Raw genomic sequence first — 102,850 nt, 5'->3', positions numbered from 1 at the left:
AGCATAAATCTGAAATAAATAAATGAGTTTCTATATTTCACCTGATTTACTGACAGAACTAAATATCTTGGTGGTTTGAGAAGCAGCTCTAGTTTCCTTTCTGACACGATGTGTGTTTTCTCCCTGAGTGGAGGAAGAGGAAGCTGCTGTGGATCGTCAGCAGAACCTCTGCAGACCCAGACGGTCTGCAGCTATAATAAGCTGTTATTGAGCCGAGCGGTGCCGACCCGGCCCGCTGGCAGCCTGGCTGGTGGTGCTGAGGATTATTTTGGGTCCAGCAGCCCAGTCAGCACTATACTTACCAGGTGAGAGCAGCAGACAAACACTGGCTCTGTGCAAATCAGTGTTTGAGGTTAGGGTGTGTGTGTGGGTGTGTGTGTGTGTGTGTGTGTGTGTGTGTGTGTGTGTACCTGGGTCACTAGGAGCAGTGATCAGTGTGTTTTGGGGCGGCTGCAGCCAATCAGAGATCTGCTGTGTTCTGACCTCTAATCCTATAATTAGAGTCTGGGTGGAGCTGCTTAATGACGGCTGGCTGGGCGGGTCGGACCGACCCGTGGCGGCGGCAGGTTTATTTTAGAGTGTGGTTCTGAGTCAAACCAACCTGTTCCCCTCCTGGCCTGTGGGGGCGCTGCACCAAGAACCTCTGAAGACACTGAGAGCAACTTCCTTCTTCACCAGATGGAAACAAGATGGAGGCGTCAGATTTTTCTCTTTAGTCTTTGGCTAAAGACCAGGAGCCATTTCTGCTGCTAGCGCTAGGCTAGCACGTTAGCTTTGGTTGTATTTACCCAGAATGCCCTGCACTGTAGTCCACTTCCTGGTTTTGGAGCGGTCTCTGGTCCGCTTGGCGTTCACATTCAAACTGAACCCAGACCGAGGTTTGGAGGACCAGAGGTCAGAGGTCGATTAGCGTTTACACCTCACCAACCAGACCGGACTTTGACTAGGCAGATGGACTGGAGTTGGGTTCCAGAACATCTGCCAGCAGGTCCAGGTCTGTCTGAGCAGCTTCACCCTGACTCCAGTCCTCTTCAACCCAAATCCAGTCCACTTGTTTTAAACGTCCTCACTGGACCTCCAGCAGAGTCTCCATGTTGATGTGAAGGTTTCTGTCTGTCCAATCAGAACGAGGCTGAACCAGGAGGAACCTTTGGTCTCCAGGAGCAAGGTAGTGGAGGTATGATGATGCGGAGAATCTCACCAGCATCAGGATCCATCATGAAAGTTTCATTCAGATTTAAAAACATCAGGAAACTGGTTTCAGTTTGAAATCAGAATAAGTTTGTAATGAAGAGGCTGAACGTCTGCAGCTCATTTCTCCAGCCAGAAACTCATCTGCTGGTTTTCAGGAAAGTTTCAATCAGTTTGTCCAACTTTATTTAAATTTAATTTAAAGTTTTAGTTAACGACCTGGCTGCTTGGAAATGAGATTCGTTTTCCAAACACAGAAGTCAGAACCTTTCATTTCACGTGATTTTTTCCCCACATTTTCAATTTCATGCAAATATATTCAAGTTATGGCTGAGCATCATTTAAGCATAAAAACATTGTTATCTGTCTGTGTGACCCGTTGCCACTCAGCACCGACCCAATCAGCATTTATACTAACATTTTACATCAACCGGGCCGCCTGCCGGACCCGCATGCTGCTGCAGCAACGAGCTGGACGTTTGGACCAGCGGAGGGAAGGACAAACAGCAGACAGACATGAAGAAGTGTGTGTGTGTGTGTGTGTGTGTGTGTGTGTGTGTGTGTGTTAATCCTGCCTGCAGTCCGGCTTCCTGAACGTGGCTTCATCAGCAGAGCGGCTCGGTTCTGATGACACCGGGTCAGAACCAGAACCATTAAGACAGAGAGCAGAAAGCTCTGAGTCTGGGTCAGAACCATCAGGAGGGAAACATGACCGGGTCAGAGGAAACACACACACACACACACACACACAGAGACTAACAGAGATCCTTCGTCTCTCTTAGTTTCCAGTTCTTCATCATCATCCTCCTCTCTCTCTCTCTCTCTCCACCTTCAGCCTGTCAGCTGCAGCAGAACCAGCAGTTTGGGTCTGAACCGGTTCTGTTTAATCTGAATCAGATTAATTGATTAATGGTCTCAAAATTCCATCTGCTGACAGAACAACAGATTCAGATCAGTAATGAAGCCCTTCAGGTTTTCCTCCAGTGAGTTATCAGCCTGGCAGCCGCCAGGCTGAGCGCTGCTTGTTTTTTATTTCAATTGTTTTTGTTGACGCGTGCTGCAGACTGAATGCTGCTGTCTTTGCTGCGCTCTGCTCTGCTGTGCACTTCACCGGCAGAGCAGAGCCAGAACTGCTGAAAGTCTGTTTATAGTTGATACATTGAACAGGAAGAAGCTGGAGCAACAAACACAACATCAACACTCAGCGCTGTTAGCTTCACTGCTGTTAGCCTCAGCGCTGTTAGCTTCACTGCTGTTAGCCTCAGCGCTGTTAGCCTCAGCGCTGTTAGCCTCAGCGCTGTTAGCTTCACTGCTGTTAGCCTCAGCGCTGTTAGCTTCACTGCTGTTAGCCTCAGCGCTGTTAGCCTCACCGCTGTTAGCCTCGTGTTGTCATGGCTACATCTCTGAAGTTTTGCACTGCTCTTATTAACTTTTAGGTAAGAAAATGTTTATTTTGTTATTTATTAAAGGAATTGAATGATTTGTTTATTTACATCTTTTTATAATCTGTGAAATTATCTAAAAAGGTTTAAATAAAAAATCTGGAGAATGTGCTAGTTTTTTTATCTGATTTATTGACTAATCGATAGAATAACTGATCACTAAGTTAATAATTATCTGCAGCATTGCTACAGACCAGAACCAGACATGAAGGCAGCGAGTCGGGCCACGGTTCTGACGTCAGCAGAGCCGATCCAAAGGTCGGCGCTTTGCCCTGACATTCACTACAGATATTGAGACCCCCCCCTCCTGCCCCTCCACCATGATGTGGAAATGTTATGGTGTTATTGTAGCAGACATGATCTGTGGCCCGGCCCGGCCCGGCCCGGCCCGGCCCGGCGAGTCCTCAGCAGACTCCTCCATGGGATCCGGAGCAGCCTGACCTTTAGCTGATCGGCTAAATGTTAGCCGCCTCTCTCCTTCCTGAGGTGAGTTCCCCCTCAGGAACTTTCCTTATGAAATGTCAGAGAAAATTGCGATAAAGTCTGACCTCCTCCGCCTGCCGGCTTGGAGGGCAAACAGATTATTTAGTGCGGATGGAAACATTCTCACTATGAAAACGCATTAAGGGAGAAGCGGCGGCTCTGAGAGGAGACACTGGACTGGAGGCTGATATGAGCGGCGCTGGGCGTCATGTCCAGCACTATTCTGCTGCAGCGCTCGGGTTTCCATTTGGGCCTCATGAAGCATGCTATACGACACACACACGCTGTTAAAGTGACGCACGAACACAGCAGGCAGCACACACACTTTCCAATATTCACTAAAAATATATTGATTCAATTTAGCAAAAAACAATTTGGATCATTTCCCTCCAGGCTGCAGAAGGACTGGGCTCGGTTCTGGGCCCACTTTGCTTTTCTTTGTCTCACTTCCTGCAGTTATTCAAGCCTTTCTGGATATTTACCACCATATTTATGCTGATGACGTCCAACTGTGCCTTTCATTTAAACCATAGATTGTCCATCGTTTGTCTCCCATCAGTGACTGGTTCCCAGTAACTCACTGGTTTCAAACACCAGTAAGGCTTTGAAGCTTCCAGTACCTACAACCTGAAGTCAGTCAGTCGGGTGATTCTTTCTGCCCAGCAGCCAAATCAAAGGTCAAAAATGTAAAAGTCCCGTTTGACCCATCAGGCTCCCATACTTCCTGTTCTTCTTTCGTTTCAGAAACATTTCTAAAATATGACTTATGGTCTGCAAAGAAACATATTCCCATTTTCTGAACCTGGAGGTTGGATTCCTGTTTGTTAAAACTTTTAAAACCCAGGAATCATTTTGCTTTCATTTATGCACAACTTTGATTCATCACATAAAATCAATAAAATACATGAAAGTTTCTGGTTTAAAGTTAGAAAGGACTTTGATGTTGAAGAGGAGGGGATACTTTCTCAGATCCTGCGTTTGCATCCTGACAAGAGAAGAAAATATTTTAATATCAGTGTTTCATTTCCTTTTATTCTCACACCAAACATGGAATCAAAGCGTCTGGTTTATTTTCTATTGATTAGAAGCTGCAGAGCTTTCCAGCGAGTCTCTGCCGCACCGTTCTTCTTCTGCACTTTATCACCGCAGCTGATCTATGACCTGGAAACGGTTCCTGGCCGGCGGTCAGTCCAGAGGTCACGGCCTCCAGGCTGACGCTGGTGATCAGCAGTCGGCCATCGGCTTCAGCCCAGAGACTCTAATGGTTTCTGTCTCCATCTGTCATCAAGCAGCTCACATTAAGGAAAACAATCCCAGGCCTCTGATTGGATTAAATCCCAGGCCTCTGATTGGATTAAATCCCAGGCCTCTGATTGGATTAGCAGGCTTCAGTCATTCAATCCCACTATTGATCTGTTGCTGCCTGGAGAAGCTGCAGCATCCAAAGTGGGATTGATTAGGAAGACGGGAGGAACATGACCCGCTTTGGCCCGGGGCTTCACTCACTACTAAGCCCAGCAAGCAGACAGAACCAGAACCAGAACCAGTCTGGACCTCATGCAGCATGCAGAACCGGGCCGATGTACTGCTGTGTTGCATGAGGAGCCGTCCCGTCTGGAGCCTCAGTCTGACACCAGAAGGTTCCTGCATGGTTCTGTTCGGGTCAGACCCGAACCTGATCCCACTGCACCATCAGAGCAGAAAATGTTTATGATCAACATTAAAATCCAGATAAGTATTATTCTGGTTAAAGGGCCAGTATCATATTTTCCAGGCACATGGAGCCGTTTTATAGCATAAGGCAGTAATTATGTTAATTATATGACAAATATGACTTAAAATACATTTGACTTCCTGATTTAACATCTTGAAATTGGGCCTCTGTCTCTTTAAGAATTCCTGCTCTTCCTGAAGCTCCGCCCCCAGAAGTCATCCCAACATGGCTCCTCTATTAACTCTTTAACATTTTTACCAGCGCTGCTCTGAGCAGCAGCTCCTATAATCAGCTGTTTGCTAATTGCTGCTGGCTAGTCTGGAGGAACTGAGGGGGGGAGGAGCTGCGCCTCAAAGGCGGGGCTATGTCCACCTAGGCGTTTAACAGCTGAATGGTTGTCATGGAGATGAAAGGATTTCTAAAATCAAAGCAACACTGCAGGTTTGACTTAATGATGACTAAACCTGCATTTCTACCTACATTTAAAAACATTTCCAAACCACATTTTAACTTATCGACTGAAGGTTTGGAGGATTTCTCAGAGGTTCTGTGGTTCCGGTTCAGATGGACTGAATGTTTGTTTTCAGCTGTGATGTTTCAGAGGTGAAGTATAGATCCTCTCATGAAGGCAACTCTTCTTCTTCTGTTTCTCGGCCCAACAGGAGCTGCAGACCTGATTGAGTTTCCTGACGGCAGCAAGCAGCTTGTGATGAAATCTGAGCAGCAGCTTCAGACGTTACAGAGCTAACATTTAAACTGATCTGTTTGGAAACTGGAGATTCAGCTCCTTGGAGGACCGACCCATCCAGCAGGCCCGGTTCTGATGCTGCCGGTGCCGGGCCTTCAGCCTCCTCCAGGAACTGATCTGGACTTTACAAGACTTTAAAAACTCAACAAGAAGGAATCTGGCAGAAGAGATGAATTAATGAAACATGAAAAATTAAAATGTTTCTCATGTTGATGAACTCTGACTATCAAAACATTATTTTTTACACTTGTGCATATGTATTAATTAGTTTTGTTTTGTCACCAGGTTGCTGTGAGTTGCAGACTTCTGCCCAGGTCCCTCTTGATCCTGAGTTTACCTGGTTCAACAAAGGAAATAAAAATAAAAATGCTAAATTTAGCTTTTATATCAAGCTGAAGCATTTTAGGCATTTTAGCTAAAAGGCTAATATTAGCATGGGAGCTAGTTATATACCACATGTACCATGCAAACAGCAGAATAATAGCTAAACTTAGCTAAAATGCTGTCAATAGCATGTCAGCTATCACTAACATTAAATCACTGCATTCAGTAACAAACACTATTGTAGAAGCTAAAGTTAGCAACAATGCTAAGGTTAGCTAAAATGTTGTCAGTAGCATATGGAGTTAACAAGTTGACTAACATGGACTTAAACCATGTAGCATGTAAAGTTTAGCTTTGATTTCACAATTAGCTGTTTCCCTGCTACCATTAGCATGTGGGTTACCATGGAAACCAGTTTACCACTGGTCCTTTGGGTTGTAGTTGAATACATGATGTCATTTTCATTTTGTGTATTCGATGAGCCTGAGCTTCAGTTTAACAAAGACAGACAGTAGAACCGGCTATTATTCCAGGCCAGAAGAGACTTTATTATTTAGAGAGACTTTCATATTTAATCATATTTAATATAATAATCCTTCATCGTTCATACAGGAGCTCCATGTTGCTCTTTGGGTTCACAACCTCTGATTGTTCTACATTAGACACACGTTCAGTCCAGACCCTCACAACAAAAACCCAATCAGCACAAAAATGAACAACAATATCCTTCATTTTTATGATTCATGAACATTTTGAAGTTTTTTTCCCCAGAGCTCCTGGAGCTGCTCACATTCGACCCAAAGCTGTAAATGTCACCGGATCGTTGCTCCAACATCACACAGACAATGTCTCATTTATCTCACTGTGCTCTCCTCATTAAGCAGGCTGCTCTGGAGGCCTAATGGCTGCAATTAGTGCACACACACACACACACACACACACACACACACACACACACACACACACACTCTGCGGCTGGAACCTGTCACAGTAAATTGCCGCCCGGTGAGCAGAGTGGGGAAGAGGCTGAGGGTGCTAGCCGTGATCTGATTGGCTGTCAGGATGAGGACTAGCGCCGTGGCTAACCGGAGGAGGCGCTCTCTGAGTTACAGGCCGTTTTAATAAGGCTTCTCCAAATGTCGCTAATCGTGACTCAATTAGCAAAATTTAAATCTGCTCAGCGATCTGAACATGTCACCTCTCACTTTCACCGGCAGCCAGTGGCGGATCTAGAAAAATATCTATGGGGTGGCAAGGATTTTTCAGGGATGGCAGAATATGCGAGTCAGAGGTCTATAGATATAGATCTATAGTTATAGACAGTTATATAGCTAGAGTCAGAAATCTAGAGCTATATATCTAGTTAGAGATCTAGAGTCAATTCTTCTAGCTATAAACCAGAGAGCAGGCTGACCTCTGACCCTCCAGATCCAGTTCATGCTGTGGGGAGCTGAGACAGGTGGAGGATCATTATGGCATTGTTAGATCAGAGAGTGGCCTAGTCAAAGTCCAGATGTGAATCCAGCTGGCACCTTGTGGCAGAAAGACCAGCAGAGGGCGCAGGAGACGCTGTAAAAAAATGATTTAATCTTCAGAATAATTATTTTATAATTATAGTTTATTTATTATTATTTCTAATTATTTTCAGAGAGACAGATGGGAGTCCCGTCACTCCCATCAGGAAAGGTTTCCATTGCCATGGAAACACCGTCTAACCAGTTTCAAAACCGGCTTCATGTTTAGCAGCAATCCATGTTCCAGTTGGCCTCTGGTGCAGCAGCAGGCAGCAACGCAACGCAGCAACGCAACTGTGGTGTATCTGAATACAGCGCATTAAGGGTTAATGCTTTACGCAGGTTACGTTACAGAAAGTACAGTAGACCAATAGGATTGTGTGGGGGGGGATCACGGGGTTGGACGTCTTACGTCTGGGGAGCGTTCAATAAAGTGGAGAATAACGTCAAGACACAGGAGAAGGACCTCGCTGCAGCAAACAGAAAGGGGCGGGGACGGACCTTTCCGTCAGTCCCATACCTTATTTGGAAATGGGACTATTGCATTCCGGAAATGAAGGGGGCGCTATTTTCATAATCACTAGTATAAATACCTTAAGACGCGGAGTTAAGAGGAACAGAAGAAGAAAGAAAGAAGGTTGAGAGGTTTTTCCACTGGTGTTCGGCTCACGATCAACAATGCAAAACTCACAAAGTCAACAAAAGGTATTTTTATCTTCTTAAATTTTTTCACATAGTAAATCAATACGCTTTTCTAGATTAGGTTGAAAATATAATTAACAGCTGTAAACTAGTGAAATTCGTAATTCATACAGGGGAAGGCTAATTTTAGCATGTAGCATAGCTAATTATTATCCCGCAGGGCATCATTAGATAAAAATAGAAAAGTAGATAACATGTATAATTGAGAAATGTATTTTATGCTCAAACTGTTTTTTATTTTCATTATACAGATCCACGTATCTATTTGCAACATGAACATAAATATTGCTGTTCCCTTTGCTAATACAAGCTACAGAACCATTTAGCACAAACTGCTATGGTTCAACATAACGGTATGTATAACTACACTTGAAAAATATAAAACATGTTTTACATACTTACCAGTTTTCTAGTGTTTCTCTTTTATTTTTAAAGGTTGATCTTTTTTAAATATGTTTTGTTCACCAATGTTAAATTTCTGGAAAGTCTAATATATTTTATAAACTAACAGCAGCCATTATAGCTGGGTGTAGTACCCAGATGTGATACTCTAATGACGAGTAGCACAACTTCAATATAGTTTTAGTAAGTAACTGCAATAAACTACACAAGTAAGAGTAACAAAGTATTTGGTGAAATGGCTATTATTAACTACTGTTTTACTGATCATAATGTGTAATGTGATTTTTTATTTTGTTTGGTTTTTTGTTTTTTTCAGATGCCTCTGAATGTTCTTGAAGCTGTTCTCCAGGAGGTGGCGCTAGCACAGGGAGACTCAGCTTACCTCACCTTGGCATTGACCTGCAGGTGCTTTGAAGCCGTTGAGTCTGAGCCAGTTTTCAGGAAGAAGACTCACTTTGGTTGGCTGGATGGTAAGGACCTTTGACTTTTTTCACCTAAAACATGTGAAATTAGATTTCAACTACATGAAATCGATTTTTCATTAACAGGTGAGATCAACTGGGGCAAATTTTCAAAAAACATTCACGGCAGAAAACCAGATTCCTTTTGCGGTTGTAACGTGTTTTTCCTGCCACCGGTAATATAAAGACTGTGGGCTTCACCGGCAGGAAGACGAGGAGAGTACCCTGGTTACTACTGTGATGGCCGACCTGGACACTGCACTGACTGTCAATACTGAATGCAAGGAGAATATTAGTTGCTTTCCTCAGTCTTTCACACATTTCAGTTGTCACACATTGTTCGTTTTTTTTGTGACATGCCATTTTAAATCATTTCTGCTAAATAATATTTGCCTTTTGACTTGTGCAGTCATCCTTTTTAATAATGTGTTCTTTCAATATTATTTACATTTTTGAATGTTCCTTTTGTTGTAGCTCAGTTGATTTGCATTATTTAGTTTTCATAGAAATGGTGCCGTTTCCACACAAAGTTACATTGTGGCTGTAATTTGTTGGAGAGAGTAGAACCAATAAAGTAGTTGTAAATATATTGTAACAGCGTTGTTTAACAATAGGATAACCTTGTTTTAAAAATTTTAAATGCAAGCAAAGCTAATAACTTGCAATATTTTATATGTGTAAATACAATGTTTCCTATACTTTTTGAACAATGACTGGAATCAATACAAATTTTCTTTACAAACCTGACATACAGCTAAGTTGTTTATGTTTTAACAGTCAGAATCAACTTGGGGTTTTTTTGTAATAAAGCAAGCACATACAGAAACATATTGTTCAGATACAAACAAGATTAAACGAGCAGAGTGAAGGTGTAGTCGGGGTGGAGGTGATGGAAGCTCAGATGAGGAGCAGTTGCACACATCAAGCCGGACTTTATGAAGGGTGGAGGAGATGAGCCCGGCGCCGTTAGGCTGGGATGGAGACACATGATCAGGTGATTGGCTGAGCAGCTGAGATGAAGACAGTTATAGTTAGAATTTACACACTGGTTTAATTTATGTAACCAGTGACTTTATTCAAAAAGGTTTTCATATAGAACAAAGATTTTTCTCTCTGGCAGTTACCAGCGCAGTGTCTACTGCCGGGGTCCGAGGGCCAAAGATTATTTCTTGTCAAATAAACTTTCTAAAACTTTCTCTCTGTGTGAGTCTTTCCAGGTTGAAGCTACATTTAAAGTTTTAATTAATCTCTTTGGGTTTTGCAACAACAGAATTTTTAAGGTCTTTATTTTATGAATCGATTGCAATTGACAGAATTGATATGGAATTTCTAAATGGAATAGTGGGACACCAATCAGTTTACTGGTTGAACTGGAGTCCTTATAGCAAAAGTTTCCAACGAGACATTATGGTAAAAATGATAATAGCTGAGCCAGGTCACCTGCTACCAAAAATATTCTAGTTTTCTGAACTTCACTTGTTAGAAGTTCAAAAGTCCTTTGGTTTGTTTGTAAATTATATTCACAATGTGAATAATAAGAAAAATATTTGGCAAATAAACAACAAAAGTGCTCTGTGAATGGACGTACTAAGTTGGCCAAAATTGTTGACTAAATGTTTTACAGACCAAACCTCTTTACCATCTAGTTCTTATTTAATAAGCCAGAGGCTATTATATTTTAGATTTTAACTTATTTATTTTAAGAGTACCATTCACAACATCAAAATATATTATTTGAACTTCATTTGTTTATATCTGTTTTCTTAATCTGCGATGGACTGGCGATCTGTCCAGGGTCAGCAGCCCTCATGACCCACTATAGGGATAATTCATGATAATTAATGGATGGATAAATGTGCTCTTAATGTAATGTACATTTGTCTCCAAAATATTGATTTGATTTATGTTGTATTACTTTTGTTTGAGATAGATTGGGTGTAAGGATAGATAAATACATCTCCATAATGTTTCCTTATTGCTTATTCTAGATTGTTTGTTACTAATATAATTTTAAATAAAGGTTTAATAAAGATTTGGAAATAAAAAAGTGACTTACCACGTGACAGACATACCACGTGACATATCACGTTTTGTAGCCATTTTTTTACTATTTAATTTGTATTTTTAATGTTGAAAGTGTTCTTGGGTGTTTTAAAAGGCGTTGTCAAATAAAATACGTTATTATTAGTATAATTATTATAACACGATCGGTACAGGAAATAGTGTCACTAGCGCCCCCTTCATTTCCGGAATGAAATAGTCCCATTTCCATATAAGGTATGAGACTGACAGTTGTCCGACCCCGCCCCATTCTGTTTGCTGCAGCGAGGTGTACTTGAGACACAGTTGGTCCGCGCTGAATTATTCTCCTTAAACAGGAGATACGACAGCAACGAAGCAACGCAACGCAGCAACGCAGTGGTGGTGTGTTTCTGCGCTGTGCTAGCATAGCAGTTAGCCAGCTAACGAGCTGCAGGCTAATAGAGAAAGTTTGACAGCAGCTGCAGCAGTCAGGACTCCAGCTGCTTCATATTCCTCCTGATTGCAGGTGGAGGTTCTTGCTGCAGGATCCAAAATGAATCAATTAGGCAGAGAGAGAAATGAACGAATGAATCTCCTGGACTCTGGTTGCTCGTTTCTCTCAGGCTGCACTGAAATCAGTTTTCAGAAGAGGGAAGGTTTTTTTGTTCTGGATGGAGCCAAACTTTTAATCCACTTCATTAATGTGCTGCTTCAGCAGATAGCAGGGGGCTGATAACCTCCGTCACTCAGCTTCACCTCCTGCGTTTGGGAGGAACCGAAAGAGACAAGAAAGCAATTACATCTCCTCTCCTCTCTCTCCTCCCAAGCTGATGAAAAATGGAGGATCACTGCAGAATCAGTCTGAGTGGGAGGTTAGCATTGCAGGTTATTCTAAACAGCATGCTGTTAGCATCCTGATCCTGTTAGCATCCCTTTAGCATCTCTGGATCAACCTGGATCAGCAGAACTCTCTTGTTCTGCAGCAGCTGATTGGTTCATAAAACTATTATTAGTTATGATTAAAATTTATTGTTAATAACTTTTACAGGCTTTTAAAGGCTTTATTGTCCTTTATTTCATAGTGAATTGACAGGAAAGTGGGTAATGAGACAGGGGGCAAAGGTCACCAGGCCGGGACATGGATCTGTGGCGTCCGGGTCGGAACTCGGGCCTCCATGTGGGTCGGGCTTTAACGGTTAAACAAATTATTAACAGAGTTGGAATTTGTTTTGTGTAGAATCTGAAATAATTGGCCAAACGTGTGAGTGAACAGGGAGGTCCAAAGTGTGGCCCAGGGGCCTTTTGTGGCCCTCAGGAGGTTTTCATTTGGCCTCTGGTTTTACACTGAATGGAGTCACATCATCAGCCGAGCGTTTAACGCGCTTCGTTAAATCCGAACCTGAAACGAACATCATCCTCAGATAAACCAGCGAAGGTTCTGATCCACGTCTGCTGGTCCGACCGGACTCACCGCTCTGCACCAACCAAACGCTTCAACGTTTCACATGAAACAAGAGCAGCAAAGCAAACATCAGAGCTCAAACAATCCTGCAGATTAGTGGTTCCAGTGGTTCCAGGTCCCAGTAGAGTTCAAACTGGTCTGGATCTGAAGTACTTCCTGTATATACAGGAAGTACTTCAGAACCACATTCCTTCCTCTCCTTTAGCGCCTGGCTAAGGTTTCCCCAGCCCCTCCACTAGCCGCCGGTCCGATCCAGAGAAACATCCCAACAACAGAGACAATCCGTCCTCAGTCTGGATTCTCTCATTCAGGCTCCAGCAAACCCAACCGGACCCGCTTGGTGACCGATGGATTCTCACCGACTTTAAACATGAAAACGGCCCTGCGTCACGCTCACTGCCGCCATGAACCGTTCTGATGAGGTTCTGAGTCCCGCAGCACCATGCCACCACTCCATATTCGCCGTCTCAGCCGTCGCTTCAGAGGCCTGGAAATTCTCAGGTTTGATTCACAATGTTGGAGGCATCCAGGCCTCTGAGCCCGGTGTTAGCCTGCTATCTAAGCTTAGTGTTAGCCTGCTAGTGTTAGCCTGCTATCTAAGCTTAGTGTTAGCCTGCTAGTGTTAGCCTGCTATCTAAGCTTAGTGTTAGCCTGCTAGTGTTAGCCTGCTATCTAAGCTTAGTGTTAGCCTGCTAGTGTTAGCCTGCTAGCTAAGCTCAGCATTAGCCTGCTAGTGTTAGCCTGCTAGCTAAGCTTAGTGTTAGCCTGCTAGTGTTAGCCTGCTAGCTAAGCTCAGCATTAGCCTGCTAGTGTTAGCCTGCTAGCTAAGCTCAGCATTAGCCTGCTAGTGTTAGCCTGCTAGCTAAGCTCAGCATTAGCCTGCTAGTGTTAGCCTGCTAGTTAAGCTCAGCATGAGGCTGCTAGCTGAGCTTGGCATTAGCCTGCTAGCTTAGCCTGGCATTAGCTTGCTAGCTAAGCCCAGTGTTAGCCTGTTCACTAAGCCTCCTCCTATCGGCTTCGCTCTCTCACCTCACCATAACTATCAGCTCTGAAACTCTGAAGCTGATTGGCTAACTCCAGGCGGAGCTTCAAGGAACCAAAACCCAGCCAGACATGATGAAGATCAACAGGAAGTGAGATCACAATCAAAAATGGTTTAAACATCCAGACAGCGCCACCTACAGGATGAAAACTAATCCTGGTTTCTAATTCTCTGATCAGGAGAACATGAAGGAAAACATGGATCATGTTCTCACTGCGGTCCTGTCTGAATCACCATCTCCATGGCAACCGCCAGCAAGCTGCTGCGCGACACGACGACCGACAGCTGGTCACTGATCAACAGTGAAGCATGGCGGAGGATGTGTCATGCTGCGAAATTAAAGATTAAATATCTTAAAATGTGACTGAAATCAGACGCCAAGGACCTGCAGCAGGTCAGAGACCTGAGACTTTGACTAGGACATGCAGCTAGAGACCTGAGACTTCGACTAGGACCTGCAGCTAGAGACCTGAGGCTTTGACTAGGTCATGCAGCTAGAGACCTGAGACTTTGACTAGGACCTGCAGCTAGAGACCTGAGACTTCGACTAGGACCTGCAGCTAGAGACCTGAGGCTTTGACTAGGACCTGTAGCTAGAGACCTGAGGCTTTGACTAGGTCATGCAGCTAGAGACCTGAGACTTTGACTAGGACCTGCAGCTAGAGACCTGAGACTTCGACTAGGACCTGCAGCTAGAGACCTGAGGCTTTGACTAGGTCATGCAGCTAGAGACCTGAGACTTTGACTAGGACACGCAGCTAGAGACCTGAGACTTTGACTAGGACCTGCAGCTAGAGACCTGAGGCTTTGACTAGGTCATGCAGCTAGAGACCTGAGACTTTGACTAGGACACGCAGCTAGAGACCTGAGGCTTTGACTAGGTCATGCAGCTAGAGACCTGAGACTTTGACTAGGACATGCAGCTAGAGACCTGAGACTTTGACTAGGACCTGCAGCTAGAGACCTGAGACTTCGACTAGGACCTGCAGCTAGAGACCTGAGGCTTTGACTAGGACCTGCAGCTAGAGACCTGAGACTTCGACTAGGACCTGCAGCTAGAGACCTGAGGCTTTGACTAGGACCTGCAGCTAGAAACCTGAGACTTTGACTAGGACATGCAGCTAGAGACCTGAGACTTTGACTAGGACCTGCAGCTAGAGACCTGAGACTTCGACTAGGACCTGCAGCTAGAGACCTGAGGCTTTGACTAGGACCTGCAGCTAGAGACCTGAGACTTCGACTAGGACCTGCAGCTAGAGACCTGAGGCTTTGACTAGGTCATGCAGCTAGAGACCTGAGACTTTGACTAGGACCTGCAGCTAGAGACCTGAGACTTCGACTAGGACCTGCAGCTAGAGACCTGAGACTTTGACTAGGACACGCAGCTAGAGACCTGAGGCTTTGACTAGGTCATGCAGCTAGAGACCTGAGACTTTGACTAGGACATGCAGCAGGTCAGAGACCTGAGACTTTGACTAGGACCTACAGACTTGGACTCAGTAAAATGACTTGTTTGCTCTCCGTATCTCCAGTTTAGCCCATTAAATCTCGACGTGAACTCTGCTGCATCTGGATGTTTTCATTGGTTCGTTGTAAAGAGAAAACGATGATAAAAACGGATCTGGTGGATCGGAGCCGGAACGCGATCGGCTTCTGCCGCCAACCATTTCCTGTCCAGTTCAGAGGATCAAACAGGAAGCTGAGGCTCCTCCAATCGCAACCCGACTTCATCCAGGAACATAAGAGCAGATTATATTCCTGCGAGGGGGGCGGGGCTCTGCCGCAAACAGGAAGTGAACAGAGAGCGGCGTGTGACATCACAGAGTGAGGCCAGGAAATCAGAGGTTACCTTTGACCTTTTGGTCCAAGCCTTACATTCTGCATGGTGAGGTCAAAGGTCAGGAGGTCTGATGTCCTTCAGATGCTGATTTCTGTCTAAATGACCAGAGGATGTGATGCAGAAATCATTTCCTCTTTAATGTCATGACTGTTACAATGTCTAATAAATAAAAATAATAAAATTATCTAATAAATACCTAAAATCCACTTCTTGGCCCTTAAATCCTGTTTTCTGCTGAATCCATCTCAGTGCTGCGCATCTTTATTTGATATTTGCTTCATATTTTCAATATGCGTCTCTTAGCATGAAGAGTTAGCATAAATCAATCAATCAAATCAAATTTTTCAGTTCTGGTTCCTTCTGGGTCACACAGACACATCAGCTGGTGGTGAATCGGGTCAAACAGAACCAGAACATCAGAGGCGATGCAGACAGAGGAATGACTAGAGTCACTTTCTCCTCCTGCATTTCATCAGTTTTATCTAACAAGCAATGAAACATGAATATTTATAGTCTTAGTTTAGCATCACAGATCTTTATGCATGAGAGTTTTTGACATTTTAATTTATCATCCTGTACACATTTTAACCTGAAAATATTCATTTTTATCCAAATACACTTAAATAATCTTCAGAAATATGAACGGAAATTTTCCTCCAGGCTTGAATAAACTGGTTCAGAAACCTGCTGAGAATCAATAATTAAAATCAATTCAGCTTCATTCTTTAAGATCAAAGTCAGAAATCATCTTATGATCTTGTTCATGCCAGAGTTCATTAGTTCTGGTGCTTTCAGGGGTAATTAGCTATTATGCTAGCTGGTTACCATGGCAGCAGAGACAAAAACGGTTCAGAGAAGAAGAAGAAACATTAAGTTTGACAAAACTCCCAGATGGTCCCAGAAAGGCGGCGTCTCCTCAGTGTTAGACAAAGCAGCTGATTTCCCGCCGCGCTGAGCCTCTGGCTGCTGCATTCAGGCCGTGATGACAGATTCAGGGTTAGCTAGCTAGTTAGCTAGCTAGCTGATGAGGGTCGCCCACAGAGACGCTGAGCCGTCTGAATGTAGCAGGAAGCGTTCAGCTCTGGGGCGCTAAGGAAAAGAGATCAAGAGTTCACTGATTCATGAAAGATCTGCAGAGCAAAAACAAACTTTACTATGAGACCAGAGGGCCTCAGTGTGGCTCCATGCTAACCCTCCATGCTAACCCGGGGCCTCCAGTAAAACGGCTCCTACAGACACAAACTTGCTTCCCGTCACTCAGCTCTCTGGGCAGCAAATTGGTTTCTGTTATTGTCCTGTTTTCCTTCCAATCTATTAGATTTGGTTTTGGCAACATTTTCCGGAGCTCCGTCTTCCTGCCGTTATGCAACATTAGCAGCAAAAGCCATTAAGCAATTTCATGTATTGACTAATGATTAAATGTTGCAGATGGCCTTGTGAGCGGGGGCAGCAGCAGGCGCTGCCGCCGGTACCCGAGTTGGACGTTCAACCCTCCAATTTAAACACTGGAAAAAAACCAACCGGCAGAAAGAAACTCGTCTCTGAACCGTTGATGTTCGGACAGGAACAGCTGCAGCCAGACCATATATGGGCAGTGATGTCAGGCTGAAGCTCAGCCCCAAGTCCAACCGTTTCCATGACAACAAGTGTGAGAAACCAGCAAGTAGATCTGCTTCAGAATCGGAACCGGAAGCAGAACCGGACCTCATTCCAGGGCCGAGCAGCATCTATAATAAACCTGTTGATATTATTTCTCTATTAAACTGGGAACCGGCTGCTTCATGTTCTCTGGCGTTTCTTTAATATTTTCAGTCTGAATAATTAATTATAGATTTTAATATGTTCAAAAATTAATGCAATTAATCACTTTTTCTTTTTACATATTAAGGTTCTGCCTGGAAAAGACTATTGTTGTGTCCATGTTGTGCTAACAGTAGGCCTGTCGCGATAAACCGTAAATCGATTAATCGTACGATAAAAAAAACCTATCGACGTCATTTAATTTATCGTCCATATCGTCTCTGCTTGTATTTTTCTCTTTCTATTGATGACGCTGGATGTGTAGGCTCAACTCCGGCGCTATCCACTGACCCCTCCCTTCCTCATTTTTTAGGAAGGGAAAAATGAGAAGGGAGGAGGAGGGGACTATTACGTCAGGTAGTCAGCGCGCACATCATTTTGTACTGCTGCAGCTTTAGAGCCCCAGTTAGCAAGGTAAAGAAACACTATCTCATATTGGGGGAGGAGGGACTCGAAATGGAACTCGTTTCAAAGCCGAACGCAACTGCCGCAGTGTGGGAGTATTTTGGATTCAAACCAAATGACCGAGGCGAACCGCTGAACCTTTGCGAGCCGGTATGTCGCATTTGTCATAAAATAGTAGCAACTAAGGGTAGCAATACAACCAACTTGTACGTGCACCTAAAGCACAACCATCCAGTAAAGTTTTTCCAGCTGAGGAGGAAAAGTACAACCGGTGGCCCGTCTTCGTCTTCAAGTTCGCGACAGTCCACCGTCATTGAAACATTTCATCGACAGGAAGCATACAAAAAGGACGGCGCAAAGTGGTGCGCGCTCACAGACAGCGTAGTTCGCTTAATTGCTAAAGAGATGCTCCCATTTAATATTGTTGAAAAGCCGGCATTTCGAAAAATGTTGCAAACTTTTGATAGACGGTACGAAATCCCCGGAAAAACATACATATCACAAACGGTAATTCCACAACTTTACAGCAGTATTAAAGAGGACATACTGAAGGAGATAAAAGACATTTCATTTTACTCTGCTACGTCGGATATGTGGTCAAGTTCAAATATGACTCCTTATATGAGCTTGACCATTCACTATATAGCTGCTGACTGGACCCTGCACTCTAAATGTTTAGAGACCAGGTATGTCCCAGATAACCATACTGCTAACACCCTGGGAGAAAACCTGAAATCTGCTTTAGCAGACTGGGGACTGGATGAGGACAAGCTGGTCTGCATTACAACAGACAATGGATGGCCCTAACATTGTCGCTGCAATAAGAAATCTTGGCTGGCCATGGCTCAACTGCTTTGGCCACAACCTCCACCTTGCTGTTTCCCATGGTCTAGACAGTGACAAAGAACGTACAGCACGTGCCATAGGACTCTGTAAAAGTTTGGTCAACACTTTCAACCTGAGCTTCTTTAAAAAGAGAGATCTGAGGAAGGCACAGAATGAAGCTAATCTCCCTCAGCACAATCTCATTCTGGTGAGTTTTTAAATTCATTTATTCAAAATATTCAGAGCCATGTTTATTTATTTTTTATTTTTGTAGCATGTAGACCTGTAGAATCTAATTAAGACCGTTGTCTGGCAATAATTTTACATATAACAACACAAATTGTTAAGGAGAATTAGTATCATTTCTTTAAACAAGTTGAAATAAATTAACTAATAAAAAATAGTATGGTTCTAATATAGTATTAATGTCTTTTGCTAGAGCCATTTTGGTGTTATTTCTACTTGTCAGCACAAGGGGTGTAATATTTTACTCGTCACTGGTGAAGCTTTGCCTTAAATGAGTAACATAATAATTCTATATGTTTTTCTAATAAAAACCTTTTCAATATTCCACAGGATGTTGTCACACGATGGGGCACTAAACAGAAGATGATCGAGAGGGTGTTGGAGCAACTCCCAGCCATCAGACGAGTCCTGGTACAAGACAGAAAGCACAGCCATCTCACTCCAACCTGGCAGGATGTTGCGGTGTTGGAGTCCATCAATGCAGCTTTGAAGCCACTGGCTGACTTTACAGATGTCCTTTCAGGAGAAACATACGTCACAGTGTCCTCTGTTAAGCCTGTGCTAGAACTGATTAAAGGCGACCTTCTCTCTCCAGGCCCTGATGACAGCACAATGACTGCCAGTATTAAACAAAACGTATGCAAGATACTGACTGAAAAATATAGCTCACCTGGCATCCAAAATCTCCTGATAAAGGCCACCATCTTGGATCCAAGGTACCGTGGCAGCATGGAGGAGGCAGGGTCATTGGATGATGTCAAACATCAGCTGGTGCAAGAGCTACTGGACTTAAAAGGGCCAGAAGTAAGGGAAGAAGGTGCAAGTGGTGAGGGTTCCAGCCAAGCTGCTGGAGGAAACAAACATGAATCTACAGCTGACCCACCCACCAAGAAGAAGAGGCTAAGTGACCTTCTTCAAAACAGAAGAGCTGAATTCACAGTTCAGACACAAGCTACATATCCAAAAAGAGAACAGGCTGATGCAGAACTGACAAAGTTCCTTCAAGAAGATGCTATTGATGCCTCTTGTGATCCCTTGATGTGGTGGTGTGACAATCAAAGAAGATATCCTTTGATGGCAAACTTGGCTAAAAAATACATGTGCATTTGTGCAACAAGCACCAGTTCAGAGAGAATGTTTAGCACAGCTGGAAACATTGCTACTCCTGAGAGATCTTGCCTTAAGCCACACAAACTCAACATGTTGGTATTTCTTGCTCGGAATCTCTGACTAAAGTAGCTACAGATATGCCTAAAGATTGTTGAGGCATCTGGTCTTATTTAAAAATGTGCTTGTTTCTTTGCACTATTTGTTTGTAAAATGGCAGTTTTCCCCATCTTTATTTAAATCTAATGATATACAGACTTCATAATCTGTATTGTTTTGGTTGATTGTAGTTTTTATTTCCACTGTGGTTTTATCTTGTGCTTAGTTTTTATTCAAGTGCATTTTTTGTTAGAGACCGAGAGTCCATTTAATTTTTATTTCTGCTTGTTTTATTTTATTAACCAGTTCCAGTGTTGAGTGTTCTTTTGAAAATAAAGGATATACATCTTTGGCAAGAAATCGCATGCATTATTTCGTCATTTCCATTAAATCAGTGTAAAAAGGTCTTCAGACAATACTATCGTCTATCGCAATAGTTTTTTGAGACAATTAATCGTTCAGCAAAATTTGATATCGTGACAGGCCTAGCTAACAGCAATTAGCCTAGCAGCTGGAGCGTGCTGTGGTGGCGCAGGGGGTTAGCACGCCCCACGTTTGGAGGCCTTAGTCCTCGACGTGGACGTCGCGGGTTCGACTCCCGGTCCCGACGACCTTTACCGCATGTCTTCCCGCCTCTCCTCACCCTCCTTCCTGTCTGCCTACTGTGGAAAAAATACGAGCCACTAGCGCCGCAAAAACTCTTTGGAGAAAAAAATGACAAAAAAATAATAATAAATTAGCCTAGCAGCAAAGCTATGCTAGCCTAAAATAGCATCTGAATGCTAACATGTAGTAGCTAATGCTAATGTTAGCGTCCACAGTCCAGATTTCTAAAGAATGAATGTAACTGGGTCTATATTGTTAGTTGTATATTTTCACAAAATGTTTTCTTGAATTTATTTGTCCTCTTATACTTGTCTGTCTGTGTTCCTCTGTGTCTGCTGTGAGGGGTTTGGTCCTCCAGCTCCGCCCTACTTTCTTCTTCTTTTGTTTGGGGTCCTCCAGCACCATTATAAATGTTAAGTTGTTCATTTCCTCTTCCCTTTTGTTACTCGTTCCACTGGGAAGAGGCAAGTTTTATAATCCATTGTAATCCTTTCATTTATATTGTCCAAATGTTTATTTTTTTCTTCTGTATTAATGTTAGGTGTTTTAATATTTTCATTCGAGTTGCTATTACGCATTTAGAAGATTTGATGCATGCTAACATTATTATTTTGTATAGATCGGGTTGGAGAACTGGAGCACATGCTACGTGCTAATGCTAATATCTCCTGGTTGACAGGCTGAATAAACGGAGAGCCTCCAAACCCAGACTGGTGATTTATGGTTTGTCCGATCAACACAACGCAGAACTCCACCGGTCACATGAACGATGAGAGAAACTCTGAGATGAATTTTGCTCCAATCTGATATTTATTCAATAATTTAGCAGAAAAATGGTTTTTATTGATAATGTTACTGATTTTGTTGAGATTAAAATGTGATGAATTAATTAAACACGTTGCTGGCGTCCGTCCTCTGCTCTCTCTTATTTTGTTGCTGGGGAAACGAAACCAGTTTGGTTCCGTTCGGGTCCAGAGCGCCTCCAGAACCGTCCGTCTCGGTTTGTTTACTCTAAAGAGTTGAGCTTTCCGCCGCTCCTCTTCGTTGCCACGGTGAAGGTCATCGCCATGGTGACGATCAGGCTGCTTCCGTCAGCATCAGAGTTTTAATTATTAATATGAGAGCAGAGAGGTGTCGTCACGGCGATCAGGAGGCGGTTCTGGTTGATCCGGTGACACCGACAGGAGCAGCTGCTGTGATTTCAGTGTTACAGGCCTGAGCTGACTCTGACCTCTGACCCCAGTTAAACAGCTGCAGAATAAAACATCCAAAAGTTTAATGATGTCACTTCCTGCAAACTTCTCTGATGCAATGGGCTCTTTGCACCTGCTGCGCTGACGTCACAACCGCATGAGCAAATGCGGCTCTTTTCTCCGCTCTGAGTTACCATGACAGCTAGAAAAGACAAAGTCTCATTTCAGACGCAAATAAAACAATACTATGAACATTGCTGTCTTCCTAATATAATGGGCTTTTAAGTTTTGATGGATTTCCAAACAGTCCTGAATTAAGAAGATGGTGGCTTGTAAATATTCGTGGCTACCAGTTAAAGCTAACGCTGCACAGCAACGTTTACAGCCTTCACTTCACTCCGGATCAACTTGTTCAGCCTAAAGCAGAAGGTAAAGGAGCCTCCTGTGTTATTTCCATGGAATCACTTCTGTATTCAGCCTGAAAGAGTTTATGGGAACCAGAGAGCAGACCAGAGCCAGACAGCCGAGCTACTGACCCGCCTGTACACACTGCTGTAAACACCGTCCTGCTTCACAAGAACATGCAAAACTAATAAAGCGAAGTAACACGGAAACCTTAAGGAACACGGACATATTTTTCTAAAAGCACCAACTCTGAACCTGAACCGTCAGCTGAACTAGAACTCCGACACCAGAGCTGCTCTACTGTTAAGCTATGGGCTTGTTGTTCCTCAGGCTTCAGAAGCAAAAAGCCTGAACCGTAAAATCCCCGTTACTTGGTCTCTGACACTAACGACAATAAACCACGTAATATACTTGAACATAAGGTAAAAACATTGTCTGTTAGAATGGATGAAAAATGTTTAGATACTTAAATAGCACATTTTTACAAGAAAAATGTCTAGCATAAGCTAAAGCTAATGTTAGCCACAAAGTTTAAAGAAAGTAAAACTCACCTTGTTTCTGTGTATAACGAGGCGAACATGTTAAAACCTTTCTCCAGATTATTGTCGGGGTTTCAGATCGATGTTCATCATTAACTGTTACCTTGGACAAGCCCTGCAAACACCCAGGGTGAAGAGCCTTTTTCAATAGATCGGAAACATTGAGCCGCTTTTCCCCGAACGCGGAAGCTGAGGAGCAAAGAGCCCATAAAACGAGTCAGCAGGACGGCCCAACCCGTCCTACTGCCCCCCTGCTGGGAGGCTCAGTCTACAGGACAAATGAGCAAACATCCACCTGACATCACTGACATCATCACTGACATCATCACCTCTGCTGCTGATTACTGACAAAAGCAGCTTGGATCCTCCTGAGCCGGTTCCTCCTCCGGCTCAGATTCCCGTTTCCTCCAGGCAGAAGCCGTTAGCCGTTAGCTCGAAGCTTCAGCTTCTTTTTCTTCTCTTCTTCCTGATTTTTATTCATTCAGCCTGAAAATACTTGAACTAAATTAAAGCTCACATCTTTATCAGGTTTGCCCACATGATTTCCAATCATCAACAGATTTATGAGTTTTCTTCATGTGAGCAGATTTCTACCAGCTGAGCCTCCATTGCTGCTCCATCTGCTAATAACTGGACTTATTTTATATTTATGGGATTTTCCAGCTGCTGAAATTAATTTAACCCCGGAGATGGTTTCAGTGAAATAATCTGGTCCCGTCAGACAGGAAGGTGATGAAGTTTGGGAATAATAAAAACTCTGACATGTTTTCTGATTGTTGCAAATGGAGAGAATTTGTTCCTCTGTTACAAAGAAAGTTAGTCGCTCAGTTGAACTTTTCTGTGTTTAAAGTGTTTCAGGAGTTTTATAGGGAGCTTCTGTTGAAACACTCTGAGCAGATAATATCTTACCTGCAGTAGGAAACTCTCCTGTTTATTTACTGTAGATCATATTAGACATTATGGAGGCTGAAGCTAACGGCTAGCTTTAAGATGGCCGACAGGTGCAAACACATTAATGATCAAATCTCCAAAACATACAAACACACAACAAAAAAACACTGAAAACAACAAAAACTGCAACCGCAGAACAAACAGGTAAAAACAGAAGCTAATGCTAATAAAACAGAAGCTAACGCTACATTGCTAAGCAAAAGTTAGCGGAAGCTAGCACTAACCGTTAAGTGGACTGTCTCTCTTCTTGTCCTTCCAGCTGAAGTTCCTCCGTTACATTTTATGGCAACAGTTGGTTTAAAAGTCATGATAAACGTCCGACCTGAGGGACGGCGTGCTAGCCTCGATGCTAACACAATAAAATATTTACATTAATATGCTGCAGCAGTTCATGAGGAAGCTGCTCTGACATCCTGCGCTCTTCCTCCTCTGAGGCTGAGAGCCTGATTTAATTTGTTTGGTAATATCAGGACTGGCAGGTTGAGCCCAGCTTCACTCTAAAGTCAAATTGGACCAGAGCATTGGAGCCTCACCGTGTTAAACCTGCCTCACCTTGACAGCTGCCAGAGAGAGGAGGAGGAAGAGGAGGAGGAAGATCATATTTCTATCATTTAGTTTCTATCAAACTAAATGATAGAAAGGTTCTCCTGTACCAGTGAGTGTTGCAACGACTCTACAGAGGCCTCTGACTGTGGCAGAGGGATGTTGGAGTCGGATGAGATCGTTGGAAAAACTTCCTTCTCATTTTCAGGTTTTTATAGCCGCTGTTGATCCGCCTCTCTGCTGTTTGTGGTCAATCTAAATTTATCTCCATAACATATAAAAATCCTGAATTTTCTCCTCAATTTCTGACCATAACTGGAACACCTTTATGACCCTTTATGCTGTTAAACTTTCCCTCCACCTTCCCGTGTTTCCGCCTCATTACCTGACAGGCCTGGGGGGCCTGTTAGCAGCATGCTAATGCGTTCCGACAGCAGCTAGCGGACGGGCGGTGGGAAAGTGGAGGAGGGCGGAGGTCCTGACAGACGGCTGAGGATCAATCTGGAAGCAGAACTGCTCCTAGCTTTTGCTTTGATTTCCATCAAATCAGCATCATGGGCGCATAAACCATTAGACTCCGCTGCTAATGTACATAAACTAATGAACACAATCATGTTTTCCTCCACAGGAAAGCCAGTAAAGGCTGTTAGCTCCGCTGATTGTATGTTTTAGCAGCAGACGCAGCTGTGCTGTAGATACAGACATCCCATAATGATCAGAGGAAGTTATCCAGGGAGTCGGAGTAAAATCTGACTGGTGAGACTCTGGGAGTTTATGCATCTACATGGGGAGACGTTTGAAAAGTTAGTCAAAAATTAGCAGCAATAATTTGGGTTTAGCCTGTCATAAGAAAAAAAACATGACGGTTTACTCATATTTTCGTAATGTTATTCATTCTTTATAAATGTCAGTCTACAAACTAACTGGTTAGTTAAAGCTAAGTGTCAAACTAAAATTTAGTTTGGAGGTAAATATTTAGCTCCAAGCTAAATATTTATGTCGGAGCTAGCGTAATATTTAGCTTACAAACTAACTCAGAACAAACTAAATATTTCGTGAGCAACCAAATACTTTGCTTTGAACTAGCTTAATATTTATCACTTACCGATAAGCGGAAATGGACCGTCAAAACAAAAGCGGGGTGAAGACGGAATCCTTCATCTGTTGCTGTCGATCCGGAGGAAAACATCTGATTGATCTTTGGAGGCCTGATTCACTCTATGAATTTGCAGTTGTGATCTGGTAAAATGTTGTATTGTGGAATTTATTAAATTGTGTGAGGGAATAAACTGAATATTGCCTTTAAACAATTTTTTTTAACCTGTAATGTTATCCAAGAAAAGAGGAAGCAGTGACACAAAGCGATTCGAAAGCAGGAGTTTAGGAAAAATCCAGGTTTTGTTTTGATAGTCCACTTCCGGTTTCCAGCTAGCTAGTAAATCGTTAGCTTGCTCAGCAAATATTGAGCGTCCTGCCAAGTAGCGTAGTTTGAAGCGAAGTATTAGTTTATTAAATAAACATTTAGTTAAGTTTATTCCAGTCAGCTCGGTGGATTTTTAAATCTAAACTTTTGAACCAAAATGTTTCTAAACAATCTGCAGAAATTTTCAGTTCAATCAGGTCTGAAGTTCCTCTGTGCAGCAGAACCTTTCAGAACCTGGTTCTGTTCTGGTTCTCCTCATGTTTACCTGGCAGTAGTGACTCAGCAGCAGCCATGTTGGTTCTGAGTGGCGATCCCGTCCGGTCCGATTGAAGCAGATTCTAATGATGGAGTACAGTTCAGCTGAACAGAACCGGACCTGAAAACCCAATAAGACTCCGCTCACACGGAACCAAACAAACAGAACTTCACAGATATTTCCAGTTGAGGGAAACCGGGCCGACCCTCAGCAGAACCACAGCAGAGTGTAAACAAGCAGGGAGCGAGCAGACCGCACCGACCCAAACAGAACCAGAACCGCAGTTTACGGGCCGGACTGGGCGGGGCCACGGCGCTGGCGGGAAGCAAGGAGACCAGCAAACAGAACCACTTTGGGCCGGAGCAGCAAATATGGAGGACAACAACAGAACTTCACCAGATCCAAGATGTTCTGGACACCAGAGGAACCGATCGGAACCGATCGGAATCAGAAACTCTGAGCTTCTTAATGATAAAAATGTCATTTTATTCCAACAAGTTGCTTCTGTACAGGAGACCAAAGAGACACGAGCAGCTGGAGGCGAACGATTCCTCCTCATCATCAGCATGAAGAGTCGGATCCCGGTGACCTTTGACCCTAAAATATTCCTCATTCAACAGGTAGTAAAAATACACATTTTACAAGATTTGACTCCTTGATGGGCATAAAAACAAAGAGGAATTTCCTGCAGTGGTTCCGGTTCTGGCTGGTTCTGCCTGGGATCCAGAGGCAGAAAGAGAACCTCTGCAGACGGAACCAGGTGACCCAATGGACCCGTGGTCCTGACCTGATCAACTCGAGTCTGAAATTAAAAGGTGGGCAGAGCTTCAGCTCCAGGGACCCGTCCCCATCAGAACCGGCCCGGTCCCGGTCTCAGAGCCAGGGGTGCCACGCCGGGTCCATGCGACACAGGTTGTCCAGGCTGTTGGCTGCAGCCACCAGCGTGTTGACCTTGCTCTCCCCGCCCTCGAACTGGGCCAGGTTGTGGAGGCGGGTCATGATGGCGGTGACCGCCTTCTGGACCAGCGACACCAGCTGCTGGGAGTCCATGTTCTCCGGCTGGCCGGCCGGGGACAGTGGGACCGACGTGTCCTCCTGGGTCTTCTTGTGCCACGCTATGATCTCGTCCCGAAGCACCGCCTTCAGGACGCCGTCCACCTGGGACAGAGCAGAGAGACGGGTCAGGACTGTAGCGGCTAAAATCCTATATTTTAGGCTACTGGTTGTTGTGCTTGAAGGCGTTGTTCTTACGTGCGTTCAGTAGAGATTCATCAGGTCGATCTTTAGTTTGACTTATAAAAAGGTCATTTATTGAACAGAACAATGTCCATTGTTTGCTACTTCAATGTAGCTACACGTAAATTCGACATCAAAAAACCTAAACCAAACACAGTGGAAAACTGTTGCCTCTTCCCACTAACAACACCTGAACAGAATCACCATTGACCTTAAATACCCATCCCCCATCAGACACACAGAACTCAAAATGAAATTCGCCCCCTGGTGGCGATAAACACAGAAAAGGTTAAATGGCTCCTACACGCCAGCCCCTAATTGCGTGTGGCAGAAGACATAGCAATTACTAATCTTAAATTAAAGGAGCCACAAATAAAGATATGTCTAAATGTACATAAGAGGCAAATCAGGTTTACACATTCATTATTCTACCAGTTTAACAGTTTGTAGCTTCACATAACAGACAAATTTTTGTTACAGGTCTTTCAATAATGTTCGTTTTTGTTTGAAGATGAACCACTCGCACCAAACCCTTTTTATCTGGAAAAGTTTTAATAACTTTCCCTAATATCCAAGACCCTCGAGGTGTTGTGGAGTCCATAACTACCACAACATCTCCAGGGATGAAGCACCTTTTTTTCTTTATCCATTTTTGTCGTTCTTGTAATAACGGTAGATATTCTCGGATCCAACGTTTCCAAAAGAGGTCTGAAATGTATTGGATTTGTTTCCACCTTCTTTTAGCGTAAAGATCTTTTTTGTCAAAGAGTCCTGGCGGAAAAGCTGGTTTTCCCTTCAGGAGCAGCAAGTGGTTGGGTGTTAAAGCCTCAAGGTCATTGGGGTCCTCTGATAACTTTGTGATGGGACGATCATTAAGTATTGCCTCTGCTTCACAAAGCACAGTGTGGAATCCTTCATCGTCCAACATTTGTTGACGAAGCACTGAGTGCAAAACCTTTCTGATCATTCGAATGAGGCGCTCCCAAACCCCGCCACAATGTGATCCAGATGGTGGGTTAAAACTCCATTTAATCCCTTTGTGTGCCATGGCCTTCTCAATTCTTCCATTATTTAGAGAGGCTAGAGCTTCTCGTAGCTCTCTTTCTGCTCCTATGAAATTGGTGCCATTATCTGATCTCATGTGTGAAACTTGTCCTCTTCGAGAGATAAATCGACGCAGTGCATTAATACATGAGTCGGTATCTAAAGAGTACGCCACTTCAAGGTGCACGGCCCTGCTTGTCATGCAAGTGAACAATACTCCATAGCGTTTTACAACACTGCGTCCTCTTTTCACACCAATAGGCCCAAAATAATCTACCCCAACATTTGTGAATGGTGGTAGATCAGGAACCACTCTTTCCTCTGGCAAGTCTGCCATTTGTTGTTGACCGGTTTGTCCTCCATACAGTCTGCAGAAAGAACATGTCGCTATGACCCTTTTCACAGCTGAAACTCCATTTGTTATCCAAAATTTTCTTCTTACGACTGAGAGGACATGATTTCTACCTCCATGACCAAGCTGTAAGGGAAAATGTCGGAGGATAAGGTAGGAGATGTGCTGGTCCTTTGCCAGAATGAGAGGATGTTTAATGTTCTCAGGGATGGCTGCTTTACTCAGCCGGCCTCCAACACGCAGAAGCCCATCTTGCAGCACAGGGTCCAGTTTGTAAATTGGGCTGCCTTTGGGTATTTCTGAGTTGCGGGATGTTAATACAGCGAACTCATCAGGGAATCTTTCCTTTTGGCAAAAGGAAATTATGGCTGTCTCAGCTTGTGTGAGCTCTTCTAGAGATACACTTTGATTTCCCAGCGAGTTTTTGAGAGTTTGCATTTCCTTTGTCAATTCCAGTGATGATGGTTCAGTCATAATTGAATTGGCCAGTTTCAATTCCTTTCTTCTCTTACTCAGTTTCAGCAGAACTCCCTTTAGCTTGATGAACCAAGCAACTGCAGTCTTCAATTTTTGCCAGTCTGAGAAAAATGCTATTAACTCAGAAGTTGCATTTGAGTTAATGACTGTAGCATTGATCAAGGGAATCTTCTTTAGTTCTGGATCATCAGTAGTCATACTGAAATCCATTGGAGACTTGGGCCATTTATCTTCAGGTTCCCACAAAAAGGTAGGACTTTCTATCCATTTTTGTTTCAAAAGGCTGTCAACTTTAAACCCACGGGAAGCATCATCAGCAGGGTTTAAAGATGAAGGCACGTGTCTCCACTGCTCAAGGTCTGTATTATCCCTAATAATTGTTACTCTGTTAGCAACAAAAGTTTGAAACCTTCTGTCTTCATTTTTTATATATTTTAGAACGGCTGAGCTGTCACTCCAAAAACAAGCCTTTTCCAATGGCAGCTGAAGCTCTGACTGAAGCATGTTATTCAATCTAACGGCCATAACAGCAGCTGTGAGCTCTAAACGTGGAATAGTCACAGGTTTGAGTGGAGCTACTCTGGCTTTGCCAAACAAGAATGATACATGAACTCTCTTGTTGTGGTTCTGCATTCTGACATATGTAGCTGTACCATACCCACTCTCACTAGCGTCAGAGAAGTGGTGTAACTGAGCATTAACCACTTCTCCAAACCCTTCAGGTTTGATGCATCTGCTGACTTGGAAGTCAGCCAATTTTTCCAAGTCAGTCAGCCATCGGTTCCACTGGTTTTGAAAGGTTAGAGGTATAGGATCATCCCAACCCCATTTCATCCTGCATAACTCTTGTAACAGCCGTTTGGCAGGAAGTATAAGAGGAGCTAGGAATCCTAGCGGGTCATAAATGGAGCTGATGGTAGACAACATACCTCTTTTAGTGGAAGGCTTTTCTTTGACTTTCAGTTTGAACTTAAAACTATCCGTCTCTGTGCACCATTGTAAACCTAGTGCTCTGTCTACCGGTAGCTCATCACTGTCCAGATTCAACTCACAAAGAGTCTGGGACATGAGCTTTCCTGGGATACATTGGAGCACTTCTCGGCTGTTGCTAATCCATTGGGTTAGCGTAAACCCTCCTCTGCTGCAAATAGCCATAAGGTCTTTGGCCATGGTAACTGCACTTTCCTCTGATGGCAGACTTTTTAAGAGGTCATCCATGTAAAAGTTTTTGTTGACTGTTAGTACAACATCTGCTGAGTAGCTGGACTGATTATCCTCAGCAGTCTTTCTGAGAGCATAGCAAGCACAGCTCGGTGAGGAGACTGCACCAAATAAGTGGACAGTCATACGGTATTCCTCAAGGTCTTGTTCTAGATTACCTTGAGGCCACCACATGAAGCGTAGGAAGTCCACATGGTCCTCAGACACCTTAACCTGGTGGAACATGGATTTTATGTCTGCCATTAATGCCACATATTCCTGCCGAAACCTCACTAAAACCCCCACCAATGAGCTAGTTAGGTTAGGGCCCTGTAAAAGCTGACTGTTAAGCGAGACCCCTTTATACTCTGCTCCACAATCAAACACCACACGTAGCTTATGCTTTTGTGGATGGTATACACCATGATGTGGTATATACCACACCTTGCCTTTCGCTGTAGTCAGCTGATGCTGTGGAACCCTTTCTGCATGTCCACTATTAATGGCATTAGTCATGAAGTTTGTGTACTCTTTATGAAAATTTCTATTCTTTTTGAATTTCCCTTTCAAACCAAGTATACGCTGCAGAGCAACAGAAATGTTGTTTGGCATAAAGAGTTCTTCACTTTTGAAAGGCAGCTTCAGTTTGTAATGTCCATTCTCTAGCTGCGCAGAGCGATCCATTATGTCTAGGAATTTTTGTTCCTCTCTTGACATTTCCTCTTGTTCTGTAAAGGATTTCTCAGTAAAGTCATAGTTGTATTGGCTCGTCAGAAGCTCTTCAATTTTATCAACTGTAGTTCTGTTGACATGAACTGAAGGGTAGCCATTTTCAAGATCCTTGTAACCTTCTGCTGAAGCATTTATAACCCATCCTAGGAGGCTTCTGATTGCATAGGGCCCTTCACCCCTACTATTAACCACCTCCCAAGGTTCCATTAGTTTAGATGCATTTGTGCCCACTAATAGGTCTACACCGGCATGTATACGAGGAAAATTAATGTTCTTTAAGTATGACCATTTTGACAGCTCCTCCTTACTGATGATATTATCGGTGGAAACTGGCATTTCTTTTTGTGTAAACACAATGGGAAGCTGATAGAAATGGCTTCCATTTATTTCTGAAATCTCCAGCCCTTTAATGATAGATGTTGTCATTGTTTTACTATGACCCATTGTACGGAGATGAATCTGAGCCTTTCGACCTTGAATGTCGAGTTCATTAAGAAGTCTTTCCGAGCAGAACGTGTCAGTGCTCCCTGGATCCAGAAAGGCGTATGTTTTAATGATCTTAGTTCCCTTTGAACTTTTCACTTTCACAGGCAGGATGGGAAGAATGCCTTTATGGTGGCCAGCCCCAGTATGACCACAAGTAGAGGAAGTTTTACAGCCCTTTTCTGCCTGATCCAACTCTTTCTGATGGGGTTTTTCCTTCTGTCCAATGTGCAAAATGCTGGGATGCTTTTGGTTACAGTGTTTGCAAGCGATGCGCTTATCACAGTTCCTGCTTAAATGTCCTGTATCCAAGCAACCAAAACATAAACCTTTGTCTTTTATAAAGTCTAGTTTTTCCCTGTGCGACCTCTTTCCTAATTGTCGACATTGTTCCAATACATGCCCATCCTGTGTACAATACAGACAGGATGAATAATTCGATTTGTCAACAACAGTTACTTCATTTTTGAGAGACGGCATGTTACAGTCATCTTTAACAGAGACATGGGTGACAAAGCTGTTTCTTTTAAACTGCGACTTTATTTGAGGTTTGCTAGGTCTTATGATTCCCCTAGCAGGTTGTAAGTCCTGTATATCTCCAAAAATCGGATCAGAGATTATCCTAATCTGGTGTTCGATAAAAGCAACAATATCTCTGAAACATGCTCTTTGACTAGTTCTCTCAAAAATCTCATTTGCCTTTGTTCTCCATTTTTCTCTTAGTTTAAAAGGAAACTTTTGAACCAAGATTTTCATGTTAGCTGGCATGCTTAACTCATCCAAATACTGCAGTTCCTCCATTGCATTGCAGCATTCACGAAGGAACAGTCCAAATGCTTTTAATGCTTTAGCATCTTCACCTTTAATGTTGGGCCAACCAGTGGCCTTTTCCATGTAGGCTGCAGTAATATTAAATTCATTGCCAAAATGTTCTTTGAGGAGTTCCTTGGCCGCTGCATATCCTCTTTCTGCAGTCATATGAAGGCAACTACGAATGAGGTCTCTTGGTTGCCCCCTGGTGTACTGTTCAAGGTAGTACAAACAGTCTCCTTTACAACTGGTCTTTGCTTCCACAGAATGTTCAAAGGCTTTCATAAAGGAGTTGAACTGTAAAGGATTTCCGTCATAAATGGGAATTTCTCTGTATGGCAGTAACTGGCTTGTTTGCATTTGAACGAGAAGAGCTGTTATGTCATTCTGTTGTTTCAACACATTGTAGAGGTTTCCAGCAGATTGACTTTGGTTTGATGGAAGCAAACTGTTTTGAGTGGTAACATTGGGATTGGAGAAAATACTAGGAGCTTTAGAAATTTGAACAGCAGGGGGAGCCGTTTGTGACACCAAAGTATTGAAAACGGAGTCATCCACCTGAGGTGGAATATGCTTTTCATAGGTTGTGTTTAGCTCTGACTCAACCTCTTTATCCCACAGCAGTCCAGCATCTTCTTGAAGCTTCTTTACAGGTTTGGTAACCAACTGTGAAGCTTGTGAAAGTAGTAAGGTAGGTTTGATCTTGGGTCTAGCACCCTTTCTAACATATGAATCCATTCCATCAGAATGCTTAGATGTAATGCTGCCTTTAGTGCTGCCCTCTAGAACCATTAGCTTGGCGTTAGCAGCAGCTATTTTGGTGTCCATCTCAAGTTGCTCTTTTCTTTTCTTTAACAAGTATTCCTGCTCCTCCAGCACATGCTTCTCCTTTAAAGCAGCTGCACATGCCAGGAGTGCAGCCCTTTCTGCTTCTGCCTTTATTTGTTCAGAAAGCATTGAAGATTTGCTGGTTGTTATAGAAGAACCCCTTTGACTCCCAGCTTTTCTAAAAGACCTTAGGGAAACATTTGAAATGCTGTCATGAGGTTCAATCTGCAGCTCCTCCTCTATCATGATCATGCCACCACTGGCAGCCTTTGGTTCAGCTTCGTTATTTTTACTCTCATTTTCTTTAATATCATCAGGCACACTGACTGAGCAATCCTGAGCCTCAGCCAACCATTTATGAGTATCAGCAACAAAATCATGAACATTCAACATTTTAGCTTGAAACCATATGTCATGCTTTTGTGCTTCACCAACCGGCAATAATCCCAACAAACCCTGGTGTACCCTTTGTGTTTCTTCAGACAAACCCAAAAACCGTTTAAATTCTACCTTAATGTCATTCACACACCCTTTGTCATTTTTCAACACTGTAATAGTTTGTCTTAATTTTGTGAGCTTATTTAACTTTGTTTTTCTTTCACTTTCTAAGTTACTGATTTTCACCAACAAAGCTTTGGCTGTTAATTTCACTTTTCTTTTTTCAGTCTTCCATTGAGGCCTTTGTGTTGGACTTTCCTCTTCACCCATAATGTTATTATGACCCTCCTGATCCAGATCAACGTTTTCCTCTTCTGCCATAATGGCCATTAATAGATATCAGCGCTGACTCACATATCCCAATGATGCGTTGGCCGGCACTGATAATCTGCGTCCCGAGGTCCGCTGCTACGAATCTCAGTGGCTCCAATAGCTCGATCCATGCAGCTCTGTTCCCAGCGTCCGATGTCGATCGCTCCTCTGCGGTTCCGGTTCCGACGCCTGGTGTCCCGATCGCTCCTCTGCGGTGTCGGTTCCGACGCCTGCTGTCCCGATCGCTCCTCTGCGGTTCCGGTTCCGACGGCTCCAATAGCCTGCGTCGGTGCGGCGTCTTTGCGGCTTCGTGCCTCCACAATGCAGAAGAATCGATGGATCTTCCAAACGAGGCAGTTTTCCACCTAAATGTAGCGGCTAAAATCCTATATTTTAGGCTACTGGTTGTTGTGCTTGAAGGCGTTGTTCTTACGTGCGTTCAGTAGAGATTCATCAGGTCGATCTTTAGTTTGACTTATAAAAAGGTCATTTATTGAACAGAACAATGTCCATTGTTTGCTACTTCAATGTAGCTACACGTAAATTCGACATCAAAAAACCTAAACCAAACACAGTGGAAAACTGTTGCCTCTTCCCACTAACAACACCTGAACAGAATCACCATTGACCTTAAATACCCATCCCCCATCAGACACACAGAACTCAAAATGAAATTCGCCCCCTGGTGGCGATAAACACAGAAAAGGTTAAATGGCTCCTACAAGGACCTCAGAACGCTCCAACCGGAACCCATGTTCGGACCATGCTGTGATGGTCAGAACATTCTGGCTGCTAAACCCAAACCGAGTCGGATGCCAGGAAGACTAAACGTCACTAGACCCCTGCTGAGAACAGGTTCAGTCTGTCTGCAAAAATACGTCCAAACTGTCCAAGGTGGACATGAGACAACATCTGTTACTGGGAGGTAGAGGTACTGGGAGACACTGGGAGGGATTGGGAGACATTGGGAGAGACTGGGAGTAATTGGGAGGCATTGGCAGTCACTGGGAGGCATTGGCAGTCACTGGGAGGGATTGGGAGACACTGGGAGTCATTGGGAGACACTGGGAGTTATTGGGAGGCATTGGGAGACACTGGGAGGGATTGGGAGAGACTGGGAGTTATTGGGAGACACTGGGAGGGATTGGGAGACACTGGGAGGCATTGGGAGGCATAGGGAGACACTGGGAGGGATTGGGAGAGACTGGGAGTAATTGGGAGACACTGGGAGTTATTGGGAGGCATAGGGAGACACTGGAAGGGATTGGGAGACACTGGGAGTCATTAGGAGACACTGGGAGTTATTGGGAGGCATTGGGAGACACTGGGAGGGATTGGGAGACATTGGGAGACACTGGGAGGCATTGGCAGTCACTGGGAGGGATTGGGAGACACTGGGAGTCATTGGGAGGCATAGGGAGACACTGGGAGGGATTGGGAGAGACTGGGAGTTATTGGGAGGCAGTGGGAGACACTGGGAGGGATTGGGAGACACTGGGAGGCATTGGCAGTCACTGGGAGGGATTGGGAGACACTGGGAGTTATTGGGAGAGACTGGGAGTTATTGGGAGGCAGTGGGAGACACTGGGAGGGATTGGGAGTCATTGGGAGAGATTGGGAGACACTGGGAGTCATCGGGAGACACTGGGAGGAACTGGGAGACACTGGGAGTCATTGGCAGTCACTGGGAAAACATGCAGGTCAGTTTCATAGTCAGCCTCAGTCGCTCCGCTCAGATCTTCTCTTCTCAGTCGTGGTTAAGGAGTTTCAGAGTAAAAAGGGCAGAACACTTTTCGGTCTGCTGAATTGCTCTGTGTCGCTGCGTCACATGACGTCCCAGTCAAAGTGTAGAGTGCCTGAAGGCTGAAGCTGCGACCCAGAGATGAGCACGGCCTAGTTCTGGTACCTTGAAGTTGGGCTGGGCGAAGCACCGCGCCACAGCGATCATGGAGGCGGTGAGCGGCCCGGAGACGCCGATGGTGGTCAGGAACTCGGAGATGTTTGGCGTCAGGCGGAACGGAACCGGCCGGTTGGCGTCCAGGTCGCCGGTGGCGTCGTTGATGTCAAAGCGGAAGTAGGAGACGTTCAGCTTCCCCGTATCCTAGGAAATGGAGACAGAGGGCAGAGGTCAGCGGGGGAGCTGAAGACAGGTGACAAACACCTGGCCTCTGCTGGTCGTCGTAGCAACATGAAGCGGACACAGGAAGACATGAGACAATCCGGGCGTCCTCCAGCTCTGGGTTCTGTTCAGCTGCAGCAGAACCTCTTAGGTTCTGGAGGATCACAGGTTCTGCTGCAGCCGGGCCGTCTGCCACCGTAAGGCCCCGGGGTCTGATGGGAACTGTGGAGCGGAGCACACCGACACACACACCGACACACAAGTCAGGGAGGCGAGCAGCAACTGAATGGAACCGTCTGTCGGAACAACGTCTGGCTGACTGGAGCAGCTGGTGTTTTGGAGGTCTCTGAATGCATCACGAGGACTAAATGAGGCTTTGAACGCACCACGGAGATGTCGATTGGTCCCTGAACGCACCACGGAGGTGTATATTGGTCCCTGAATGCACCACGGAGGTGTAGATTGGGCCCTGAATGCATCACGGAGGCCTAGATAAGGTGAACTGGCACCTTGATCGTCCCTGCAGGACGGTCCAGTCAGGCGCTCCCAGATGGCGCCACAGCGTCCTACCTGGGCGATCTGCAGCATCTCCGGGTTGAGGCGGTTCAGGTGCAGCATGAACTCGGCCAGGCCGATCAGCGCCAGCTGGATGGTGAACATCTTGCGGAAGGTCCAGTAGTCGGTGGCGTTGGGGAAGGTGTGCAGAGCCCACTCCTTCAGCATGCTGCGGGGAACCATGTTGCCCTGCACCTCCTTCAGGATGTCCCTCAGCACCTGCAGGCAACAGCACCGCCGCTTAGCCGGCTCACAACTTTACATACCCGCTGACCAAACTGCTTCCATGGATCAGTTAGCTTGATGTGGCGCCGAGCCGCAGGCCGGGTTTGCTACCTGGTGGCTGGCCTGCGTTCCTCTGGCCTGCACCGTCGCCAGGCGGTCATAGTAGCGTGAGATGGGATTGTCGTGCTCGATGCCTTTCTTGGCGCAGCGCTGCTTGTAGATCTCCACCAGCGACAGCGAGGACGGATTGTCCTCCACCAGACGCATCTGAGGCGAAACCGCAACCACTCGAGGAACTGAGGAGGAAACAGGAAGTGAGGAAACACCGAGACGCTGCATGGAAAAATCTCAGAGGGAAATCTAAAGACTGGAACACTGGAAAGAACTTTAGCCCTGCAGGAAGCAGGCTCTGCAAAGGCTGAAGAGGTCAGAGGTCATACCGGTGAAGAAGAGGTGCCTCTTGGTGGTCTCCTTCCTCTTCTCCAGGCAGGGGTTGAGCAGCCGCAGCAGCTGCAGCACCCTCTCCTCGCGGCGCGACTCAGTCAGGCAGGCGTCGTTCATCACCAGGTAAGGGTAGATCTTCCCGTTGTGGCCGCGGATGTAGAGGCGGCGCGCGGCCGTGTTGTGCTTCTGGACGATTTCCACGCGGGGCATGAACCTGCAGAGGAGGAGCAGGCGTGACGGAGGGACGGGTCGCCACTCCTCAGCTGTGTGGCGGGAACGGCGCCTACCTGGCGATCTTGATGTAGTAGTGTGTCGGTTTGGGCATCAGGAACTCTCCGGGGATTTCCACCTCGGCGGTCTGAGCAGAAAAGTTGCTGAGGAAGCGACATTTCTCCTCGATGAGGAAGAACTTGGGAAGCTGCTTGGTCTTGGCCTCCAGGATCTTGATCCACTTCTTCAGCTTGGAGATCAGGTTGTGGAGCTTCATGGAGCCGGGAACGCTGAAGTCAAAGTCTGTGAGAGGAAAAAAGCTTTTCATTTTAATATTCATCCAAATCTGGGTGGAAACAGAGACGTTCATTTAATAGTCAAAAACGAGGTGGAAGCTTGTAAAGAACTGATCCTCACAGTTGGAGGAAATCTACTGAATCTGTTTTAATATGATTTCTGCTCAGCTTCTCCTGTGGATCCATGAAACCTGGAAGAGTTTCCCACCCCACTTTAAAACAGCCACCGTTCCCGCTCTCCTCCTCCAGACCGTCACAGCCTGTACGCGCTGCAGAGCTGGAGCTGAGTTATAAACGTCGCTCAGCGCTGAGCAGGAGAGGAAACCAACTCCTCACAGTCACGATGCTGCAGAACAGCAGCAGGGCCAAGTGTAAAGCGTTAAAAAAAATGTGCACCGCCGTATTTTACGCACAAATCGGCATCTATACAAATGAACTTTGGTTCAAAGTTGGCATAAATATACGCACACGTTTTCGCTGGCGTGAAAATGTGCAGCAGCCACTCAAACTTTTTCTGTGGACAATAATAAACTACAAACCAAAATCCACTGAGACCCGACGACATTCAGTTATTTAGACCAAGAAGTTTCAAACCCGATGATTTATGATTTTAATATTTTATTGTTTAAACAATGAAACTGAACCGCATTTATCCTCAGACAATAAGCTAACACAAAATAAAGAAAATAGAAATAGAGGATGTGAAAACCTCAATGTAAATAATCATGTTGCTCAGTTTGTGTCTCATAAAGATGAAACTCATCGTCTGAATGCATCTATTTATTCTCACTAGAGAGAAACCAGGGCTGATCAAACAGTTTGATTATTGAAGGTGATCAGGTGTGGAGACAATCCCAGGTATATCAGTAGCTGCATCAAGGTGAGCCGCTACCTGAGGAGCTTTGGCTCTGATGGAGAACATGGAGCCATTGATCAGAGATCAGATTGATCTGCTGGTTTCTGAGCGTTTAGATTCATCCAGACTGATCATCCTGGAGCTCTGAGCAGAACTTAAAGCAGGTACCGGTACCGGTACCGGTCCAGCTGCAGCCGTCCTCCAGTGGAGCCGCCCGCTTTGTGAATGCGCCTTATGGACAGAAATCATCTGGACCCTGTAAATGTAACTTCTGCTCATGATTCCTGGATTCAGAAGAAACGTTTAAATCCCGGCTGATCGCTCTGCTGCTCTGAGATCTTTAGGATTCATTTGGAGGTTTTTTCTTTAATTTATTTATTTTTTTTAAGTGAAAGCACCTTTTAAATAAAATATATAATAACTATTATAAATACTATTCTGCCACAAACAAGGATGTTGCCATGGTTACGGCTTCACATGGCGACTTCCTAGTATTTATACTAAATTACATTAATATGTATTTATGGAGGCGACAGGCGGAGCAGCAGCTGCAAGTCAGGATTTATAAAGGAAAGGAGCGCAGCACGGCTTCATACATCCAAATTGTTTTGTGCGCCGCACTTTTCTACATTTGTCCGTACGCCATGTTTTAGTGTGAAAACTGCACAGAGTTTGATACATGAGGCCCCTGGATTCCTGGCTTGGTTCACCAGGAAGCTGCTGACCTTTGACCTTTTATTTATTTACGTTTCAACTGACTGGAATTACTTGACGTTAGCGAGAACATGGCGTCTCTATCTGCCGTCTCCATGGCAACCACAGCTTGAAGACTCAACGCTGCCTCTAGTGGATCATGGAGGAAATCACATCCAGCTGGAAAATAACTTCAGTGGAGGAATAAAACATCTGGAACCAAGAACGACCGATCAAAACAGCCGGTTGGCCGGCCCCGGTTTGTACCGGTTTAAACTGGACCAGTTTAAACTGGTCCCAGTTTGTTGTTTCTGACTTATTGTATTAATCTTTGATTTTGAATATTGATTTGATAAAATAAAGTCTTTGTTCAAAAAAAAATAAACTGGTCCCAGTGAACAGCGGTCTGGTTCCCTCATGCAGAGCAGAACCAGGCTGGAGCCCCACAGGCGCCGCAGCTCCACTGCAGCTGCAGCAACAGCAGGGAATCTGAGACGCTTTTCTCTCAGCTGCTCAGAGAAACTAAACCATCTGGTTCTGGTTCTGGTTCTGGTCCTTGGAAGGAGGAAACTCAGATTTAGTTCCTGGTGAATCTGAGTCAAACTGGTGGAGTAAATCCCCGGCTGGTGCTACAGAAACGTGATGAATGATTTTCCAATATAAATCTGAAAAGTGTGGCATGCAGTTGTTTTCATATTCCTCCCAAAAAAATAAAAAATGAATCCAGAGGAGCTAGTTTCCTATAGAAATGCCACAATTAGTGAAGAGACCCTCCAGGTGTGTGCCTGAGCCAACCTGTGGTGAACTGGCCCTTCATCTTCTGGAAGACGGGGTCCTGAGCGGTGGCCTGGGCCCGGCGGGCCAGCGACTCTGAAGCGGCGCTGGAGAACATGGTGGACACGTTGGACACATTCTCCAGGCCCACACCAAACGTGCTCACCAACTTCTTCACAAAGTTTAGCGTGTGAGGTGTGATCTTGGCGTCCGACACGGCACCGCTCTTCTCAAACGCCACAGAGTAGCATTTAGCTAGGCCCTGCTGCAGCTGCCGCAGCACCTGCAGGAGGAGGAGGAGGGTTAGGCCTTCATCAGCTGCTCCATTAGTGCTGGACAGGAGCACGTTTCACTGACAGGAAGGTGAGGATGAAGAGTGAATTCAGCAGAGACGAGGAGGACGAAAAACATGAAACAACCTCTTTGGTAATTTACATGTTCAGTTCCGATGAAGAAATATTAGGAATATGGATTTTAATGCATTCAATTAGATTAATTATGTAGATTTTTCAAACAATAAGCAGCATTAATCACTTTGTATGTTTTATATATTAAGGTTCTGCCTGGAACCCTAACCCCACCGCTAAGCCTGATGCTAAAGCAACATTGCTAACACCAGCGATGGAGGCCGATTCTCTCGGTTAGTTTCTGTTTCTACATGATCTGATTGGACGATGGAAGAGACTGTTGTTGTGTTCAAGTTGTGCTAACAGCAGTTAGCCTATCAGCAGCCATGCTAGCCTAAAATAGCATCTGAATGCTAACATGTAGTAGCTAATGCTACTGTCAGCGTCCACAGTCCAGATTTCTAAAGAAGCTCCATAAATGATGAGAGAAACTCTGAGATGAACTCATCTCTGACGTTCATATCTGATCATATTTATTCAATAACTTAGCAGAAAAAAGAGAATTTGATGAAAATGTTAATTATTTAGTAGATTTATGGTTCAGATCAGCGGCCCCCAACCTTTTAGTCGCGCGGACCGGTCAGCTCTTCGCAATTTTGCTGCGGACTGGGGGGGGGGGGTTGCACGCGTCGTAAGTATCGAGTCCGATGCTGTTGTTCGCGCCGGGGGGGGGGGGGGGGGGGGGGGGGGGGAGCGCAGCACTCCGATGTTGTTTTGTTACTCATTCTGCTGCAAGTTGGCTGAATTTTGACGCGCAAGACGTAAGCGGTAAAATCCGGTTTAGGCTGGATTTTCAAAATAAAAGATCCGGAAGTAGTTCATTATTTCTTGCGCGGCCCGGTACCAATTGGTCCGTGGCCCGGTGGTTGGGGACCACTGCTTTAGAAAGTTGACCAGGCCGACCTGGAGATAAACACCAGCAGCCTCACTGGGAGGACGTGGAGGGAAGGTTTAAAATGTGACTAGTTAATGACAGACCTTATAGTTAACCATGGTAACCAGCTGTGGGTGGCTGTAACCATGGTAACCAGCTGTGGGTGTTGCGCCTCACCTCCTCATGCCAGTTCTCCCTGAACCAAACCATCTGGTCCACGATCCCCTCCAGAGACGACAGCAGCGTCGGGTGCAGCTCCCGCTGCATGTGCATGATGCGGCTGCAGCGCCACATCGGCGCCGTGGCCCGGATGGGGCCCGGGTCGGACGCCCCCGAGTGAGGCTGGGCCCCCACCGAGCCGGGCTGCTGCTGGCCGGACGAATCTGAAACGCAGAGACATCAGGAAGTCCTGATGGCAGTTCTACATCCGGGTCTGGACCAGAACAGAGCAACCGGGTCTGGACCAGAACCGAGCAACGGCAACCAAACTAATCCACGATTCTTTATTTAAAGACAAATCTGAAAAGTGTGGCAGAATGTTTAGTTCCTGTGAGAACATCTGAGATCTTCAACATCACGTCCAGATGCAGTGGTGGACTGAGGTCTGGACTTTGACTAGGCCGTTGTAACAACACTGCCCCTGAGTGGCTTCCTGTCACATTTTACCCCAAACACATGCAGGTTGTGGTTGCCATGAGAACCACTGCCAGGGTGTGAATACTTTTGAAAGCCTCTTTAGGCTCTGGTTTGTCTTCCAATGGGTCAAAGGTCGGGGCGACTCACCGCTCTTGTAGCGCTCCCGCTGCTCGATCTTCAGGGTCAGGTAGAGCGTCCGGATGGGGAAGTAGACGGCCTGCGGGTAGACGCGCCCCACCTGGCGGAAACAGCAGGGTCAAAGGTCACACACTGACCCCAAAGCAGAGAGGAAGACACTGATGAAGATAAACGGTCAGCAGGAGAGAGAGAGAGAGAGAGCGCTACGCCTCATTCATTGGTTTAACTTTATTTTGAAAAGTTTTTGAAGCATTTTGATTCGTTGTCATGATAAAATTAATTTACTGATGTTAAATAAACTGACTGTATAATATCAAATATTATATTTACAATCTTCTCCAGTTTGTTGCATAAAAATGTCAACAAATATCAGCAGAATAGAAAATATGATTCAATGCAACGTCAGTAAATAAATCTCCCTTCATTCAGCCAGAGGCGTCCCTGCGGAAGCCTGTTTAAAATACAAATGTTTTTTAATGAAATTTGTGTTTGTGGCAGTATAATACTGCAGCCTCCTAAAACTTACTGTAAAAATTAGTTTTTTATCAGAATATTTCTTATCACAATCGTGCCAAATTCTGGTGATCAAACTGAGTCTGTATCGCCTGGTTCTAGGAGTTGAACGACTTCAGATTTATTTATTTATTTTCCTCCCCTCCAGGGGGTCTTTTGTGGGCAGGAAAGGGGGAAGACATGTGGGAAATTTCGCTGGGTCCGGGAATCGAACCCACGACGGCCGCATTGAGGACTCAAGGCCTCTAAACATGGGTGGCGCTGTCCCCTACGCCACCATGGCACGCCCCACTTCAGATTTTTTAAGGTCGACTACAACATGATAAAAGTCAAGTCAAAGTCGATTAGTCGTTGTGATGTCATAGTGACGCAAGTTAGACTTTATCAGCTAAATTCACCGCAAATATTGATAAAAAACCAGCTTTTAATAAATTATTATGCAGAATTAATAGAACAAGAAACAGAACTTTATCCTGGACTTCTTCCTGAGTGGCGATCGCCTCCATCAGGCCCTCAGGGTGAAGCTTGGACTTTGTTTCCAGATGTTAGACAGTATTTTTATAAGAGCGTAAAGCTGCCAGGTTAGAAGCTTCAATAGCAGAGAGACGCTGATCAGCTGGAGGGATAAAAAAGCCCGACATCATGACGCCTTGTCCCACATCACTCCCGTAGTCTCTAGGAAGATGTTTTTCAGCACTAGTTGCTTTTATTTGGGGCAGAGAGGGGAGAGAGGATCTGATCCAGGAAGCAAACCGGACAACCAATCGGATAAAGGGGCGGGGCTAGGTGCATAAACCGACCAACCAGCAGCAGCCAGAAGCTTCACTGTTTCAGGGACGTGCAGTTATTGATTATTGATCATTAGGAACACAGTGAGAAGAAGAACAGTAATTTATTGTGGTAATAATAAACTGATTGTGTTCATTAACACCAGAAGCTAACAGCCAGGCTGGGACTGTTAGCTTCTACTGGTTGTACTGGTTCTGGTGGTAATACTGGTTCTACTGGTCCTGATTATTTTGATGGTTCTACTGGTCCTGATTATTTTGATGGTTCTACTGGTCCTGATGGTTTTGATGGTTCTACTGGTCCTGATGGTTTTGATGGTACTACTGGTCCTGATGGTTCTACTGGTTCTGTTGGGTCCAGCTCTGAGGAGAGGATTCAGCTGCCTGATCATCTCCAGCTGTAAGATCAGCTTCTTTAACTTGTGTGTTTATAATAATCCTGGATAATCATTTATCATAATTAAATGATTATCCAGGATTATAATCCTGGCTAGTGCAGGATTATAATAATCCCAGCCAGGATAGCCAGGATTATAATAATCCTGCACTAGCCAGAGCTAACTGGTCCCACTTTTAATTTCTGGCTCGGTTCTCGCGGCGCGATGCGACATTAAGGTTAATTTCTTCAACAAATAATTTAAAAATAAATTGAGCTGAAAGAAGAGCAGAGAGAGATGAAGATGAGGAAGACTGATTTCCTCCCAGCGATGGGGTGGAGATGTTCAGGTCTCACCTGGCTGATGAGGTTGAGCAGCGGTTTGCCCTCTGACCCCACCAGGCAGGTCAGCAGCTGAGGAATCCAGGCCAGCCATTGGATGGGAGGAACGCCAATGCAATATTTATCCACGGCGTCCGCCAGGGTGTTCTTATCGTCAAAGCTCAGCAGCCAGAGGACCTGCAGGGAGGAACACACACTGCTACTGCTGCACTGCCATCCACCCAGTGATCAGGTGTAGATTGGGTCAGGAGACGGGCGGTTCGATATGGAGGCTCCTGACGACGTCCCCACTCACCTTGGCCAGGTACTTGCGGGACTTGCTCTCGTTCTGGTGGCGGCAGGCGTGCAGGTAGCAGGTGATGGCAGAGACGCCCAGGTGCAGCTGGCGGTCTTTAACAAAGATGTTCTCCAGGTAATCTCCCCACATGGCCCAGGCCTTCACCAGGACATCGTGCATCTGCACCGCCGCCGAGAACGCCTTGTTGGCCTCCTCCGACCTGCAGGGGGAGGACAAGAGGGGACAGGGGTCAGAGGAGGCGGAGCCAGGGAGCAGGAGGGGGCGGAGCCAATGATCAGATGGGGTGGAGTCAGGATGACAAAGAGGTACCAAAAAGAAGAGGACTCCCGTTAGAATTCTGATTCTCATTTCCTATGATTCAAAATCAATCTAAAATGTCGAAATGTAGATTTTAAAAAATAAAACAAATGCTCTTTCTGTGAGCCTCCATTTTGTAACTACGTGGGAAGTCCTGATGTCGCCATGGAGACGGTACAGGAACATTACCGAAACAAAGTGGAAGCTACAGAAACAAAATGGATTCCAGTGGCTCCGTCTTCGTAGAAGGAAACATTTGGACTCTTTTGGGTTTTTACCGAATTCCCAGGAAGAAAACCGAACTGGACATAAGCTTCACAAAAGTTCAAAAATGGAGACAAAGAACTTCAAGAACACAGCTAGTGGGCTAAAAGCTAACAGGTTAGCTGAGGAGCATCGAACTGAGGAAACAGGAAGTAAGAGGAGGCAGCGTACTTGTTGATCTGGGCCAGGAACATGCCCTTGAGAGCGTAGAACTCGGCGGTCATCTCCTTGGTGAAATACTTGAGGTTGGTCGACTCGATCACCTCCAGGCCCTGAAAGCACAAGCAGAGAGACTCTGATTATTGCTCTGTAGATAAGAGCGGAGCAGCTCTGTTCGTTGGAGGGAAGGTGGACAGGAAGCAGAACTTCCATTACGGAGCGCCTCTGATTAGGTGTCTCCATGAGGCGGCGTGACAAACGAGGCGCGGCGCGGGAGGAGATGCAGAGGGAACGATGTCTGCTGGCTCTACTAATGACTAGCGGCGAGGCGAAGGCGCCATTAATCAGAGCGCTGTGCGGCTCAACAGCAGCCGCCGCGCTGATGCGTCCCTGCTACGACCTGCTGCCACCCCTACGGCAGGCAGTTTCACATTAAATCAGCTGCTGGACAGCCCAGACACCTCAGACCGGTTCATTCAGATTTCTCTAATTGCAGATTTATCATCCAGCTGTTTGGAGGCATCTGCACTGAATTACTGACAATCTGAAACAGATTTCAGTTACAAACTAGTTATAAAGTAAATCTGAGACATTTCACTGTTTGTTTTGACTGGTCATAATTCAAATTACCGGTAAATGGATTTCTTAAATGTGTTTTTATATAGCAGAGATAAAAGATTTGACTGGTCCAAATTAAACTGCAGATATTCTGAAATAATGACTCAGCAAACTAACCCACAAATCCTTTTAAGAAATCTCCAGATGAGATATCTGGAACATTTTTTAATCTCAACAGCTTTTTTATTTCAGATATCTTGAGTTAATATTCTGACTGGTCATAATCACTATACTGATATCTGGAATAATTAATCTAGTCAAAATGTCCCAGATTTAGGGAGAATTTTGAAATTTCAATAAAAAATGAAAGATGTTCCACTTTCAGCTTGCAGCTCTTTCTGCTCTAAACTGTTTTAGATGCAGTTTATGTCTCAGCAGAGAATAATAGGAAAAGTTCTGGAGATTTCTGCAGCAATCTTGAAGCTAATGAAATTCTCGTCTTCAACTCTCATCCTGCTGCAATTTCCTACTTTGTGGTATTTTCTGAGTATGCAGGCAACTGTTTGGACAGCTAAGAGGAACCACAAGGGGGCCTTACATGCAATTCTTAATTCAGATACCTAATATTGTCATTTTGACGAGTCTCAAGTTCTAGAGCAGTGACCCTTCATGACGGAGCTGGAGCTGATGGCGCTAGCGTGACCTGCCTGCATTCGCTGCGCTGGCGTTACCTGCATGCATTCGTTCTTGCCCATGACTCCGGCTAGCTGCAGGTAGCATTTGACCTGCTGCCGGATCTTCTGGAAGCAGTCGACGATGGGAACGGTGGGGATGGTGTGGATGCGGCTCAGGATGTCCAGAGCCACGTTCACCAGACCCTAAGGTTTCAGAAGACAGGAAGTGATCAGCCCACAACAGGAAGCGCTTAAAGGGACAGAGCGAATGCTTTGAACTGGGGTTCAGTTGAGGGTTGGAAGCAGTCAGTGTCTATTAAATCCGAGTTTAAATCCAAAGTTAGAGACGAAACATGATATCAGTTCATATTGATGGTGTTTAATGGAGGCGGTGTGTCGTTAAAAAGTTTCCCCTGGGAAACGAGTGCTAAGAACCAAGCAGTTCCTGTATTATCTGGAGTACGAGAGTTTTTTTTTTTTTACAGCCTGATCTATCATTCCTCTGACCGGGAACTCTTCCATGTTCAGGATGCAATTCAGGCAGGAAGTTCATCAGTGGCGCACTGCCTCCACTTCCTGTTCAGATCAGCTTGTGCTTGTGGGTAAAAAGTTCCCATAGGAAACCCGATAATGGCCCAAAGGGTCGTAAAGCGGTTCTGAAGGGGTGGAGGTCCGGTCCGAACTGGTACTGTTCAGCCTCTGGCTCTTCATCTGAGTTTCCACTGAGGGCGAAACGCTAACTGCTTCCAGTCCTCCTGTCCCCAGAACCCAGTCAGTCTTCCTGTGTGGGCGGAGCCTGAGCCGTACCTGCTTCCTGGCAATCTTCCCGTACTGGATGATGGCGGACGCCGAGGCGTGGACGCCCAGCATGGCGTTGTTGTTGTTGGGGTCGTGCTGCGTGTTCGTCTCGTACGCCGTCACTATGGCTGCAGAGAGACAGCGGTCAAGAGGACACTCCAGAAACCCGGGGTCCCTGAATGCATCGTTACTGTGTGTGTGTTACTGTGCGTGTCGCCCTGATCTCTTCGCAGCCTTTTAAAGTCGACCCTTCCTGCCACCAAGCAGCCATCTCTCAGGGTGTGTCTATGTTACCATGGCAATGCTAAGGAGAGCGACGGCGGCTAGCAGCGGGAATTTATTGTAAAATAATTCTCAATCTTTGTTTGAATAAATTCCAATAAAGTTAAATAAAAACAAACTAGACAGAATTATCTAAAACAGTTTTACTATTTTCTGCAGTAATTGTTCCATAACAGCAGCAATAAATATCAATAAATTTAAAAATGTGATTAAAATCAGTTCCTGTGAGCAGCTTAGCGATAAACACACCTGGTTTAGTCAGAGGCGTCCTAAAAGAGGCCTGTTTTAAATACAAATGGTTTTCATCTGTGTTTGTGGCGAAAGCTAGCATGTTAACACACAGTTAGCTACAGTAATGACGCCCCTCACCCTGGTAGTGGTGCTGCCGCCACATGAAGATGCTGCTCCAGTGGGACAGGTCGTCAGAGACGATGGGCAGCCGGTTCCTCCACGTCTTCACCACCGTCTTCATGTCGTGCAGGCTGGTGTTGCGGCCCAGGTTGCTGGGCTGCAGCCCGGTGTTGATCTGTGCCGCTTCCTGCAGCTCGATGATCTGTTGCGCCGCCTGCACAGCAACCAGCAACGTTAGCGACACTGCAGCCGGCGACGTTAGCGACAGGCTCCCCAGGCTCTATTCTGTGATCCTGAAAAGATCACAGAATAGTGGGGGGGTTGTCCTCTCTGACTGGCTCACAGCAGATGACTGACTGACTGAATGATTGATAATCAGTCAATATTAACCTGGCCCTGCAATCGATAGTGAGGGGAAAGAAGTCACCGATGGCTGAGAGTGTGAAACAGAGGGAAGGATGGAGGGAAATAACAGAACCTCCCACCAGTCCGGTCCCGGTTCTGATAGAAACCGGACCGGACCCCCCGAAGCTGAACTTCACTCATAGCCTCCATCCATCATGGAAATGTGATTCTGCTGCAGCTACTTAATCACACAGTATCTGATGGCAGGGGGGTAATTACACACCGTGTACCCCTGTAGTTACCCCCACCCAGAGCAGAGCTGGGGGAAAACAGGAAGCTGTTTCTCTCCAGCTGCTCTCTTTGTTTCCATACAAGAAGAAGACGGAGATTGTCAGAGCTGCTTCGTGCTGCGGCCTGACCTCCGGGTGACCTCTGACCTGCAGCAGCGGCGTGTGAACGTGGGACACGATGTGCGGCAGCCGCCTCCACTCCCGTATGGCCAGGCTGGAGGCCATCTCCACCAGCCTCTCGATGAAGTTGAGCTGCTGCTCCTCCGGGTTGCAGATGGCCAGGTAGCCGCGGTGCATGTTCACCTTCCAGGCCATCTCCTTGGGGCAGCTCAGCTCCACCTGGGGTCAGAGGTCACACATGTTAACCAAGTCGTTCAGAAAAACAACCGCGTAAAACCCAACGAATCAAAATGGAAGTGCTACAGAAACGGACCCGTCCCTCCAGAACCGCCAGCAGGTTCCAGCAGCTGCCCTGAAAGTCGGGCCAAAAATACATCTGAGCTTCATTTCAGTTCGTTTCTCACTTTCCAGAAAAATCAATTACAAAATGCTGAAGATATTTCAGCACCAAGCTCTTCCTGTTTCAGTGGGACCAGCTAAGCTCAGGTGAGGACGCTCTTGTGACCACAGCGATCAGTCAGCGCGTCGCCGCTCCGCCATTAGCCGCAGGCCGCTCTGATGGAAAGCAGGAAGTCCAGACCAAGCGACGGCAGCGGCTCCCTGCTCCTCCGCCGTAAAAACTAATCATTCTGCAGCAAACGCTCCGGTTGTTACAGCAGCTGCTGAAACCTGGACTGGGAGGTGGGCTGGGGGCAGGTAGATGAGGGGCAGGTGGGAGGCTGGGACAAGTAGATGAGGGGCAGGTGGGAGGCTGGGGCAGCTGCATGGGGGCAGTTTTGAGGCTGGGGCAGATGCATGGGGGCAGGTGGGAGGCTTGGGCAGATGCATGAGGGGCAGTTGGGAGGCTTGGGCAGATGCATGAGGGGCAGTTGGGAGGCTGGGGCAGATGCATGAGGAGCAGGTGGGAGGAAGCTGATGTTTCCCTCCAGCTGGACGGCGCTGATATCAGGTTGCTTCCATTAACGCTGCTCTGGGTTTAATATGTAGCAGAAACCAGAGAGGCAATAAAAAACAGAGGTAAGCTAATGCTGCTAGCGCCCTGCAATCGCCATGGAAATGCTGAAGCTAACGAACCAGAATCCATAATAAATCCCAGATTTTCACAGAATACAGTCACTTTTTCTAGCTGAACATAAAACTCAGGAGTTTCTGCTGGCTAATAAACATGGCAGAAATGGAAAAGAGTGAAATTTGGGGATTAAAAAAAGCAGAGGTCGCAGCCCCTACACTCATCCTTTGGTTTCTCACAGGAGCCGACATGGCGGCTTGCTGCTCACCTGGACCAGCGCCTCCTTCATGGCGCTCCAGTTGGAGACCCTCCAGGCGCATTCCAGCACCAGGTAGGGGTTGCAGTGGCCTTTGGACTGGCCGTACTCAGTCAGCGGCTCCCACTGGTTCAGCTCCTTGGAGCAGCTGCACAGAAACAAACATTAAAACCAGTTAAACTGCTGCGTCCATTTAAATCCTGCTGGCCACAGAGAGGCTCATGACGGCGCCTTCAGAAACTACTCACCCCTTTCATCGGCAGACTTTTCACAAAAAACTGATTTCAACAAAATAATGATTTTGTAATCAGTCAGTGAATCATTATTCTGCTGAAATCAGTTTGTCATTAAATGTTTATTTGTTCTTCAAGTCGGTTTTTAAATCAAACTTCGGTTTGTGAATACTTCCTGAGGCGCGTCTGAAGAGCTGCTAGCAGAGATCTTACCGGATCCAGTGATCCTCCCACAGTTGGTACTCAGGGAAGATGGCCGGAGACACGTTGCTCCGTTCATGCTCCTTCCTGGCCTTCTCCATGGCCTTCTCGTAGCTCTCCTGGGCCTGGGCAACATGGAGGCGCTTACAGACACACTCAGAGGTTTCCATGAGAACAACAAAATGGACGATATCTACTGAAAGGTTTGCCAGGAAAATCCATAAACCGTACGATTAATCCAGAGAAACCAGCGGATACAGTCTCACAGGCCAGACACTCTGAAATCCCACGCTTTACGACCCAGTGAACGTATCACACTGAGGTTAGCTTTCTGGGTTAGCGCCAGGCTGCAGCAAGATATTCACATGTGGAGAAAAGTTTAAGAACTCTGATTCTGGCTGCATTCACACTAGGGCTGTTGTAAATAAATATTTTAGTAATCGAGTAATCTATCGATTATTCTTAGGATTAATCGAGTACTCGGATAAAAAATTTGATAAAATAAAATATTGGTAAATCTGGCATAACACCGGTGTTATTATCAGATATCAATATCAGTCTAATTTTTCATTTTTGAGCTTCTCTAACAATAACTTTTCTGTAGTTTAGAAAACTAACCTGTAACAATAACACCTCACTTTCTAAATTAACCTGAAGAAAAGTTGTACAAAAATCTGAAATTATATTAAATTTAATAATAAAGAGTCAGGCTAAAAGAAAAAAAGTCTATACTCCAGCTTTTAGTTTATGTATTCATCTCCAGTCAGTTTAATAGATGAATTCTCGCCTTGCCCCATAACCTGACAAGCTTTGGGTTTGAGAAAACGGGAAATGTCTCCTGGAGTTTGGAGGCGGTGGGGGGCAGGCGAACGAACGAAGTAAGATGGGAGGAAATAGACCGGGGGCAAACGTAAGAACTGGGGGAGCAATACGGGATTTTTATGGCACCTTCGTTCATCACACTCAGAAACTCGTCTACCAGCCATGAACCATCACGACGCTCCGCCAGCCGTTTGTTCAGACCAGGATGATATGAGATTTATTGTGCGGTTCGTCCGTAAAGCTACACTTACACTGTAACCATCAGCTACTCAGCTGCCCGCCGTGTTCAGTCTATCAGCTCACCTGTATTAATACCTGCAGCTCTTCCTGCCGTTCGCTCTGAACCAGCAGCTCCTGGAGGAGAAAGGCTGCCGTACTCCAGGCATGGCGCCAGTCATTTTAAAGATGCTTATTGGTCCCCCGAAAACAACGAAACCCCGGGCGTTATCATGGATCAATAAAATCCTCCCAGGCTGAACTTGAAAATTGGACTTTATGCTGCTAACACTTAGATTTGGTCAACAACTCAGAGGAGGAAGTCAGAGCTCAGCGCATCGCAAATAATGTCCCGGCCGAAACACGGTGCGCTAAATAATAAAACATAAATCAACGAAGCTTCGAGGCAGGTACATTTTCCTCGAGGAATTTTAATAATGGAGGTCCTGGAATCATTGGAGGAATCGTTTCAGCCCTGGTTCACACCGCAGGCGAATCCGACTGATTGGGTCGGAATCAGTCGATCCGATTCCAATCTTCACAGAAAATAATCCGATCCTCATTCAGGTGTAGAAATAAATCTGATAGTTTTCAAAGCACCTGCAGTCTGAACGCTCATGTTGCATTTAACGAATTTTCCGTCATTAACATGAGACGTGTTGTAGTTAGTGGCGGCCATGTTTACTGCGTAAACCGAGCGCTGCGGCGGGACGGCTTCGTTCTTCTCCAAGTCGCTTTGGGATGGGAATCGTTCACACAGACATCCGACTGCAGCTCATTTAAGTAGCAACAAACAAAACCTGCAGAGAACAAAGCCTTGGAGAGAAGAGCGGCCATGATGGATCCTCTCTGATAGATCAACAGGAAGCTTCAATCATCCAGACAGGATTTCATATCAGAGCATCAAAGCTCATCCTGCTCATCTCCAGCTGATGACCCAGACTAACCAGACTAACCAGATTAACCGGACTCCGTGTTCCTGACCTGCTCAAAGAAGCCGTGCTGCTCGTAGGCGATGGCCGTCGCCGTCTCAGGAAACTTGCATCTCTTCTGCCAGAGTCCGGCCCACATGTCCTCCTCCTGCAGCAGCGAGTAAAGCTCTGCCAGCGAGTCCAGGATCTCCTGCAGGGAGCGGAGCCATGAGCCCAGAACCAGCCAGAACCAGAACCACCTCTGGCACAGAGGTTAGCGCCAGCCTACCTGCTGAGGCGGAGTGATGCTCTCCTGCTCGTAGAAGTCGGCGCTCTGCTTGGGCTTGCTGTGCAGGCTGAGGCCCTTCTCGAAGGCCTGCTGCTCCAGCATGAGGGTGGAGCGCAGCCACAGGTTGTGCGTCTTCCCCAGGTACTTGAGCACGCAGGGCCGGATGGGGATGGGGGGCACGCACTGGGACATGGCCTCCACAAAGCAGTGCAGCGCGCTGGGCTGGCAGTCCCGCTGCGCCTGGTGGCTGCCGCTGCACAGGAAGGGGCTCATCTCTCCAGACAGGGCCTGACACACACACACACACACACACACACACACACACACACACACACCATCATCACCTGCGCCTCACTAGCAGCTGCATGATATTGATAAATACTGTTGATAACAGTATTTTGTTGCGTGTCCAGGATGCAACATGATGCAGGTTTCCAGGAATGACAGACAGACCCATGAATTCATTGCTGCATTAATAATTTACTGCCTTCCTGAGCGTTTCTCCACAACCTGAACAAATTGGCTCAGTTTGGAGGAAAACTAAACCTCAGATGATTCTGCAGGTGGGAATCATGACCGACACCTTCTGATGTCAGTTATGAACAGAATTCAGTCTGCTGCAGATCAATGCTGCTTTTAATCACACCGCCAAATGCCAAGGTGTCATCTGACGAGCAGATGCTCTCTGCGCCGTCCTGCAGCCATGCGACGCGCTGGCGACCAGAGTAAACAAGCAGCTGCTGGAGAGGCTAATCGCTTAGCATCAAGGTGAGCATGTTCAAGCATGAACAGAGGAAGCTTCACTTTCTGGAAACTGAAACATTTCTGGAGTTACACACAGCTGGAGCAACAAACTACCACAAACTACACAGTTGATCATTTTAACCCTTCCTGCCCCAGCATGAGCCCTCCAACTTATCTGGTCCTTTAGACGATCAATATCTCTGATTAAAGGTTAATTCTATCAAACTGAACCAGGAGTTTTATTGGTTCTCTTGTTCCTTTGCGACAGAGACGCAGTGGTTTCCTCTCAGAGCAACAGGATCAGCTTTAGTCCTTCGACAAAATACTGCACATTTTCTGTTTTTTATTAAGAAATGGTTTTTGGATCAAGTTAAGTTTATTTGAGCAGCTCAAAGTGTTTTACAAAAAGGGCAGAAAAACACAAATATGAAAATAAATATATAAAAACTAAGTCTGGCTTAGATTTAATGCAGTGAAAAAAATGTAATTTTTATTACACTTTTAATTAGTAAACTGTTCTGGGTTTTTAATTTTTGACCTGGTCAAGGCTGAAACACCAACATCAGTTTATTTTTGGAAAATATTTGGGGTTTTTATCCTTCAAAATTATATAAAAAAGAAATTAAGCTTTTTTTGACAAAACAAGACATATAAATAAAGAAAAGATTTTAAGACTTAAAAACTGCCTTTATGAATAAACCTGAAGTTGTTGAAAAGATATAATGCAGTGAAAGTAAAATACCGTAAGTTCTGGAGTACTAGCTGCTGAGCTCTACAGCCTATAATACGGTGCAGCAGACGCATGGTTGTTTTCATGCTGGCCGCAACAGTAGACCAATCAAACTGATCAGTAGTTCGCAGAGGTCCAATGAAATTGTGCGATATATCAAGAGCACTTTCACAATTCAAAGAGCAGTAAATCCAGTGGCGCTGTGCGTACCTGGAGATTTTCCTTTAAATTAAAAAAATAGTTACTGGATTGTTTTATTATCTAACCGTCTTTGTTATTAACAGCATTGTAGATAAGCAAGAAGGTATTTTGTGTCAAAATATCTTGTACGTAGCCTGTGTGAGCCTGTGGGGGGGACATGTCCGTCATAAACCTAAATGTTGTTGGTCAGCAGCTCTTTCTGTAAGCTCTGACTATGCAGTGAAGCTAACTAAAAACCAGTAAGAGGAGTTTTACCCTGCCTGAGCTTTTTACAGTGAGCGCGGTTCTAGTTCTAGGGTAACTTTTTTTTGGGTGGTTTCCTGAACTGAAGAGCTGACGGGTCACCCGACGGGCCGACCGTGACATCTGCCTCACGTTTCCTGAATGTCACGCTAAGACTGCGGGTTAAACAGTTGAATCTAGTCAAACTTTGCCAAAAGAGTAGAAATCAAGCAAACATTGTTGCTTCACCTCCTCTTCCTCTGGACGTCTCAGAAACATCATTTGAACCTGCGAATCTCACAACCTTTCGTGGATCACAGGGGTAGGCTTACATTTCCTTTCTTTATTATTTAGTATAATTTGTAAAAAAGAAAACAAAAAAAACAGAGAGCAGATCTGCTGTTTCTGTGAAGCGTGTGCATACAGCCGGTGTTTGTGTGGTCTAGTATTTGTGCTGCTTTGGTGCGACAGCGACACGAACGTGATGGCGCAGCGCCTCGGGGTGTGGCTCAGGTGCAGCGATGCGTTTGGAAAGCTTCGCCGTTCCAGCATTGCAACGCAATTTGTGTTTCTGATACGTATGTTTATTTAAAGGTAGCTGTGTTAGAGTTCAAATAAAAAGCATTTGCAATAATATTTGTTTATGTTATCTTTTAAATTAAAAGTTAAAAAATCCTCAAGTGTAGTATCTTTCTGAGTAAATGTCTCATATTGTAATGTGGGACACCTGCAGCGTAAAATCCAGTGCAGCTTGTACAAAATGTATTTTCCTTCTAAAATTAGAGCATGCAGCTTTTAATAAGGTGCTCTCTTATCAAAAGAGCACCTTAAACTTTCCGATATTTACGGAAAGTTTTTTCCCCTTAGATTGACCATTTAGAAACATAAAGGTAAAAATGTATGGCCTATTTAAAGGGTTGGCAGCAGCTGGAAACTCACATGCTGCTGGCGGTCGGACAGGATCTTCCAGAGTCGGGGGAACAGCTGCACCATGGTCCGTTCAGCCAGCGGAGTGGAGATGTGGCACAGCTGGACCAGAGCGTTCAGCAGGGCGCCGGTCTGCAACACCACACAGCCACCAATCAGAACCAGAACCAGAACCAGAGTGAGCATGACGGGCCCGGTGGAGCTGCGTTCAGCAGCATCTGGGTTTCTGTGTTTCCATCTATCATAAAACTGAAATTATGAAAATGAATTTCCTGAAAGGAAACAGGCTAATTAGAAATTTGTTTGTCTCTGGAGAGTTTTTGTGATTAGCAGGATAAAGTTTTGTGCTGAATGAATGTTTTGCGCAGTCGGAGGCGTCTGGCTCCGCCGCTACCTTGACCTCCCGCAGCGAGTCCAGGAACTTGTCATGGCGGTTGGTGAGCATGTGCAGCTGGTTCCCCGTGTCTCGCTCCGCCTGCTCCTTCGTCTTCGGCAGCGCCGACTGGTCGCCGGGCGCCAGCTCGATGTCGATCTCCACGTCCTGCAGGGGAAAGAGGTTAGGAGCCGCATCCCCACTGGCCGAGCTGCGGCTCTCTGGGGTTAAAGGTTAACGGGTCACCTCCTCCTTGGTCTCGCTGGTCTCCCGCTCGCGAGGCTCCTGCTTCACGTGCGTTGCCATGGCGAAGGCGGCGCGGTCGTGGCTGTCGGCCAGGTTGATGACATTGGTGATGGAGGGCAGCATGGAGCCCTGGCAGCTGGTACCGATCACCGTGTGGCGCTCACACACCGCCAGCAGCAGCTGTCACAACCAGAACCCGGTCAGAACCAGAGCCGGAACCAGAGCCGGCACCAGAGCCGGCGCTCACCTCGATGCACTGCTTGGTCCAGAAGTGGCCGCCCATGGCCTCCCAGTTCTGGGAGCAGCAGATGTAGAGCAGCCGCTCGTAGACGCGCCGCTTCATGGACGCGTCGAAAACCTCAAAGAACTTGGCCCGAATGGCCGGCTGGCTGCAGCGCAGGCCCGACAGGAAGGCCGGCTCCAGCTTGGACGTGATGTCACTTCCTGACAGGCTCTCGTCTCTGGAGAAAGACGAACGCTGCGTCATCAGCAGAGTCCAAACGCCTCAGCAGCAGCAGAGCTATCGGTTCAGTTTGATGATCAATAATCATTCTGCTTTAATCACTAAAGTTTGTTTTTATACATTAGAAAAACATAAAAGATGCAGATTAACTAATTCAATTCCTTCCTAAATCAGAAAATAAACATTTTATTTTCTAACCATCAATCGCAGCATTCCTTCATGAAGAATCCATCTAACACCAACATGAGAAAATCTGAACATCAATAGAGTGGAGATGATCTGGAGATTATTACTGATTAACTGATTGATTGATTTATTGATGACTAAACATTTAACAGATTTCCCAAAGTATTCACACCCTACTCACATTTACCATGTTGGAATCACTACAACAGAATCTTACTGCGATGAAGGACTCTGAGGTTAGACCCCCTCTACTCTGATGAGCCTAAATAAAACCCAGAGGAACCACAGAGGGCAGCAGCTGAGTATTTAAAGCGACCTGTTGACCTCTGCAGGTCACAGGTTACCTGTAGACGTAGTTGACCAGGTCCAGGAAGTGAGCGTTGAGTTCCAGCTCATCCGGGAAACGTTTCTCTATGTAGGTCATCATCTTCACCAGCAGGACGGATTTCTCCCGCAGGTTGGGCATCTGGCAGGAAGCAGACAGACGCGTCAGGAAGCGGAGAGACGGAAGCAGGAAGTCGCGGCGGTAGAGGAGTGGCTAACCCCCACCTGGTTGGCGGCCATGGGCGAGTTGTTCTTCACCCACTCCTCTACGATCTTCACCACGGCGCGAAGGATCTTGGGGTCGGCCGACTTCTCTATCAGAGACGTGAGAATGACCTGGATGAAGTTCTTCCTCATCTCCATGCTCATCACCGACAGCCGAGTCTTCACCAGATCCAGGCTGAGCATCACCAGCTCACTGGTCACTGTGGGAGGGGTCACAGAGGGGGGCGGGGTCAGAGGTTAGCAGCAGCTTCATTAGCTAACGTCTCTCCATCTTTTCCTCCTGAACGCTCAGAGCGAATCCTGCAAACAAACTGTGGCCTATTGTGCTGGCCTCGGTGACCCCGGGCTGACCTCTGAACCCTGACGTACCTGTGCTGGCCTCAGTGACCCCCGGGTTGGCCTGCTGGGGGCTCAGGTGTTCCCGCACCATCTTCTGCAGCGATCGCATGAAGACGGAGATGAGGCGGTCGATGTAGCTGGCGTTGTAGCTGCAGGCCGACTTCAAGATCATCAGAGTTCCTGGGAGGAAGAGGAGGGGGATGATGAAGAGCAGGAGGATAAAGAGGAGGAGGATGAAGAGGAGGACAGACAGCTACCAAACAGCTGGGTGGGGTTGGTGTTGCTGGTTGCCTTCTCGTAGTTGGTCAACCCTTCATAGATAACTTTTCCCACAGCGGCGTAGAGAGACTCCAACTCCTCGTACTTAGAGGCAACGCTGGACGTGCCTGAAAGAGACAGGAAGAAGACAGGAGGGAAAGAGGAAGGAAACAGTAGGGAGACAGAAAGGAAACAGGAAGGAGACAGGAGGGAAACAGGAAGTGAAAACAAACATCAGATTCTGCAGATGTCAGATGAAGACTTTGTATTTTTAATTAGGGAAAAATGATCAGATAAAAAGTAATCTCTTCTTAAGACAGGAAATGTTGGCTAGTTGCGTTTTCCTGGAGGTCCTCATCAATCCAGAAACTCTACAGCTTCGCTGCTCCTGAATCTGATTTTAGTTTCATTTGTCCAGCCAGGGAAATGGTCAGAGAAACATGGCCCAGGAAGAGGAACTCACTGGGCTCAGTGGGGAAGATGCTCATGAGGCGGGACAGCAGGGAGTGGACGGCCCGCAGGATCTTGGTGTTGCCGCAGGTCATGCATGCGGCGATGCCCCGCTGCAGAGGCTTGAAGTGGGCCAAGATGGCCGACGACTGCAGCACAGTCAGCAGGAAGCACAGGATCTCCAGACCCGTGCAGATGTTAGAGATGTTCGCCTGAGCCGGTTGCTCCTGAGGGACACGAAGACAGACAGAAGGAGAGACAGGAGGAGAGACAGGAGGACATACATCATATTGAGTGAAAAGCACCAAATTGCAATAAATAATCCATATTTAATTGTTTAAATGAATCAATTTATTAAAACTGAAATAAAAACTGAAATAATTTGTTTAATATAGAATTATATGAACCCCAAATAAACATTTGGATTAAATTTCAAAACTAGATTTAATTATTTTATGATTTAATAAATTCTTCCAGAGTAAAATAAACTTGGAGTATGTTGTGATGACCTGCTGTTAGAAGCAGCCAATCAGACGCGGCAGAAAACGCGCTGATAAATCAAAGATCAATAAACTAATTCTTTCCAAATTGCAATCATCAAAAGAAGCAGAGAGGAAAATCCTGGATGAAACCGATCCGCTCCGATCAGCAAACAGAACAAGACAGAGAGAGGAGGATGGGTTCTGACCCGTTAGCTGTCATTATTACTCACTTTGTGAATCAGAGGAGAAAAGACTGAAGCTCACAGGACCCGCCTCCTGGCTGCTGATTGGCTGCCATTAGTTCTCCTCACTGCTGATTGGCTCTTTAAGACCAGAAGCTGGTCTGAATGGTTTCACTTGTTAAATTCAATAAATTAGTGATGGGCCAGACGACACCGAAACCTCGGCACATGCGCCGAGCAAAGAAGCCGAAACCCCGTGTCGGCGCGCGTATCACTGTAAGGAAAACCACGAGACCGATACAGTTCCTGTCATTTGGATGTGACTGAGCCAAATTGTATGGATGAGGGAGAAACTGTTGACATGTTTGTGGGTTTTGTTGGATGGAGATACTTTGTGTTCTTTGCTGTTGCTTTTTGGCTCATATTTGAAAACCGTCATGGATCAACAGAGGAAGAGGAAGTTTTCTCGCGTGTGGGATCATTTTGATCTTATCACGGAAAATAATTATTCCGTTCTCATTTCCAGGAGCAAAGCTGGATGCAGCAGGACAGACCACCAGTCAGACAGACCACCAGTCAGACAGACCACCAGTGTGATGGCAGTGGCCATCTTACCACGGTCATCAGCAGCTTGTCGAACCACTGCAGCTTGAGCTCGGCGCGGGGCCACATGTCTGGCCTCAGGGCGGTCTTCATTAGATTAACGCAGCGGCGGGACAGCAGCTCACCTGGAGACCCGGCCACGTTGGTGGAGTCGTTCACCTGGAGGGGGTATTACTATTATTATTGTTGTTGTTGTTATTATTATTATTATTATATCAGGAACAAGCCAAGACAAACATGATGCTTCAGATGGAAAGTAATGAGCTCGTAACGTACAGAGCAGAGAGGATGAAGCGGATAACCAATCAACAAATTCATAACAAACCAAACTACAGGCAACATGGAAATAATGACCAGAAATGATGCGACGGTTCTGGTTCTGGTCCGGTTCTCACCTGGCAGGCGATCCTGATGAGGAAGTTGACCACAGTGTCGGTGTGTTGCTTCTCCACGGGTTTGCTGAGCATGGTCTCTGTTCCTGGCATGGACTGGCTGCGGCCAAACACCTGAACACACACACACACACACACGGCTCACAAGATGCACAACATGGAGACCCACTGGATCCTCTAGGCCAGGGATGTCAAACTCATTTACATTTTGGGCCACATCAAAAATCTGAATGTTCTTAAAGAGCCAGAATGTGTTGATAAACCGTTAAATATCAATAAGTAGCTGTTTCAGCAGTTAATATAAATAATACTGAGCATCTTTTCACACTGACCAGTCCATCCAGGATTTTATGATTGTTTTTGTTTTTTGCAATTAAAATCATAGATTTTGTGATGCAAATATAGAAATATTTGAAAGAACTTTTGTATGATGTTCAATGTGACTTTTTCTTAATCGCCGTATCGTTCACAGAATAAAGTTTGACATCAAATAAGGCTGAGGCAGCAGTCACTTCAAGCCAATGTTTTTGGCCAATTTTGAGAAAAAAGTTCAGTAAAATCTGAAAAATTGTGGGATCTGTTGACTTTCTGTGAATTTTGTGGATTTGTGAAAAACTAGAGAGACTTAAGAGATTTAATTTGGAGTGTAGAGGGCCACATAAAAAGCTACGGCGGGCCAGATTTGGCCCCCAGGCCATGAGTTTGACACATGATCTAGTCAGAGCAGATCCAGGTGATCCAAACTGCTTCTTTGATTGATTCTATGCTGCATTGTGTTTCTGTGTTTGTAATGATGTAAAGCACTTTGAAATGCCTTGCTGCTGAAATGTGCTATACAAATAAAATTTGATTGATTGATTGATAGAGCCGATAAAACACAAAGACGGCTGGACAAAGAAACTAAACGGACCGTGGACGCGGCGCCGGCTGCGGTCCGGAACCGCTTGACGTCCTGCCCGGTGCCGGCCGGTTCCAGAGACAAGCCTCTCTTCACAGCGCCGCCACTGGTTCCCTCACCGGCCGTGGCTTCGGACTCGGACTCCGGCTGCCGGAACAAAGAGAGCGGGACGGGTCAGCGAAGGGTCAGAGGTCAACAGGGCATATCTGATGCTTTGTCTGGTTTTATTTTATGATTATTATTATTTGTGTTTGTTTGATCAAAGTTGTAATCAGGAAACCGATGAAGCAGCAGACGGCAGGATGACGGCGAATCAAACCCTAATCAGATTTCTCTTCGTTCTGCAGAAATTTTGAATATTTTCACCCAGTTAGCACCTCGGTGGCAACGCCTGCAGGTCAGAAGATGTGGATGTAAATATTCACCTGCTGGTCTTTGATCCTCTGCAGCTCCCACTTGATGACGACCTCAGCCAGGTCCACAGCCAGCTTCCTCTGCTCTATGGTGACGCTGGGCGTGAAGCCCAGCCGCTGCATGGCGCTGATCATGTGCTGCACCAGGTGGTGGCGCACCGGGTAGTACACCTGCAGCAGCACAGACAGAGGGTGAGCACGGCCATGGCAGAACGCCTCTGTGATGCTGAGGGCCCACTGGGAGGAAGGCTGCTGCTGCTGGGCTCTGCATCAGGCAGGATTTCATTTAAAGCTAAGAATTCAAAATATTTTCTGGTTCTAGTTTAAATATAGAAGTCCAAAATGGCAGAGAAGATTTGGAGACGAGAACTGGACTCTGGAGACCGCTCCAAAAGCTATAAGTGGACTACAGCACAGGGCATTCTGGGTAAATACAACCAAAGCTAACATGCTAGCCTAGCGCTAGCAGCAGAAATGGCTCCTGGTCTTCAGCCAAAGACTAAAGAGAAATCCTCCAACACTAAAATCTGACGCCTCCATCTTGTTTCCATCTGGTGAAGAAGGAAGTTGCTCTCAGTGTCTTCAGAGGTTTTTGTGTCGTTTCCTTCAGTGGTTCTTGGTGCAGCGCCCCCACAGGCCAGGAGGGGAACAGGTTGGTTTGACTCAGAACCACAGCAGCTGGAGGTGGAGCAGATGATGGAGTTCTGGTTCCAGTAGAACTGGGTCGACCGGACCGTCAGGAGGGAAACAGCCTGCGATGACGAGTCGACCGGACCGAACACGGAGACCCAGAGGAGACAAGGCGTCCATCTGGGTGTCAGAGGACATTACAGCTTCTCACTCTGAGGGTAATTACAGGTGATGGAGCAGAACTCTGCAGCTCTGTCCATCACATCCACAAACAGGGACGGCATCTCTCTGACTTTATCAGAGACACACACACACACACCCTGTCATCTGTGTGTCATTATCTCCTCCTCAGTGCAATTATGGTGATATGATTACATTAGATCAGTCATCTGGCCCAGAGAGCCGCCTGTCAGAGAGGAAGAGGAGCTGAAGGAAGAGCGTCCCGTCCTCATGGTGGGTCGGCGGGTGATGGGAGCAGAGAGACAGGAAGCTGTGTTCGTTCCAGTGATTGGGTCAGAACAGTACAGAGGTTCTGGCCTCATCCTGTCTGAATACGGGAGCATCCTGCTCAACAGAAACGGTCCAGTTCATTTCAATGGGCTGGTTCAGTGGCAGTTACTGGCATGCAGTTCCTCCAGGACCAGTAGATCCAGTAGATCCAGTCTGGTGGACGATGGAAGAAACTATTATTGTGTTCAAGTTGTGCTAACAGCAGTTAGCCTAGCAGTGAAGTTATGCTAACCTAAAATAGCATCTGAATGCTAACATGGAGTAGCTAATGCTAATGTTAGCGTCCACAGTCCCGATTTCTAAAGAAGCTCCACAAATGAGAGAAACTCTGAGATGAACTCATCTCTGACATTCAGATCGGACCATATTTATTCAATAACTTAGCAGAAAAAAAGAGAATTTGATGAAAATGTTGCTGATTTCCATTTTTAAATTAGTGACAGACGCTGAACTCCATAGCATTGTAGTCCAGACCATCTAACCAGAGACCAGCGCTCCGCGCTACATGATATAATAAACTGTGAAATATGATCAAAACTGCTTCTTAAATTGATCTGAAAGATTCACATTCCCATAAAAACACCCAATATTAAATACTTAGAGCTGAAATAAATGTAACCAATGTCATTACCAATCCAAACACTTTGTTCTGCTTTGCTTCCAACTCTGAGCCATGATGCAGAGGTCTCCTGCCACCCCTAACAAGATAATGCCCTGGGCAGTTGCCCATGTCAGAAACCACAACTGTCTGCTGCATTAAACACAGTAAAAACAGAAAACACTCAACTATGGACACTGACCAAGGAGCAAGAAGGCGACTGTCTCTCTCTCTCTTGGTCTACAGCTAGCTTTGCTAGCATCACCTCACAGAGCTTACCTTTCTTTGAGCTTCTTTTCTAAGTGACGATAAAAGTTAGACGTAGTTCCACCGGTTGAAAGCGAAGCGCTGCTGAATTTACATGTCGCCATGTCTGATGATTTATGTAGCGGATTTCTATTGCTGACGATTAGACAGACTTCTGCCGCTCAGAGGAAACCACTGTGCATGTCTCAGCGCCGCCTGCGAGTTAAAGGGGAGGCGATGGCTGACGGCGGAAACATGTAATTAGTAAGTCACGTTATTGCTTGGATTTTAATCTGTATGTTTTACATCCAGTGAAAACAAAGATGCTAAGATATAAACTGGACAATATGCTGGCAATTTAGTGATAATTTTACAGTTGTGATCTTGAAATAAAATCCCGAGTCCTCAACGCCCGAGACAAGATGGAGACAAGATGGAGACAAGATGCAGACCATCAAAAAGTGGTCTGAGACCAAAACCGGTCTCGAGTTCTACAGAACTAGAACTCCATTAAACATTTGAATGAAGTTTTTCCTCCAGTTTAACCAGAAACACAGAGACTGAGTTTCCCCAGCCTCAGCTCCTGCAGCAGGGACACTATACTGGTCCTACTGGTCCTGCTCACCCTGAAGTGCTGCACTATGAGGTGCAGGATGTGGACCAGTTGCGGAACGGTGTGGCCCTCCTCCACGATGATCTTGCGGGTCCAGTGGGTCAGCATCTGGTGGCCGTCCTCCATGCGGGCCGGCACGGCGGGCGTCAGGATGGCCATGGCCTGGCGGACGATGGCGCGTGCCTCCATGGTGTGGGCCTTCAGCAGGCTGTGGAACACCTGGAGGCAGACGGGTCGGTGAGGATCGGGCCGATGTCGGCTCGGCCGGGCCGGGCCGGGCCGGCACTGACCTGCAGGACGATCTTCTTGTGGATGGCGAACTTGGCGATGATGTGAGCCAGCAGCAGGTGGCCGCTGTACTTGCAGGCCGGGTCGACGCAGGCCTTGGGCAGCAGGCAGGGCCAGGCGAAGGTCATGAGGCGCCGCAGCTTGCTGTTGCGGGACTTGTTGTTGTCGTGGATGTGGTGGGGGGCGTGCTCCACCAGCAGGGTGGAGAACTGCAGCAGGCAGATCCGCAGCGAGTCCAGCAGGTCCGCCTGCTTCTCTGGGTCCAGAACCTGGAAACAGAGCAACACACCGGGGTCAAACCGGGTCAAACTGTGTTGCTGAATAAACTCAGCAGTACTTTAACGAGGGAAGGATCAGCTGAATCTTTTCTGCTGCTTTTACTGGTCTGATGCAGAGAAGCAAACCAGTGGTTACCTTGGTGATGAAGACGCTGGTGATGCTCTCCGGGTTGTCACCCTCAGGGTTGGGGGGCCCCAGCAGCTGCTCGCCCTCCCCCTTCTCAAAACTGTGCAGGAAGGCCGGGTTCAGGATGTGCTGCAGCACCTGGGGACCAACAGGGGGCTTGCTGCAGTCAAAGTGTAATGCTGCAGGGTTGGGGCGCCATGAGGAGACGCCTTCTGCTGCTGCAGCATGTTTTGTGCTGCGTTCTGTCACTGAATGATGTTTTGTGCTGCTGCTGCAGCATGCTTTGTGCTGCATCTAGAGGCGGCGCGGCTACCTTGGCTTTGAGCTCGTCGTTGAAGTGCGGGTCGTTAAACTCCACGAAGCGGAAGAACAGCGCGCGTTTCTGGGAGATGGAGTAGTTCCGGGGAATCTCCTCCTCCATGTACTCCTTCAGGAACGTCATGTTGCACAGGAAGCGGCCCGTGAACGCCCGCACCAGCTGGAACAGCAGCTCGATCTCAGAGTAGTTCCTCCTGCAGAGAACCGGACCGGTCAGAACAGCAGTACAACTTATTAAGGCGCTGCGGCGTTTCCATCCCAGCCGTCTGGTGCTCCAGAACCCGGCCCGGCCCGGCCGACCTACTTGCAGTAGCTCAGCAGGCAGTACGCCAGCAGCTTTGGCTCCTTCCAGTTGGTGGCGGCCATGTTGTCTTTGCGGTGTCTTTCCTGGAAGGCCTCGCTGACCCAGACGCGGCGCAGCTGGCTGACCAGGGAGTGCTGGCCGGCCAGCCAGCCTTCGTCATTCTTCACGATGATGCTGATGATCTGAAAAGTTACAAGCAGGAAACCCACAGCCACCAACAGCAACGTCAGGATTAGAGTCAGGACAAGTCGTAATTTTACAAGAATAAAGTCGTAACTTTTTCCTCTCAATTTTAAGACGTTTTTAATCTGCTATGATTCTCATCATAGCCGTGATTCTCCATCATGGAGGGATGACTGACATTAAAACCATTTTTTAATTATTTTCCTTCATTTGTAATTTTGTTTTTAGAAAATCAAGCAAGAAAACAGATTCAAATCTGATCTGGTAAGAAATAAAGCAGCTATTTAGTTTCTCATCTGTGTCCCCCAGGTCTAGTTAAATCACACGAGTCCCATTAATACTCCTGATGCACCTTAATGGCCTGGAACTGCAGGTCCAGTCTGACTGTGGCGGTGGAGGGAGAACCGGGTCGGACAGTGGCCGCGGTACCGGCCGGAACCAGCAGGGGGACGAAGCGGTTGGGATTGGAAGCCAAAACGTCTCTGAGCGGCTTGGCGTCCCGGTGCTTCAGGAAACTCTGTAGAGCACAGAACACCGGGTCGGTCCGGAACCAGAACCAGCAGAACACAGAACACTGGGTCGGTCCGGTACCATGAACATGCGGCTCCACTGCGGGTCGTTGAGCGTTGCCTCCATCATGAACAGCTCCACTGTCTGGGACGGATGGCGGGTCAGGAACTTGATGAGAGGCTCTCTGAAGGGACTGCCGGCCTGAGGAAGAGGAGGTGGTCAGAGTGATGTCAGAGTGAGGTCAGAGTGAGGTCAGAGGTCAGCGGTCCCACCTCGATCAGCATGGCCCGCTCCGTCTTCATCACCACCTCCAGCAGAGGCTTGACCAGAGTCTGCGGTGCCGCCGGGATCAGGTGGAAGAGGTTGATGATGGCCGAGCAGATCTTCATCTCCTACAGACGCCGGGAGGACCAGACACCAGCAGGAGGAGGAGAAGAAGAAGAAGCAGCTGATGAACTCTGGCTTCTACAGACAGTCTGATGGAACCATGAGCAGCAACTGCAGAAGTATTCAAACCCTCAACCTTCTCTCATAACAAAAACCTGAGCGCCGCTCTGGGCTGCTATCAACCCCCAAAGCTGACACCCCGAAAGGAAACCGGCTCTCCTCTCTTCAAGTCTCCAGAAGTTTCCTGATGACGGTTTGTTCTACAACATGAGCGTGGAGAAGCAGGAAGTCAGGAAGCTGAAGGCAATGCCATCTCCAAGCCTCTGTCAGGAAGCAGAAACGCAGCTGCTTGTTCTGGTAGTGGCAGCAGCAGGCTGGAGGACTCTGCGGTTCTGAAAACATCTGCATGCCACACTTCCCAGATGTTTCTGTGTGGAACCGGTGCTCTTCCTGTCTCGCTCTGCTGGTCCGTCTCAGAAATGACTGAAAGCCGCCAACGTGACGGCATGCAGAACAGTTTACAGGGTGTGAATAGTTTTGCAGGTAGAAACCTAGAGTCTCAGGAGAACAGGAACATCTTCTAGCAACACCACAGACACACGGACAGAGGTACGGGTCACGGCCACCACTACGGGACACTGGGGTCAAAGGTCAACCACCAACAAACTCACTGACAGCCGGCAGAGTGCCGGGACGAGCCTCACCTCGACCCCCTCCAACGCAGGCTGCACCGGGATGGAGACAACGGTCAGTGAGCACAACAACAAGGCTGGGCGTGTGTGTGTGTGTGTGAGTCAGAGTGTGTGAGTGTGTGTTACTGTTTGAGCTGTACTCTGTCCTTTCAATAAAGTTCTTTATTAATATAAAAGCAAACAACAGGAAAACTTTAACATCTTTGGAAATGCAAAGCAAGGTTCATGTTTTAGAGCCATAAGTAAAAGCTGAAATTCAGTCAAAACTTCAGGAAACGATCCGGAGTTTCATCCTAATTAAACTTCACTCTCTCTCCTCAGCTCGCCTCTGACCGCCTCCAGTTCGCCTCTGACCGCCTCCAGTTCGCCTCTGACAGCGTCCAGTTCGCCTCTGACAGCGTCCAGTTCGCCTTGACCGCCACCAGTTCGCCTTGACCGCCTCCAGTTCGCCTCGACCGTCTAGTTGTCTACACAGACCATCTTGATTCCCTCTTCTCACCCTGTTTCTGTCTCCATCAGTCTGAGCTAATTGACCTTGTGACCTCGGCCTGCTGCCCAGACAGGAGGCGGTTTGGGGTGACGCAGGCTAAAGGCTAATTAGCATGTAATTAGTGGCGAGTTGTGAACCCCGCCAGGTGAGCCAGCAGAGGAGACGAGCGGCTGCAGTTTGTCCCTTCACTGCCTTTCCAAGGTTATCTGTCGGGGAGATAATGAGGACAAGCGTGGCGGCCCGCCGCCGCCCGCCTAATTAATCACTGATTGAAGGGCTGCTGACTGCGGCGGCTCGCAGAAAACTGTCTCTGGGCTCCACAGAGAGATCAGGCCAGGATGACCTGCAGACGCAGAGGACGCACCTGCAGTCCAGGTGGCCCAAGGGGAGACGGGCTGCTAACCGCGCGGCGAACGGAGCAGAGGCTCACACAGGAAGAGCTTTATCCTGGGTTTTCCTTCCGACAATCCGCAGGTTCTAGGGGTAATCTGAGTAGACGTTCCTGCTGTGTGTTCAGGTCTGCTCCAATCTAAAATCAGGATGCCCAACATGTCGGACTGCATCGGCCCGACATGGCAGCGTGAGCCGTTCCTGGGAGAGACGAGAGCGTTGCCTGTTGAGCTTGACGGAAACACAATCAGGAAGTCAGAACAGCGGCTGTGGAAGACCAGATTGTCAGCATCGATTCCTCTGCAAACATCGCCACACACTGGGGAGCCACTGCACTTCACACTGCAGGGAAACTGCGATGGCAGAGGCTTTTAAATGTCTGTCTTCGTGTTTCAGTGTGTGTGTTTCAGTGTGTGTGTGTTGCGGTGTGTTGCAGTGTGTGTTTCAGTGTGTGTGTTTCAGTGTGTGTGTGTTGCGGTGTGTTGCAGTGTGTGTTTCAGTGTGTGTGTTGCAGTGTGTGTTTCAGTGTGTGTGTTTCAGTGTGTGTGTTGCAGTGTGTGTGTGTGTGTCCGGGGCTTCGTCTCGGAGTCGGTGACTTACGCTGCCGTCGCTGCGCTGGCCGCCCTTGTGGGTTATCACCACCACCTCCATCCACTTCCGCAGGTGTTGCTGCAGGAGCAGAGGACACACGTCAGGGTGTGTGTGTGTGTGGGTGTGTGTGTGTGTGGGTGTGTGTGTGTGTGTGTGTCCAGCAGCAAACGACAAACTGGAGCAAGGCAGTAGCTGCTGATGGACCAGTCCAATCCTGCTGGATCTGGTTCTGCAGAACTTTAAGGCACATTACAAAAGTTTTCACATCTTTTCTGTTACAAACACAAAATGTTTCATTTCCACACAAAGCTGGTTTAATCTGAGCTGATCCTTTAGACTGGATCCAGAACCACCAGAACCACCAGAACCACCTCGGCCCGCCGGTCCGGCTGCAGGTTCTGGTTGGTCAGACAGGCCAGGCTCAGGTGGAAGAACCATGTTAATGGCGGCGGGCGGGGTGCGAATACTTTCGGGACTGTGAGTACTTCCTGCTCTCACCATCATCTGGTCGCAGAACTTGTCGTTGAAGGAGTTGGGGAAGAGGCGCGTGACGGAGGTGAGGCGGTTCACCACGTTGAGCGTCAGGCTGCGGTAGTCGCCCAGCATCATCAGCAGGGGGCGCATGTGAGTGTGGATCTGGTCCACCTCGATGGTCGCTCCCTCCAGGAACTGCAGACACAAAATGCTTTTTAGCTTCTGGATCCACAGGAAATTACCTCACTCTCCTACAAAATAAAAGCAGGATTATTTCAATCACTTCATTTTAGTTTACAAATAGTTTTGACCCACGTGACAGAAAGTGTTAGCCGGCTGGTTCTGGTTGTTTTCACAGCTTTACCCTCAGAGACCTAACCGATCGGTTTTGGATCATGCGCTTCCTGAGCGGTTCTGGATGCTGAGCAGGTGGAGGGCCTGATGCATGGCAGCCTCCTCCATTTTCTCCATCCCATATCGATCTCGCCATGGCAACGCTGATTAGCAGCGGCAGGCCGGGGAGCGAGGATGGATGAGGAGGAAGTGACGGTTCGGGGACGGCGTGATGGAATGGCCAGCCAGGTTCATATGAAGATAAGTGGCGGCAGATCCCGTCCACAGGAAATGGGATTTCATTAAAACCGCCGTCCCGTTTCAGGCCCAGACCGATCCATAAAAGTGCTGACGGACGGCCATGATTGGCTCAAGCTGATCGGCACCAACTCAGTTTTAAAAAAGCAAAAATTTTTCAGGTAATTCAAATGAAATCTGAACCAAATCAAGAACAAAAGTAGAAATAAAAATGAGCTGGATTTGAAATAAAAATTGGTTTTATTTGATCTGTTTCCACCTTCTACTGGAAGATAAAAGACAAGGACAGCTTCCTGGTTTCCAGGTTACCATGACTACCAAGTGCCATGATTCACCATCATCGCCTTTCCAGAGTAAACATCGAGGAGCCGGTCGCTCTGAACCAATCAGGAACCAGGATTTAGTTCTGCTATGCCATGGCAGCAGCCTCCTTTACCCGTCTACCCATGGCTTATGTTTGCTTTTTGGACCAGCTGTACTGAAACATGTTTCGGCCCCAGGGGACTAATAAAGGTTTTCTTATTACTATTAAAAACTGTTAAACTATTCACTGGGGTCTGGCTGGAAGGGTACTTGTGTTGCACTCTCACTTGCACTAACGCCTAAGTAATAGCTAAATGTTATTTTCAGCTGGAGAGGCAGGTACCAAAGAGAAGAAGCACTAAACACAGTTCAGTGCAAAGCAGCATTAGAGTCCCACAGTGTGTCCTCCATGTTCCTGGCTCTCAGATCAGAGAGCAACTCAAAGGGGAGTTAGCCATGTTTAGCATCATGTGTCAGTGAAGCAGCAACATGCTAACCTTCCTCATGCAGGCTTCCCCCGCCTCCTGCAGCTCATTGTTGGTGGAGTTCAGAGCTTTAAACAGAGCAGCGATGATCTTCTCCCTGGACTGAGGCAGGTAGTTGCAGGCTGCCAGAGCATCTGTTCAAAAGACCACAAATCGTTAGTGTCACGTTGGAGTCTGTCGGCGTCACGCCGAAGTCTGACGGCGTCACGTTGGAGTCTGTCGACGTCGCGTTGGAGTCTGTCGGCGTCGCGTTGGAGTCTGTCGGCGTCGCGTTGGAGTCTGTCGGCGTCACGTCATGCCGGAGTCTGTCGGCGTCGCGTCACGCCGGAGTCGAGCCGGAGTCTGACGGCGTCACGCCGGAGTGTGTCCAGGTCAAACTGACTCACTGAGGGCAGCAATCCGCAGAGGAACCAGGGAGGGAAGGCTCTTGTAGCAAGGCAGCTTCATCAGAGCAGCATCCTCTGCCTCACACAGGTTCAGCAGCTGCACATAGGTTGGGAAGTGTTGAGTTAAACTGGTGGTTTAAAGAGCAACAGGCTGGATGGACTGGATGGACTGGGTGGACGGGGGGATAGCACCTCTGTGTAGAAGACCTTGTGCTCCATGACGTTGAGGTCCATGGTGAAGAGGCGCGGCTGCAGCGTGGTGCAGAAGGTGTTGCCCTCCATCAGGCCGATCTGGGCGTTGGCGGGCTGATGGCGGAGCAGGTGCTTCTTGGGAGGAACCATGTCCTGCAGAACCTGCAGAGCAGCCGGGTATTAACGGGACCCTCCTGATCTTTAACCTCTGTTGTGCCAGTGTGGTGGCGCGTTACCTCCTTGTGGGGCTCCATGATGACCGTCACGCTCTTGCCGGTGACCTGGGCCAGGACCTGCAGCGAGTGCATGGCCTGCTTCCTGACGGTGGAGTTGGGGGAAGTGACCTCTCGCACCAGGTCATGGGTCACCATGTGGAAGGATTTATCCTGGGCAGCCAGCAGCTCCTCCGTCTTCTCCTCGTCCTTCAGCGGCGTGGCGCAGCGAACCAGCAGCTGCTCCAAGGTGGTCTTCGCCATGGCGACCGCTCCGTTCGACACCTGGGGACAAATCAATGAGGAGACGCTTTCTCAGCCAGAGAATCTGTTCCTGCTTCAGCCCCAAACTTGAATGGTTTTACTGGGATTTAGCGCTGGGACCACCGTGTCTAAGTGTTGGAATTCATCCTGTTCACATTTGATACATTTTTTTCCTCTGGGAATGATTATTTAACAACACTATAAAGATTTCTAAATAAGTGGTTTAAAGACAATAAATTAATATATTGGAATAAAACAACAAAGATGATTCTATTAAAATATCTATAAATGATAATTTAGTGGAACACATAAATGAAGTAAAATGTTTAGCGGTGATTTTGGATTTTAAACTCCCTCTGCTTCGAACTGGATATCATAAAATACATAAAACAAAAAGTGTAAAAGTTGGACTTGCAAATAAAGTAATAAGTACTGTAGAGCGCAGGAGGTTCTGTCCAGCCCAAACAGTCAAAACAAAGCTGAACTTCAGGGCAAAACCAGTATGGGTTTTAAGAAAGTCTTTAATTTATTTTAATTTTTATGAAACAGTTTTTTTTTTCCCGATTAAATTTGAGACATTTCTGTTAAAGCGTGTTGGCAGCCTGGTGGGCCGAGGCAGAGTGTGCGAGAAATCCAGTAATCAGTAAAGTAACTAAGTTACAGGCAGCTGGTTATGATCCCACCTCTCCAGTGAGGTCCATCATGACGAAGAGGAGCGCTTTGAGGAAGGTGAGCTGGTTCTGCAGAACCCAGATGAGAGGCAGCCGCTCCATCAGGAACTTGATGGACACGACGCCGCCCAGCTTGGCGTACCAGGCCTGCTCGTAGCAGCAGGCGCACAGGCGCTCCACGATGTAGGAGAACAGGGGCAGCTGGCAGGCCTGGGGGCGGAGCCGAGGGGGTTACCATGGCAACACACACCACCTCAGCACGGTCACGGTTAGTGAGGCCTACCCGCTCCTTGGAGCCCAGGATGATGCTGGCCACGTCAAAGATGACGGCCAGAGCCACCTCTCCGATCTTACACAGCTCCTTCTCCTCGTACGCCATGCAGATGGCGATGGCGTCGATCAGAACCAGAGGGTCCATGCCCTTCGACCCGTTCTCCTCACTGTGGAACATGGCGGTGCTGGGCTGACTGCCCAGCTGGTAGCAGGGCAGCAGGAAAGGTCCTGGACAGGAAAATAACGATGAGGACAGAATAAAATGGCGAAGCAGCAGGTGGGTCGCCATGTCTCTGATCGAACTGATTGGGCCTCACCGCACTGCTGGGCCACGGCCACCATGGTGTAATGGCGGATGAGGCTGGCGACGAAGGGCAGTGCGCTGGGCCGCAGGTCCTTGATCACGGCGGACATGAAGGCTCCGGTCAGGGCCTGCTCAAAGGTGCGGCGGGCCGGCGTGTCCTGGGCCTTGTAGCGGTGGGAGATGATCACGCTGGGAATCCACTTCTCAGTGAAGCTGCAGAGGAAACACCAGGTCACATGATCACCTGGCACCAGGCTTTAACCCCTCTGCTGCCAGGCAGGAATCAATGAATGGAAACACCTGGAAGCAGCTGATTGGGGCAGCAAAGCATGCTGCAGGGGGAGTAGCAGCAGCTGAGAAGGTGATCAGAGTCAGCAGCTAACAAGGATCGGCTGATGCTCAATAATCACATTCCCACCGTTACTAATGTGGTTTTAACGCGTTTACATCATCATTAGCTCCTGGTCTGGACAGAGAGACTGAACGAGTCAGGAAGTAGGTGTCACACCGCAGCTGTGTGATCCTCAGCTAACCCAAACACAGAAGAAAATTAGCAGAAGCTAATGCTAACCTGCTGTTCTGCTAACTCTAAATGGCTAACAATGAAGCGTGTAGCTAGCGCAGGAGAAACGATGGACTCAAACTCACAACCCACTTTCACTCCTGAGCCAAACGAGAAGCAATCAGGAAACATTTCATGTTCAAACTGTTGCTATAAAATCAGTGTAGTTTCCTTTAAATAATCGTCATTTTAATGTTGAGGCAGATAAACTCATTTTGCCTGCAGGTTTCATCGCTGCCAGGCTCATTTATTTCTGTGAAATTAAAACATTTTCCACCTTTGTCATTATGTTGACAACGTCTGTTTTTGTTTCTGGCTGCCTTTGGTCGATCACAGTTTAAACCGGTTGTGCTGAAAAGCAGCAAGTTGAACACAGTGAGATCTTGTGATCTTCAGATTCCTGGGATCCCAGAGGATCATTTCCTGCTGCTTCTTCACTTACAGTCAAGCAGCCTTTGAGCTCAGCCTTTGAGCTCAGCCTGAAAGCTACGATGCGCTCTGGGGAAGCAGAGAGTACTGACTTGGGGTGGGACAGCAGTTGGTAGAGGGCGTGTTTGTTGTCGTCCAGGCTGGTCATGGCCACTAGGAAGCACTTGATGACCTCCCAGGCCTGCCGCCTGTAGTACGGCTCCGTGTTGGCGCTCTTCAGACAGTCCAGGGCCGTCTCTATCGCCTGGACACAGCAGAGACACGCAGACACAGTAAACCCTCAGAGGGAGGAGCAGGGAGGAGGAGAGAGAAGAGAGAGGAGAAGGAGAGAGGCCCCGTTGTTTTCTATTTGTCTGTTTTATGCCTGTAAATCTGACGCTAAACATGCAGCAGCTAACGCTAATGTCAGCAACGAAAATATGTTTTGAATTGAAAATGATTAAAATGTGATTCAATATTTAATTAATCGCTGAAATGAAGTCGAGTTCCAATGCTCAAATAAAAATCATCATTTTCCCTCTAGATCAGAAGGGGGAAGGTGTTGATGTCTCACATCGAACCCTCTGAGACGCAGCACTGCTTTCCTGGGTGTGAGTGTGTGTGTGTGTGTGTGTGTGTGTGTGTGTGTCCTGATGTCCAAAAAGAGAGCAGTCATTAGAGAGAGTAAATAATGCCGTCACGGTGGCCCTGCACCAGATTGATGATTACTGACTGGATGAGGAGGAGAAACAAGACAAGAATTTAATTACCTGAAGGACTCACACAGTCACACACACACACAGTCACACACACACACACTCACACAGTCACACACACACACAGTCACACACACACACACTCACACAGTCACACACACACACAGTCACACAGTCACACACACACACACTCACACACACACACACTCACACAGTCACACACACACACAGTCACACAGTCACACACACACACACTCACACAGTCACACACACACACAGTCACACACACACACAGTCACACACACACACACTCACACCGTCACACACTCACACACACACACAGTCACACACACACACAGTCACACACACACACACACTCACACAGTCACACACACACACACCTGTGACAGAGACTTATGGCTCTCTGTGGAGAACAATAGTGAGGAATATAAAGCTCCTTTATGGCTGATTCTTCTCTTCAGCCCAAATGTAACAGGCAGAGAGAGGTCAAGAGGTCATCATCATCATCATCGTCGTCTTACCTTCTCCATGGGGAGCTGGATGGAGGCCTTGCAGTCGGTGAACTCCACCTTAATGCTGGGGCCCTGGACCTCCGTCACCACGTAGTGCAGCCTCTGGGACTCCTTCAGCATCTTCCTGTTGCTGCCGCCGAACTTCCCCAGAACGCGATACGCCACGTGGGAGATGTTCTCCGCCGGGTTGCGCAGCGTGCGCCACAGGGCCTGCGGGACGCCAGAGGCACAGCTTCAGACCGCGGCAGAACGACGGACGGGCCCAGAACCCGACCGGAACCCGTTTACAGCCTGGTTCTGGGGATTAAATGACTCCCAGCTAAAAACACTGGGGAGCTCTCTGATTGGTCGATAGGTTCTGACCCGTGTAACGGCACAGAACAGCTCTGCTATCTCTGTACAACATCAGTTAAATCATCACATTTAGTCACCATGGCAACTGAAACACAAACCTGGAGGATTGTAAGATCACATGAAAAAAACAGATGTTCTGGTTCTGATCCGTTCAGTAAGAACAGCTGAAAGTTCAATCTAAAAGCAGAAGCCACAAACCCACAATTACTAGCAATCAGGGGACATTTGAGCCAAATGATCTGAACAAGCTAATGCTAGCCTAGCTAATGCTGGCCCATCCAAAGCTAGCCCAGCCAATGCTAACCTAGCTAATGCTAGCCCAGCCAATGCTAGCCTAACTAATGCTAGAGTACCTAATGCTAGCCCAGCCAATGCTAGCCTAGCTAATGCTAGCCTACCTAATACTAGCCCAGCCAATGCTAGCCCAGCTAATGCTAGAGTACCTAATGCTAGCCCAGCTAATGCTAGCCCAGCCAATGCTAGCCTAGCTATTGCTAGCCTACCTAATGCTAGCCCAGCCTACCAGAGTTCAGGATGAGTCTGTAGAGACTCCAGCAGGTCCAAACCATCACCTGCATGAGCTCGGCCCGGACTGGCTGGATGTGGTCGTACAGGAAGTCGGGCTGCAGGTTGTCCACACACAGCTCCAGGGTGCGGAGGCCCTGGCTGACCAGAGTCTGGGAGCCGTTGAGCGCCGACACTAGCGGGTCCATCAGCATGGGCAGGTAGGGCAGCAAGGAGCTGAGGCGGACCGGAACCGTCAGGCACAGCTCCACGAACAGGTCCTTCATGTGCTGCTTGTGGAGGCCGCTCTGCAGCATGTTGAGGCCTGGAGGAAGTAAAGCACTGGGTGAACCTTCTCCACCAGCGGCCATTACAAACAACCTGAATGGGCCCTGAGGAGAGGCAGCCATGTTGCACCTTGCAGCAGGTTGGGGAGCAGAGGGAGAAACTCCTGGTAGAGCAGGTCGTGGCTGCCGCCGCCGATGGAGCGGAACAGGGCGCGCAGCAGCAGGAAGTAGTTGTAGGGCTCCTTGGCGGACTGGGCCAGCTCCATGGAGCTGTTCACTATCTTATGGAGGTGAGGCTGAGGAGAACAACAAACAGCGTTACAGACGCACAGAAGGGCTGAAGGGGATGTTAGGTTCTGCTGTGGAAGTACCTTCAGCATCTGCTCGTTCTCAGCAGCAAACAGCGAGACGGAGCCAAACACCAGCTTGAAGAGCTTCAGGTAGAGGTTGGACAGCTCCACATTGGAGCCCATCTCCGGCAACCTCTCCAGGAGATACTCCACCAAGATGGTGGCAAAGAGGGCCGACGTGGACAGGTTGGCCAGGAAGGAGTTGGCCACGATCTGGGAACCAATCAGAGCAGAGATCTGAGCAATGACCCCCGGAAACATTTAAACCCAGAGCAGCTAGGAGCAAGTAGGAAGCGTGTTCAGAGGCACCTGCAGGGCGTAGTTCTTGGAGATCCTCTCCACCATGTAGGGCACGGTGGTCTGGAAGATCTCCTTGAAGGTCAGTGGGTTCATCATGGTGAAGACACCAGCGAAATGCTCCAGAACCTCTTTCTCCTCCTTCATGCGAACCGTCTGGCAGTTGGCCACCCGGATGTACGTCTGCTGGTTGTTGGCAACCTGGACCTGAGCAGCAGAGCCAACCGCCTTAACACACTCTGGCTTTGTTTGAATCAGCCAATCGCTGCAGCTCCAGCTGGGCGGTACCTGGTAGATGTCCAAGGCCTGCATGGCGTACTTCACCAGCTTGATGTAGATCTGCGTCTCCTTCGGCTGGAGCTGCTTGTTGGGGATGAACTGAGCTTCTGAAAGACAGAAGGAAACAAGTTTCACATAAAATTCACAACAAATCCCAGGACTGCTAACCGAACTCTGAAGCTGCTGCTGCTTAGTCTCATCCTGGAAGAGCAGCTCACCTCCCGGAGCTTTGCAGGAAGTGATTCCCCAGGTGATGGTCTTGACTCCGCACACCAGGGTCTTGACCAGACTGCGGCAGTCCGACACCTGGAAAGTCTGCTTGTCCTCCTTCTCCCCGGGTCGATCAAAGGGCATCGCTGATGGCGGCGCCGCAGTGGCGACCGGCGTGGGCGGGGCGGGCGGCGGGATGGCCGGCGTGGTGGACGGCGTGGGCGTGGCCGGCACCCCCGGCAGCACCCCAGGGTCCACCACGCCCATCTCCGACTGAGGCTTGCACTTCTTGAAGATGGAGACGAGCTGGTAGCGGGCGATGGTGTGAAACTTCAGCACAAACACCTGTTTGAGAGAACGCAGTGAGACACGTTTCCTGCTGCTCGGCGAGGAAACACCCGGGCGCCGCGGCTCAAACCTCCAGCATCCGCATGAGGATGTCCCGGCCGTTCCCGTTCTCCTGCTCCGACTTGGAGCGGATGCAGTCCACCAGGTTCAGCAGCAGCTTGCAGGACATGGTCTGGATGTTGCTGGGCAGAGACTCGTCGTCAATGTTCTTGGCGAAGAGCTGAACCGCCAGCGACAGGTCGGTGAGGGGCAGGTTCTGGCGGACGTGGTGCACCAGGTCGGCCAGGGTGCTGTAGGCCAGCGGTCTGCACACACAGGCCTCTCATGTAACCATAGCAACAGGCAGCCAAGCTACCGCTAACCACTTTCACTTAGCGTTTGTTACGACAGACAGAAACAGTTACCACACTCCGCAGATTTTAAGCTTTTTATGCAATATTAGAAATACATAAATAATTTTATTTCCTAAAAGTCAGTGACAGCATTCCTTCAGCAAATATCTGATCATTTGTATAAAAGAATGGAGACGGAAAGAGAAAATATTATTGATTATTACTGGTTAACTGGTCAGTAACTGATAGGAAAAGATGATTAACAGCAGATTTTTCCAGAATGTGAAGCAGGTGAACTGGAGGAGTTCTGGTAGAACCAATTCACAGCTAAATCGGCAAACTGGACCAGACCGGACTCACCGGAGCGTCTCCCGGGCCGTGTATCCAGAACCGATCAGGATGGACTCATCAAACAGTTTGTCCATGCAGGGAATGAACTCTGCAAAATAAAAAAGATATATATAGGTTCAGTTTTATATATTTTAAATAGAGGTGTGCCGATCGATTGGCCACTGATCATAATCAGTCGATTTCCATGAAAAAGTGTATAATTGGTGATCGCCGATCACCGTCTCTTGTTGCCGATCACCTGTATCTCATTCTCAGCCTGCAGCTGGTCTCCTGTTTCCTTTTCGCTGCGCAGCATCAAATCCTGTAGTGAGGAACTTTGACGCTCTGAGAGGATGAGGACGCTTGACCTCGGGGTGAAGCTCGTCACAATGCATCAACACAACGAATCTAATGTGATATTTGTAAAACAAACACTTGATGGAGTTTGGCTACATCGAGGCTCAATGCAGGAACAAAAGATATCCAGATCCAGACAGCAGGTAGAGCAGAACAGCTACCAACGCTCACCTGGATTAGCATCTCGGTCAGAAAGCTAAACAAAAAACCCCAACAATAATTCAAGTCTTGGAGCTGCGGAGTGAGACGCTGGTTCTGCTCCTGCTGTTAGTAGCAATATTTCACAGACGGAGCGCTGGCGCCGCTCAACCTCTACGTCTGTTTTAAGCTGCAGCATGTAACTTAAAAAAAGATTTTAGATATGTATTGAAATGTCTAACTTAGGTGAATTTATTGCCAGATCATTTTGCCAGATAACATAATGTTATTTATACCTAAAGCGAAAAATGAATAGCCAATCCAGGTGATCGGCAGAGATCGGCTTCATGGATGATTGGAATTGGCAGCAAAAAACCTGATCGGAGAGTCACTCATTTTAAATGTTACTCTAACCCAGTGCTTCTCAAATAGTGGGGCGCGTTTGACCTTGGGGAACATGCTTTTTTATTTTTATTTTTTTTACTGTCCTAGAATAAAGTGCAATTGCACCTCCACTACATTAGGGGGCAGTGGCGCTCTCATTGGCAGAGTGTGCGCAGGGAGCATTCACTCGGTGGTGTAGGGGTTTGCGCGCTTTGCACACAGCACATAGTATGACACGAAGTGTAGCAGACCCTCAAGTGACACCATGGAAAAATATTTAACAGGGATGAGAAGACAGGCGAAGAGAGACGGAGATAAAGAGACAAACGAAAGTCTCCCAAAAGCTAAGACGAGGAAATATGACGAGGCGTATGTAGCGCTTGGCTTCACTGTGACTACGGTGGGAGACGAGGAAAGACCGGTGTGCTTACCGTGTCTCAAAATGTTGGCAGCGGACAGCATGAAGCCAAATAAATTAAGGCGTCACTTAAAGACATTACACCCCAATCACGCTGATAAGCCGCTTGAGTTTTTTCAGCGAAAACGTGCCGAATATTGCCAACAATCATCCCGCTTTGTGACTGCTACTTCAGTAAACCAGCGAGCGTTGTTGGCATCATATAAGGTGGTGTACCAAATTGCTCAGTGCAAAAAACCCCACACCATAGCAGAGGAGCTGATACTGCCTGCAGCATTAGACATGGTCTCTGTCATGCTGGATGACGCAAGTGCTGCAAAAAAAAAAACTATCCCTCTGTCCAATGACACTGTTGCTAGACGTATAAATGACATTTGCTGATGATCTTAAAGAACAGCTGGTAGATAAACTCAAAGGCAAACGTTTTGCCTTACAATTTGATGAAGCAACTGACAGCAACAAAGACTGTTTGTTTATTGCTTCTGTACGTTTTGACATGACATGATCTACTTTTTTGTAAATATGTCAGAGACAGAGCCACAGCTGAAGAGCTCTTCAAAATGCTAGACTGCTTCCTGACTGAGAATGGGCTAAAGTGGGAGAACTGCATTGGTGTTTGCAGTGATGGTGCACAGACCATGGCAGGGATGAGAAAAGGACTTCGGACTCTCATCAAGAAGGCCTCACCTAATGCTGAGTGGACACACTGTGTTATACTCAGAGAAGCACTGGCATCAAGGCACCTTTCCTCTGAATTAAGTGAGGTTATGACTGACATTGTAGGTGTAGTCAATTTAATAAAGACCAGACCACTAAAAACAAGAGTCTTCTCTGCTATCTGTGAGGAGATGGGAGCTGAACATCAAGCTGTGCTGTTTCACAGTGAGGCAAGGTGGCTGTCACGAGGAAAAGTGTTGTCCCGAGTTTTTGAGCTCAGAGAGGAGATAAGAATGTTTTTGGAGCAGGAGCACAAGTATGAAGTTGCAAGAAAGTTTAGTGATGAGAACTTTCTGATGAAACTAGCCTACCTGAGTGACATATTTGGAAAGCTCAATGAACTAAATCTACAGCTTCAAGGGAAAGATCAACACCTCCCTCAGGTCACAGACAAGATCAGCTCTTTCACTCGAAAGCTTGCAATGTGGGGCAGGCGACTTGATGAAGGAAATACTGAGTCATTTGAGAACCTGCAGGAATTTGTTGACACTACTGACTATGATGCCACCTCAGTGATTCCATATTTTAAGCAGCATATTTCATCACTGATGGGATTCTTTACAAAGTACTTCCCTGAAAACAGTTCCCAGTATGACTGGGTGAGAGATCCTTTTAATGCACCAGCTCCAACTGGTTTTAGCTCTGCAGAGGAGAAGCAGTTCATAGACATCACATCTGACTCCATATTGAGACTAAGTTTCACATCCCAGACACTGAGTGAATTCTGGCTGAATGTGGAGAAGCAATATCCACTCTTAGGACAAAGAGCTGTGCACATTCTTCTTCCATTTGCACCTTCTTACTTGTGTGAGACTGGCTTTTCTGCTGTTGCTGCTCTGAAAAGCAAATCCAGGTCCCGGCTACACATTGAGCAGGAGCTGAGAGTTGCTGTGTCCTGCTTCAAAACCCGCTTCAAAAAGCTGTGCATTGCAAAACGTGCTCATTGTAGCCATTAATCCAGACATCATCTTTGATTTTAAAAAATCAGCACAAATTATTTTATATATTTTTGTTTTGCAGGTTAAAGTTTTTTTTAATATAGTGCTCCTGAGTTAATGTTGGTGATCAGTTTGAATGCATTATTATTTATTGATTTTATGTCATTGTATTTTTCAGTATCATATGGTTTGACATGGTCAGTCAAAAAATGTTAATAGTTTATTAAGGATTTAATTTTATTTTTGAATTTCAGATGCACTTTAAATCTTTTCTGTTACAGTTAATAAAGCTATTCTTTGTTGTAAATTGGTCCATATTTCTTTCTTTTTTTATTCTCTCATACGTTAATAAGGATACAGTGTTATGCAGAGGTGTACTTATAACAATTTTATAGACAATGATACTATTTATAGTCGCGCGGGGGGGGGGCATGACAGAAAATAATTGAGAAGCACTTCTCTAACCAGAGAAAAATGTATAAAAATCTTCAAATTAATTTGTCTTTTACTGGTGCAGAATAATTTGTTTAGAAAAAACATGAAATACCTTTGGCTGGTCTCTCTAAAGATTAAATATTTTAGTCATCTAGTCATGTGTGTGTTTGTATCTGAAGATGTGTGTGTGTGTGCGCGCATACGGCTGCGCAGGTCGGTGGTCAGGATGTGCTTGGCGGCGATGAGCAGCTCCTTGCGGAGGTGAGCCGTTTCAGAGGGACAGTTGGACAGAAGCTGCAGCATTCCCTTCACCAGCTGCTGGGAGTATTTACCCACCAGGTCCTGGAGGGGGGGCAGGTGGGACAGGGACAGCAGAGAAAAAAGCACATCAGTCAGATTGATGCTAAGTTATCTGACCAAGAGCAGAAAGAAAATTCTGGCTTTTATAACTTTCTACTAATAAAAATCAGAAAAATGTACTTAACCCTCTTTATTCTGATGCCCCTAAATAAAAGCTAGGCCATAAATCAGAGGACTCCTAAGCAGTCATATGTGAACGGACCGATCCCACCATGTGTAGGTAAATCGGATCCGGTTGTTGCTGGTTTATTCAGCTGCCAGTCTGAGTAAACCAGCTCATCTCAGTGCCATCAGGAGGAAATCATTCCTAGAAGCTTCAAATGTTGCTACAGATACTCTGATATGGGAAGTTGCTGTTGTCCCCCCCATGAATAAAACACAGAGATAGGGGCGTGCCGTGGTGGTGTAGCGATTAGCGCGACCCATGTTTGGAGGCCTTGAGTCCTCGACACAGCCGTCGCGAGTTCGACTCCCGGACCCGGCAACATTTGCCGCATGTCTTCCCCCCCCTCTGTCAGCCTACTTTCATATAAGGGACACTAGAGCCCACAAAAGACCCTGGAGAGGAGAAAAAACAGGAGCCGTGATCACCTGGTAGATCCGGATGATGTAGGCCAAGAAGGACAGAGTCTTGATCTGGGCAGCGATGAAGTCTGCATACAGCTCCTTGTTGAACAACTTGTGATGCCTGCACAGAAAATAAAGCATCAGATCATAAAACCAGGAGACCGAATGGAGGACAGGACGGACGCCGCTGAGCTCATTTCAAGACAGAGAGAAAGAAGCAGCTCCACAAATCCAAACGCCTCAAACTGTTTCCCAAGGGGCGCTGTGGGGTGCCTTAGTCCTCGACACAGCTGTCGCAGGTTCAATTCCCGGCCTGGTGACCTTTGCCCCATGTCTTCCCCTTCTTTCATCACCCTCCTTCCTGTCAATTCACTATCAAATAAAGGCCACTACAGCCAATAAAACCTAAAAAAAACAGGTTGATGAAGGCCTTTGCTCTCAGAACCCAGTAAACCCAGTTAGCCCAGTAAACCCAGTTAGCCCAGCTCTCACCTGGCCTGAGGAGACACCTGCAGTATGATGGTGTTCATGATGAGGGGAACGAACTCTGACACCACGTTATGGATGTTCAGCTTGTAGAGCTGAGGAAACAGGAACAGCTTCAGTTCACCGCCAGCTGGACCGAAAATGGTTCCTTCTACCAGAACCAGAACCAGAACCAGGCCGGAGAGCGTCTCTCACCTGATACATCAGAACCACGATGATGGGCAGTTCAGCCAGAACCTTGAGGGACAGCGACCCGCGGGGGATGATGGTGTGCTGCAGATGGACACAGACAGTAAACGGTAAGAAACGCCGACCAGAACCATTCAACAGCAGGAAGACAGGGGGCGCTGTTTCTAAAGATACACATTAACAGCAATAACTGGGAACAAAAGTCTGGTGAGAGAAAATAAATTAGCTTTAATTTTTTACAGTAATATTTTCATCATGTTATTCTTATGTCTATAAATGTCACAGGTCCAAACTAAATACTTAGTCCTAGGGTCCATTTTTAGTTTGTAAACTAAATACATAGTTCAGAATTAAGTGTTTAATTAGCAAGCTGTGATATTTATAAATGAACATGGTGAATATGTGACAGCCTTTCTTTTGTTGCTGCTGTTCATCAGTCACAGTTAAAGCTCTGCTCTGTTCTCGTTCTTCTGCAAGTGCAGAATCATGGCCTCTGCTTCCTGTCCTGTAGCAGCGCTCTACTGCCACCCAGTGGTTACCCTTGGCAGTGCAGGGAGACGTCTCTTACTGTTCGTGTTTCGCTGTCCTCTCTCTCCGGCGCCGTCTTAACCAGAACAGATGTGATCATGCCCACCATCTCTGGAGAGGGAACAGTGTTCTCAGCGATCACCTGCGGGTTCTCAAAGTACCTGGCCTAGAGGAACGCAACACAAATATTATTCACACAGAACAGAGATGGAGCAATGACAAAACAATACAGGGATTACACTCACAACAACTTTTGGAAGATCTTTGTAAATCTGCTTCACAAAGTCCAGAAAGTGGTGGATCTGAGAAGAAACGATGACATGAAGACGTTTTCTATCATTTATGTGCCTTACTGTCTGCAGCAGCTGAATGAAACCTGCGATTATCGGTGATTTCTACCAAAGCTCTGTCTGCTGAGACCCAGATCAGGTTCATGAGTCGACTCAACGTCTGAACGTGGTTTCTACCTCTAACCGCCGGAGATGCTCACCTCCTGGGAGATGGGAGGCCGGAACTGTTTGTGCAGCTCAATAATGATCCGAAGGCAGATCAGAACGTTCTCCTCACTTTCAATCTGAGAAAACGAATCAGAGGAAACATGAAGGCTTGTTTTTCTGCAGCGCTGGTTTTCAGAACGATGACTGGTTTACTGCTCCATTTTTATCATTTTACCTCCAGGAAGCGAAACATGACCGATAAAATGTTCTTGGTGTGAGGACGAAGATGCTCATTGGTTGGGATCCGGTGGATAATTTCCAGAACCAACTTTCTCAGTTGCTGAACAAAAGAAAAGAAAGTGAGATGTTCATACGGAGAGCCAGTTATTCTTTCTTACTTCCAGTTGGACTCAAACAGACAAGGCTGTACAGAAAGGCCGGAGCCTCACCTGCGTGGGTTTTTCCTGCAGAAACTGCACCTCTCCGTCCTGCAGGAAGGTCAGGAAGCGAGGGATGATGTGTTCCAGGAAGGTGGAGTACTGAGGCGACGATGTCACGTTCTGGGACAGAAAAAACCTCCACATCAGAGACCCTGAACGCATCATCTCAGGAAATGAATGTAATCCATCAAACTGACCTCAAAGTTCTCGCTGACCTCCTGCATCATCTTCAGTTTGGTTTCATCGGCTGCAGGAGGAACAGAGCCGTTAGAGCGCTTAGAGATGGAGGTGTCATGGCCTCCAGGGTTCAGCTGAGGCGCTCAGATCTTATCAGTTTTCCTTTCAGCGTCCAGGATGGTCAGGAGGTACGAGGAGAGCCAGTCACTCTCACACACACTCTCACACACACTCTCACTCGTACCTCCGACTGGACTAAAGCTCATCGCCCTCATCAAAGCGCCACAAACACACAGAGCAAAACTGGGTGGAAATACTACAGGAAACATTGATTAATCAATAATATTCATATTTAATGTCCCACCAATCAGTAAAGCTCGAACTCAGCTTGAACAGAAAGAGTCAGGCCGGTAAACTCACGCGTGTTGGCGTCTGTGAGCGCCGCCACAAACTGCAGGTACTTCTTCATGAGCGTGGTCTGGTCCACCACGGTGGGGCTGGGCGTGGGGACGAACGCCATGGCGACGGCTGGAGGTGACCGAGCAGCACCGATCTCAACTGAACTGTAGAAGACAAAGAAACAGAACTAAAAATTTATCTATGACCTGCTGACGTCTTCTATCGTTATCCATAAACGCAGCAGAATATTGCACAGGATCAACTTAAACGACAGGAACATGTTGCCATGTGGAGGAAGATCATCCAGTGAGGAAACAATCTGATAGTTGAGGCTGAATGTTCAGATCATCTACTGCAGGGAAATATCTCATCGTGAGTGAGCATCTGTCACAAAGTGAAGATATGTTGTCCTGACAAGGACAACATATCTTCCCACTCCAAGGGAAGATATGTTAAAACCTTTTCCACTCCAAGGGAAGGAAAAGGTTCATCAACCTGGGTTGGTTTCAGTGTTTGGTCACTCAGCAGCCACATTATGCTTCCCTGAAAACTACTGAGTTTGTTTTTTAACGGAGCTGTAGGTGTTCCAGCTTACAATAAAGGACAAAACAGATCTTTAGCCATTTAATCAAGCCTGGCAGCTTAACAGGAGTGAGCAGAATCTGCTTGATGCCTTTGGTAGTTTGTTTAGATTCAAATAAAGAGATTGTTAAGGAACGGTTTTAATGAGGAAACTGTCACAAAACAAGTTATCTAAAGGTTTACAGAAACCATCCATCCACCAGGTTGAAGCGGAATATAAATCTAGAACAGCACCGCTTCTGGTGCAGCAGATCTGTTGGTTCTTTTTCTAGACTTTTACTCGTCATTTTTCTGCCCAGAACTGAAAACAGTCCTGATTGTTTCAATTAAGCGAAGAGACACAAACTAGAGACATGTTGACATCTAGCAACAGAAAAACACGCCGTTTAAACGGCGCTTGGTGATGACGTCATCATTAGCATTGCCGAGCTCTAGTGATGTGAACTACGATCAAAATTAAAGCGTTTAAAACTATTTTAATGCATAATAAAAACCTTTCCAGCTCTACTTATCTGAGATCTGTATTGATTAATCCAAGCGAGGGAAGTTAGGGTTGTTATTCCTGCTGGAAAACAGGCTAACCGTTAGCAGAGCTGCTAGCTTCCCTAAAGAAAGAAAGCGCTCGTGTGTTAACATTAAGCGGCACTTCAAAGAACACCAGCCCAAGTCACACAAAGGACAACTCTAAGTAATTCATAAAAATATCACAATACAGAGAAAACTCGCACGAAAGTAGCTAAATTCTAATTTTGATATTAGTTCAAAGTTTAAATGACAAAGCAGAGCTTACCGTGCTCCGCCGACAGGAAACAGTCGCTTTCTCACCGCCGTTCGCGCTCCTGCTCCTAGCGAACCTGTCAGAAATCCCTCCGCGCGTTGGTTCCTACATCCTCAATATTCAACTACATTTACAGACCAGTAATGTATGTCTACCAATGGTGTATGTATAAAGAGAGTATGGTTAGAATTTGGCGGTGCATAACGTGTTTTATTGGTCAGAAATGTCTACAATAGTACCAGCGGAAGGATAAGAACTCAGAACAAACGATATAAGACCATCGTTTTCGATGGTCTTCTTGCTCTCGGGAAATCAACGTCAATAAAGGTTGCTAAAAAAAAAAAAAGATAAACAGAATGTTTTAAAACATTTGTAAATAGAAATGGGATCTTTATTGCCATATTTAACAACCAGTTAGTGCACATTATTGTGATTTATACATTTGTAACGTTAATAAAATCTATAACTTCATGGCACAGAATTAAGTGTTCTACCAGTAGAGGGCAATGTTCCGTGGTGGATGATGGAATACTTGTGCTACTTTTCTTTCTTTCCTATTTTCTTTCCGAAAAACTGTTGTATAAAATGTCTGTTCAACATTTCAGTAAATGACAGTTGAGTGGAAGAACGATTATTGTTTGGAGAGACAAATTTAAAGCTGGAGAAAATTAGAAATCTCTCAGGACGGTCGGAGAAATCCCCACTGGTGGGTCAGGTTATCATAGATCCATCATTTCCCGTTTTAGCTCGGATTGTCTAAATTACTACTATTTACTAATGTCAGAATAATGACAATTTCCCCATAATATTTGACAGAAATACCTTTAAACTGTATGAGTCGCATCAGACCCACAGGGTTTCTGGATGAGTTATCTCTTGCGTTTTCCCTGTAGTTTCCTGCTTTTTTTCTGTAATTTCCTGTTTTTTCCCTGTAGTTTCCTGCTTTTTTTCTGTAATTTCCTGTTTTTTCCCTGTAGTTTCCTGCTTTTTTTCTGTAATTTCCTGTTTTTTCCCTGTAGTTTCCTGCTTTTTTTTCTGTAATTTCCTGTTTTTTCCCTGTAGTTTCCTGCTTTTTTTTCTGTAATTTCCTGTTTTTTCCCTGTAGTTTCCTGCTTTTTTTTCTGTAATTTCCTGTTTTTTCCCTGTAGTTTCCTACTTTTTTTTCTGTAATTTCCTGTTTTTTCCCTGTAGTTTCCTGCTTTTTTTCTGTAATTTCCTGTTTTTTCCCTGTAGTTTCCTGCTTTTTTTCTGTAATTTCCTGTTTTTTCCCCTGTAGTTTCCTGCTTTTTTTCTGTAATTTCCTGTTTTTTCCTGTGTTTTTCTTGTAGTTTTCTGTTTTTTCCCTGTAGTTTCCTGTGTTTTTCTTGTAGTTTTCTGTGTTTTCCCTGTAGTTTCATGTTTTTTTCTGTAATTTCCTGTTTTTTCCCTGCAGTTTCCTGTTTTGGTAACACTTTATTTGACTGGGTGTGAATAAGACTGACATGACACTGTCATAAACATGACATGACACCTGTAATGAACATAAGAAAGTCTTCATGAATATTTATGACTGTTGTCATAAAGTGTCATTCGGTAAATCATGACACTTTTAATATAAAGTTGACATTATTCAAAATGTCTTCGTAATGACAACTTGACATTATCCAAGAATCATCATATGTCATACATATGTCATAATAGTTGTTAATTATCAAAATTTAAAATGTTATGTACCTTTGTGTATTATTACATCACTATGTCATTTGTTACATATTGGGGCCTGCCATGCAAAGCAATGGCAGGAACCTATTACTATTGTCGGAGAGAAGCGTCTCTTTAATATTCTTTTTTCTTCCGTAACCGTTAATGCGGCTCATACTGCTGGGTGCACACCTACAAATGAGGTATCAAAACGTGCAGAAAATTCACGCCATTCCAGCTATTACTTTTGGTGGGATTTGGGCTTAACGTGGCGACATAATTCGCAAAAAACTACGAAAAAAACCCCATTATAAGTCAATGGGAAAAATCCTAGAAATACCCTATTTTTGAGGATTTTCTGTGTCGTCACAAATTCACCTAGAAATGCCATTCAAATTTCATTTTGTAGATACGTCTGTGATCTCTTCGAAAGTGAAGACGGCTCGTCGATACCAGTTACGGTTTGTCCACAATTTGCCTCTAAGCGACCCAAAGTTTCTCATTTTTCCTAAAGTTAGAGTGCGTCTCTGGCTGCTTAGAGTGAGAGATGAAGACAACTTTTTCAGCCCAAATCATTTTTGAAATCGCCATCACGCCCACAAATATCGCACGATTAGTATCAAAATCGGTCCTGACATTGATACGCCTGTCTGCTCCGGTAAAATGTTTTCGAAATTTATCTAGACCGTACGGTTTTCTGTCACGGTGCTTCAGAGCAAAGTCATGCGACAGGATTTTCTGAGGCTGTCTGAGGCTCTCTCCCATGTATTTGAATAGAATTTCAGATCTGGGCACAACATTTCTTTCTCTCATCGCTGTAAATGCTCTGAGTGAGGTACAGATATGAATCTCGGGACTATCGCAGAAGACACATAGGCCTCTCATACGCTTTAAACGCTTTTCGAATATGTATTACGGTTCCCCAACAGGAAGGATTTGTTTCCAATGCTTTTTGTCAGTAAAACGTGTTTGCTCAAACACACAATTGTGTGTTTGACAGCTCAGAGCTCAGAGCTCACACCCTGCTGAGACCATTATTTGCCATAGCAACGGATCTCAAGAGGCTATTGGCTGCTGATTTGTACTACAAATACGCATCGCTGTAGTTCTATCTATAGTGGAACCCTCAGTTGAAACAGATCAGGACTGAACTGGCCTTTAGAACTAATTGCTGCTATGGGCTGTATATAACTGATTTAACTCAGTAACTGTTACACATGGGATTAGTTTTAAACTTTAAAATTAAGCATATTGAAAATTTCACAATAAAAGCCTTGAATATTTTTACATCATGTAATTGCTCTTTTTGGCTTTATTTGACTTTTTCATCCAAAGCACTGTTACACATGGTATTAGTTTGGCCCTTTGAAATGAAGCATACTGAAAATTTCAAAATAAAAGCCTTGAATATTTTTACATCATGTAATTGCTCTTTTTGGCTTTATTTGACTTTTTCATGCAAAGCACTGTTACACATGGGATTCGTTCGGAACTTTGAAATTAAGCATACTGAAAATTTCAAAATAAAAGCCTTGAATATTTTTACATCAACTACTTGCGTTTTCAGCATTATATAACTGATTTAACCCAATGACTATTACACATGGGATTAAAATAGACTGTTTTGCATGAGCAGCAGATAGATCCTCTATTGCACATGTGTCAAACTCAAGGCCCGCGGGCCACATGTGGCCGGCTACGTCATTTTATGTGGCCCTCTCCCCCCTACCACCGTTTTACAGCCCCATTGATTGACTTAAAATAGGTTTTGAGCACGAATTGACTACAAACTACATATCCCATAATGCCTTCCGATTCTTACCAACCAACATTACGGCTTCTCGCCACTAGAGTGCAGCAGAGTCACCTCAAGCTGATTATTAATTTTCCCAGCGAATAAAATTGAAACATCGACAAGCTAACAAGCTAAAGAGCGAAGTCCCGTGATGTTTCAATCGAGGACTTTTACCGTCTACTGCCCCCTGATTTGATGCCACAGCTTCGACTCCATGCAGCTCGTGTTTTGTCCACGTTTGGAAGCACCTATCTGTGCGAACAGATGTTTTCAATAATGACTTTAAACAAGACCAAGCACAGATCGCGCATTACTGACGAAAACCTACACGCCGTTTTGCGGATTGCCACAGAATAGAACTAAAACCAGACATCGACGAACTGACCAGGGGAAAACGGTGCCTGACATCCGGCCAGAAAACATTGGTAAGCACAAACAAACTACATTTAAATAGAATGAATGTAAAACCAAAACTCAGTATACTGGAATATGCATATAGTTTATTGATTTTGCTTGTGTTTTGTTTATTTACAGAACACAACACAATGAGGATGTGTGTGAGTTATTGACAGGGTGAAGAGGGATCAGCGTTGTGTTCAAGGACAGTTCGTTGCGTAATAAATAACGAAAAAGTTTTGTGAATGAAGTTGAGAGTTAATATCAAAACTTGTTTTTTATTATTTGTCTGCTTATCTTCAAAGCAGACAAAGAATAATTTTCCCAGCGAATAAAACTGAAACATCGACAAGCTAACGAGCTAAAGAGCGAAGTTTAGCTGAGCAGTTTAAAAATACTGAGCATATTTTTAAACTGCTCAGTTTAAAAATACTGTAATTTTTAAACTGAGCAGTAATTTTACATCCATGCAAACTCAAATGTAATATTTAAAACTTGAATACATAAAATCAGTTATTTAACAATATGAGGTGTTGTTTAAAAATAAAAAAGATAGCAATTTCTTTTTATTGCAGAGACATTAGATTCTTAAATTTATGGTATTCTTTAAATGTTGTAATTTTGGTTCATTGTAAACTTTACCTGTAAAAAGTTTGTAGAAATCTTTAACATAAGGTCAATATATATTTTTAAACTGTAATATGTTGTGTGTGTGTGCGTTATTGAAAATTTATATTTGTGACAATCATTAGGTAAATGCTAATGAACTGCCTTCCTGCAGTTTATGAGCATTGAACTGTTACTAAACAGTTCAATGCAAGGTTCATTAGCGTTAGCATTTTAGCTTCAATAAGCTATTAGCTATTTATTTTACTTTTTAGCAATGTTTAGTATACTGAATGGAGTAAATCAATTACAGAAAATATCCTAGTGATTTCCCACATACTGATGAAAGCAATGACGCTAACATTAGCGTTTCTGCTGATTTTAGCTGATATACTTACTTTATAATACTGAATGGTGCACGTCCGCCTCGCTTAACGTTCTTGCGATTCTCCGCGTGCCACTGATTACGTCGCGGCGTTCTTTAGCGTCGACCGATTTGTAGCGTGACGACGCCGGGCCCATGCCCGACGGGCGCGCCTTGGCAGGCCCCGGCTAAATTTCTTCCGAAATTTTCTAGTTTCTTTATTTAATTGATCCTAAAGTTTTACAGCAAGATGTCTACAAAGCACCTATGAACTTTACATTTGAAACATTATTTAAGGCTGTTTTAAGGAGTGCAGTACACCATCTCCACCAGTGAGGCAGCAGTGTTGGTGAAGAAGAAATCTTCCATCTTGTGAGGCCAACCTAACACAAGCTATAATGACCAGACCTGCTGTTTAAACCCAAGTCTGACACCTAATACATCTGAGGTATGTGTCTTATTAACTTTACATTTTCTTTGAGAAAATAACATTGACTATGTTCTCTTTCTTTATAATGTTAGCTATGAGCCATTCAAGCTAATGCTACCTTGCTGTAAGTTAATGTTAGCTAAAGTTATTAAACTACATTACTGTAACGTTAGCCCTTAATATTAAACATATTTTAAATAAGTTTTGTCCCTCTAATTTGAATCTGACAAATTAAAAGCTAATATGTTAGTCAAAGCTATCCTTTATGTTTTATTTAGCAACTTGGCTGATGTGACATGGTGCTTGTGTTGTTTGCTTTGGCAACTTTAGCCACATAAAGACCCATGGATCTTACCACAGAGGCCGCTTTTCATTGGCTGATGCCCATTCTACGTGGTCACGTGCGTGGCCGTCTCACAAACACACTTAGCTTCCCGTTAGCTAAGTACAGCATAACGGCAGAACTGATACAACTTCTACACCTTGAAGCCTGTCTGCTACACAGTCTTATGTTAGCTAAACAGATCAATATGCAATGTGTCTGTATCTGACACACACTAAAGATTTTATTTTAGCAGAAAAGGCTTTGGACTAAACTGTTACTTGTGTTAGCCACGCTAGCACCAATAGATAGATAGATAAATCTTTATTGTCATTGTCACAAGGACAACGAAATTTAAAAGGTGCCATCAGTCAGTGCATATGCTTAAAAACAAAAAATAACTGTCTCACAATTCACACACAATGTAAGAATTAACAAATAACTGGTAAAAAACAAAACAACAACTAATAAATAAGAACAGCCACATTCTCACATACATCATTCATGATGATTAATGGTTGTTTTTGATTGCATCTAGTTTTGTTATTGCTGTCGGGTAGAAACTGTCTCTGAGACGGTTGGTTCTGGTTCTGGTTGCTCTGTATCTTCTGCCTGAAGGCAGCAGTGTGAACAGAGAAGGTCCGGGGTGAGAAGTGTCCTTTGTGATGTGTTGTGCTTTTCTTAGACAGCGGTCGCTGTGCAGGTCCTCCAGTGAGGGGAGAGGGCAGCCAATGATTTTTTGGGCTGTATTCCCAACCCTTTGGAGAGCTTTCCTTTGAGCCGTAGTGCTGCTGTTATACCAGACGCAGATACAGTAGGTCAGTATGCTCTCTATGGAGCACTTGTAGAAGGACACCAGCAGCTTCTCCTTGATGCTGTTCCTCCTGAGAACCCTCAGGAAGTTCAGTCTTTGCTGGGCCTTTTTTATCAGCTCCAAGGTGTTCATGTTCCATGTGAGGCCCTGCTCAATGTGGACCCCCAGGAAACGGAAATCAGCTACCCTCTCCACACATTTTCCCCCAATGGTTAGTGGTGTAATGTCCGTTTTATTCCTCCTGTAATCTATTATGAGTTCTTTTGTCTTTGAGTTGTTGAGGAGCAGATTGTTCTCCCTGCACCACTGCAACAGCCGCTCCACCTCCCCCCTGTAGGCGGACTCGTCGCCTCCTGAGATGAGCCCCACCACTGTGGTGTCATCAGCAAACTTGATGATGGTGTTGCTGTGGTGGGCAGAGGTGCAGTCGTATGTGTACAGACAATAGAGCAGGGGGCTCAGCACACAGCCCTGTGGAGAGCCAGTACTAAGGCTGAGGGCAGTGGATGTATGTTTTCCCACCCTAACTCTCTGCTGTCGGTTGGTCAGGAAGCTCAGAATCCACATGCAGGTGGAGTGAGGGAGGCCCAGGTCCCCCAGTTTGTCCACCAGTCTGTGAGGGAGGATGGTATTAAAAGCAGAGCTGTAGTCTACAAAGAGCATCCGCACATAGCTCCCCTGCTGCTCCAGATGTGACAGAGCAGCATGGAGGGCCGTGATCACAGCGTCCTCTGTGGATCTGTTGGCTCTGTAGGCGAACTGGTGGGGGTCAAAGCCAGGAGGGAGAAGTGCTGTGATGTGACCCCGGACCAGTTTTTCAAAACACTTCGTCACCACAGGGGTTAGTGCCACTGGCCGGTAGTCGTTGAGGCAGGAGATGTGAGGTTTCTTGGGTATGGGGACTATGGTGGAAGATTTCAGGCAGGATGGGACTGTAGACAGGGCTAGGGACTGGTTGAAGATCCTGGTGAAGACTCCAGCCAGCTGATCGGCGCAGTCTTTCAGGACACGTCCAGGGACGCCATCAGGTCCAGCACAAGCACTGTGGGTTGACAGCCCACAGTGTGCGCCTCACCTCGTGCTCCTCTACAACGGATAGACTATTTAAAGTAAATTAAGAATTTTCTAAATTAAGTATGACAGATTGTTTATGGATGTTTGTCTGTTTTGATTAGTATTTTTGTTGTTTTTTTTGTTTTATTTAATGGTATTTACACTTTGTAATGTTTTGGGTTTTTTTTTTTTGTTGTACCTCTTGGGCTGCCGTAATTAATGAGGGCGGGCCCTTTAAAAGCTGGCAGGATCATCGTGTCAATCAACGACTTGAACTGTCAAGCTGAGTAGGATGCAGTAATCAACAATTAGTGTTCCCCAGTGAAAGCAGCGAGGTACGTTTTGTCTTGTTGTTTGTATTGTAAGTTTATGTTTGTATTTTAATATTTGTATATGTTTTAGTTTTCACGGTGACTGTGGTGACTGTGGTGACTGTGGTGACGAATCACCCGAAGAAAAAATAAAAACGCTAAATTCACCCGTCGAGACTGGCTGGATAAATTCAACTGCTGGGGAGCTGCTACATCCTCTACAACAGGGGTCCCCAAACTTTCTCCTGTGAGGGCCACATAACTTGTCCCTTCTCTGATGGGGGGCCGGGGTCAGTTTGTAAGAGAAAAAGTGTGACGATTGTAAGAGTGTTAAACATAAAAATGTATTGTTTTTCAGAAAGCACAATCAAATAACCTTTTCTGGATTCTTCAGAGAACAAAAGTCAGGAAATAACACTATTTATGAAATAAATAATAACCAAATAACACTGGGTTCTCCACATAAAAAAAAGTCCATGGAACATAAACTTTCTGTTGTGCTGGTCACAATCTTAAAAGGTCCAAGTTCAGCTTAGTTGTCAGAGCAGAATCTCTTACTTAAATGGCTCATATGAGCAGGCTCTCAAAGTTCTTGTGTTCCTTCCTTATAACCTTTTTGTAGGTTCCAGTAGCTTGTAGACGTCGCTGTTTGCAGCTCATCAACTTCCCTGTGAAACCCACAAAGCAAGCAGGCTGAGAAACTGAACATAACCTCCACAGCACAACCAGTACCACTACCAGTATGGCTGTGGAGATGGATTTTATCCCAGTAGATTTTATTATGATTATATTTTTATACTCAGAATGACTCATTCAAATCAGAAAAATGACCTTACCTTTGTTCATCAGTGTGAACTGTGGGCGTGCATCTGACTGGTGAGAAGTTGAATGTCAGGTTCCATTCTAGTCACTGCCAGTCTCAAACACTGATGCAGATGTTCATCTGTCAATCTTGATCTCATTGACGTTTTCAACAGTTTCATACGGGAAAAGGTTTGCTCGCAGATATACGTGCTGCCAAAAAGTGTGGACATCTTCATTGCGTGTTTTCTGATGTTGGGGTTCGTGTCGTTTGGGAGGAAGCCATAGAAGTCAATGAGACTGTTGGGCTTGAACGCATCTTTCAGAACATCACAGTTCTGTAACTCGGCCAACTCAAACTGATGAGAAGGCTGGGCTTCATTGATGTCGGCAACAAAGGGCTTCTGGAAAAGACGGATTTCTTTTGCGTAAATATGTAGTTCACGGAATCGCACACCGAACTCCGCCTTTAGCATTTCCAGTGCTTCCACACACTTTTCAGCTGGAAAAGGGACCGCTGGGTTCTCTGCAGAGAGATTTTGTGTAGCAGGGAGATGGATAAAACGGTGCTTTTTCACTTGTCCCAGAAGCAGCTCTAGTTTCACCTCAAATGCTTTGATGTGGGAATACATTTCACAAATGAGTTTCCCCTGGCCTTGTAGCTGCAAGTTAAAGCTGTTCAGCATTTCTGTCATGTCTGTTAAAAATGCGAGATGCCATTTCCATTCTGGGTCTTTCAGCTCTGGCACAGTTTTGTTTTGTGAATGAAGAAATGCGTTAATTTCAGGTAGCAGCTCGTAAAAACGCTTCAGAACTCTGCCCCGGCTCAACCATCGGACCTCTGTGTAGCACAGCACATCCCCGTGCGCAGATTCCAGTTCAGACAGGAATTCTTGGAACTGCCTGTGTTTAAGACCCTTTGCTCTGATGAAGTTTATGCATGACACCACAACCTTCATGACAGAATTCCACGTCAACACTTTGCAGCACAGTGCTTGCTGGTGAATTAGGCAGTGGACTTGTAGCGGGGCGGTGAGACCTCGTTCTTCAATCTCCCGGTTCATGCGTCCTATTAGACCCCGAGACATGCCCACCATACTAGGGGCCCTGTCAGTTGTGATGCTGGCCAGCTTTGACCAGTCCAGGTCCAACTCTTCCATGGTTTGGTGCACTTTGCCGAAAATGTCCTCCCCCGTCGTAGTCCCTTTGAGACTTTGGAGGGCTGCCAGCTCCTCGCACATCTCAAAGTTTGCAGTAACTCCACGAATAAAAATGAGCAGCTGCGCGGTGTCCTGCACGTCCGTGCTCTCATCCAGTGCTAACGAAAAAAATTCAAACTCTTTCGCCTTCTGCTGCAGCTGGGTATATACATTACCGCCGATTTCTTCAATGCGTCTGGTGATTGTACTGGCTGATAGACTCACGGCATTAAAGACGTCTTTCTTCTCGGGACACACCTCCTCCGCTACAGCTCTCATGCATTTCTTGACAAATTCTCCGTCAGTGAAAGGTTTACCGCTGCTTGCTATCAGTTGAGCAACCCGAAAGCTGGCCCGAACAGATGACTGGTTCAGCTGAACTTGGCGTACAAATGTATTCTGCTGAGCTAACAATCCACTTTTTAGCTTTGAGAGTTTGTCTGCTCGCATTTGGCCTTGCAAGCTATCATACTTGTCTTTATGATGGGATTCATAGTGTCTCCGCAGATTGTATTCTTTGAATACCGCCACCGCCTCTTGACAGATGAGACAGGCAGCCTTTTCTTTGCATTGGACAAAAAAATAATCGTTTGTCCATTGCAGGTTAAATGCCCTGCATTCTGAATCAATTTTTCTCTTACCTAATCTTTTCGCCATTATTCCGTTCGCTCTTTGAGAGGGGCGGGTTTAAGATTTTTTGATGGGGGTTGCCAGATAGGCAACATCCATCCACCCTTCTGGGGTCTGTTATATGTTACGCATATATGTCGTTATACGTTATATGTCATCAATATAACTGATATATGTCAATTATATGCATGTATAAAATAGTTACTAACTAATAGTTAATAATAAATAAAGTTCATTACTAAGGAACATTTTATTGCAAAAGTCCAACTTATCAAATAAAAATGCACATATATGAAAATACTCTGGTATTGTTCAGGGGGCCGGACCAAATGTGGAGGCGGGCCGCATCTGGCCCGCGGGCCGTAGTTTGGGGACCACTGCTCTACAACGAGGGGTGTGGTGTTGTGGGTCGCTTGGTGTAGTGTGGCTGCCTCTGTTGGCTTCACCTCAAAGCGGGCAAAGAAGAGGTTCAGCTCCTCTGCCAGCGTGGCGTCGCCTTCCGCAGCTGCGAGGTTGGTCCTGTAGTTGGTGAGATGCTGGATTCCCTGCCACACCTGCCTGCTGTTGTTGCTGTCAAGGTAGCCCTCTATCCTCCTCCTGTTGTCAGACTTAGCCATTCTGATGCCGCTCTTCAAGTTAGCTCGGGCTGTACTGTAGGCGTCCTGTCCCCAGACCTGAAGGCGGTATTCCTGGTCTTTAGCAGTCGCTGGACCTCCTGAGTCATCCAGGGCTTCTGGTTTGGGAAGACCCGGATGCGTTTATCCACAGCTACAGTGTCAATACAGTTCTTGATGTAGCACAGTACACTGTCTGTAAAAACCTCCAGGTCCTGATGTTCAAAAACATCCCAGTTTGTCCCGTCGAAACAGTCCTGCAGCTGCTGTGTCGCATCCTGGGGCCAGGATTTGATGGTTTTGGTGATGGTTGGAGCAGTTTTCCTGAGGGGGGCATAAGCAGGAATTAAATGCAGGGACAGGTGATCGGACTGACCCAGGTGAGGAAGTGGTCTAGCCCTGTAGCCTAGCTTGATGTTGGAGTAGACTTTGTCCAGAGTGTTAGCCTCTCTTGTAGCACACTTTACATGCTGGTGGAACTTGGGGAGCGCCGTCTTCAAGTCTGCATGGCTGAAGTCCCCCGCTATGATGTGCACAGCATCTGGATAGATGCTGTAGCAGTCCCTCAGACCCAAGAAAACACAGAGAGCTTCGACGGGTGTAGTAGCTTTGTATTTGCTTCTTTCACAGCCAAGTTTGCTGAATAGCACTGAAATATACCGTGCTCCAAATACACCGTGAAAACTAAAGGAAAAGACACAAAACATGAATACATTACATAAAAAAACCCGCTAACTTCACAAACTAATGCTGTTCTAAGCATGTACCTCGCTCCGCTGTCCAAGGGCTGCAAAGTCCACGGCGGCAAAGTCCGTGCAGTGCTGCCTCTAGCCTTCTTTGAAGAAAGTGCGCTAACCCAGAGTCACAAAGATGAAGAACATCCTCCTCCTCCTGTCCGTGGGATATTCCCGCCCAAAGCTCTGACCGACTAGCAACACTTCCTCTCATTCTCCACCTCAAATGAAGGCACCAACTCAGAGTGAACCAACCCACAGCGCCCCCAGTGGGCACCATGGGTAGCAACCCACAAACAGCACAAACAATGGAATGGGCATTTACAGATGCTCTGCAGATGGCTAATGCTGCCATGCAAAAGTCCAATAGCTGTTTTAGCATTAGCATCCGGTGGTATGTAAACAGCGGTTACCATGACTACGGTGAACTCTCTGGGGAGGTATATTGGTCTGCATCTAACAGTCACATACTCCAGGTCTGGGGAGCAATGGCTGATGACAGTCGCTGTGTTAGTAACCAGGTGTTGTTCAGGTACACACAGAGCCCTCCTCCTCTGCTCTTACCGGAGTCCTTCGTTCTGTCGCGGCGCTGTACTGTGTAGCCTGCTAGCTCGATGGCAGAGTCCGCTACGTCTGGATGCAGCCAGGTCTCCGTGATCAGAAGAATACAGCTGTCCTTCGCTGCGCTGTGAGATGCAGCCTGTAGTCTCAGTTCATCCATCTTGTTTGCAAGGGATCTGGCGTTGGAGAGAAACAGGCTGGGGAGCGGTGGTTTGTGTGGTTGCCTCCGTAGCCTAGCTAGCAGGCCGGGCCTGCAGCCCCGCTTCTGCCTTCTCTCTCTACGCCGCCGTCGCTTCCTCCCTGCTGCGATGGTAATCCACGGCGCGCCGGGGCTCCTCGCTATGTCCCCCGGAATATTGAACAAGTTGAAAATCAGCTGTAACATCTCGTTCGTAGCGGGCACCGATCGTCAGGAGATCGTCCCGACTGTATATTTTGTTTGTCCGACATGACGGAACACAAATCAACACGTACACAAGCAGCCAAACATAACATAGCACCGACCGAGAGAGCAACGGGCCGCTGCAACTGCGTGCGCCGCCATCTTGGGAAAAGTACAGCTAGTCAATCAACCATCGCTGTGTTCAGGGAAGCGCTGATCAATAATCGAGAAATAAATATCAAGCCTGGAAACTTGATATCGTAACAAACTGAATGTTATGTTTTTAACGTAATCTTTGCTCGTCTTGCGGGGCGCAGGCGGTTGCCACGGTAACAGGTGTGCTTAAACTACAAAGAGAGAGAGAGATGTTGAGGCGCTTATCAAGCTCAAATACATTCACATGCTTTCACACACTAATATTCTCACACAAAGGCCCTTTGTAATTGTAACATCTATAGAAACTCCTCAGACTCCCGTCTCCCAGGAAATAGAAACTTAGTTGATAAAATGACGTAAGACATCAGATGACCACCAGGTGCATCCGTAGTATAGTAAACAAATCTTCCCGTTTTTGATCAGATGCTGTATAGACTCGGTCACATCCACACCTAGTCTGTAAGGGTAAGCGTCTCCTTTTTTAGCGCTAAAAAAGAATAAAATAAGTAAAGTCTGATTACTTGTACTGGCTGATTTTCTGCTCTGTGTGCGGTACATTTTTGATCCATTTTTCAACAGAGAGTAAAAAGGTAGGAGTGGTTTTGAGTTGATCACCTGTTCGGGTTATTTTACCTTTGTTTCCCTTTGCTGTGGCTCATTACAGCCACAGCAAAACACAGCCACGGCTGAACCATAAAACATGAGGCGGAGGTAAAAAAAAAAAAAAAACTTGCGGAAGCATTGCTATTGCCAAAAACAGTAGCTGTAATCAAATGCAAAAGTCATGACTTATCAGACACAATGATTGCAAAAGGTAATCAAGCAGCGGACAGAGCAGCTAAAGTAGCTGCGGGGTACACCAATTTGGCCATGGTGTGTTCCTCGGAGGAGGAATTACATGACAAACTCACACTGGAGGAGGTGGTAAGATGCCAAAAGGGGGTGCCACTTGAAGAGAAAAAACATGTGGAAACACAGAGGGGCCACTGAAACAAATGGATGCTGGAGGGGCCCAGACGGCAGGTTAATTCTGCCCCCTGGGAGGAAACAGGAGCTGTTCCAGGAAGCTCATGGGGTTGGACATGTGGGAACTAAACAGATGATGCATAATCTTAAAGACTGGTGGCATCCCCAAATGATCAACATGGTGAAACAGTTTGTAAATAATTGTGAAATGTGTGGACAGGTTAACCCTAAGAAAACTTTGAAGCCACATCAGGGACAGTTTCTTCCACTCACAGGTCCAGGGAAAGAGGTTGTGTTGGATTTCACTGACATGATAAACATGGTGCAAGGCAAAAAATATTTGTTGGTTTGTGTTGATGCTTTCACAGGATGGCCTGAAGCGTGGCCAGCAGCGAGAGAAGACAGTAAAACGGTCATAAAATGTCTGATCAACCATTACATCCCCAGGCACGGTTTTCCAGAAAAAATCAGATCAGACAATGGAACACATTTCAGAAACAAGGACCTGCGAACAGTGGAAGCTCATCTTGGTTTGAAACACAAGTTCGGTACGGTTTATCACCCGGAATCCTAAGGCAAAGCAGAACGAATGAATCAAAATTTAAAAACAAAATTGGCTAAAGTTTGTGCACAAACTAAATTAACAGTGACCACGGCGCTAGAAGGACTTAAGGCCCTTAGTAAAACGATGCATGAGCACTCTGGAGTTTCAAACCCCTTGGATAAGTGGTTCACTGATCTGTTTGGAAAATATAAAGAAATCATCACCTCTTTGCTCCTTTCTGTGACAACTTTCTTTGCCCTCCTGATCACCTGTGGTTGCTGCTGTGTCCCCTGTCTGAGGTCATTGGCGGTGCGGTGCATCACCTCAACCATAGAGAAAGGCAGCAGTAGTGATGGAAATCCACCTGCCTATCAGATGCTATCCCGGAGACGTGAAAGAACCGTGAAATTCCAGATTGCCAGAGTTTAAGGGCAGTACTAGTATCCAGTGACAAAAGAAAATTTTCCTTCACTTCAATGTTCTCTATATAATCCATTGATTTCGCTTTTGTTGTGTTTTTTCTTGCAGAATGAAGTCCAATCCTTTCTGGGTGTGCCGGGGTGTGAGACTGTGGGCGCCTTCCACGATTGTTGGACCGAGTTACAGCCGAAATCCCACACTGAAGCCTTCCAGGCACTGTCGGGGTTTCCCAGCGGCCGCGCCGGCTCTACATCTGGACACACGCAGAAACTGATTTGACGTTGATAGGTCTCGCTATAGAGAGGCTGCAGTGATTTGATTTCATTAGAATGATTAAAGTTTGATCAGAAAACATTTTTACTTACTTTTAATCCTAGTTTAATCATGCCAGTGTATTTTGAGTGTACTGCCTTCAATCCTGATTTACTTTATTGATTTGATGTTTTACGAATGTGTTCATTGTTCTGTGCCTTTCAATACTCAGAATTCTAAGCTTTTCTTACCATTTCATTCCGTTTAACCTTGCATCCTTTTCGTAGTTCATTAACTTTTACATATTACATAGAAATCTCACCTTTTAGTCTTCTGACAATGTGTTCATTTTTGCATACTACCTAACATTTCACTGATTTTACAAATAATTTTAACCTAACACTTCACTATTGCATTTTTATTAAGTTCCACACATTATCCTAACATTTTGTTCACTTAGCACTTTTGTAGAACTTAACTTCGTAACTGTGACTTTTCACCTTGTTTTTAAATACTAACAATAAAACAAAAAAAATATATACAAAACCTAACACAAAATTTTAGACTTTGCTCTTTTGAGTTCATTACCCTCCTGTGGCATGGCGTTGACCTGAGGTAACTACAGAATGAATATAATGTAAAATCAGACATATGAAGTAATAATGACAACATTTGGTTTCAAACAGTGCAATGATATTCTGCATGTGTGATTACAGACAAATAATAAAATAATAATAAAAAAAAAATGATTAAGACAAAACTCACAAGACTACGGATAACATTTTTATTGAAAATAAATATAATGTATAAAACAACAGAAACAGCTGACATAGTCATGCCATGGGTGGTTGACTAACATTTCCCTAAACCCTAACACCCTTCAAAATTTTGTTTCTATTTGTGCATTTCTCCAGATTGTAAGGGGGACATTGTGATTTTTTCCACCGCCTGAGAGGCCAGGGGTGCCCTGTCCGTTTTTACCCCCAAAATATGTGATGAAATGAAACGAAAAACATTGGTGGAGGATGCGGGAGGACGAAGCCTCAGGGGGAAGTTTTCCGGAAGGGACAGTGTCTACTCGAGGATGTACAGCCCCCTCTTTTATTCTTTTCGTTATTTTCCATTTTTCTTGTTTTGTGTGGTCTCGTTGAGACCAAAAGGGGGAGCTGTTGAGGCGCTTATCAAGCTCAAATACATTCACATGCTTTCACACACTAATATTCTCACACAAAGGCCCTTTGTAATTGTAACATCTATAGAAACTCCTCAGACTCCCGTCTCCCAGGAAATAGAAACTTAGTTGATAAAATGACGTAAGACATCAGATGACCACCAGGTGCATCCGTAGTATAGTAAACAAATCTTCCCGTTTTTGATCAGATGCTGTATAGACTCGGTCACATCCACACCTAGTCTGTAAGGGTAAGCGTCTCCTTTTTTAGCGCTAAAAAAGAATAAAATAAGTAAAGTCTGATTACTTGTACTGGCTGATTTTCTGCTCTGTGTGCGGTACATTTTTGATCCATTTTTCAACAGAGAGTAAAAAGGTAGGAGTGGTTTTGAGTTGATCACCTGTTCGGGTTATTTTACCTTTGTTTCCCTTTGCTGTGGCTCATTACAGCCGCCGTAGTTTCTAAACGTTGGACTAATTACCTCGATCGTTTGTGAGTTTACGTCATTCACAACAAACATCAAAGAGAACAAATATATTTCATACAATTTTAACAAACAAATGG

The 102,850-nt window shown here is 46.0% G+C and overlaps 2 protein-coding genes and 1 long non-coding RNA gene across 4 annotated transcripts; 1 reads left to right on the top strand and 2 right to left on the bottom strand.

The window, feature by feature from the left end:
* Positions 1 to 17,287: 17,287 nt before the first annotated feature.
* LOC116726644 (zinc finger BED domain-containing protein 1-like) lies at positions 17,288 to 19,999 on the top strand. The gene is made up of 2 exons (XM_032573454.1): positions 17,288 to 18,585; positions 18,954 to 19,999. The coding sequence occupies exons 1-2, from the start codon at positions 18,313 to 18,315 to the stop codon at positions 19,851 to 19,853; spliced, it is 1,173 nt and encodes a 390-aa protein (XP_032429345.1). The 5' UTR covers positions 17,288 to 18,312; the 3' UTR covers positions 19,854 to 19,999.
* Positions 20,000 to 26,210: 6,211 nt separating this feature from the next.
* On the bottom strand, positions 26,211 to 86,189 carry trrap (transformation/transcription domain-associated protein). 2 transcript variants are annotated; one of them, XM_032574670.1, is made up of 73 exons: positions 86,097 to 86,189; positions 84,746 to 84,888; positions 84,346 to 84,395; positions 84,158 to 84,268; positions 83,944 to 84,048; positions 83,762 to 83,845; positions 83,517 to 83,573; positions 83,312 to 83,437; positions 82,750 to 82,827; positions 82,561 to 82,649; positions 82,093 to 82,189; positions 81,345 to 81,483; positions 77,785 to 77,863; positions 77,163 to 77,397; positions 76,753 to 77,089; positions 76,544 to 76,641; positions 76,268 to 76,462; positions 75,980 to 76,171; positions 75,739 to 75,904; positions 75,390 to 75,646; positions 74,473 to 74,673; positions 73,328 to 73,479; positions 72,258 to 72,457; positions 71,951 to 72,168; positions 71,680 to 71,877; positions 70,757 to 71,017; positions 70,521 to 70,682; positions 70,329 to 70,425; positions 69,955 to 70,076; positions 68,588 to 68,758; positions 68,099 to 68,167; positions 66,631 to 66,651; positions 65,812 to 65,931; positions 65,621 to 65,740; positions 65,382 to 65,546; positions 64,847 to 65,028; positions 64,538 to 64,736; positions 64,234 to 64,362; positions 63,822 to 64,088; positions 63,544 to 63,750; positions 60,947 to 61,105; positions 60,534 to 60,668; positions 59,627 to 59,737; positions 59,244 to 59,390; positions 57,978 to 58,191; positions 57,514 to 57,642; positions 57,287 to 57,436; positions 56,918 to 57,117; positions 56,713 to 56,834; positions 55,967 to 56,180; positions 55,720 to 55,899; positions 55,495 to 55,641; positions 55,113 to 55,232; positions 52,277 to 52,564; positions 52,061 to 52,198; positions 50,051 to 50,163; positions 49,617 to 49,752; positions 48,367 to 48,558; positions 47,603 to 47,798; positions 46,961 to 47,079; positions 46,211 to 46,357; positions 44,934 to 45,034; positions 44,199 to 44,400; positions 43,919 to 44,080; positions 41,894 to 41,984; positions 41,288 to 41,493; positions 39,851 to 40,112; positions 37,288 to 37,513; positions 36,997 to 37,214; positions 36,668 to 36,852; positions 36,347 to 36,550; positions 35,564 to 35,758; positions 26,211 to 26,903 (listed from the first exon to the last, which is right to left on the bottom strand). In XM_032574670.1, the coding sequence occupies exons 2-73, from the start codon at positions 84,843 to 84,845 to the stop codon at positions 26,619 to 26,621; spliced, it is 11,550 nt and encodes a 3,849-aa protein (XP_032430561.1). In that variant the 5' UTR covers positions 84,846 to 84,888; positions 86,097 to 86,189; the 3' UTR covers positions 26,211 to 26,618. The 2 variants fall into 2 exon arrangements, with proteins under 2 accessions (XP_032430561.1, XP_032430562.1); XM_032574671.1 differs by lacking the exon at positions 66,631 to 66,651 and having other exon boundaries at positions 26,619 to 26,903.
* An 11,500-nt stretch (positions 86,190 to 97,689) lies between these two features.
* Positions 97,690 to 98,936, bottom strand: LOC116727307 (uncharacterized). Its single transcript, XR_004340782.1, has 2 exons — positions 97,867 to 98,936; positions 97,690 to 97,783 (listed from the first exon to the last, which is right to left on the bottom strand). It is a non-coding gene; the product is annotated as an uncharacterized LOC116727307 (long non-coding RNA).
* Between the last annotated feature and the right edge of the window lie 3,914 nt (positions 98,937 to 102,850).

Source organism: Xiphophorus hellerii, chromosome 10, assembly GCF_003331165.1.
Source record: "Xiphophorus hellerii strain 12219 chromosome 10, Xiphophorus_hellerii-4.1, whole genome shotgun sequence".
NCBI lineage: Eukaryota > Metazoa > Chordata > Actinopteri > Cyprinodontiformes > Poeciliidae > Xiphophorus > Xiphophorus hellerii.
Note: the sequence above shows the minus strand (reverse complement) of the source record. Positions and strands in the feature narration are given on the sequence as shown.

Coding starts and splice junctions, on each gene's coding strand:
- LOC116726644 (XM_032573454.1), top strand. CDS start 18,313: ATGAGGACAAGCTGGTCTGCATTACAACAGACAATGGATGGCCCTAAC. Junction 18,586..18,953: donor CTCAGCACAATCTCATTCTG/GTGAGTTTTTAA, acceptor AATATTCCACAG/GATGTTGTCACACGATGGGG.
- trrap (XM_032574670.1), bottom strand. CDS start 84,845: ATGGCGTTCGTCCCCACGCCCAGCCCCACCGTGGTGGACCAGACCACG. Junction 64,363..64,537: donor ACGACGAGCTCAAAGCCAAG/GTAGCCGCGCCG, acceptor GTTGGTCCCCAG/GTGCTGCAGCACATCCTGAA. Junction 48,559..49,616: donor TGAAGGAGGCGCTGGTCCAG/GTGAGCAGCAAG, acceptor CTCTGACCCCAG/GTGGAGCTGAGCTGCCCCAA.